We start from the raw sequence: 126,905 nt of genomic DNA on the forward strand, positions 1-126,905 counted from the left end.
GCCAGCAGCTTTTCCACGCCGGAACCTCCAGTCCAGCTGGGACCCAGCCTGTGCCTGGGGACCCTCCAGGGCATGCTGTCCCAGGTGGGATCGGCACCTCAAGAATCCACGGTGTCCCCTTAGACAACGCACAGAAGGAGGTCAGTACCCCATCGCTTCCTCTGATTGGAGACCAGAGAGTGCAGGCCATTAGCCTGAAGTCACACAGCAGATGGGGACTTTGGGCCAGACACGGCTCCCCTGCAGAGGAGGACAGGAGGACACCTGCTGTGACGGGGAAGGGAGGCATGAGGGACCGCGATGGGGACGGGGAGATGGAAAGGATGGGCTTCCCTGTCCTTAGAGGCTCCGCTCTGGAGACAGAACCCAGGCTGGATTCCAGAGGGAGCGGCCGGAGTGGGAGTTCGGAGGATGGCCAGGCAGCCTGGGGTCAGGAGGGCTTCCTGAGGAAGGGGCGAGGGAACCCAGGGCCAGTCGGCTGAAGCGGGAAGTGCCTTCTCCGGGGTGACACAACCCTCCCGAGGCCAAGGGTACGGCCAGACCCGGGCAGGAAGCCCTCAGGCCTCCAAGAGGGGCTTTCTGGGCGGAAGCGGAGGTACGTCCCTCAAGGTGGAGGACGAGGTCAGGGCTTGGCCATCAGCAGGAGGTGATTCCTCCGGCCAGTGCCTGCCCCGCCCTGCCCTGCCCTGCCCAGAAAGATGCCCTGCCGCCAGCCAGTGGGCAGCCCGGCTGTCCGATGCCCCCGGTGCTGACTCATGTCCGCCCGGCTGGCCTGGCTGCAGGGAGGGGGCGGACCCCACTCCACGCCTGACCTTATCAGGCCTTGCTTGTGTCCAGTGGCCTGGGTGTGGGCAGGGCCTGGGCACTGCCCCGCCCCCTCCCTGGTCAGGCCGGGCCGGGCAGCCTGCATGAGCTCATGGGAGCCACGGCAGGGAGGGGCAGGCAGGGCGGCGGCCCAAGAAGGGAGGAGGTCAGCAGCTTGGCCAGGGTGCCCTGTGGGGCTGCCCGTCGGCCCCCTGCCTGCTGGGGCAGGGCCGGGCAGGGCTATTTTTAGTTCTCAGATGAGGAATGGTGGGACCCGGATGTAACAGCTGCTCCGAGGAGTCCTTTCAGTACAGCAGCCTGCCCCGGGCCTGCGCGTGCACACACACAGGACACGCCCGTGCACACAGCCCTCGTGCAAATACACGAGAGCGTGCAGAGGCATGTGTCACATGGGTGTGCACAGAGACACGCCCCACATACCTGTAGACATGTGAACAGCATTCATGTGTGCACAGACTTGCACACACGCACCTCGGACAGGCCCACCCAAACACACAGAGGCCTGCACCCCAGGCCCCCCAGGTGTACACTCGGGGTGCACAGGCCGGGTGAGGACCATCCGCTCTGCAAGCACCCCAGGCCCTGGGTGCACACAGAACTGTCCGCACTGTGGACGCCGCCCCACTGGTGGCCTCTGACGATGCCAGAGGGAGCTCCAGCCCCGCGTGTAACAGGCCACGGCCACGCGTGGCAGAGCAGAGGAGGCTGGGAAGTGCACAGAGGAGGCTGGGATGGGGGCTGGGTGCTGGCTTCCTGGGGCTGCTGGTAACAAAGTGCCACAAACCATGACTTCCTGGTTCGTAGGTCAACACCCAACCACGGAGCCACGCCGGGCCGGCCGGGCCCCTCTCCGTTCTCTTATGAGGACGCTGTCATTGGATTCGGGACCCACCCAATTGCAGTGTGATCCTCACTCTAATCAATCTGCAAAAGCGTCCAATAAGGTCTCATTCTGAGGTTCTGGGTAGACCTGGATTGGGGGGGAGGGGGCGCTATTCAACCCTCCAGGGTGGGTAGGCCCAGGTGCCCTCTAACAGCGAAAGAACATTCCTGAATCGAGGCATTGCCTCTGCTATTTCATTCCAGCTTTGAGAAGGTCTAACCTCCCAGAAGACGTGATGTCACCAAAGGCCCCTCGTGCCCCGGGCCGATGTCCGGGGTTTCGGGGCCCTGGTCCCCTCGGTGACGAGGTGAAAGCGGGCAGAGTGGGCAGGGCCAGCGCTCCTCCCACACCCGCCGGGGCTGGCCCGGCCGGAAGTTGCCTGGGGTCCTGCACCTCCAGGTAGAGCCTCCCGGTCCCTGGAGATGACCCAGTGACACCAACAGCCCCGCCGCTCCCTGGGGGTGGGGAGCTGAGCGCCCTGGAGCGCGGTGGGGCAGAGGGAGCGGGGCTGGGGCCCTGCGAGGCACCGATGACCCACTCACCCAGGAGAGGCCTCCGGGGCTCTGCATTCCCGGGACCCACTTCCTTTCACGGGTGGGGAGGCCAAGGCCCAAAGAGAGGGAGGGAGCCGAAACCGGTGTGGCTCAGTGGACAGAGCGTCGGCCTGCGGACTGAAAGGTCCCAGGTTCGATTCCGGTCAAGGGCATGTACCTTGGTTGCAGGCACATCCCCAGTGGAGGTGGTGGTGGGGGGGGCGGGTACAGGAGGCAGCTGGTCGATGATTCTCTCTCATCGATGTTTCTAGCTCTCTATCCCTCTCCCTCTCTGTAAAAAATCAATAAAATATATTTTTTTAAAAAAAGAGAGAGAGAGAGAGAGAGGGAGGGACTTGGCCAAAGGCACCTCCTGCATTAGGGGCCCTTTGTCGTCTCCAATGGCTTCTCAGCAAAAGCCCTGTCCCCAGGGACCCCTCACCCCCCACCCCCACCCCCGTCCCAGCATGGCAGCCCGGTTCCCACTGGAGACCATCCTTCCCTGTTTGCCCCGGGGCTGAGACACGGTGAGGTGGATGAGGAAACGGAGGCTCGGCCCCCGTCCGTCCGGTCCAGTCACTGGTGCTGGGCTCAAGGACACGAAGCTCCCAGCATGCCCTGTGGGTTCAGACAGACCCCATGAGGCGGGAGACGGCCCCCGGTCACAGCATGAGGTGCACTCAACCGCGCCCCCGGCCTGAGGAATTAATTCATCATCGGGCTGTTTAAAGATTAACGCAGCCCGGCCGTGGGAGACAGGGTGCCCGCGATGGGGGCCCAGAGGAGGAGCTGACCCCTTCCCCGGTGACCCCTGGGCCCTGGGACCGGGGGGTGGGGGTGTAAAGGAGGCTGGCTCTCCACACCGCCCCACCCCCGTCCCTCCCTGCCTCTCCCCTCCCTGCCTCCTCTGCTCTCCGGGCGGCTGGGAGCTGGAGAGGTCAGATGGGACAAGAAAGCTCTCCGAGGACAGCGTCCCGGGCCTGGTCAGCCCTCCATCCTCAGTGTGACCTTGGGCGGGCCACTCGCCCGACTGAGCCTCAGTTTCCTCTTCTGCAAATGAGGCCCCGACAGCAGGTGGGTGGGTGAGTCTCCAAGGTGCCATGGAGGCCATGAGCCTGGAGCTTCTCAGGCGCCCCGTGTCTCCCTTCGAGAGGCCTGACACCCTGAGTCCTGGCGCTGTGTCCCTCCCCACCCTCACGGCAGAGCCTCTCCTGAAAGTCACAGTCAAGCTCAAGTTCCAGCCCAGCCCCACGGGGAGAGAAAGCAGCACTTTCCCCGGGGCCAGGGAGGGCAGGTGAGTCAATTTTCTCACCCAGGCTGATTCACACCTGTGCTGGGAGGCGCAGGGAGGAGGCAGGCAGACAGACAGACAGACAGGGACAGGTTCCTTCCCCGCACGGTGCAGTCACAGCCAAAGTCCCAGCTGGCTCATTCCAGCAGGCCACGCTGGGACTAAGGGGGTGGCCCTAGGTGAAGCCCCCAGAGGCGGTGACATGGCCCCTGAGGCTCAGAGGGGCCGGGATGCCCCTACACAGCACAGCAGAGGCCCTGCCCCCTCCCTCAGACGCCGGGGGTCAGGGAGTGAGCGCAGGTGAGTCAGAGCAGGGGAAGGCCAGTGAAGTCATCCCGCTCCCGGGTCAGCTCGGGAGTCTGGCCCCTGGACTCGCCGGCCGGGGAGTTCCCCGGAGGAGAGCCGTCTGCTCCCCTGGCCGAGCCATGGGGACCAGCCGCAGGGGCTCCCAGCCTCCCGCCCCTGCCCAGACGGCCCCTCACAGCCCCCAACAGAGAGGAGACTCCTCGGACCAGCCCTTGGCCCAGGGCCCAGAGCTATGCCCCAGTGAGAGTCTGGAAGCCTGACTGCCCTGCTGTATTCCTCGCTGGGCACCGCACCTGAGCCTTCTGAGCTTGGAGTGCGTGATCAGCAGCAAAGCGGAAAATCAGTGCTGCCCAGGCCGAGGCGCAGGACCCAGCACCCAAGGTTCAAAACTCGGCCTTTCGGGCTGCAAGGCCAGGAGCCATTCACAGCCCTGCTCTGGGCCTCGGTTTCTTACCTGCAACATGGGGACAGAAAAGCCACCCGGCCCCAAGGCGGGGTCAGAGTCCTAGGAGAAACAGACCTGGGGGTTCAGGAGGAGAAATCCTGGGGAGGGACCGCTCCGAGCTGCGGGCAGGTGGGGTGGGGAGCCCCTGGCGGAGGGGGCAGCCTATGGCCCTCCGCAGAGCTGAGGGGCATGGAGGGGCCGAGGGGCCTAAAGCCGGTGGGGGGGAGGGGGCAGGAAGGCCACACACAGGGGAGTCTAGGCAGCCGCAGCCAGAACCAGGAAGGGACAGGGGAGACATACCCTCCCGGTGCCAGGGTTCCCAAAGCTCCATTCTCCGCCCTCGTGTGTCTGCCAACCTCGGAGCCTGCGGTGAGGAGTGGCCCTAAGACACCACTGCCCTGAGCACCACTGCCCCAGCTCCACTGCCCTGAGCACCACTGCCCCAGCTCCACTGCCCCAGCACCACTGCCCCAGCTCCACTGCCCCAGCTCCACTGCCCCAGCACCACTGCCCCAGCTCCACTGCCCCAGCTCCACTGCCCCAGCACCACTGCCCCAGCTCCACTGCCCCAGCTCCACTGCCCCAGCTCCACTGCCCTGAGCACCACTGCCCCAGCTCCACTGCCCCAGCACCACTGCCCCAGCTCCACTGCCCCAGCTCCACTGTCCCAACTCCACTGATCCAGCACCACTGCCCTGAGCACCACTGCCCCGACACCACTGCCCCAGCTCCACTGCCCCAGCTCCACTGCCCCAGCTCCACTGCCCCAGCACCACTGCCCTGAGCACGACTGCCCCAGCACCACTGTCCCAGCTCCACTGCCCCAGCTCCACTGCCCTGAGCACCACTGCCCTGAGCACCACTGCCCTGAGCACCACTGCGCCAGCACCACTGCCCTGAGCACCACTGCCCTGAGCACCACTGCCGTGAGCACCACTGCCCCAGCTCCACTGCCCCATCTCCACTGCCCCAGCTCCACTGCCCCAGCTCCACTGATCCAGCTCCACTGCCCCATCTCCACTGCCCCAGCTCCACTGCCCCAGCTCCACTGATCCAGCACCGCTGCCCCGGCACCACTGCCCCGGCACCACTGCCCCAGCTCCACTGCCCCAGCTCCACTGATCCAGCACCACTGCCCTGAGCACCACTGCCCCAGCACCACTGTCCCAGCTCCACTGCCCCAGCTCCACTGCCCTGAGCACCACTGCCCTGAGCACCACTGCCCTGAGCACCACTGCGCCAGCACCACTGCCCTGAGCACCACTGCCGTGAGCACCACTGCCCCAGCTCCACTGCCCCATCTCCACTGCCCCAGCTCCACTGCCCCAGCTCCACTGATCCAGCACCGCTGCCCCGGCACCACTGCCCCGGCACCACTGCCCCAGCTCCACTGCCCCAGCTCCACTGATCCAGCACCACTGCCCTGAGCACCACTGCCCCAGCACCACTGTCCCAGCTCCACTGCCCCAGCTCCACTGCCCTGAGCACCACTGCCCTGAGCACCACTGCCCCAGCACCACTGCCCTGAGCACCACTGCCCCAGCACCACTGTCCCAGCTCCACTGCCCCAGCTCCACTGCCCTGAGCACCACTGCCCTGAGCACCACTGCCCTGAGCACCACTGCCCCAGCACCACTGCCCTGAGCACCACTGTCCCAGCTCCATTGCCCCAGCACCACTGCCCCAGCACCACTGCCCTGAGCACCACTGCCCCAGCTCCACTGCCCCAGCACCACTGCCCCAGCTCCATTGCCCCAGCACCACTGCCCTGAGCACCACTGCCCCGGCATCCACTGCCCCAGCTCCACTGCCCCAGCTCCACTGCCTGAGCACCACTGCCCCAGCACCACTGCCCCAGCTCCACTGCCTGAGCACCACTGCCCCAGCTCCACTTTCCCAGCTCCACTGCCCCAGCTCCACTGCCCCAGCTCCACTGCCTGAGCACCACTGCCCCAGCACCACTGCACGAGCTCCACTGCCCCAGCACCACTGCCCTGAGCACCACTGCCCTGAGCACCACTGCCCCAGCTCCACTTTCCCAGCACCACTGCCCCAGCACCACTGCCCTGAGCACCACTGCCCTGAGCACCACTGCCCCAGCACCACTGCCCCAGCTCCACTGCCCTGAGCACCACTGCCCCAGCTCCACTGCCCCAGCACCACTGCCCCAGCTCCACTGCCCTGAGCACCACTGCCCCAGCTCCACTGCCCCAGCTCCACTGCCCTGAGCACCACTGCCCCAGCACCACTGCCCTGAGCACCACTGCCCCAGCTCCACTGCCCCAGCTCCACTGCCCTGAGCACCACTGCCCCAGCACCACTGTCCCAGCTCCACTGCCCCAGCTCCACTGCCCTGAGCACCACTGCCCTGAGCACCACTGCCCCAGCACCACTGCCCTGAGCACCACTGCCCCAGCACCACTGTCCCAGCTCCACTGCCCTGAGCACCACTGCCCTGAGCACCACTGCCCTGAGCACCACTGCCCCAGCTCCACTGCCCCAGCTCCACTGCCCAGCACCACTGCCCTGAGCACCACTGCCCCAGCGCCACTGCCCTGAGCTCCACGCGGGGAGCGGAGGCTGTGATTAGGTGACGGGCCCTGAGTGGAGTTCCATCCTGAGGAAGGCCCTCCAGGATGCCCAGAGGCCACCGATGGGGAAACGGCCTGGAGGGAGGCAGGCACTTGCTCAAGGCCACTAGCAAGTCAGGTCACGGGAAGGCCCTAAGCCCCACCCCTCACTTTCCAGGCCCGGGGAGGGTGCTCAGGCCTGCAGGGGGTGGACTTCCGGCCCAGCAGCACCCCTTGCCGTTCCAGGCCTCAACCCCGAGTGGCCGGTGTATAGGCCAGTGAGGCAGCCCCTGCGGGGAGCGGACCACGAGGGGAGCCAGACGCTGAATTCCCAGACAGGCCGGCACATTCCTGCCGGGTGCCACCGTGCCATCCCCAACCCCACCCAGTGCCCCCACACACAGTGCCCATTGTCTGCCGCAGACAGGTGGCGCTGCCTCTGCCCCCGGCCTCCCCCACCCCGCTCCCAGGTGGGGCGCCACAAGCCGAAGCACCCGGGTCCCGGTGCCCAGCCCCGAGAGGCACCGTGGCATTTACCTTGGAACCAAGCTGGGATCAGACCGGGGAGGGGACTGGCCCCAATCACACAGGCCAAAACCCAAACCCCAGGGCCCCAGTTAGTTACTCTCCCCTAGGAACCCCTCTATCCGGTGGGCTGTGGGCACCCCAGTCCCCGCTCCCCCGGGGGGCCAGGCCTGGGCTGGGACACCCCCATTTTGCAGCCCGGGAAGCCGGCTGAGAGAGGGAGGGAGGGAGCTTGCCAAGGCCACCCAGGAGGCAGCAGATGAGATCTGGCCCACGCCCTGCACCCCGCGGGGAGCAGCCGCACGGGGCAGGCCTGTGGGCGGCAGGAGGCCGCGTCCAGGAGCCGGGCCGCGTCCAAGCCAAACCTCGGCGAGGACGTGCCCGTCCACAGAGGCAGAGGCAGCCGCCCTGTCCATGCTGGCTGGCCAAGGACGTGCCCGTCCATAGAGGCAGAGGCGGGCCACCCTGTCCACGCTGGCTGGCCGAGGACGTGCCCGTCCACAGAGGTGGGCCGCCCTGTCCACGCTGGCTCATCGAGGACGTGCCCGTCCACAGAGGCAGAGGCAGCCGCCCTGTGCACACTGGCTCATCGAGGACGTGCCCGTCCACAGAGGCGGGCCGCCCTGTCCACGCTGGCTCGCCGAGGACGTGCCCGTCCACAGAGGCGGGCCGCCCTGTCCATGCTGGCTCGGCATCCCTGCACGTGTGCGAGCCCACAGGCCGGCGGCAGGGCTGAGGCCGAGATGAGGGGAGGACTCAGGGGCAGTGGAGAGAAGGCAGACTCGCATCAAGCCCGGTCAGTGCTCTGCAGGCAGTAAAACTGAGCGCTAAATATCCACCCCTGAATACACCAACGTCCGACCTCAGCCCCTAGAATGACAGCTCTGATTGCCCCCTCCGGCTCCCGGTTCTCCTCAGCTGTCAGGGTGACCCAGTCTAGCCCGGGACGGCGTTATCAGGACATGTTCCCAGGTCCCCCCTTTGCCTGCTGTGCCTCCCGGACACCCCGAGAGAGCCTCCTTCCCCCACATCCTTCAGGCCCAACCCTCATCCTTCCACCGGCGGCCTGGTCCCTTACCTCCTGGCTCCTCCCCATCTCTGGTTCATGGCAGATTTACTTGTTTTTCTTGTCCTCCCCTGCTCCCCTGCTAGGACGAAGCTGTGTGCAAGCGGGATTTCTCTCCAGTGGATGAGGGAAGAGAAGAATCTAGACTGATGATTAGGTTCTTTGGTGGGTATTCTCAGCATACCCGCCAAAACGGCTCCCAGATCAAGACAGGGTGATTTCTGGCCCTGGAGCTCCCTGGTCCTCTCTCTGTCAGTGCTCCCCGCCCCCGCCCGGGGGACCTTCCTCCTGCTCCGCCTGCTCCTGACCCTCGCGGACGCGGAGCCACACGGTTCCCCCTTGCGTGCCCTGCCTTTTGTTCTCCGTGTGAGGTGCGTGGGGCCGTGTGACGGGGGAATTGGTAGCTTAAGCCACTGGGTGAGCACTGGTACCATTTCCTGAGCCAGGGACAGCCAGCCAGGAGAGGGTGGGGGGCCCAGAGCTCTGGTTTGGGGTGGGGGGGGGGGAGCAGGCAGCCAGGAGAGGGTGGGGGGGACCCAGAGCTCTGGTTTGGGGTGGGGGGGGGAGCAGGCAGCCAGGAGAAGGTGGGGGGACCCAGAGTTTGGTTTGGGGTGTAGGAGGGGAGTGGGCAGCCAGGAGAGGGTGGGGGACCCAGAGCTTGGTTTGGGGTGTGAAAGGGGAGCAGGCAGCTGGGAGAGGGTGGGGGGACCCAGAGCTCTGGTTTGGGGTGGGGGGGGAGCAGGCAGCCAGGAGAGGGTGTAGGGGACCCAGAGCTCTGGTTTTGGGGTGGGGGGGGAGCAGGCAGCCAGGAGAGGGTGGGGGGCCCAGAGCTTGATTTGGGGTGGGGTGTGGGAGGGGAGCGGGCAGCCGGGCACGGGACCTAGGCTGCAGATGAAAGTGGGGCCGCATAAGCTCATCGATGATGCTGGAGCCAGGAGAGTAGGCGAGAGTGAGAATTAGCGAGACTGTCAGGGAGGCATCTCTCGATGCCACGGACGCCTCTGCCAGGAGGCAATTAGAGGCCTCGGTCTGGAAGCCCAGCCCTATTCCAGCAGAGCGCCGAGGCCCGAGGGAGGAGCCTGCCCGGGGTCACACAGCGGGGAAGGCGGAGCGGGAGCCTTGCTCTGCCTCGAGAGCCCTGCCCGGCCTCTGGTGCACCACGCCGGCGTGGGGAGGCCCAACGCCCACCCTAAAAGCACCAGTCCACGGTGAGGGTCTGGCTGGCCGGGAGGTCTGGAGCAGCGGAGTCGCCCCTGCAGGCTCCCTGCGGGCCTGGCAGGGTAACCCCACCTGACGGCGCTGTCTCCCCGACGGTGACATCACTGGCTGGTCAGACGGCTGAGGGGCCGGGATGCGGGGCGGGGCCCTGGGGGGCTGGAAACATGTCCTTGGCCCCGGGGCCACCCCCCAGCGGCAGCCAAAGGCCTTGGAGGAGGACTGGCCCCAGGCACCTTGGAAGTGAGAGGAACGGCCATCAGCGTGCCCACCACCGCGTCCCAGGGCCTCCTTCCACAGAAAGGGAGACAGGCCCGGAGGTCAGTGCCCCCCCACGGTGTTAGAGCAAGTCAGGGGTGGCCCGGCCCCCACAGGTCAGTGGCTGACTGTCGAACCAGGAGGTCCCAGTTCAATTCCCGGTCAGGGCATATGATCGGGTTACAGGCTTGGTCCTCAGTGTGGGATGTGCAGGAGGCAACCGGTCCATGATCTTCTCTCATCATTGATGTTACTCTAGCTCTCTCCTTCTCCCTTCCTCTCTGAGATCAATACAAATATATTTTAAAAAGCAAAACTATTAGGGGCAAGTGCAGGGAGAAACCAGCCTTCCCGACCCCCAGCACAGTCTCTGCCCTCCCAGCTGAGGGCACCTTCCCTTACACCCTGTTGGGTTAGGTCAGTGGTCGGCAAACTCATCAGTCAACAGAGCCAAATATCAACAGTACAATGATTGAAATTTCTTTTGAGAGTCAAATTTTTTAAACTTCTTCTAACGCCACTTCTTCAAAATAGACTCGCCCAGGCCGTGGTATCTTGTGGAAGAGTCACACTCAAGGGGCCAAAGAGCCGCATGTGGCTCACGAGCTGAAGTTTGTCAACCATGGGGTTAGGATGTTAGGAGAGACAGGGGGACAGGGGTCGTGTTCAAGGGAGGCCCAGAGGCTGCCAGGCCAGGCCAGGCGGTGGCCCATGTCCGCAGGAGCTCACCCTGGTGGGAGGGGAGGGCACAGCTCAGAACGTTTCCCGCCACGGGCTCCCCCCACCACCTCATCTCTGTGCTCTGTCCCGCTGCCCAGAAAGCATGCAGCTCCGTCCTGGCTCCCGCCTCTGCGAGGCTGGGAGACGGCTCTCAGACATTATTAAATGCTCCCCGATGTTGCAGCCGGCTTTTAAACACGGTCATTATTAAAAGTTCATGCATTTAAGCTTGCACTCATCACTTCCTAATTTTTAAAAACATCTTTATTGCCCAGCCAGCACGGCTCAGTGGTTGAGCATCAACCTATGAACCAGGATCACGGTTCAGTTCCCATCAGGGCACATGCCCTGGTTGCAGGCTCCATTCCCAGCAGGAGGCAGCTGACCCGTGATTCTCATCATTGATGTTTCTCTCTCTCCCTCTCTCCCTTCCTCTCTGAAATAAAAAAAAAACATAGTAGGTGCTCAATAAACGCTTGAATCAGTGAAGGAACACATAGATTTCGAGGAACGCTAAACCTGTCCTCGCCTGCGCACACGCTGGGATTGAAAACAAGGGTTGGGGCATGTGGTCAGCACCCACCTCCCCGCTTCCTCTGCCCCCTCCCCCTGCCCCCCTCAGGTGTCCCAGCCTGCGGCTCCCTCCCACCCGCTCCCAGGCCTGACACCCAGCCCGCTCCGGCCCCTTCCCACAGCGCCTCCTTCCCGGGGCTTGTTGGGAGCAGCGGTTGGAATGTCTGGCCCCGAGTCAGGGGAGGTGCCCCGGCAGGCCGGCGGGCGGGAGGCGGCACGCACACGCCAGGGGCCGCTCCGAATTCCAGCTCCCATGGGCCTGCTGGGAGCGTGCCAAGCGGGGCCGGGGAGGGGCGGGGAGCCCCGCTCCAGCCGGGAGGGCACAGGGGGTTTGGGAAGGGCCGGGAGGGGAGGCGCAGACAGTCCGGTGGCCGCGGTCAGAGCCCAGCAGGCGGAGAGCTCACCCCTCCCAGAGCCCGGATGGGAAGACTGAGGCCCCCTGGTGTCAAACTCGGAGCGCCCGCCTCTTCCTCTGCAAAGAGCTCAGAGAACAGGGGTGTTGTGGGGCAAGAGGGGTTGGGGAGTCAGTCTGTAACCAGAAACCAAACATCCAGAGAAGGGGTGTCTGAGGGACTATTAACATGAGGCCCCTGGAAAGAGCTCTGAATTGGGGGGGGGGGGGGGGAGTGGAAGGGGGTGGGCCTTGAGATGCCCTGCCTGGGGGGGACCAGGAAAGCCCCCCTCCCTGGCTGTCCCTGGGGTCCCCACTTGCTCAATGGCGGCTGCCCCGGGCGGGCCCAGAGCTCTCGGTGCTGGTGAGCTCAGTGGGCGGCAGGAGAGGGTCCCCGGGGGAGAAGGAGGTGGCAGAGGAGCTTATGGGGGTCCTCAGCCTGGCCTGCCCCCCCCTCCCGCCCCGTCCCCTCCTGTCCCGGGGCAAGGCCAGGTGCCGTGAGCTCAGGAGTGGCCCCTGCCCAGCTGTCAGCGCCGGAGCAGCCGCCAACGCCCACACCAGCACACCTGGGCGCCATGCACCCGCCACCGTCCCCCCCAGCTCCCCCTCCGCCCCCCGAGCCTGTGGCACCGCAGCCCAAGGTGTGGCATCTGGATCCAAACCTCTGGAATCGGGGCCTTTGAAGTGGGTGCTGACACCCAGAGGATTCCAGGGCCATCACACAGTGGAACGTGCTCCGTTCCAGGCGCAGGGACGCTTAGAACCAAATCATTTCAGAAACGCAGCGGCAGCCGAGACCTGTTTGGCTCAGTGGATAGAGTATTGGTCTGCGGGCTGAGGGGTCCTGGGTTCGATTCTGGTCGGGGCATGTGCATTAGTTGCGGGCACATCCCCAGTAGAAGGTGTGCGGGAGGCGACTGGTCGATGTTTCTCTCTCATCGACATTTCTGGCTCTCTATCCCTCTCCCTTCCTCTCTGTGGAAAATCAATAAAATATATTTAAAAAAAAAAAGAAAGAAAGAAAGAAAGAAAGAAAGAAAAGAAAAGAAAAGAAAAGAAAAGAAAAGAAAAGAAAAGAAAAGAAGAAAGAAAGAAAGCGCCAAAGCCAATTTGGCTCAGTGGTAGAGCGTCGGCCTGCGGACTGAAGGGTCCCAGGTTCGATTCCGGTCAAGGGCATGTGCATTGGCTGCGGGCACATCCTGGGTAGGGGGTGTGCACGAGGCAGCTGGTCGATGTTTCTCTCTCATCGACCTTTCTGGCTCTCTATCTCTCTCCCTTCCTCTCTGTAAAATATCAATAAAATATATTAAAAAAAGAAAAGAAAGAAAGAAAAGAGCCGAGACCAGTTTGGCTCAGTGGATAGAGCGTAGGTCTGCGGACTGAAAGGTCCCGGGTTCGATTTCGGTCAAGGGCATGTACATTGGTTGCTGGCACATCCCCAGTGGGGGGTGTGCAAGAGGCAGCTGGTCGATGTTTCTCTCTCGTCGACGTTTCTAGCTCTCTATCCCTCTCTCCTCCTCTCTGTAAAAAAAATCAATAAAATATATTTAAAAAAAGAAAGAGAGAGAGAAAAGAATGCAGCAGCATCTTGCGACCAAAGATGAAAACCGCGGGAGCAGAGTCGGGGGATTCTGGGAGCGGGGCTCTCAGAGGCGGCACATTCCCAACAACCATCGGTTGTCCCAGAGGACGTGAGCCCTGCGTTCTTCCCACCACCCGGCTCTGAGGGTGGAGCAAGCCAGGCTGCGGGGGGCGGCCCCTCTGCCCTGCCTGGACCAGCAAACGTGGGAAGGGCGAGGAAGGGAGCGGGCGCTCCGGAGCAGACAGACGCGCTGAGGGCCGCTCTTCGAGGCCCTGGGCCAGGAGAGGGGGGAGAGAAGGAAAAAAGCCGCTGGTGGCACAGGTTTGGGCGGCGGGCGTGTGGTCAGAGGGGTGGCAGGGTGCCCCCCCCCCACCGGCTGCGGGAGCTTGGAATTTTCTCCTGGCAGGAAGGGCCCACCCTCCGGTGAATGGAAACTATCCTTGGCATCTGGCCCCCGAGGTGTGCGAGGTCTGAAACAATCGGCATTATTATCCTCCTGCCTCCCCCGCCCCGCCCCGCCCGTCCAGTGCGGAGGGGAAACCGAGGCAGGTGGAGGCTGCGTCTAAACCAAACACCCGAAGGTGCCCGGGCGGATTCCAGCGGTCCCCAGCCCTGACCGCGGAATGTCAGCGCTGAGTGGCAGGGGCGGGGCCTCGGGACCGGAGAGGGCAGCTGTTTGCCCAGAGTCAGCCAGCCCACGGTGGCAGTCCCTCTTTGCCTCCACTAAGGCTCACCTCCAGCCACCTCCTCCAGGAAGTCCTCAAGGATCACACTCCCCTGGACCCTGTGCCCCTGAAGACCTTACCACTCTACCAGCCAGTGTGCTCTAACTGCTCTGCCTGTCCTCTAAGTCAGTGGTCGGCAAACTCATTAGTCAACAGAGCCAAAAATTAACAGCACAACGATTGAAATTTCTTTGGAGAGCCAAATTTTTTAAACTTAAACTATATAGGTAGGTGCATTGCTATTAGCTTAATTAGGGTCCTCCGAAGCTGGCCTTTGCTAAAAACTCAAGGGGCCAAAGAGCCGCCTGTTTGCTGACCATTGCTCTAAATATTTTGAGCCAAAATATCTCATCTCCTCAGCCTGTGCTATCGTGGTGTCTCCCCATCAGCCTGGAGCCAGAAGCCCTGGATGAAGCCCCATGCCCCTGTCCAACCACCCGCCATGGATCCCAGACAAAGTCCAGCACAGCCTGGGCTCAGGTAAGGGGGCCTGTGTCTGCGCTCCAGCCTCAGCCTGGGCCTCACGGAGCTCCTTGCAGCCCCCACCGGGCCATTGCCCACCCCGGCAGCACCCCCCCTCCTCCCTCCTTCCCTGGCCAGAGCTCCCTCCTCCCTGAGCCTCTTCTGAGCCAGCTGCCTGGACCACGCTGGACCTTCCTTCAGCGGCAGGTGCCCCGAGGCCTGGCTGGCTCCCCCACAGCTGGGTCTCAGGCCAATGCCAACGTATTTAACCCACTGCCAGTCTCGGCCCTCACGGCCTTCCCTCCTCACTCCTGCTGCCCTGCAACAAGGACAGGAAATGGTTCTTGTCTGATCATCCCTGAGTTTCAGATTATGAGACGGAGGCACATTGTGGTTCAATTGCTTCCTCGAGGTCATGCACTCGGCGGCAGAGCTGGGATGGGGACCCTGGAAGTCTGGTCCCGGAGCCAGGAGGTCACACATGCAGGGATGGGGAGGACAGAAGGCCCCAGGAGCGGCCAGGAGCCGGAGGGCCATAGCTCACCGCAGGGCCCCGAGAGGCCCAGAAGCCCCGCTCCCCCAGAGCTGCACACAGACGCGGCGCGGACACACGCCCGGCCTCGGGCCGCTGCCGGAAGCTCGCCGCTGCCCCAGCCTTTTTCACTTCAGCTTTTCCCCAAAGGCTCGGAGGAAGTGGGGAGTGCTCCCGCTCTCACGCGCTGCAACCACATCCCTCCCGCCCGGTTCTCTGGAACCCGGAGGGCAGGATGGAAGGGGAGGGGGGGGGGAAGAGGCAGCAGCCACGAGGAATCAGCTCCACAGAGGGGAGCCAGGGGGCACGCCGTGAGGGAGGCAGGGTGAGCCCCGGGGGCATCCGTGCCAGGGTGCAGGGCGCAGCTGTAAGCGGGGAAGTTAGTCCTGGCCAGTGTGGCTCAGAGGATAGAGTGCCGGACTGTGGGCTGGAGGGTCCCTGGTTCGATTCTGGTCAAGGGCACATGCCTGGGTTGTGGGCTCGGTCCTCAGTTGGGGGCGGGCAGGAGGCAGCCGATCCATGAGTCTCTTTCATCACTGATGTTTCTCTCTCTCTCTCCCTCTCCCTTCTTCTCCAAAATCAATAAAAATATATATTTTTTAAGAACAAACAGAAGGGTTAGGGGAGGCCTCACAGAGAAAGTGGCATCTCTGTGAATTTCTAGAGGAGGGGCATTCCAGAAGGAGGGAGAGCTGTGCAAAGGCCCTGCGGCAGGGGCAGGGCCGTGTGAGAGGGGCGCTGAGGAGAGACAGCGTGGCCCCGGAGAGTGCGAGAGCAGGCGAGACTGGCCCGGCCCTGACTCCGGCTCTGCTCTGCCTCCAGGGCGGCTTGTTGGGGTTCAGGGAAAAGGATGGAAGCCCTTTTTATTACTGTGGTAAAATACACATAACATAAAATGTATTCCTATTTTTTTTTAAATATTTTATTGATTTTTTACAGAGAGGAAGAGAGAGGGATAAAGAGCTAGAAACATCGATGAGAGAGAATCATCGACCAGCTGCCTCCTGCACACCCCCCCTGGGGACATGCCCGCAACCAAGGTACATGCCCTTGACCGGAATCGAACCTGGGACCCTTCAGTCTGCAGGCCGATGCTCTATCCACTGAGCCAAACCGGTTTCGGCACTCCTACCTATTTTTTTTTTTAAAATGTACATCTTAGTGGTGTGAAATGCACACGTACATGTTTGTACCTCTTCTCATGGTGTAAGCCTGAAGCTCAGTATGGAGAAACGCAGGCTGACTTGGTGTTAACGGGATCGCTCCGGCTGCGGGACGGAGAGCAGACCCGAGCGTCCAGAACAGGAGCAGGGAAACCAGACGGAAGGTGGGAGGGCGGGCACAGCCCCAGAGCGGGACCCCCGGGCCCCGCCACGCCCTGCTGCCCTGGCCAGCCACGAACTTCAGAAACACCACGTCCTTCATTCTTCAGTGTGTCTGCTCATGCCTTCCGTCACCTGGTCTTTCAACAGAGAGCACTGAACACCTACTGTGTGCTCAGCGCTGCGCTGAGTGCTGAAGGCACAAAAATAGCTGGACAGATACAGCGCTGACTGGGAAGAGAGAGCCCAGAACAGCAAAAATGATCATGTAGTGACAGTCCTGCGGGCGGGAGGTGAGAAGCAGAGAGGACAGAAAGAGCAAACATCAGCCCTAGCCAGTTTGGACAGAGCGTCAGTGGGTAGAGCATCAACCTGAGGACTGATGGTCCCAGGTTCGATTCCAGTCCTGGGCATGTACCTCAGTTGCAGGCTCCTCCTCGGCCGGCCCTGGTCAGGGCACATGCAGGAAGCAACCAACTGATGTGTTTCTCTCACATCAATATTTCTCTCTGTCTTCCCCTCTCTCTTCCACTCTCTCTAAGAAAAATCAATGGAAAAATATCCTCGGGTTAAAAAAAAAAAAAAAAAAAAAAAAAACTAGCCGAAACCAGTTTGGCTCAGTGGATAAGAGCATCGGCCTGCGGACTGAAAGGTCCTGGATTCAATTCCGGTCAAGGGCATATACCTTGGTTGCGGGCACATCCCCAGTGGGAGGTGTGCAGGAGGCAGCTGATCGATGTTTCTCTCTCATCGATGTTTATCAGCCTCTCTCTTCCTCTCTGTAAAACATCAATAAAATATTTTTTTTCAAAAAAGAAATTTATTTATTTAATACCGTAAATAAGGATAAAAGCAAAGCTGCAAACTCCCAGACTCAAAGCCTCATGTAGATCCAGCCCAAACCCCGAGAGCCAGGCCGATAGCTGGCGGCTGATGGGTGCATCGGGCTCAGTGGGCTGTGGGCTGGCCAGACCAGGCAGAGCGACGGGGCGGCCGTGGGAGCCTGGGAGGCAGCCGCCCTCTCCGAGCCCTGGTGTTGCCGTCTGTGAAATGGAAAAATGAAGTGTGTGTGTCCGTGCCCAGGTGTGTTCACAGACACGGTGTGCGATGGGCCGGTGTCCCCTCCATAGAGTGGGGGGGATGAGTCCTGCCCCGGGGAAGGGGTTGCTTGCGCAGCACAAGGCACATGCCTGCCGGACGGGGTGCCCGGAGGGCGCTGGGTCTTCACACCACGATCCCTGCCTGGGTCCCTGTGTTTGGCCCAGGCTGGGCCCAGCGTGGGGCGGGGCTGCTGACCGAGCTGTGGGATGGGACGAGGTGGTGGCGGGAGGATGGGGAAGTCGGCGGCTATCTTTAGCGTCTTCTCTCACAGCACTGTCCTCCGCCCGGCGAGTGGGGCTGGGGCACGGTGGCGCCACTTCTCCCGAGTCACATGAAGCCAGTGGCCTGGAGGCCAGCTGCAGGGCCAGGGCGAGGGCCGAGGAGGGTGGGGCCGGCCGTGGCTCCGCACCCCTACCTGCCGCTGGCACCCTAAGCCCAGCATCCCCCACAGCCCATCTGTAAGCAAGTGAGCCCACGGAGCCTGTGAGGGCAAAGGGTCCCTGCCCCACCCCCACACCTCACAGGAGCCTCCAGGCCCCCGCAGCTGAGTGATAACACGGAGTCCCTGAGCCTGGGATCTGAATCCCTGCCTGGCCGCTCCTGCGAGTCTGAGCTGAGGGGCTGTTGCTCCAGGCCTGTTCCCTCTTCCTCGCTGTGAAAGCAGGAGTGGTGAAGGAGCACCCACTCAGCGCACAGCTCCCAGGGCTGTGATGACCCCTCAGTGAGGTGCAGCTCCTAAGACGCCTGGCGGGGCGTGTTCTGGCTTTGCCCCCTCAGAGGATTCTGACTCTCTGGGCCCACATTCCCCATCTGTGAAACAGAGACAGTGGCTGCAGGATTGGACAAAGCAGCTCTGAAAGAGGCTAGCAGAGGCGTGGCACACAGTAGGTGCTCAAAGACTAGCACCCCATCCTTCTCCCTTGAGCTAAACGATGCTTTGCAGACAGACCCCTAGGAGCACGGGAAGGGGCAGAGCGAAGGGGTGCTGGTCTCAAATCCCAGCCCTACCAGTTAGACATCGTGTGCCCCCGAGCAAGGGGCTCAGTCTTCCTGAGCCTCAGTTTCTTATCTGTGAAATGGGATAATAACAGACGCCGCTTCAAGGGGAAGATCAAATACACAAATACATACGCAGTACTTAGGGCAGTCCCTCTACCTGCCGGCTTGGCACTGCCCTCTGGAGGCATCCCAAGTCACACGGGCGCTGGTATTGTGGGCCAGAGACTGGGCCGTGTTATGCAGGCGGGCCCGGGGGGGGGGGGGGGGCGGGCGATGGATGTGGAGGACACAGCAGGACCCTGACATTGTAAGTTCTGATGTGTTGTGGGCCCTGAAGGTTCCTGGGTGCTGCTTCCCATACTCCCGGGCTCCTGGGTGTTCTCTCCCGCCTCCAGTGAGGCTTGGGTGAGGCCTCGCCTGTCTGCCTCCAGCCCTGCTTCTGAGCCTGCTGCTGGCAGGGCGGGGAGAGTTATTTGGGCTCCTGGGAGCAGGCCAGGGGTCTGGGCCTGGCCAGGCTGAGCAGCGACACAGCCCATGGCGGCAGGGGACCCATGGGAGATCCAGACATGTAGCTGCGTGCTGAGAGCCGACGGGAGGGTGCTAGGCACCAAGGGGTGTGGGGAGGGGGAATAGAACAGGGCCCAGCAGGCAGCCCCCACTGTCAAGGTTGTCAGCGAGGATCCAAGGGAAGGCACTTTGGGGTTTAGCCCACAAGGTGGCATCCAGCTGCCCACCCCCACCCCCCAAGGCCATCCCCAGGTGAGCTCAGCCAGTCACTGGCTGTCGTGCCTTTTAAGGCGATGGCTCCCGCCACCTCCTTGTTCCCACTTGCTCAGAAATTCCCAGGTTATTTTTTTAATTTTTTTTTTTCCAGGAGGAATGGAATGAGACTCTTTGTTCTGTCACCGCAGGATTCCAGCGAGGCCTGTCTGGGGTTCTGGTGACAGGAAGCACCTGCCAACAGGCACTCAGAGATGCACCCTCGGTGACTTGCACAGCCACAGGATGCAAGAGACGGAGGCAGCTCCCACGATGGCAGGCCCTGGTCTGGGATGCCCAGGCCCATGAACAAGCAAGGTGAGTCCGAGGTGCAGGGAATAACATTTATTGGGCACCTACTATATGCCAGGCACCTACTATATGGTGGCAAGAGGGACCCAGTGCTGCCTTCACTGAGCTTCCTCAGACCTTCCTCCAAGAGTCTTGAGGGTCTTTGCACCTGCTATTTCCACAGCTTGGGTTATTCTCCCCATTCAACCAAGATGGCAGGTCACCAACAGGTGTGACTGAGGCTTGGATCTGTGCTGGGATGTGCCCATGGTCATGCACTGGCGGGGGGCAGGCGGAAACGATGGGGATATGGGGATGGTCAGCAGCCAAGGGCTCAGCTCCCAGGTCAGGCAAGCCTGACCCTGAAAATGGCCCTATGCAGGTTCCATGTGTGGGGAGACGAGAAGGAACAGTTCTTACGTGGAGGTGTATCTGTGGTGCTGGATGCCTGTGCGTGTTCTCAGCCTGGAAGCAGACTACCCGGGAGGTGGGGGGGGGGGGCCTCTCTGGATCCTATATCCCCAAAACCATCCTACTATACACTATCTGCAACTGGACAGAACCCTGGTCAGGGGTTAAGACCTAACCAAGATGTCAGACCAGCAAAGCTCCAGGGCTGGCCTAACTGGGGAGGGAGGCTCAGCAAGATGAGCAAGTGGATTAGGTGGGATCAGCTCAGCCCCCTCCCTTAGACCTGACGGGACATAGGCCTTAGGCCTGGCTCTGCCTTGCTGGACTCGGAGTGGAGCTTCAGAGGACACACTGAGGGGAAGGAATTCTGCCCCACCCACCCCACAAATAAAAAAATAAAGGCAGGAAGGCTATCCTGCAGGGCTGGCCCAGCCAGGTGCCACCCACTCCCACCCCCTGGTGGCTCCATCCTGAAATGCAGCTCCAGCCACTCAACCCTGGATCGTGACAGAAGGGCAGGGTTATTAGGAGACGATCATCTGCATTAGCGAAGAGACCATTTAGGACTGCTCCAGTTCAGGAGGGGCTTCAAACACATGGGGGCCCCAGGCTAGACTCCTGCACACACCAAGCCTTACCCTGCCTCTGCCTGTCTTCTCTGGACTGACCTACATTTTAAGGCCTTCCTTCATGGTGGTGCCATGCTCAACCCACACCTCCCTACCTCTTTTCAGATGAAAGGCAGAGGGAACCAGAGCCCAGGTAATTGAAGTCCTGCCAGCCCCCAGAACGCTGGACAGAGCAGTCACTCCAACTGTGGCATCTGTGGGAGCAGCCTTGACATGCCAGCTGGGGTTCACCGAGGCAAAGCCCTTCCCTAGCAGTTTTGAGCTTAAAGCCAAAACTCACCAGCACTCTGGTGCCAAGCTTGGTCAACAGTAGGTGCTCAACATGGTTAACACAGCACAGGGCAGGGCAGGGCCCAAAAGGGTCCAGGGAGCCTGGACAAGGTTAAACTCCACGTGGCCTCCCTTCTGTGAGGCTGGCCAAGTGAAACCCACAGGGCAGGGCCTTCCTTGGCGTCAGCCCTGGCATTTCCTCAGCTCCAGGTGCGGGGCAGGCCTCCTGCATGACACCCCTCTCCCACCGCCAGAACTTGGCTGCAGGCCACCCACCGAAACAAGCCTGAACTGGATCCCGCTCCTGCACGGATTAGGAACTACATCGCTCATTTGTACACAACAGACTCAGTCTGCCCTGCCACGCCATGCCCATCACCTCCTTCCCATCTCCACAGCTGCCACCCAAGCTGTGCAAACATTTCTGCAGCCGAGCCCCAGCCGCCTCACCCCTAACACTGTACACACTGCTTACCCCCCCAGGCTGGCTTTGAAGTTCAGGGGCAGACCCAGACTCCAGGCACGGGGTAGGGCAAAGGAGAGCAAATGGGACCAAGAGGCCAAGGGCAGCACACCGATGGGAGCACACGGGCCACGTGGAAACAGCCAAGAACGGGAAAAGTCAAACCAAAGGCAGGATCACTGGAAAATAACTTTTATTGAGAGCCCACCAGCGGCACAATCTGCTCCTGACATTAGGCTCCTTCTTCCTTTGCGATGCGGTCTTTCTTGAGTGGTCCCTGTTGGAAAAGGAGAGGTTAGAGGTGGAGGAAGGGACCAGAGATTTCCGGGCAAGCCTCCCGGCCCCCGGTGGGCAGCGGATGGCTGCCAGGTCGGTGCTCACCATGAACGCCTTCTTCTCCTCCACGGTCTGGAAGCGGCCGTGGCCGAACTTGGAGGTGGTGTCGATAAACTTAAGGTCAATCTTCTCCAGGGCCCGCCGTTTGGTCTGCACCAACAGGGACTGTGGCCAAGAGGAGAAACGGTTAGGTCCGAAGAACAGGGCTTTCTCACCTTCTTCCTTCCCAGACCTCCCTGGAGGCGGAGGGGCGGTCTTGTCTGGCTGGTTGTATCCAAGGAGCTGGCCCAGCACATGCAAGCAGAAGCAAACAGCTGGGCCAGACTGGAATTTCCTCCGCCAGGACTTCAAAGACCATGTGGAAGGAGCAGCAAACCCCCCTTCCTTTGAACTCCCCTCCCGGATAGCTCGGCCCGTCTGTGGATTGTTCCCGTTAATAAACTCTGCTCCCTACAGGTTCCCGGTGCAGGTGCCACCCGGGCCCAAGCCTCACCTTGCGGAGGGTGAGCACTCGCTTCTTGGTTCCCACCACACAGCCTTTCAGCATGACGAAGTCATTGGTCACTTCACCGTAGTGGACAAAGCCACCCTGGGAAAAAGCGGGGCCATCAGGTCAGCACCTACCACATAGAACCCTTCAGCCTTCAGGTTCAGGGTGTCCCCAGGCCCCCCCCCCCCCCCCCAAGGGATGCTCTCAGGAGAAAGGCAACAGGAACGTCCTGCAGCCTGCCTGGGACAGTGCCAGCGCTCATTCCAGAGCCTCACCAACAGCTGGGCCGGAGCCCGTTTCTCTCCCACCCCAACCAGTGGACTGATGAGAGGCCATTTCCAGAGAACAGAGCTGGCTGCTATGCAGAGACCAGCAATTGACTGCAAACTTGGCCTCATGAGTCAGGCAGGCCCGAACAGCATCAGGGACCCAGCCCTTCTGGCTGGGCCTGGGGCAAATCCACAAAGGGGGGTGACATCTGCCAGACCCAGGGCCTCAGAGGCCAGAGAAGACAGCTGGCTCCCAGCTTGTTCCTCACCAGAGGGTTGATGCTCTTGTCAGACAGGTCGTAGTCGGTGGAGGCGTTGTTCTTGATTAGCTTGCCATCCTTGATGAGGTAGCCCTGGCCAATCTTGTAGATCTGCACAAGGGAGAGAGCGTTAAGTAAGACTTGGGAAAGAGGACACAGGCAGGATGGCCGTTAGGGACAGTAATGCCCACTGAGCGGTGGCCTAGCCTGCAAAGGACTCTGGGAAAGCAGTTCTGAACTCAGTCCTGATGGGGTGCCCCAGACTCAGAAGTTACAAGAACTGGCTGGCTCTACACTGAAGACACTGCCGTCCAACAGAGTGGACGGGGGCCTCTGCAACACTTCCTGGAAGGACAGGCTCCCTCCGGTCACACTAGGGATCAGCGGCACCAGAACCACCTCCAAGGATGGCATCACACAAGCCAACAAGGACAGCCAATTCCAAGTGACACCCAGAGGCTCCCCCACTAATGGTGGTGACAAGACAATAACTCTCCTTCCTATAATGGGGTCACCTTCCCTTCCCAGGGTCGAACCCCTGAATGACCCCCACCTAACACCTCACCTTCTTGTTGATCTCAGTGCGGTGATGGTAGCCTTTCTGCCCAGCCCGGGCCACAGAGAAGGCCACCCGGGCAGGATGCCACGCCCCGATACAGGCCACCTTCCGCAGCCCTCTGTGGGTCTTGCGTGGCAGCTTCTTGGTGTGCCAGCGGCTGGTGACCCCTGGAATGGACACAGGCTGTTACTGGGTGTCCGGCACTCTTGACATTGGCCCTTGCCTGCTGGGAAGAGCCAGTCGGCAACCACAGGGCTGTTCTCAGAAGGAAGGCAGCAAGGAATGTTTCCGCACAGTGACTCGGGCGCTGTGCCCAGCGCTCATTCCAGAGCCTCATCACTGAACAGCATCTTGGAGACCCTCCTCCAGAGTTTAAGCCCAGCAACCTGGGCCGCTGCCAAGCTCACCTTTGTAGCCTTTGCCCTTGGTCACTCCGATGACATCAATCATCTCATCCTGTCCAAACACCTGGTTCACAGGGACCTGCTGCTCCAGCCTCTCCCGGGCCCAGTCCAGCTTCTCGGCCACCGTGCCTCCGTTCACCTGGATCTCCATGAGGTGGGCCTTCTTCTGGCGCAGAGGAAGCAGGCGCATCTGGAAGGAAATGGATGCAGGTCAGCCCCCTGCGCTTCAAGCTCTTCTCCAGCAGGAAGAACATGGTGACCTGACTGCCCACTGGGCACAATTCCCCTTTCAGTTCTGAGGAGCCAAGCCGTGACACACAGGGCTCACACCAAGATATGCCCACTTGCCCAGATCCTGGCACCAACAACCCGAATGTTGCTGACCACTGACTGTCCTTTGGCCAGTGCCTTTCAGGTACTGCCCACCTACCTCGCTCTATTAGCTACCAACAATTCACCTACACTTTGGAGAGCAGGGAAACACTGCAGCCAACTGTATAAGGTGCAAGCTTAGAAAACAAATAAATGCAGGCCTAAAGCTTGTAGCCGCCCTCAGTGGACTGATGTGGTCACTAACTACACAAGGCCACTCAGCACTCAGGAGAGGGGCTTACACCAGGGAGTGGCCCAGAGCGCTGAGGAGGCACTCCCTACCCAGGCCAGGCCGCCTCCTGCCAGGTGTGCGATGCTTCACCACTGACTCTTCACTCCTTTCAGGAGTCAGGCACTGACACTTAATCATGAGTCACCACCAATTCCTTCAACCAGTTTTCATTACAACAAGCATCATTTTCCTAATAACCAAAAGGGACACAGTGCCCTCTGCTGACAAGGGACAGAAAGACCAACCGACAAGCAGAGGCACTGGATGTCTTTCTTACTCAGGCCACTGTCCAATGGGCCATGACCTGGTCCTAAGAACCAGCTGGCCCATTGCTGTGTTAATTTCAAACACCCCCCCCAGGCTGCTCACTGACTGGATCTCCTAAGTTTTGATGAACCTGAACCAGTCTAACCAGCCCCCTAAGTCCCCAAGGCTTGACACCAAATCACTTAAGAGGATGGACTCGAGGTGACTGAACCTCCCAAATAGGCAGCATCTGATAATCGAAGCCCCACGTGACCATAAGCCCCCGCCAGAAAGGGAGCTGCAGGCAGAGCTGCCTCGGGGGCACCCTGGCAAGTGCTCACCTGGGTGTGGGCGATGACGCGGATGACCTGGCAGTACTTCTTCATGCTGCTGAAGTCCTTCTCCAGCTGCTTCTTGCCATCGTCGTCTTGCCACTTCTTGGAGTACTTGGTGAAGGCCTTCTTCTTGGACTTATGCCTTCAGGAGCAGAGCAGAGTTGGGGAGGGGCCGGGTGCAGGCCTTCATCACCCTCTGAGGGGTGAGAGGAAGGCACACGGGCACCACGTGGGGATGGAGCTCATTGCCGGCTTCTAAGGAGCCTTTTCCACCGGCAAGCGGAGCCTGGATAGAGCTCATCGGGCAGAGCCGAGCGGAGCTGGGCAGAGGTCCACAGATTAATACAAGTCACCGACATCCAAGCACACGCTAATTCTTGCTCCGGTCTAGCCATTACCCAGACCACACACCCAGGCAGGACTGCTATCTCTTGATTTCTCATGGGACTCTCAATACTTCCCAGAAACCAAGAAAACACTGAAAACTGAGTCCTAAGCCAACACCCACTAAGCTGCTCCCAGCTCAGGAAACCACCAACTGCTCTAAGGGCTGCCTCCAGGAATTGTTCTGTTCCAGAGGCAACTGACCCCCCCACCACTAGCGCACCTCCCATTACACTGAGCAGCCCTGCACACGTGCACCTCCCCAGCCCTCACCTAGGACCCCTCCCTTACCAGTTCTTATAAAAGCGCCTTTTGCACTCATCGCTGATGTGCTCGGCAAAGATGGTCTTGAAGGTGCGGAGGCCCCGGGGGGTCTCCACGTAGCCCACGATGCCCACCACCACCATGGGTGGCGTCTCCACGATGGTCACGGCCTCCACAACTTCCTTCTTGTTCACCTCTGCGGAGAAAGCAGGCAGTCAGACTCCAGTGGTCTACCGAGAATGCCCAAGGGTTAGTGTTTTATACAAACTGTGAAGTGCTCATGTAGGCTGGGAGGGCAACTTGCTTATAACACAGGTTACAGAAGCAGGGCCCACGTCAGCATACACTGACCACTTTTAGCTTAAAAAGATATAGGACCTGCCCCGCCTGTGTGCTCAGGGTTGAGCATTAGCCTATGAAGCAAGAGATTCCCAGTGAAGACACATGCCCCAGTTGCAGGATCCATCTCCAGTAGGGGGCATGCAGCAGGCAGCATTAATTTTTGTATCTCTCCCTTTCCCTTCCTCTCTGGAACCAAATATATATATATGAATAACCCTAATAAGGCTATTAATATTAACAGCCTGTTTTCATTCTTTTCTGTCATAGAAAGCTCTGTAGACAACACATTTCTTACTACTTGAATAATACAAGCACTCCAAGTATAAAAGGGTGTCAAGATATCTCTACGGTCAGGTAGACATCAGCTACCATGGTTAAGTAATCAGGGCAGTGTTCCACTTGGCAAGTTTTCTACTTCAAAACTCACAACCCAGCCATAACCGGTTTGGCTCAGTGGACAGAGCATCGGCCTGCGGACTCAAGGGTGCCGGGTTCAATTCTGACCAAGGGCCATGTACCTTGGTTACAGGCACATACCCAGCAGGGAGTGTGCCTGAGGCAGATGATTGATGTTTCTCTCATCCATGTTTCTAACTCTATCCCTCTCCCTTCCTCTCTGTAAAAAAAAAAAAAAAAACCTTACAACCCAGGGCAGTCTTCATGCCTTTTAGGTCGGCATACTTCTCTACGCTGTGGCTCTTGACAAATTTAGCCACACCATGCTCCTTGATGTCAATACATCCCTCCAACCTACAAATGGTAGTGCCAGCCACCTGGGAATGTTAATCTTAAAAAACCATCAAGATCGTTTGAGATGTTCTGTTGGTTTCCGAAGTCTGCCCTCCTACAGCTGGGCCCCAACTAATCCAGTCCCCACCCTCAATCCCTAACCCCCCACCAGCTGGGAGGACCACACAGCGTGTACGTACTGGATCCTGGCCTGTCCACCTCGCGCACGATGTGGGTCATGCCGGCCTTGTAGCCCAGGAAGGCTGTGAGGTGGACTGGCTTGGAGGAGTCATCCTTGGGGAAGCTCTTCACCTTCCCGCGGTGCCGGCTGCTGCGCTTCCGAGGCAGGAAGCCCAGGGACCCATGCCTGGGAGCGGAGAACTTCCTGTGAGACTAAGGAAAAGACGGACATTTAGTACCAAAACTTGGAATTCACTTCTGGGTTCCCAGATGTCCAAATGGTCCCTTGAGGGGTCTCAGCAGTGCTGAATCCAGACCCAGCTAAATTGGGTTTGCCTTTTGTAGCATCTCAAATCCTCTTTACAATCTAGGAAAATGAACTACCCCCCTTTCCTCTAAATCAGATTAACAGGTGGCTTTATAGTCGTAAAGTTCCTGAGCACCGAGAGACTTCTGGGACACGCGGATGGGCAGCAGGTAATGGCACTAGAGGCTCCTCTGCCCGCGGTGACACACAGGCCACGAGAACGCACAGAGCCAAATCAGAACATGACATTCAGCACAGAGTCTCTGTCCGCCCGTCAGTAAGTTCATCACTTGTGGTTTCTGGGAACTCGAGGCCGAAGTTGTCCCAAGCGTCCCGGAAATTTCAGAATGTGGACTCAACACCCTCTACCGTCTCCCCTCCTGCCGACGGCTTTGGTTCCTAAACCTCCCAACTGGCAAGAATAATGTTGCCTGGCTCCCCGACCACGTCTAGGTCGGCCTGGCTGAAATGCTTACGGACTCCAATCTCGACTAGCACCAAATTGGTAAGGCCGAGACTCAGAAACAGCCCGTGGCTTGAAAATTGTCGGACCCGGGCACCCTAGCCCAGCTCAGGCCTTCTCCGCAGCCAATCAATAGACCCAAGGCCAACCACAGGCCTCGGTGTTTCCCGAAAATAGGCCTGGCTGCGGCTCCCGCTGAGCGTCCCGGGCTCTCAGAGCCGGTCCTCGGCGCTGGGGGAGCCGCGATGGCGCCGATGCTCCGCGGACTCAGCCAGGCCGCCATGGCCGGGGAGGAAGGCGCTAAGACAGTACGTACCATGCTGTCGCCAACGCTGCCGGTAGAGATCGGCCGGCGCTCGGCGTGCGATATATAAAGCCCCGTCTGGCTCCGCCTCTTCCGGCGTACGAGCGCGCACCCGCGGCGGACGTCGGGTCAGGGGGCAAGCACCGATTCCCCTTTCCACGCATGCGCATCCTCGCCCAACGTCTGTTCCCAGCGGGACGGGAGTTTGGAAGGGGGCGTTGGAGCCGCTACGGCGAGCGCCTGGGTTCAAACTTAGTGAAACGCCGCGGAAATGTGGCGGAGGGCTTCCTGCCATAAATTTACCGCGCCGGGCGGCAGCCACACTCTGACGCGCCGTTCCGCTGAAGGAAGATAGCTGGCTGCGTCGCTTCTTTTCACATTGAATGCAATCACCTCTGGGGTTGAATAACTCAGCTGTGGGCTTCTGCCCAAAACAGTTTCACGCACGGAACCCATTTCCATCCCGCTCAGTGGATCAGGTTTGTTGCCATTTTGCAGGCACGCAGTTGGAAAGCGTTGCGCTGCTCTAAGTGGGAGAGAAAAGATTGCACCGCCGGTTTTCTGACTTCCAACCGAGAGCCCCTCCCACTGCACCCACTTGCCTTCAGTATGTCCTAATGTGGGCCCTGGCCGGTTTGCCTCAGTGGATAGAACATCAGCCTGCGGACTGAAGGGTCCCTGGTTCGATTCCCGCCCGTCAAGGGCACATGCCCTTGATCCCTAGAAGGGGGACGTACAGGAGGCAGAAGATCAGTGATTCTCTGGTGTTTCAATCTCTCTCTCCCTCTCCCTTCGTCTCTGAAATAAATGAAAATATATATATTTTTTAAAAAAAGATTTAACAAACAATGCTACTGAAGATCCTGGACAAACTTGGCAGTCAAGAGAAAGGACAGCATCCATAGACCTGCACTGCAGTATAGCTCACTGGGATATTGCCTTGCATCTCAGTTTCCCACCTGCCAAAAAGAGATTTATTCATTCATTGAACAAATGTGGGGGACCCTTTCCCCGGCCCCACGTGGGAGTCCATTCTGTGGGGCTCTTTCCCTCTCCCCACGTGGGAGTCTGTACTTGTTCTTCAACAAATCTCCACCTTTGCTATAATAAAAAAATTAAAACACACACACACACACAAATGTGCCCTGAGCCTGCCCTGCCTAAGAATGACTCTAAGGCAGCGTTTTTCAACCGCTGTTCACACTAGTGTGCCGCGAGATGTTGCCTGGTGTGCCGTAGGTGCAGACAAGACAAGAATTTTATAATTTTTCACTATTTTGTTTACTTAATATTTCATAATAAAGTAATTATAAAATACTTTCTTTGTGTTTATTTGATTCCTATTCAAGAGAATTACTTTATATATAGTCAATATAGGCACAGAGTTAAATTTTTTAACATTTTCTAATGGTGGTGTGCCTCGTGATTTTTTTCATGAAACAAGTGTGCCTTTGCCCAAAAAAGGTTGAAAAACACTGCTCTAAGGAGTCAGCTGGGCGGGGGGAAGCCAGCGAGGCGGTGGGGATAGGTAGAGGGCTTTCACTCTTCCATGCCAGCCCTCAAGGCAGTGCCTGGAAAGGGCCACTGAGGGCACTGTATTGTAGAGTGCTCCTCCCTACCTAATTACCCTATCAAGGACACTTTCCTATTCTAGTAAAGGTCATAAAGGAGCAGAATCAGGAGACACTCAGGATGGATGGGATCTGGAGAGTACTTGTGTGAGTCACTGGGGCTATAGGGGTGGGAAGAGGAAGCAGGAAGGGCCCAAGTCAGGATATCCATTTTGGAATATGAGGTAGATAGTGTTATTTCTTAAAGGGCGAGATAAATTTATATGTGTGGGTTTGGATTCATTTATGGGGTTAACTGTATCCTTTCTCCTTCCAAGAACATGTCTTAGGCTATAAGAAAAAGGTGAGGAATGAAATATAGTGGCAACCATACTTTGGTAAAAACTGCTGTTTGAATTTTAACCTTGCTATCTGACTTCGACCTTCTATTACTTGCTTAAACAATAGGGTAGTTGCAGGAGATGGACTCCCACTGACTCAGTAGCTTCAGGGGTAGAAACTATAGATAACCATTAGTTATGCTTTTGTATTTTGGGCAAGGTAGGGCCACATTCCAATGTCTAGCAGGATGTGACTGGGAACCCACCCTGTGGGCTGTCCCCAGTCTTTAGAATTTAGTCTTTAGGATTTTAGAACAAAGGAAAATTCCTGTGGTTTGAATCTTTAACATGGACTGCCTACCCCTGAAACAGTGCAGTCATTTGGAGTCCACCTGCGGGTGGTGCTCTTCTGGCTGTCCTGGCCAGTCAATAAATCCTTGCCTGCTTTTTTAAATTAATTAATCAGCCTCCGGTGGTCTTGTTTTTGAACCAGGGTTCAACCCCACAACAAGGAAGTGATGAAGGGAAATAAGACGGGATCTCACCCAAACACATTGCAGAACTCTGTTTACGCCAGAGTAGCCCCCCCATTTGGCTCTGAGCCTCTGTGAGGCCAAATATAAACCATGACAATGAGGAGTTACATGCTTGACGATATCCACACGATAAAAAGAAGCCATTGCCATGTGCGGATACAGCAAGGATGCCGCAGTCTGCAAGCCAGGAAGCAGGTCCTCGCCAGAACCTGAGCATGCCCGTACCTGGTGTGAAACTTCCTGGCCTCCAAAACCCTGAAAAATCAATTTGTTGTTGTTTAAGCTGCCTCCCTCGCCCCCCAATCCCTCCACTCCCCCCACCCACCCACCCCCACTCAAAACCAGCCAACCAACTAGTGGCCAGAGTGCACTGTGCCTGAAATCTGAAATAAAACCTGAAACAAACTTCTCTGGGGAGAAGGATCTCCACAAAATACCACGGCCTGGGGGAGTCTATTTTGAAGTAGTGGCGTTAGAAAAACTTGAAGTTAAAAAATTTGGCTCTCAAAAGAAATTTCAATCATTGTGCTGTTGATATTTGGCTCTGTGGACTAAATGAGTTCGCCGACCACTGCCCTAGGCCTTTACTAGGCTGGACAAGGGGGGATGGTACGCAATATGCAAGATACACGCATACCAGGGGCTGGGCCGGGGACCTGGTCTCAGCTCAGTCACTACTCTGTGTCCTTGGGGAGGTCCCTGGTGTATTCTTCCCCTTTCTCAGCCTCAGTTTCCTTTTCTGTAAGTATAGATAATAGGACTCGAGGGAAAGAGGGTATATGAAAATGTGCCAATTGTGAATTGTAGAGTGCTCCTCCCTACCTAATTACCCTATCAAGGACACTTTTATATTCTAGTAAAGGTCATAAAAAGAAGACCTGAATAAATGGAGGGACATCATCAATTCATGGATGGACTAACCTAATGTCTTAAAAATGTCAATTGTCTCCAAATTAATATGTAAAGGATTAGGGGGGGAGGAGGGAAAGGGGGGGACTCATAGACTGATTCTAAGATTTATATGAAAAATCAAGGTCCTTACAAATGTAAGGCATTTTTTTGGGGAAAAAATATGGAGCCAAGAAGAGAACTTGCTCTACCAAATAATAAGACATATTACAAAATTGTCCCGACCTGCGGGGCAACAACGGGGGCACGCAGGAACCACCTAAGAGAATGAACAAACAAGGAACGCGAAAGAATGGGAGCAAGACAAGTTCTGATCAAGCTCCGATTTTTATTCTCTGAAATGGCTGTATTTATACAGCAGAAACAAAGCGGGGCAGGGTTGCCTATGCAGGGGGGTCTTTGGTATCTGGCAACACAGGATTGGCTAACTGCCAGGGGCGGTGTGACATTCCAAGGTGCAACATTCCAAGGCTGGGCTATCTAGGGGGGAGGATCAGGAAGGGGAAGTGGCAGGAAGATGCTAAGCAGGAAGATGCTAAGCTGCAGGTTATCTTATCTTCTGGCGAAGCCCTCAGGGCACCACATAACTTCTGCTAGAAGGAACTTAATTCTATTTCCTTAAGACTGAGTTGCTTGCCTCAACTCTGCTGGCTCCCAACACAAAATTATAGTAATAAAACCATGTAGAGGCAGAAAACCAGGCAGAAAAATGGGCTGGAATGCCGAGCGAAGACATAAGCCAGCTACAAATGGGAACTTGGTCCATGAACACGTGACATTGCAAACCAGTGGGGAGAGCACAGACAATTTAGCAGAGTTAGAGGCACTGGTTCACTAGCTGGAAAAATTAATAAATATGGATCTTGCAGTAGGTTGAATAGTGGTCCCCAAAATATATGTCTACCTAGAACCTCTGAATGTGGCCTTAAAATAATTCTGTGTCAAAGAGGCATATCTTGGGGTGACATATTCTGGTTTTCTTTGATGCTGTTTCTGCACAGGGAAATGGTGCACAGCCCGTTAGCCAGTAGGCAGCTCTGTATCCAGAAACACGAAAAGACTTTCAATAAAGACAGCAAATATGGAACAACACAAATGCTATCAACCTATTTATTTAAAGATTACACCCTGGCTAGTGTGGCTCAGTGGTTGAGCATCAATTTATGAACCAGGAGGTCACAGTTTGATTCTAGGTCAGGGCGCATGCCTGGGTTTCCAGCTCAATCCCAGTAGGGGGCATGAGCCAGAAGCCAATTCCAGCGTGTCAGCAGGGCTGAATCATCTGGAGATGGCTGAGGGCATTTCCCCACACCTAAAAGATTTGGGTAAAGGATTGCTGGCTGCCAGACACCTAAAGGCATTTCAATCTACATGTTATTGCCTCCTGCTGGCCAAACACCTGAACAGCCGTAGGCAATTCCCCAATCTGACAATGGATTCTGTATACCAAACCCTGACCTTTGTTGTATATCTACTTTGCCTTAGGACAATTTGTGTTAAAAAAAGCAAGGGATCCTGAGACAAGAGAGAACTTAGTTCCTTTAGCAAAGTCTTCTCTGGCTCCCAATAATGCCTTCCAGAAGTATGTTTCGACTCTGGACTCTTGATTAATTTACACACAGTGCTTCTCCAGGTTCCTGAACCCTTCTAGATGCTGGATTAAGACCACTGGCATTAGGCGTGAAGAGGCAGCCATGCACTGAGCCTCTAGATCACTTATAAAATCATTTGGGGCAAGCTGATTTTAAGTATTGCAAGCACAATTTTAATATGCAAGTTAAAAGTTTTAAAACCTGAAAATAAAAAGAATTTTTAAAAATATATATTTTATTGATTTTCCACAGAGAGGAAGGGAGAGGGATAGAGAGCTAGAAATATCCATCAGCTGCCTTCTGCACGCCCCCCACTGGGGATGAGCCCTCAACCAAGGTACATACCCTTGACCGGGAATCGAACCTGGGACCCTTGAGTCCGCAGGCCGACACTCTATCCACTGAGCCACACTGGTTTCAGAATAAAAAGAAATTTCTCAAGTTTTTGGTCATTTGAGAGTACTGACTTTTGGCTTTATTATCTTTATTGTAATATTTTGTATTCATTAATTTATGTTTTTATTTTTATAAAAAAAAATTTTGTTTCTAATTTTGGGTGGTTCACTCTTTGGATCTTTATCTGATTTCTTAATTTGGTTGCTTTACTCATTAATTTTCAGCCTTTTTTCTAGTGTAAGCATTTAAGATTTTAAAAATTCCTTCTGTATACTACTTTCACTGTGTCCCCTAAATTACAATTTTAAGGGTTTTTTAGTTTTAAGTATTTTCTATTTTCTTTTTTTTTAAGGTATATTTTTATTGATTTCAGAGAGGAAGGGAGAGGGAGAGATAGAAACATCATGATTAGAGAGAATCATTGATCAGCTGCCTCTTATATGTCTCATACTGGAGACCAAGCCCACAACCCGGCATGTGTCCTGACTAGAAATCAAACCAGTGACCTCCTGGTTCAGAGTCGATGTTCCACCACTGAGCTACGCCAGCCGGGTCGATCTTTCAATTCAGAGTGAGGTATATACACTCATTACATTGTAGAATAACTTAAGGTTCTGTCAATTTTAAAAATATATTTTATTGATTTTTTACAGAGAGGAAGGGAGAGAGAGCTAGAAACATCGATGAGAGAGAAACATCGATCAGCTGCCTCCTGCACACTTCCCACTGAGGACGTGCCTGCAACCAAGGCACATACCCTTGACCGGAATCAAACCTGGGACCTTTCAGTCTGCAGACCAAAGCTCTATCCACTGAGCCAAACCAGTTTCAGCTGTTAATTTTCAATGGAATATATTTTGCATCTATTTGATTTGCGATAGTGAAAATTAATAACTGCAACTAAAACTGCGGTCAGGAAGGCCTGTAGGGGGAGCTCCAGGCCCTACTGCTCATTCTCAATTACCCTAAACAGGAAGACACGTACTTGGCCTCTCCAACTGGGAGGTGCATTGCTTCCCTACCCACAGCAAGAAGGAAGGCTTTCCTCTTGGCCTGCAGTAAGCCCAGACAATAGAAAATGCCACAGAGAAAGAAAGGAAAGAAAGAAAGGACAGAAAAGGAAGGGAAGGGAAGGAAGGAAATGCCACAGCTCAGCCAATGAGAAGCTATTTCACCCTAAACTCTTTTTTTTTTAATTAATATATTTTATTGATTTTGTACAGAGAGGAAGGGAGAGAGATACAGAGTTAGAAACATCGATGAGAGAGAGTCATCGATCAGCTGCCTCTTCCACGCCCCCTACTGAGGATGTCCCTGCAACCCAGGTACATGCCCTTGACCGGAATCGAACCTGGGACCTTTCAGTCCGCAGGCCGACGCTCTATCCACTGAGCCAAACCGGTTTCGGCTCACCCTAAACTCTTACTTTCCTCCAATGAGCTTTCATTTTTCCTTTGCTAGTGACTTGCGTGCCCCACCCTGCTCTCTATTTTAAATGATTCCTCGGGGAATCGCTACTTGCTAGATGAGATCTGCCTGATTTTATGAATCATTTTATAAAGCCAATTAGATCTTCAAATTTCCTCAGCTGAGTTTTGTTCTTTAGGGAGAGAGGAAAGGAGAGAAATATTGCTCGTTGCCTCCCACCCTGACCAGGGATTGAACCCTCAGCCTGGGTATGCGCCCTGACCAGGAATCTGATCTGCAACCATTTGATTTATGGACAACATGCCAAGCAACTGAGCCACACCAGCCAGGGCGGTCCTTTTTCACTTCTGCCGGATGGTTTTTGACGGTCCTTAGTTCCTTTCTCACCCTGTTGATTGCTTCATTAGTTCTTCAGTCCGTCAAATATGCCGAAACTGGTTTGGCTCAGTAGATATAGAGTTGGCCTGTGGACTGAGGGGTCCCGGGTTCGATTCCGGTCGGGGGCATGTACCTTGGTTGTGGGCACATCCCCAGTAGGGGGTGTGCAGGTGGCAGCTGATGAGATGTTTCTAGCTCTCTATCCCTCTCCCTTCCTCTCTGTAAAAAATTAATAAAATATATTTAAAAATATATATTCCCATTTTATATCAGGATCACGACATCTGAATCCTTTGCTGGCCTGATTCTGCTACTTATTATTTCTGCTGATTTTATCTTGCTATCCTGTTTATTTGTGTGTTTTGTGATATTTTAACTTTGAGCTCTTATTTGGGGAAATTTTATCTGCTGGAATTTTCCAAGGCTTGGATTGAGAAGATTTGCATTTTCCTGGGCCCTCAGGGGGTCACCAACCCAGCACCATTTGAAGCAAAATTCTCAGTCTGGGATTCTTCAGAGTAGGCAGACAGAGTGAACTAGGGCAGGAGGGCTGGCTGGATAAGGTCAGGGTCCCCCTCTATCCTATGTGAAGCCTAAGACCTCGCAGCCTCTGCCCTCTGGCTCAGGCAGCCACGGAGAGCAAGTACCTCTGGACATCAAAGCCTCCTGTGAGGTCCAACTCAGACCGCGCGTTGGTGGCCCAGCCGCCTCCCTGGTCTCCAGTTCCACCTCACAGCTGCTACCATTTCAGGGCGGCAGGGAGCAGACACCGTGTCCAGGAAGCTCACCTCTCTGGGCTCATGCCTTGCTTCTTTTTGGGTCCTTTTGGCCATCCCTTCTTTTTTCCCTAGCATTTTAATTTTTTTGGCTATCTAGACTTTCATACTGTTGGTTCTGTTCTTTTTCTTCGTAATATTCTTTCTCTGGGGTTTCCAGAGATGCTTATTTTTTTTATACATATATATATATTTTATTGATTTTTTACAGAGAGGAAGGGAGAGAGATAGAGAGCCTTAAACGTCGATGAGAGAGAAACATCGACCAGCCGCCTCCTGCACACCCCCCACTGGGGATGTGCCCGCAACCAACATACATGCTCTTGACCGGAATCGAACCCGGGACCTTCCAGTCCGCAGACTGACACTCTACCACTGAGCCAAACTGGTTTCAGCGAGAGAGATGTTTATTTTAAAGACTAGAGGCCTGGTGCATGAAATTTGTGCACTCGGGGGTTGGGGGGTCCCCTCAGCCCAGCCTAAGCCCTCTAGCAGTCCGGGAGTCCTCAGCGGATGTCTGACTGATGGCTTAGGCCCACAGTCAGACATCCTTAGTGCTGCTGAGGAGACAGAAGAGGCTCCCACCACCGCTGCTGTGCTCGCCAGCTGTGAGCCTGACTTCTGACTGAGCGCCACTCCCCTGTGGGAGCGCACTGGCCACCAGGGGGCAACTCCTGCATTGAGCGTCTGCCCCCTGGTGGTCAGTGCATGTCATAGCAACATGTGGTTCCACCGTTCAGTCGATTTGCATATTAGCCTTTTATTATATAGCATAAAGTCTTTTTTAAAAATATTTTTATTGATTTTTTACAGAGAGGAAGGGAGATAGACAGAGAGCTAGAAACGTCAATGAGAGAGAAACATCAACCAGCTGCCTCTTGCACACCCCCTACCGGGGATGTGCCTGCAACCAATGTACATGCCCCTGACCGGAATCGAACCTGGGACCTTTCAGTTCGCAGATCGACGCTCTACCACTGAGCCAAACCGGCTTTGGCTGGGATAAAGTCTTATCTTTCGCTAACTTCATCTCATCTGCAGTGGCTTCATGGCCCGCTTGCTGTGAGTGGTGGATTTGTGCCTATGGGATTTCAATAAGGCTTTTGGAATTTGGGTTTCCAGCCTCACGTGGAGGGGCAGGGTTTTGTTTCCCCTTGTCTTTCTCTTTCTCTCTCTCTGAGCTTGCCCTGCCTGTCCAGGCTTGGCTTGTTGTTGCCTCTACCCAGGTTCGCCAGCCCACGATCCAGAAGCAGACCTCACAGTGGCGTTTTAGGGTTCCTCCTCAGACACACTGGGGACATTCGGCCTCAGGGGAGGAGCCAGCAGGAGGCTTGCTTCAGCATTCGCTGTGCGCGCAAGAGCTCTGAATCCCTGTCCTCCCTCCCTGCGCCCACCGCTTTCTCTAAGCCACAGTCCCAGGCAGGGACCCTGCCACTTTATTTTTTTGCTCCCCAGTGGCAGAGTGCCATCCTTTGTCGCTGGCTTCAGACAGGCCTGGCTCAGGTTCTGCCTCTTGTGGTGTCTACTTGGACCCACAGCCCCACGCCCTTGGCTTCAGCCCTCTCGCATTGCTCTGTGAATGGAGCAGAAGTTTCTGTTGGTCTGTGGTTATGGTTGTTATCTAGTCCCACACAACAGACACTCCATGGCTTTGTGGCTCAAAACAACCGCCGTTTTATTATGTCAAGTCGTTGCGCTTGCCGAAACCGTTTGGCTCAGTGGATAGAGCGCCGGCCTGCAGACTGAAGGGTCCCAGGTTCGGTTTCTGTCAAGGGCATGTGCCTTGGTTTCGGGCACATCCCCGGTAGAAGGTGTGCAGGAGGCAGCTGATTGATGTTTCTCTCTCATCGATGTTTCTAACTATCTCTCTCCCTTCCTCTCTGTAAAAAATCAATAAAAAAATATTAAAAAAAAAAAAAAAAAAAAAAGATGTTGCACTTCAGGTCACCAGATCCACTGGGGTCAGGGCATATACCCCGGTTTTGGGCTCAATCTCCAGTAGGGGGCGTGCAGGAGGCAGCTGATGGATGTTTCTCTCATGGATATTTCCCTCATGGATGTTTCCATCTCTCTATCCCTCTCCCTTTCTTTCTCTCTCTCTCTCTCTCAAAAAGAAAAAGAAAGAAAAGAAAAAAAAAAAGAAAAAAAGTGCCTGAGGCAAATTTTTAAATTAGTAATAGCCCAGGCAACTCATCCTCACACAGACCTAACACCTTCTATACCAAAGCGGCCTCAAGGGGGCAGCAGAGGAGCAAAGGCGCGATGGCCCTTGGCCTGGGCTGGGGATTCCAACTGGCAGGATGTGTAGGCCGCTCTGGGTTTGCAAAAGCTTGACCTACAGAGAACAGCTTGACGCCCACGTTGGCCTCGCCGCTAACGCAGAGCAGAAAGTACACGCAGATGGTAGAAGAGGAGATGTCTCCATAACCTGCGTGGTGGCTCTCAAATAGGGCTTCAGGCAGGAGCCTGGAAACCTACTCGCCTTTTATAGCTTCACGGTTTTAAGAAAAGGCCTCCATATCTTGTATCTACCTTGTTGAAAACCAACTGGGATGGGGAGGCTAATAATGTGCACTAAGCTCTTTCTTTGTATCAGGCACATTTTATGCATCCTTGTCAGTTAATTAATCCTGACAATAGTCCTCAGAGGTAGCTACTATGCTTATTTCTATTTTTTAAAAATATATATATTTTTTTATTTCAGTGAGGAGAGAGAGAACCATTGATCGGCTGCCTCCTGCACGCCCCCTCTTTGTCCATTTTTTAATTGGATTGTTTGTTTTCCTTTTGTTAAGTTTTTTTTTTTTTAATACATTTTATTGATTTTTCACAGAGAGGAAGGGAGAGAGATAGTTAGAAACGTCGATGAGAGAGAAACATTGACCAGCTGCCTCTTGCACACCCCCTACCGGGGATGTGCCCGCAACCAACGTACATGCCCTTGACCGGAATCGAACCTGGGACCTTTCAGTCCGCAGGCTGACGCTCTATTCACTGAGCCAAACTGGTTTCGGCGCTTCTTTCTTTCTTTTTTTTTTTTTTTTTTTTCCAGATGAGGAAACAGGCCCAGAGAGGAGAAACCATTTGCCAAAGGTCACACAATATTTATTGAATGAATACATGAATGACTATTAGTCACTGATGAATATCACTCACCGATTTGGCCCATCACACTTGCACACATTTTTCCCTATGTTATAATTTTAAAATTAAATATAATTTACATATAGTGAAAATTACCCTTTTTATGGACAGTTCTGCAAGTTTTGACAAACATATTTAGTCAATCATGTAATCACCATAAAGAAGAGATAAAATGGTTCTACCACCCCCCTACATTTCACACGCTCCTTAGAAGTAAATTCCACACCCTCCCCTGTCACGTCAGCCCCCTCCCAGACCCTCCCAGCCCCTGGCCTGTTTTCTCTCCCTATGCTCTTGCTTTTGCCTGAATGTCACATGAAGAGAAACATGCAATCTGCAGTCTTTTGAGTCTGGCTTCTTTTTAAAAATATATATTTTATTGATTTTTTACAGAGAGGAAGGGAGAAAGATAGAGAGCTAGAAATGTCAATGAGAGAGAAACACCAATCAGCTGCCTCCTGCACAACCCCCCACTGGGGATGTGCCTGCAACCAAGGTACATGCCTTGACCGGAATCAAACCCGGGACCCTTCAGTTCGCAAGCCGACGCTCTATCCACCGAGCCAAACCGGTTTGAGCGAGTCTAGCTTTTTTCACTGAGTATAATGCATTTGAGGTCCACCCATGTTGTATCCATCCTTCGTGGCTTATTCCTGAGTAGCATTCTACTATACTACATGGCCGTTCACAGTTTATGTATACATTTCCCAGGTGAGAGACATTGGAGTTGTTTACAGGTCTTGGCTATTAATAAAATAAAAACTGCTGTAAATATGACTGCAGGGAGTTTTGTGTAAACCTAACTTTTCATTTCTCTAAGGTGAGTACCGAGGTAAGCAATTGCAGACGCGTATGGTAAATGCACAGTTAGCTTCATAAGGAAGTGTTTTCCTCGGTGGCTGTCCCATTGTGGTATTCTCACCAGAAATGTCTGAGAGCTCTAGCTGTGCCCTGGCTGGTGTGGCTCAGTGGGTGGGAGGGTCACCCTGTGCACCAAAAGGTTTCGGGTTTGGTATCTCATTGGGGTTCATTCGGGAGGCAGACCATGGATGTTTCTCACCTCTCTCTTTCTCTCTCCCTCTCTCTCTCTCTTCCTCCCTCTCTCCCCCCCCCCCCTTTCTTCTCTCTCTAAAATCAATGAAAACTTATCTTTGGGTGAGGATTTTTTTAAATGACCTAAGACGCTCTCACGCCCGCCACACATTTCCTCCGGCGTCCTGATGTCACAGAAGGCAGGGTGTCCTGTCATCACCACGTGCAAACACCTCTGAGATACCCCTCTCCAACCTGCTCCTGAGACCCCCGGAGGCTCCCTGGCGGCACAGAGGCCCCAGGACTGCAGGCCGTGAAGGGCCACACCTGGACGGTGGCTCCTCCCCCCGCACTGCGCCCCCAGCCTGGGTTTCCCTGAGACCTAGAGCTCCAGCCTGGGCTGCTAAGGGGTGAGGACACTGGGGTCCGTTTACTGAGCACCTACTGTGTGCCACGCCCTTGACCACCGCGGGGAGCACGAAAGACCAAACCCACGGCCAGAACAAATCATTACACACGTCGTTACTGGGTTAAGGGACAGGGCAGGGCGCGGGGGTTGGGAGATGTCCATAGAGAATGCATGGCCCCCGCTCAGCCTCCTCTTCTGCGCGCTGGGCTGGGGGGGGGGGGGGGGGCGCAGACACTGGGACCCGCATGACGTCAGTGCAAAGCCAGGCGGCCGGGTCCTCCGTGGAGCGGGGCTTGGGGGCTCCGGGAGGAGACTTAGTCCTTCGCCGCTCATTCATTCGTCCCCGAAATCCTCCTGCGGCGCCTACTGTGTGCCAGGCCCCCCGGAGGAGGCCGAGCGCCGTCCCTGCCTCTCCTTACATTGGAGGTAGACAGAGCGACAGGAGACAAGCCCATACATAAGGGAGGTGGTAGGATAGCTTAACAAAAATAAAAAAATAAAATAAGGGGGGTGGTGTCAGCCAGAGCCTCAGGCTGGGGCGGGGAGTGGGGTGCAATGGGGGAGGGGACCAGGTAGACCCGCAGCCCCGCGGGGGACACATACCGCCTCTATTGCACACACACCTCCTCCCCGCCCCCCGCCCCGCAAAGAGGTCACCGCGAGCGAGCGCGCCCCCCGCAGGCCCCGCAGCAGACGGCCGCGCGGGGCGCTCGGGGCGCGCTCAGCCCGCGCACAGCGCCCCCTGGCGGAGCCGCGCGGCGGGCCGGGCTCCGGGCGGGGGCGCCGCGCAGGCGCAGGGCCGGCGGCGCGCGGAGAGGGGCGCCGCGGGTGCAGCACGATGGAAGGGGGTGCGTACGGAGCGGGCAAGGCCGGGGGCGCCTTCGACCCCCTCACCCTGGCCCGGCAGCCGCACACCATCCTGCGCGTCGTGTCCTGGGTAAGGACGGCGGGCCGGGCGGCGCGGGGGGCGGGCGGGCGGGCGGGGGCGCGGGTAACGGCGGCGGCGGGCGCGGGCGGACCCGGACCCCGGACCCCGGACCCCGGACCTGGGCAGGGCCGCGGCCCCCGGGGGAGCGGCCCTGGGGGCGCCCGGTGCCCGCCCCTCCCTCCTCCTCCTCCTGGGCCCTGGGGCGGGGGGCTCGCCGCTCGCGGGGGGCGGGGGGCTCGCCGCTCGCCGCTCGCCGTTCCGGGGCCCCCCTTTCTGGGGCGGGGGGACCCCAGTCCGTGCGCTCCGCCCCCGCCCCCGGCGCCGCCGTGACCTCCAGGCCGCGGCCCTGAGCGCGCGGCTCGGGTTGCGCGGCCGCCCGGGCGGACCGGTGGCCGCGGGGCCGGAGCCGGGTTTCAGGGGCCTTTTGGGGGGGCGGGTCAGGGCGGGGAGCCTCCCTCCGGCGGGGTGCACGCCGCGCCCGCGGCCGGTTCGGAGGGGAGAGGACGGGCCTCCATGGCGGGCCCGGAGGGTGCGGAGGAGCGATGCCTCGGGAGCCAGATGCCGGGAGCCGCCTCTCCTGCGCGGCGTGACCTTGGGCTGGAAGCCGCCCAGGAGGGAAGCCAGGGGTTACGTTCTGAGGCCGGAGGGTCCCCTCCTCCCGCGGCCTCAGTTTCCCCGTCTGGGAGGAGCCTCCTTGAGGCCTCCTTGAGCTCGGGAATCCCTGCATCACCTTCCCCCACCCCCCACCACGCACCTGGGTGCCTTGGGGTGGGGAGGCCCTGGGGAAGGGCCCCTCCCCGCAGTGAGGGCGGAAGGGCCTGTTCTGGGCCCTCAGCCTGGGGGGGGGGGTGCGGACACCCCAGGACAGAGGGCTGCGTGGGGTCCCCGTTCAGACAGAGAGGGAGGAGAGGAGGCCGGACCGGGGAGGGGTGGCAGGGCTGCGGCAGCACCCGGGGCAGGAGGGCTTGCTGAGGTCGGGGAGGGAGGCACCTGGCTGCCCAGGGCTGGCTGGCCAGTGCCCGGACGCCCTCACTAGAGGGTCTTGCTTCTACGGCCCGGGGACAGTTCCTGTGCGCCCGGACAGGAGGTCCTGGGTGGGAGGTGCTGGGCGGGGACCCCAGGGGGCTGCGCCTATAGCCAGTGAGGCCTGGGGGCTCCAGCTCCCTCCTTTCCTGGGCTCTCAGGGCCACATGGGGGTCCGGTGGAGCTACCTTTTTTTGGTCTAAAACCCATTCAAACCTCTGCGTCCCAGGAAGTTGCTCACCTTACGGGGACCCGCTCTGACAGGCCAGGGGAGCCCTGGACTGCTCCTCTCTGGCTCCCTGGTGCTGGCACGGGGCCTGGCACCCTTGGCACACCCAGGAGGGTCTGTGGCACTGAATTCATTCGCCTATGCCAGCCTCCCTCCCCAGAGACCCAGCGGGCCTTTGGCGAAGGTGGAGCTCGAGGCGTGACCTGCCGGGCCAGGTGGGCTGGCTGCCTGCCCTGCCCCCCTTGGCTGGCTCCGGGGCCCCTGGCCTGGGAGGGCACAGCCGCCGGCTCTGGGAGGGGGCTGGGCAGGCCGCCTGCTGGGGTCACTGCTGCCGGTGACGGCTTCCTTTAGCAAAGCGTGATGGAGCCTGCCGGCCCCGAGGGAAGGCGGATGACTCAGAGTCAGACACAGCCCTTGGCCCCACTGTGGGGTGAGCCAGGCACCCTCAGGCCGAGGGGTGAAAGCAGGAGCGGGGGGTGTCCTGCCTGCCGCGGGAATCAGAGAGATTTCATGGAGAAAAGGGATGCCAGTTCGGGCCTGGCGGGTGAGGAGGGTTTGCAGATGTGCACCTCGGGGTGCAGGGAAGACGGTCCCGGCAGGAGGAAGGAAAGGTAACTTTGGATGAGTCCCGCCGTGTGCAGGGGCCTGTGGCGGTGACCCAGGTTACCCAGCGGGCCCTGCGGCTGCCCGTGTCACACTGGGAGAACCTGGCCTCAGGGAAGCCAGGGGGACTGAGCATGTCGGTGGGAGATGGAGAACCGGAACCCAAATCTTCCTGCCTCCACAGCCTCCTCACCCTGATGCCTTTGAATAGAGATTCTTTTTCTTTTTTTTTCTATTATTTTAAAAATATATTTTTATCCATTTCAGAGAGGAAGGGAGAGGGAGAGAGAGCTAGAAACATCAATGATGAGAGAGAACCACGGATCGGCTGCCTCCTGTACACTCCACACAGGATGGAGTCTGGAACCCAGGCATGGGACTTGACCCGAATAGAACCGTGGCCTCCTGGTTCATAGGTGGACACTCAACCCCAACCACTGAGCCGCACCGGCCTGCCTAACTATAATTGTTCTTTCTTTCTTCTTCTTCTTCTTTTTTTTTTTTTTAATATATTTTATTGATTTTTTACAGAGAGAAAGGGAGAGAGATAGGGAGCTAGAAACGTTGATGAGAGAGAAACATCGACCAGCTGCCTCCTGCACACCCCCTACCGGGGATGTACCCGCAACCAATGTACATGCCCCTGACCGGAATCGGACCTGGGACCTTTCAGACCGCAGACCGACGCTCTACCACTGAGCCAAACCGGTTTCGGCTATAATTGTTATTTCTGGTCATAAAAGTGAAACCTGTCAGTTGTAGGAAAATATAAAAATCACTTGTGATGGTTGCACAACAGTTTAAATATACTTAATATCACCGATCTGTACACTTAACCATAGTTAAGGTGGTAAGCTTTATGTTACGTGTGTTTTATCACAATAAAGAAAAATTTGGAAAAAACGGAAATCAGGTGCCCAAGCTGGCTTGGCTCGGTGGATAGAGCATCAGCCTAAGGACTGAAGGGTCCCAGGTTCGATTCTGGCCAAGGGCACATGGCTGGTTGCAGGCTTGATCTCCAGTAGAGGGGGAGTGTAGGAGGCAGCCAATCAATGATTCTCTCTCATCATTGATGTTTCTGTCTCTCCCTCTCCCTTCTGCTCTGAAATCAATAAAATATATTTAAAAAGAAAGAAAAAAGACATGTGAAATCCCACCATTTAGGGTGGGCTGCTGTCTCCTTCCAGCCTTTTTCCTTTTTTAAATGATTTTTTGAGAGGAAGGGAGAGGGAGAGGGAGAGTGAGAGAGAAACTTCAATGTGAGAGCAAAACATCGATCACACACACACACACACACACACACACACACACCCTGTGGATCTAGCCTGCATGTGCCCTGACCTGGACTCAAACAGGAAACCTTTCAGTGTACCAGACGCCCAACCCACTGAGCCACACCGGCCAGGGCTTCTTCCAGACCTTTTCAGACAGTGGTACGCTGAGACATTTTGGTGTGTTGTGGAGCATGCCCCCCCTTCTCCTGCTCCCTGGTACACGGGGCGGGGAGCTCCATCTTCACTAACGAAGCCTGTGCCCCAGGGCAGGGGGACCAGTCCTTCCCGGTGTGCTGGCATTGGCAGTGCCAGGTGCTGGGACCCCCCAGCCTCAGGCAAACCCAGCCTGCTGGCCACTCTACCCAGGACTCCTGTGCGGCCTAGGCTCCTGTGAGCAGTGGGCGGGTCATTCTGTAATATCTGTAAGAAAATCTTCTGCCCTGACTGGTTTGGCTCAGTGGATAGAGCATCGGCCTGCAGACTGAAGGGTCCCAGGTTCGGTTCCGGCCAAGGGCATGTACCTTGGTTGTGGGCACATCCCCAGTAGGGAGTGTGCAGGAGGCAGCTGATCGATGTTTCTTTCTCATCACTGTTTCTAACTCTCCCTCTCCCTTCCTCTGTAAAAAATCAATAAAATATATATTTAAAAAGAAAACCTTTATCTGAAAGAGGACCCGGAACCATCTAAGCTTCGAGGTTTTCCAAACCTGGACCCACCCTGGAACCTGAGGCCTCTGAGCCCCCAGGCTCTGGCTGGGGCAGAAGCAGCCCCAGGACCCCCTCCCTCTTGATTGAGGCTTTCTCAGCTCCCCTCTGCCTCTGTGCTCCCCCTGCCCTCCTCCCCCACCCCCCACACACGTGTCAGGGCGATTCCATGTCGGTAAAGGTGGGGAGAGAGCTGGTGAGCCCTCCGGCAGCCCCTGCCCTGGGGAGGGGGGGTGGCGGAGTTGGGACAGTGTGTAGGGCCAGCCCAGAGCTGCTGCCTCTGAACCAGGCCGTGGGGAGATGGGGCTGTGCTGGGGGACAGGGGCCCACCCCTGTGCCTCCATCGCCCCCTCTGCCTGTAGGGGCTCCTGTTTGCTGGAGCCGAGTGGGAAACGGGGCACCAGCAGGGAACTGGCCGGTGTGACGTGAGGGACCACCTTCTGTTTAGAATTCTTAGTCTGTCTGTTGGGGGGTTCCCTTGGGGAGGAATTTTGGTGCTGGTAGATGAGAGGGCGTTTTAAGTTAATTCCCTGTCTTGGCAACATGAAGCAATAAAATGTTTGAGGCTTTGCCATTTTCGGGGCCGATCCCTACGGGCATTGGGGTTCTGTAAGTGGGCTTAGTGAGGCACAGGGTGGAGGGAACGTCTGCCCGTTCCAGGCTCGGACTGTCGGGCGCAGTTTGAAGCCGGTCCCCGGGGTCCCCATTCAGTACGCACTCCCCGGGGCTGCCCTGCCTGGGTCACCGGGGCACCAAGGGGCAGCTCATCGGGGAGACTTTACACCCTTTGTCTTCATCACCCCCCCCTTAATGATCACAGTTAACACAGAGTAAAAGCTGATCTCACTCTGCAAACGCAGCGGCTTCAAGACCAGACCCCTTGTCCCAGCTCCCGACTGGATGGCACGCCCTCGTCATCAGCCTCAGAAGGCTGTGTGGAAGGGGTCCCAGTGGGGACAGGGCCTCCTCAGAAGGCTGTGTGGAAGGGGTCCCAGTGGGGACAGGGCCTCCTCAGAAGGCTGTGTGGAAGGGGTCCCAGTGGGGACAGGGCCTCCTCAGAAGGCTGTGTGGAAGGGGTCCCAGTGGGGACAGGGCCTCCGGCCTTCATTCGTTTGTTCCACGTGTGCCAGGTCCCCGTCAGTGCCAGGCTGGTCCCACCGGAGAGGCTCTCAGCCCAGTGAGAATAGGATCGAGTGGACAGGCACAATCTCGGAGGCCTGGGGCGCTACAGGAGATCCAGTGGAGTGTAGCTACCTCTGCTGGTGGAAGCATGGAGGGCTTCCAGGGGGAGGTGGCTCCCGAGCTGATTCCGATAAAGAAGTGGGGAGGGGAGCAGAATGTGCTGGAGGTCTGAGTGGGCTCTGGAAATGATGGTGAGGTCTTGGGGGCCCCGGTATATTAGTGAGAGTGATGAGTCAAAAGGCGAGTAGGGGGAGACAGCCCAGGCAGGGCCTCGGGGGGCAGGCACACGAGCTGGACTTGACCCGAGGGCCCTGGGGAGCCATGAGGGTTTTAAGCAGAGAAGAGCTGTGTTTCGGAAGCTCCCTGTGACTGCCAGCGTGCCGCAGAGAGGGCTCTGGGCAGGTGTCTGGCAGGAAATGTGTGATCTGTCTAACCTGTCCTCTCCCCGGCACCTCCCTGTCCCTCCCTTAGAGAGCGAGTCCCTAGGGAGGTCCCACGAGCCTCTGGCGGCATCGCCGGCAGCATGGAGCCTTTCTCGCCTCTCCCCCTGCCATTGCCGAGCCCTGGCGGGTCCATCCTGCAGGCCGGTGGAGGTGGGGTCAGCGCAGGGTGGTCTCCTGGAGATGCTGGCTGATAGGATTCTGCCAGGCGTGTTGGCATTTCCTGGTCCGGGGGCAGCGCAGGAGCTCGGGGGGCCTGGGAGAGTTTGGGGGTGGCCCTGGGGTCTCTCTTCAAGAGCAGGACCCCCAGAACGGGAGCCCCTGGGAGCCTCTGTGACGTGTGACATGGGAGTGCGGCGCCTGGGTGTGGGGGCAGATAGAAGGTTTGTAGGAATAAACGTTTAAAGGGCCTGCCCGCCGAAACCAGTGTGGCTCAGTGGATAGAGCATCAGCCTGCCGACTGAGGGGTCCCAGGTTCGATTCCAGTCTAGGGCATGTACTTTGGTTTCGGGCACATCCCCAATAGGGGGTGTGCAGGAGGCAGAGAGGTGCTAGAGGCATCTCTCTCATCCGTGTTTCTAGCCCTCTATCCCTCTTGCTTCCTTTCTGTAAAAAAACAATTATATATATATATATGTGTGTGTGTGTGTGTGTATATATATATATATATATATATATATATATATATATTTAAAGTTTAAAAATAAAATAAAGGGCTGCCATACGATCCACTCCTCCTGGGCACATACCGTCCCGTCCAGTGGGCTTCCGCGGCCCCCACTTGAGGTGAAAGCTGAGGTCGGGGACGTAGCTGGAGTGGCCAGGATCGCAGCCCACCCTGACCTCAAGGACAGGGCCACAGTTTCCTGCGTCCAGGTGTCCCCGCCCGGGTCTGCTTGTGCAAAGCTGTGAGGCCGGCAGTCTGGAGAGGAAGAACAAAGGCCGGGGGGAAGGCAGAGAGGAGTTAAAGGAGGAGGAGGGGGAGGGGGGCAGATGGCAGCACTGGCGAGGGAGCCGCACTGCCTGCCCCGGAGGAGCCAGCTGTCTGTCCAGGGGAGGAGAGGCAGGGCGGGCGAGTGCTGCACCCACTCCCACCGAACTGGCCGCTGACCTGAGCGAGATGCCAGGCTCTCTGGGCCTCAGTTTCCCCGCCTGTCAGATCGGAAAGGGACGGTCTGGATGGGGCTGATGGTCCCCAACCTCTGCATGCTCAGAGAGCCCCCTTTGCTGCTGGCGGGCTGTAGGCTGGTAACTTCAGGACTGCTTGGTCTTCCAAGAAGTGACGTTAAGGACCACTCCCCCCTCGCCCCCAATGTTTTGGGGGGGCCTGGGCCCCAGGCTCATGTGCGTGAGCAGAGCAGTGTCAGTGAGGCCTGTGTTTCCAGGGGAGTCCCCCTCAGCATAGACTTTGTTCAGCTCCTCTCTGCAGGGAGGAGGGGGTGGGGAAGAGGGCTTGGGGAAGGGTCAGTCTCAGACCAGACTGCTTAGAAGGTCATTGTCCAGGAGCCCCAGCAACCCGAACTCCTCCAGGAACTCCTGGAGGACGAGGACTGGGCCTGTGTGCCCGCCCTCCGAAGGCCCCTCATGGGGAATTGCACTGTGACCTGACCTCCCGCCGGGACCTGCTTCCCCTCCTCTGCTGGGCCTGGAGGTGGGGCAGGTGCCTCTGGCCCCGGAGGCAGCTTCCCGATCTTTCCCCCCAGATTTGAGTCTCACACCAGCGCAGACCGGCCAGTCCCTCCGGTGAGCCAGCCCCGGCCACGTCTCCTCCCTGCGCGGTGCCTGCCCTGGCCCGCTCGCTCCAGTGCCGCCTCGGCCTCCTTCCTGGTCATTGCAGCACCCGAGCCATAATCCTCCTTACCTCTGGGCCTCTCACTTCCTTGGCTGCCTCCTCCCTCAGTCCTGTCCTCACCCGCCTCAGCCACTCGCCAGGTGTGCCCCGGGCCTGCCCATTCTCTCCCGTGGCTGCACACACTCAGGCGGCTGCCTCTCCCCACCCTCTGCCTTCCCAGCCCTCTCCCCTGCCTACCCTGATCCCCGCACTTACCTGATCGCCCTGCCTGATCCCCGTCAGTGGTCCTTGGGCCTGGGACCTCTGAGCCATTGACCCTCCTGCTGTGCGCGCTGCCCTCCCCCAGGTGGTCCTCCCTGTCCCTAGACTCCGCCCTCTCACCAATAACCTTCCCATCTTCCTTCCCCCTCCCTCTCCTCCACCCCGGCTTTGCCCTCCCACGCTGGCTCTCCCGTCACCGTACACGCGTGTTATTTCCGGCCCTCGCCATCCCCCGGTCTCCCCTCCGGTGTCCTCCGCTCGCACTGCCAGGCTTTCTCCCCGCTCCGGCACCGTGACCTTCACGTGCCAAGCCCCGTGGCTGCCGTCGTGGACGGATCGCTCTCCGCACCTGGCAGGCAGGGCGGGCTGTGTCCTCCCATCGGACCCGGCAGGGGCGCAGACACCTGCTCTCCCGTGTAATGTTCCCGTGCAGCGGCGCCGGTGCCCGCTCCGGGGGAGGGCGGGGCCCGCTCTGGGGGAGGGCGGGGCCCGCTCCGGGGGAGGGCGGGGCCGGTGCCCGCTCTGGGGGAGGGCGGGGCCCGCTCTGGGGGAGGGCGGGGCCGGTGCCCGCTCTGGGGGAGGGCGGGGCCCGCTCTGGGGGAGGGCGGGGCCGGTGCCCGCTCTGGGGGAGGGCGGGGCCCGCTCTGGGGGAGGGCGGGGCCGGTGCCCGCTCTGGGGGAGGGCGGTGCCCGCTCTGGGGGAGGGCGGGGCCGGTGCCCGCTCTGGGGGAGGGCGGTGCCCGCTCTGGGGGAGGGCGGGGCCGGTGCCCGCTCTGGGGGAGGGCGGGGCCGGTGCCCGCTCTGGGGGAGGGCGGTGCCCGCTCTGGGGGAGGGCGGTGCCCGCTCTGGGGGAGGGCGGTGCCCGCTCTGGGGGAGGGCGGTGCCCGCTCCGGGGGAGGGCGGTGCCCGCTCCGGGGGAGGGCGGGGCCGGTGCCCGCTCCGGGGGAGGGCGGTGCCCGCTCTGGGGGAGGGCGGTGCCCGCTCTGGGGGAGGGCGGTGCCCGCTCCGGGGGAGGGCGGTGCCCGCTCCGGGGGAGGGCGGGGCCGGTGCCCGCTCCGGGGGAGGGCGGTGCCCGCTCTGGGGGAGGGCGGTGCCCGCTCTGGGGGAGGGCGGTGCCCGCTCCGGGGGAGGGCGGGGCCCGCTCTGGGGGAGGGCGGTGCCCGCTCCGGGGGAGGGCGGTGCCCGCTCTGGGGGAGGGTGCTGCGTGCAGAGAAGCCAGGGGAAGTACGGAGGGAGCAGGCACTCGGTCAGGGATGGGCCATGATGATGATGATGATGATGATGATGTTGATGATGATGATGATGATGGTGGTGGTGGTGGTGGTGGTGGTGGTGGTGGTGGTGGTGGGGTGGAGATGAGAGGGGTGGGTCAGCGGGGGGAGGAGTTCCCGGCAGATGGAAAGGCCGGAGGCCAGGAGAGCAGGGACAGGCTGCAGGGACCGGTCTGTCAGGTCAGAGGTCAGGCACTGTCATCCCGGCCTAGGCCACGCCTGGCATCCGGAGGCCTCCACTTGGGGCGGACTGCTCCCCCTCCTCCTTCCCCCGCCGTCCCTATTCGTCTCCCCCCCATTCCCCCCATCCCTGAATGCCCAGCTCAGTGTCCCCTCCCCCTGAGCTCCTCCCCGCTCGCTGGTCCTCCCCGCCCTCCGGCTCCGCGCGGCGGCCGGAAGGACTCAGCGGAGGGCTTTCCGCCTGTGTCTTCCTTTTCTCCTAGAACTGAGGCAGGCCCTGGCCGCGTGGCTCTGGCGGGTGAGGGGCCTGTGCGCTGAAAGGTGGCCGGTCTGATTCCTGGTCCCGGCCCCGGCCCAGTTTTGGCGTCGGTCCCCAGTCAGGGTCATGCAGGGGACAATCACCAATGTTCTTCCCTCTCTCTCTTTCATCAACGTTCCTCTCTCTCTCTCTCTCTCTCTCTCTCTCTCTCTCATTAATGTTTCTCTCTTTCTAAAATCAGCAAAAACATATCTTTTTAAAAACTAGAATGCCAGGCAGGCCTGGGCCCAGTCCCTCTCTGAAGACCTGGGCTGTGGGGGAGGAGTCGGGGAGCAGTCGCAGGCATGCGGGGGCCGCGGCAGAGGCAGACCCTGTGCCAGGACGAGCAGACCCTTCTTCCCCGCCGGGACCCGCCGAGCCTCGGTTTCCCCTGTAGGCCGGGCGCACGGAGTCCTCCTGGGAAGGCTCAGCTGTGTGACCCCTGGTGACCCAGCCACGGGGGGAGGGTGCGGACGGGCGGGGGAAGGGGAGCCCTCAGGCCACCCCGGCTGAGTGCCAGCACTTTGGGGACGGGGGTGGGGGGTAGGGGGTGAGGGGGACCGCTCACCAGGCCCCTGCCCAAAGGAGCCCGTTCCCTGCCCCCACCGCTGAGAACCAGAGGGGACGGGACAGCTTGTGGGAGGATTACAGCCTAATCCCCAGCAGGTCACGTCCGAGGCTGCAGGGGGCGGTGCGGGCAGGGAGGAGAGACGGGACCCGGGCCCACCCGCCCGGCCTCGGCCCTGCTCGGCCCTCCTCGGCCCGGCCTCAACCTGCCTCGGCCTGGCCTCAGCCCTCCTCAGCCCTGCTCGGCCCTCCTCAGCCTTCCTCAGCCCTGTCTCAGCCCTCCTGGGCCCTCCTCGGCCCGGCCTCGCCCTGCGGGCTGCGGGAGGCTCTTCAGGAAGCCGAGCGGCTGCCCCGTGCCCGTCATGCGCCCTGCGTGGCTCAGCCGTCCTCCTCACATGACGCTGGGGAGGCAGGGCCCCATCTCGGGAAGGGGGGCCCTAGGCAGTGGGGGCACAGCCAGGGGTGCTGCGGAGAGAGGACTCCCCTCTCCCGGCTTCCGAGCTGCCTGTGCCTCCTCCACCCGTCAGCCTCACCCCCTGCTCCCCTCGGAGCCTCTCCTGCCCCCCGCCTGGCTCCAGGGTGAGACATACACCCAACAAGTGAACCAACAAATAGCACAATACAGAATAAAGTCACGTGAGGGCATCGTCAGTAAAATAAACGGAGAATATGGTGGATCTGGGAGTCCGGTCTGGAGGGCTTCTCGGAGGCGGTGTCGCACATGGAGGAGTTGAGAAGGGCCCAGTGGGAGCCTGCAGGGAGGTCTCCCAGGCCTGGGGCACAGCCCAGGCAAAGGTCCGGGGCGGAACGCGCTGGGGAGGCCCAGAGAGGGCGGCGGCGGGAGAGGCGTCTGAGCCCCAAGGGGGAGGGGGTTTCCCTGGGAGAGTGGGTGGTGGTGGGATGGGGAGGGGTGGTGACACCATCTGGTTCGGGTTTAGAGAGACCTGTCCAGCCGCTGTGAAGGGACAGTGCGGGGCGGGATGGACACAAACCGGGAAGCTGCTGCCATGGCCCGGGAGGAGGCGCGGGGATTGGACAGTTACTCTGGGAGGAGGGAGCGAGGGCCTGGCTGCCCTACTGGGAAGGGTTTGAGGGTGAGCCCAGTTGGGGTCTTAGCAGCGGGGTGGGGGCCAGGGGAGAGACAAGGTGAGACCACTGGCCCAAACGGGGGTCTCAGAGCTCGCCCAGGGGAGGGACTGTGCCCTCGGCCGGGAGAGGGCTGGTGAGAGCCGGGCTGGTGAGAGCCAGGCTGGTGAGCGGGAGCTTCTTGGAGGAGACAAGCGCACCTGCTGTCCCTCACCCTGTCACCCCCCACCCTACCCCACACCTTCACAGAGAGGAGCCCTCCCGGGCTAGGTAAGCGGCATTGCCACCTGGAGGTGGGCAGCCCTCAAGACTGCAGAGGGCAGAGGGGTGGCAGGTCAGCTAGCTGCTGCCTGAGGCGTGGGGCGGGGCCTCGGACATGTCCCGGGCGGGGGGGGGGGCGAGAGGGCAGGCGCCGTGTGGGGCTGCGGCCCAGGGGCTGCGGCCAGACCTCTCTCCGCAGCTGGGCTGGGGAAAGTCGCATGTGCCGGAGCCCGTTAACGCCAGGGCTCTGGGGCGTTCTGGGCGAACGGCAGTGCCTCTGCGCCTCCCCCCTCCGCGCGGGCTGGGCCCGGCTCGCCCGGGAGGGGGTGAGCCCAGTGCCGGCCGCACAGCTGCCAGCCTGTGTGCAGACAGATGTGAGTGGGTGGTGACCCTGGGCCGGACAGCAGGTGGCCTCCGGGGTCTCTTGCTGATCCTGGAGTTTGGAGTCTGGAATTCACTCCTTGAGTGGCCTGGTTCCCCTCAGGAACGGGGCTGGGGACAGGCCTGGGCAGGAGGCCGGGCCCCCAGAGTCAGGGCCTCTCTGAGCCTCAGCTTCCCTCTGGGAGTGTTTCGTGGGGGCTTTTAGGTTTCATTGTATCGTTAGAGGTTTGGGTGAGGGTTAGGTGAGAGGCTTGTGATCCATGTCCAGTGATGCCAGGCCCTTGGGGGGCTGTGTGCCGTCGCAGGGGCTCATGGGGGAGACACACGGGTAACTGAGTCTCAGCAGGAGTGTGTGCGGGTCAGGGCTGGGGAGGGTCTGGGGAGGAGGGGTGCCAGAGGTGGCAGGTGGTCACCGCCGCCCAGGGAGTTTGCAGGGAGAGAAGGAGTCACCTCTTTGGAAGCTGAAGAAGGTGGGAGGGGCATTCACTTGGGAGGGGGGAGCAGCAGTGTGGCTCCGGCCCCGGGGAGGGCTGCGGGGGGGCTGGCAGGAGAGGCCCGGAGGGGGCTGGCGGTTTTTGCTTCTGTCCGTCCCTGAATCCAACGGTCCAAGATCCTGAGATTCTGAGATTCCACAGTTTCTTCCAGTTTGTTTTTCTGAGTTGGGCACAGCTCTGCTCCAGGTGCCAGCTGGAATCCAGTTTTAAAAAGTGCCAGGATTGGATTATAGAGATGGCGGAGAACAAAGGGCCTGGCGTGGCTGGTTTACCTGGACGGGCCTTGTTCGTTTTGGTGTGTGTGTGTGTGTGTGTGTGTGAGCATTTCTCTGCAGCCAGGGAAGGTGTTCCTGTGCCTGCCAGCGACCCCCGGCCTCCCGCACCCTCCCTGCTCCCGCACTCCTGTCTGCGCCCGCAGCAGACCTGCCGGTTAGGATGCATTCCCCTCACCGCAGCCATTGCCACCCCATTCCATTCTGGTTCATTTCCGGTGCTCCCTGGCAGCTGTGTGCTCCTGGCTGGCCCTGCAGGTCTGGCCAGTCACCGGAGGCCATAGGCACCGGTGTGGATTCAGACTCGGGTTTGAGATCGGATTCCCCCTAACCAGCAGTAACAGGAGAATAAGGACGCGGCCCACGGGGGGGGGGGGGGGGGGGGGGGGGGGGGGGCTAATTAGTAGTCACTGAGTGCCCGGAGGGATCCCTCTTTGTCTTGCCTGGGCCGCCAGGGGGGAGGGATGGAAACCGAGGTGCGGGCAGCTGAGCTGAGAGTCCTGGAGGGCGTCCGGGAGGCCACAGGGGCTGGTCCGGTGCCTTTGGCAGCGTTCCTTCCCTGCCCCGAGCCTCAGTTTCTCCGCTTAGACCCAGGCCTGGTTCAGGTGCGGCTCCCGGTCCGGCCCAGCCTGCAGCCTGCAGGGACCGAATGCGCAGCCTCTGTTCTGACCGTCAGCTCCTCCCAGCCTGCTCTTCTCAGCAAGGGGCCGCGCCTCCAATCTGTCATAGCTACCGTGTGTCAGCCAGGGCCGTGGGCTCACCTGACGCCTGAGGGGGGTCCATGTTCAAGTTCACTCACATGGTGCTGGCAGGACTCACTTCTCTGTGGCTGTGGTCCCTTCTGGCTGTTGACCCTCAGTTCCTACCCAGGCAGGCCTTCCCAGGAGGCAGCTCACCCATCGGAGGGAGCAGGCAGGAGGGGCCGAGAGCCAGAGTTGGTAGCTTCCTCACAGAATGATGTCTTGTCACTTTTTCCGTGTTGTGTGGCAGGTGCCCTGGGCCCGGCCCACAGACCAGGTGTGAGTACAGGAAGGGGGTCCTGGGCCATTGAGCTGGGTGCCAGCCAGACTGCAGTGGACCCGCTGGGTGACTCACTTCTGGTGCTGCAGGCTGCCCTGGAATTGGCGGGATTGTGCCAGGGGTTATTTCTCCGTTCATCGCTCCTTGCAGGTGTCAGGGCCTGGACAGCAGGGGAGGGTGGGACCAGGGACAGACAGGTGGGGCCTGGGGCCTCTGTGGAGGGAAGGGGCGCACAGGATGGGGGTGGAGGCCGAGCAGGTTCCCTGCCCAGGAGCACAGGAGACCCCTGGCTCTGGGAGGCCAGTCCAGTCCTAGAGGAACCTCGGTGTCAGGTCCCAAGAGGCCTTCTCAGGACCTGGCTGGCCTGGGGAGGGGGTGGGTAGGGTGTTGGTGGTAGTGGCGGGGGGGGGGGGGGGCGGGGAGAGCATATCTGCAGTGAAAGGGTCCTCAGATCTGGGGTTGAGGATGGAAGCATGGACCCTGCCCTGTGCTGTGTGAGCCACGTCGGTCACGCTCCCTCTCTGGGCCTCCCTCTGAAGACAGGCAGGCTGAGAGGTGCTGGTGGGCTCTGGGCGGGGCTGGCTCTGGGCGGGGCTGCGGGGTCTCACGCCTCCCGCCCTCCCCGCCCCGCAGGTGTTCTCCATCGTGGTGTTCGGCTCCATCGTGAACGAGGGCTACCTCAACACGCCCGCGGAGGGCGAGGAGTTCTGCATCTACAACCGCAACCCCAACGCCTGCAGCTACGGCGTGACGGTGGGCGTGCTGGCCTTCGTCACCTGCCTGCTCTACCTGGCCCTGGACGCCTACTTCCCGCAGATCAGCAGCGTGAAGGACCGCAAGAAGGCCGTGCTGTCCGACATCGGCGTCTCGGGTGAGGCGGCCCCGGCCCCGTCCGCCGTCCCCACGCACACCTCCCAGGCGGGTGCGGGTGCGGGTGCGGGGACAGGCTGGGGCCCGCAGGGAAGCGTGGGGCCGGTGCTGGCCTGCAAGCCCCGTGGCCGCCGCCCTGGGGGCCCCTGAGAGCTAAACAGGGTGCTGACTGAAGGCGCTGGCGCACAGTAGGTGGCCTGGGAGGGTCAGACCCTGGAGCTGGGAGCCCAGGTGGCCTCTGCTCTTGCCCTTCAGAACCGGCCTTGGCAGAGGTACCGTGACCCCCGTCCCTCTCGTCTGGAGAGTCTGATTGGTGAGGGCTTAGCTGAGCGTCAGTAGAAGGACATCAGCCTAAGGCCATGGCCTCGGGTTTGTGGCAAGGACCTCCCTCCATTTCCGGGCCTGGGACTCAGGATGGGCCTGGCGGCAGGTCTGGGGCCCTGAGACCTGAAGGAACTAGAACAAAATTCATGGTTCTCAAACTGGGTCCCACCGAGCCTCAGGGTGCCCAGCAGTGCCTGTGGGTGGGGCGGGGCTCCAGAGGCCCTCCGCTGGGCACCCATGCTTTCTGAGCAGCTCTGGACTCTCTGGAGGGGCCTGGGCACCACAGGTCTTGTCTGTGGGGCTCCCCTGCTGAGCTCCCCAAACCTCGGCTCCCAGGGCCCCTCTGACGGACCCCCGGGGACTTTGTGAGGCTGCAAGCGCATTAGAGGGTGAGGCTCAGACCCGCTGGAGCTGAGCCACACCCTTGTCCTAGCCCCCGCCCCTTCCCCCGCCCTGACCTCTGGGGGGCTGCAGGCAGGGGTGATGGGGGTCGGGGCGCTCCTCCCGGAAGCTGCAGGCCTCGGGCGGACGGGGGCCAGTCAGGGGCAGCCGGGAAGTCTGTGCTTGGCCGAGGTAGAGAAAGGCCGGCCCGGCTGATGGATGTTCTCTCTGTCCCTCCCTCCCCGCCTCCCCTCTCTCCCGCCTCTCCCTGCCCGGCTCTCCCTGGGCCTTCGCTGGATCCTTCCCGTGACTGACCTCCCTGTGCTCGCCCCCTTCCCTGTGCTCCCCTCTCTGCCCCCCTCGGGGGTGGAGACGTGCTCTTGAACCTCCCCCTGTTCCTCGGTTCCCCATTTCCTCCCGCCTTACCCCCCTCCCCACGTGGGACCGTTCCGCCTGACCCCCCAGCCTTCTGGGCCTTCCTCTGGTTCGTGGGCTTCTGCTACCTGGCCAACCAGTGGCAGGTCTCCAAGCCCAAGGACAACCCGCTCAACGAGGGGACGGATGCAGCCCGCGCCGCCATCGCCTTCTCCTTCTTCTCCATCTTCTCGTGGGTGAGTGCCACCTGCCACCAGGCCCGGCCTGCGCTGCCCGCAAGGCAGGGACCCCATCTGCTCTGCCCTCCGCCCGGGGCTGCCCCGAAGAAGAGGCCGCTCCCATTGCCAGAGGACAGTCACGGGGGGGGGGAGGGGGGATGGCACACCCTGCGTGGTGCAGAGCGCCACCGCGGTAGCTGGGTGGGTGTCCTCTCTCCTCTGTAACAGGCGGCAGCGCTGAGGCTTCACGGCAGGGTGAGGCTCCGAGGTCTTAGGCTGGGCAGGAGCCCAGACTTGGAGGCAGGCCTCCAGTTCTCGGGGCCGCTGTCTTCCCATCCATAACATCGGGCGGTTAGACTGGGGGAAGGGTGTCCCCGCTCAGGTGCCCCCCAGCAGGCCAGGCGGCATGTCCATGCCTGACCCCTGGGCACCCTCTCCTGTTCGGAAGCAGGCAGGGCCCTACAGGGGCCCGAACTTCCGCTTTCCAGAGGAGCCAGGCTCGGAGCTCCTATGTGAGTCTGCTCTGGGCGTGTGGGCACTGTATCGCGTTAAGGAAAAAGGTCATGAGGGTCAGGGAGAGCGTGTCTCTGCACGGCCTGGCTGGACACAGCCCCATGGGCTCTGAGCCCCGTGGTCGGGAGCGCCACCAGCGAGACAGCAAGATGGCCTGGAGCCTCATTCTCTCATCCCTTCCCTCATCTCCTGCGCATGCCTGGGTCGCATCGCCCTCACCCCAAGGCCCCCTCTCCCAGGCCTTCGAGCAGCCCTAGGCCGAACCTTCTGCAGGGAGGAACCCCATGCCGCACCTCCTGGCCTGCCCTGGGCGACTTCTTTCTCTGGTGGGGGGCCCCGGGTATTCCTTTCTCGCCCTGATGCAATATTGGAAGCCAGAGTTTGCAAGGGGAGACCTGTGGTCCAGGCCCCAGCAGGCCAGCTGTGGCCGCTCCAGACCTCTGTGACCTCCAGGCCGGGAGGAAAGACCCGGTGACCCCGGGAATTCAGACAGAGAGGCCCCCTGGCCTGCAGGGAAGAGCTAGGGAGCAGCAAGCCCTGAGATGGAGGAGTGGGCGATCGGACCCTGGACTCGCAGAGGAGGGCGATGGGCACCGTGGCCGCTGAAGCCTGCGCCCTGCCGGCCTCACCCCCGCTCTCTCCTGGCAGAGCCTGAGCGCAGCCCTGGCCGTGCGGAGGTTCAAGGACCTCACCTTCCAGGAGGAGTACAACACGCTGTTCCCCAGCTCGGCACAGCCCTAGGCCTGCCCGGCGCCCGAGGCAGGGGGCCCCGTGCCCCGCCCCTGGCCGGGGTGTGGGCAGCTGCCGCCTGCACCGGCCAGGATGCCAGGGCAGCCAGGGCAGGGGGCCTGGCTCGAGAGGCCAGTCAAGACCCACCACTTCCCCGTTACCTCTTTTGTTTACTCTTCTCGTGTTCATCCATTCAGTAAACGTTTATTGAGCAGCTGCTTTGTGCCTAGTGATGAGTCAGAGGGGTCCCTGGCCCCGGGAGCCCACGTGCAGGGCAGGGGAGACCCCAAACCGCAGTCTCCCTCAGGGGACCGCCATGGGCCGTTAGAGGGTGGGCGGCGGCCCCCTGTGCCGGCTGCTGGGGTGCTGAGCCGCGGACAGTGAGAGGGCCTGAAGGCTGACCTTACAGCCCCAGTGGAGGCTGGCCGCCAAGGGAGGCCTGGCTGAGGACATCAGAGGACTCCAGTCCTGATCGGCTCTCATGTGCTGTGTGACCCTGGGCAAAGCCCTGCACCTCACCTCTCTGAGCCTCCGTCTGATTCCCTGGACTGAGGAGTGAAAATGGACCAATCTCTCAGGGACATTATGTGGAGAAACAAAGGCTGGCACAGACATGCTCAATAAATGTGGGTTCTTTTGTTCCTTCATTTGTTCCCTCATTCATTTATTCACTCAGTCATGTACTCATTCATGTATTCACTCACTCTGCCCAGGGAGGCAGGGACACTTCCACGGTCTGACTTCGGGGTGATTCTCATGTGGTGAATTCTTGTGCTGCTGGACTGCGGCCTCCGGTTCTGCACAGGTTCCCTCCGTGGGGCCCTCGGCTGCCTGGGCAGGAACCCACCTGTCCCTCCTCGCTCTGCAGAGCTGAGGAGGCGACGGAGCACAAGCAGGCCCCAGAGCAGAGCGCAGAGGGAGCCTCCTAGCACTGGGAGCATGTGAGTGCAGGCTGCTCATGGCGCAGTGAGAGGCCTACTGTGTGCCTGAGCTGGAGGAGCAGGCACGTGGACACCAGGTTTCTGGGCTCCGAGCAGAACTCGCCGCCGCCCCTCCTCACCCCAGTCAGAGGGGCCCAGGCGCTCTGTGCTCCTGCCGGGGCCCCTTGACCTGGATGGCGAGCAGGCTTGGCTCGGGGGCAGAGGAGTGCCCCGTTCGCACTAGGCGCCCGTGGTCAGAGGCCGCCCTGACAGGCTCCGCAGAGGCCGTGGCTCCAGGCCTCTGTCTCCCTGCAGGAGAGCAGCCTGGACAGGCGAGCCGGGCTCCCGGAGAGCCAGGTCTGCAGATGCTTCTCAGGGACTCATCCATCCCTTCCCCATGTGCTCCCGCCAGCTTGCCGATGACGCTACCCCAGAGGGGGCTGTCCCCCTCCCTGCTCCTCAGGCTCCTGCGTGTGAGCGGCCGGCAGCCAGGACCCCACTCCAACATAGAACATACAGGAGGCCCCTGCTTCCCTCGGCCGGCTCCTCCCGGCCTGCCTCTCCCAGGCCCCCGACCTCTGCTGTCAACAGCCACGTCCCAGGAAGGGCTGCCCCTCGGAGCTTTCTCCACTGACACAAACCGCAAGTTAAGGCCTAGTCACTGGGCTTCTGGAACTTTCTGGAATTAAACACCAAGCACCTGCATCAGACCCTTTGCATGATGGCCCCTTGGTGCTTTGTCAGGGGGCTGACCAAGAGAAGGAGGTGTGGCCTGGGAAGGCCTGTGCTCAAGTCTGTGTTCTGGCGCTAATCCTGCCTTGAGGGCTCCCTTCTCTAGGCCTCAGTCTTCCCAGCTCAGAAATGGGATGTGGGTTCTCATCACAGGCCGGTTACCTGGCTGGAGAGACTGGAGAGGTCTCAGTGTAAACCTGTAAGCTACTTCACAGTGACATGTGACTTACTCCCTAGCTCGGTGTGGTCAGTGTCATCGTCCTCAACGACAATATAGCTGCTTTTACTGAAAAATAACCCCCCACCTATGCGTGGGTGCTGGAGCCACGTTGTTCCCGCCTGAAAAAAAAGGGCCTCAGTGGTCACATACGAAGGTCGGTGAATGTGGCGTGTAGTGTCGCCCCTGGGAATCCCAGCGTACGTTAAATGGTAAGGCTCTGACAGGTCCTTGCTCCTGAAACGTACTCTGCTTAACAGTTTCCCAGACGCGTCAGACCACGTGGATTCCATTAGAATTAGGTTCAGCCGCAAATAACAGTGGTTTAAACGAAGCCCGAGTCTGGGAAGACGGTCCCAGGCTGGCGTAGTGGCGGGCTCCAGAAGTCTCCAGTGACCCAGGCCTCTCTCATCCCGACAGCGTGGCTCCTGGACCTCACGGTCCGTTTTAGCAACTAGAGCTCCAGCCATCACATCTGCATTCCAGGCATCAGGTCAGGGGGAACGGAGACCTTGGGGTGGTCTCTTGGCCAGAACTTAGCTGTTTGCTTGCATCTAGCTGCAAGAGAGCCGGACGCCTTAGGGGATGGCAGCAGTCCCCTGTCCCGCCAGGAAACTTCCTTTCCCCGGTCCGCCTAACAGCCCCGAGGACACAGTTCCAGAAGGAAGCTGTGGGCTTTTGGGCCACAGAATTTTTGGAGGCCCAGAGCGACCTCTGGGTTTGGGGGCCACGGGGTGGGTGACTTCTGAAGTTCTGGACGATGTGGTTCTGGACAGCTTCCCTTCCATCATCGGTCACCGTGGTCCGTCTTTGGTGCTTTAGGATATTTAACCCTCTGTTGCCTGTGTCTGGTGAACTAACCGCCACTAACCGCGTGCTCTTGTCTGTCTCTCCCCTAACCTCCCCCTCCCTCCTGTCTTTGTCCCCCCCGGCCCTCGTCCCCAGGCAGGCCAGGCTGTGCTGGCCTTCCAGCGGTACCAGATTGGCGCCGACTCGGCCCTCTTCTCCCAGGACTACATGGACCCCAGCCAGGACTCCAGCATGCCTTACGCCCCCTACGTGGAGCCCAGCGCCGAGCCGGATCCCACCGGCATGGGAGGCACCTACCAGCAGCAAGCCAACGCCTTCGACGCCGAGCCCCAGGGCTACCAGTCGCAGGGCTACTGAGCCGCAGTGACCGCTTCCTCCTCCTCCTCCTCCCCCTCCAGGCCCCGCCTGCCCCAGCCCCAACTGCCCCTTCCCCCTCCTCCCACGCCCCGCCCCTCCCTCCCAGGCTGCCTGCCCAGCACCTCCTCAGCCTCCCAGTCGCTCCACTGAGGCCCAGGGCGGCTTGCGGCGGGAGGTGCAGGAGGGAGTTTGCAGGGTGTGTGTCTACATGTGTGTGTCCAGCAGGAGCCTAAGGTGTTTGCATTCATCCATTGTGTCATCGAGCATCCATGGGGCACCTACTGTGTGCGGAGCCCGTGCTCGGCACGGGTGTGAGAGAAAAGGTGTCGGGAGGGGGAGGGGATGCGAGGGGGGGGCCTTTCCGTGCCAGCGGAAGGAAAGGTGAGAGACGGGTGACGCTGGGAAGGTCAGGCTGCAGGGTGACTGAAGACCCCCAAGACCCCAGGGCCACCCCCTGCTGGGTGTGACGCAGCAGCCCTGCGAGGGGCATAGGGCTGTCTGTGGTTGTGGTTGTAGAAGCTGAGGCCCAGAGAAGTCAAGGTCAGTCGTCAGGGTCACTCAGGCAGCCAGTGATGGAGCTGGGGCCGAGCCGAGGCTGCCTGATGGCCGGGCACCTGCCGTCCCCTGTCCCGGCCTTCCCCAGCCCCAGCCTGGGGCTCCAGTGCTTGGTGCCCCCATTATTCCGGGAGGCCCCTGGACCTTCGCCCTGAGACACCCCGATTCTGCTGCAGCTGGGGGCCTGTTCCGCCCTTGCTCCTCCCCAACTGGACAGCCCCGCCTCCAGGCTCCTCCCAGGCGGGCGGGGAGTCCCCTGCATACCACTGTGCTGTGTGTGCCTGCGGGGGGCTCAGCACCTTCTCCGTGGCTCCCGGAGGACTGACCACTGCCCCTGCCCCTCGGAGAGGCCAAGGCCCTGCCACGGCGGAGGGGAGCCCAGGAGGGGAGCGCCTGGCCAAGGCCACAGCGCGGGGCAGAGCTGGGCGGGTGCCTGGGTGTCCTGGCCCCAGCTGCCCAGCAGGTGGCCCATTCCCTGCCCTGTGGCCTCCCAGGAAACACCTGGTCTGGGCCATGGTCTTGCCCTCCTCTGGGGCCAGCCAGGGCCCGGGGGCTTTGTAGCCACGGGCAGGAAGGGCCCTCCCCTGGCCGTCAAGAGGCCCACGAGGGGCGCTCTCCCTGCGGGGCGCTAAGTAGAGAACAAGGACCTGGACCTGCATGGCCAGCCTAGAGCTGCCGCCGTGTGCGAGCCGCCCAGGATGACCGGTGAGAGCCGGTGCCGGGGAGGCCCGGGGGACCACAGGCCGCGGAGGAGAGCAGCAGGTGCCCCCGGTGTACGAGGAAGACGGGGGGGAGGGGGCCACCAGGTGGGCTCCTTACTGAGCCTCGAGGGACAAAGGCCTCGGACAGTGGGGAGCGGTGTGGCTGTCCTCACCACCAGCACCTGATGCCACGGGAGAGCCCTCAGGCGGTGATGGCAGCTCTGGGCACCCGCGCGGGGACAGGAGCTGACAGCCGCTCGGAGACGAGCACTAGGCCCCCACGGACCCGGGTGCCCGAGGGGCTAAGGCCCCGGGAGGGTCCTGAGGACGGAGGAGTCACACGGCGGTGAGGGAAGGAGAAGGAACTTCCTGGCCAGAGAAGTAGCATTGTCCCCACTTAACCGGAGGGGAAACTGAGGCTCGGGGAGTTAGCAGTGGAGCTTGGATTCAGACTCAGGTCTGTCCACGCCCTCCCCAGGGGCAGCACTGCAGGGAGAGGACCCCAGACCAGCCTCTGCATCTGAGGGAGGGCGTCTCCCCAGAGGTGTGGGCAGGTAAGGGGGAGGGCGGGTGGAGGTGTTTCCGGCAGAAGCTCTGAGCCCCTGCAGGAGGCGGTGAGACGTCCCTCCCGTCCCTACTCCCCACTCCCCACCGGGAGCCGCCCCTGCTGACAGGCACTGGGAGACCCCGGTGAGCCCCGCTGAGATGGTGCGGGCTGGAGGGCAGGGCACATTGCGGCTTTATCCGGCCCCTGGGTGTTCATTGCAGACTCCCTGCCGCCTGGGCTGGGAGCGTTTACAAGACCCGGCAGGAGTGGGGGTCACTGACTCCTCACGCAGCCTTCCTGACTGGCCCTGGGGTACGGCCCAGACTGCCACCATCAGGCAGGGGCCGGCCCACGGTGGAGCTGAGAAACGGGGCCAGAGGTGTCAGAGGGCAGGGCGTGAGTGCATGGCGGGGACCGCGGCTCCTGACTCCCCTCCTGGGAGCTGGGGAAGCTGTTCTATCTGTCCGCTGAGGCCCCCGGGGGCCCAGCCGGATCCCCCTTCCCTCCCTGTGCCCCTTCCTTGGAGAAATGCCCCTGACCTTGCAGAGTTTGGGTTTCCTTCTCCCATCGAGCACCAGACAGCCCGGCAGGCTGGTTCCACACGCGTTTAGAGTTGCAGGGACTCTCGAGGCCAGAGTCAGCCCGAAGGCAGTGACTTGCCAAAGTCAGGACAGCCGGCGGCTCCGGGTCCGGGTCCGGGCCGCCTGCCTGGGCGTGGCTCCCGGTCTGCTCTGGGGTGTGACATGGAGACCAATTCCCGGATACATTCCCTCCCCCTCCAGCCTTCCCCGGTGGCCCTTTATCTTCAAAGACTTTGTCAGGGTCCCAGGCCTCCCCCATGTAACCAAGAACCCCCCTTGTTACCCCCTAGGGGCCCCCAACCTTGAACCAAGACCCCAGGACTCTAGGGAGCACGAAGGGGAGCTCCCCTCTCGAGTTGGTGGGAGGAAGGGCTGGCCCGGCCGCTCCCAGCGCTGCGCCCCCACGTGACCCTCCCCGCCCCCCGGTGCCCGCCCTCCTGCAGCGTTACTGCCTGTGTATAGTATAAATATATATATTTTCTATATATAAGATGTATAATATAAGGCTCCGCAAATATCTGTGTGTGTGCGTGTGTGTGCGTGCAGTGAGTGGTGGTCCCCACCCCGGGCCCCGCTCTGGATCCCCCACCACCTGGCTAAGCCTCTCAAGAGTGAATCCCGTGGCCCCGTGGCTCCCTCCTCTGTGACCTCCGTCCATTTGTGATGAACCAAGTGAAGGTGGTGACTTCCAGTGACAGTAATAAAGTGCAGACTCAAACCCTCCGCGGACTGCAGCGTGTGGCCGTGTTCTCTGTTCCTCGCGTGCGGCTGGGAGTGCCCACCGCCATCTCCCCGGACCTGGGACATTTTGTTCACCTTTGTCTAGGAAAAAGTAAAGTCATTACAGTGGAAGTCAGTGCCCCCCATTTTGCATACGTGCACATGCTACACGCACAAACACGCATGCACATTCATTGACATGACCTGTTCTGGAACCTTCCCTGACCTCCAAACGCAACCAAGATCGGAGCTTGGCCTCATTCCTTCCAGACCATTGCTATGCTTCTGTGTTTGCATATGTTTGCAGGACACTTAAAAAATATATATATATTATTTGAAGTATTACATATGTCTCACTCATGACACTATTTTTAAAAATATATTCTTATTGATTTCAGGGAGGAAGGGAGAGGGAAATAGAAACATCAATGATGACAGAGAGTCATTGATTGGCTGTCTCCTGCCCACCTCCTGGGGATCGAGCCTGCAACCTGGGCATGTGTCCTGACCAAACCGTGACCTCCTGGTTCATAGGTTGACACTCAACCACTGAGCCACACCAGCCAGGCTGCAGGACACTTAAAAAAAAAAAAAAAAAAAAAATATATATATATATATATATATATATATATATATATATATATATATATATATATATTATTTTTTTACAGAGAGAAAGAAGGATAGAGAGAAACATCAATGAGAGAGAAACATCGATCAGCCACCTCCTTCACATTCCCTACTGGGAATGTGCCCGCAACCAAGGTACACTCAACCACTTTTTAAAAAATATATATTTTATTGATTTTTTTACAGAGAGGAAGGGAGAGGGAGAGAGTTAGAAACATCCATCAGCTGCCTCCTGACCACGGTTAGGACACTTTATAAAGTACAGGGCCCAACACCGCGCTGGTCCTCCGAGTTCCGCATCGGACAAGGAGCCTTGCCGTCTCAGGGAGATGACGGTGAGCCCACACGCAAGCAAACGTGAGCTGTGCGAAGTGCTGAGGACGTGGGCAGAGCTGTGGAAGCCTGGCGCGGGCCAGCTCCAGGCGGTGACCCCGAGCCCGGGCTCCCCCCGGAGGAGAGGGCTCCCCCAGGAGGAAGGGGCGGGGAGGGCACCGGAGACACCACGTCCGGCCCGGGAGAGCTCGGCGGGAGGGGACGAGGGAGAGGCAGGCCGGAGGGTGCCCGGGCCCCACGCTCAGCGCCTCGAGGCCTCCGAGCAGGTCTGGTTCATACTGAGTATGGGGGAACCCACAGAAGGGTGGGTGACCATCTGGGTGGGAGCTTTCATTTTTTTATTTTTATTTTTAAATATATTTTATTGATTTTTTTTACAGAGAGGAAGGGAGAGGGATAGAGAGCTAGAAACATCGATGAGAAACATCGATCAGCTGCCTCCTGCACACCCCCCACCGGAGATATGCCCGCAACCAATGTACATACCCTTGACCGGAATCGAACCTGGGACCCTTGAGTCCGCAGGCCGATGCTCTATCCTCTGAGCCAAACCGGTTTCGGCTGGGTGGGAGCCTTTAAAAGGCCACTCCAGTGGTCAGATGGTGGTCAAGAGGTTGCTGCCCCTCCTTCAGACAGGAAGATCGCCATGGCGTTGGGAAGAGGAGAAGTCGAGATATATTTGAGGAAGTGGCTGATCAGTACGTGATGGACTGAGCAAAGGCGGGTGAGGTAGGTGTGCGAACTCCCAGGGTGGGGGTGGTGGGGAGGAGCAGGTGAGCTCTGGCCTCTGTGTGGCCTGTCAGTCATGGTGCTGTGGTGCCCAGGTCCCTGTTCCTCTGCAAGTCCCACCTTCAACCCTGCGTGGGAAATGCCACCAGGCCTCTGATTGGACAGAGGTGAACACGTGATCCATGGGCTGCCCCTTCATAGGCTGACAGGTCCTCATGTTTTGGTGCCAAGAGGGCCCATGGTTAAGCCAATCAGATTGCTTCCCTCCATGACGGGGCAGAGGGATTGGGCAATGGGGGAGGAGGGAGGAAACTCCAGGAGAGGCAAGGGTTCAGAGAGGAAGGAGTGAGTGGCAGGTTCCAGCCTACCCGGTTCCACTCCCTTTGCTGCAAGGCTTACTAATCAGAGTCCTACCAGCCTTGCGAGGCCCACGCCGAGGCTGCTGCCCACCTGAGGAGCAAACCCCCGGGACATGGTGGGACCCAACGGACCCAACACGGGTCAGGCCTGCCCCCTGCTCCACCTGGGCCTCACCTGAGCAGCCCTTCCCCCAGTCTTCAAGAAGATCAATGGAATGGACATCACTTAACGGTCATGTGGCCCTCCCTCCATTGCACCTTCTGTCTTCATCATATCCTCTGTCTTCACAGCTACCAAAGCACTTGTCACATATGTTATCTCCAAAAAGAACTTCAAAATTTGACATCAGCCCTAGTCAGTTTGGCTCAGCGGATAGAGTGTGGCCTGCAGATCAAAGGGTCCCCGGTTTGATTCTGGTCAAGGGCACCTGGGTAGCAGGCTCCTCCCCACCTGGGCCGGTCTGAGTGCTTGCAGGAGGCTATCAATTGATGTGTTTCTCTCACATCAATGTTTCTGTCTGTCTTTCCCTCTCTCTTCCACCCTCTCTAAAAAAAAATCAATGGAGAGTCTGGGCCTTTGGAGGCGTGTGGGGTAGGGGGGTGGGGGGTGGGGGAATCAATGGAAAATTATCCTCGGGCGAGGACTTAAAAAAACCCCACAAGCCGAAACCGGTTTGGCTCAGTGGATAGAGCATCGGTCTGAGGACTCAAGGGTCCCAGGTTCGATTCCGGTCAAGGGCATGTACCTGGTTGCGGGCATATCTCCAGTGGGGGGTGTGCAGGAGGCAGCTGATCAATGTTTCTCTCTCATTGATGTTTCTAACTCTCTATCCCTGTCTCTCTTCCTCTCTGAAAAAACTCAATAGAATATATTTAAAAATAAAAATTAAAAAAATTATAAACCTCACAAAATTTGACATCAACATCTGAAGGACTAGGCTCTGCCGCCAGTTGGGGTGGGAGTGGGGGCAGTTCAGAAGAATGCGTCTCAGAAAGGGATGCAGAGGACATCACAGTGGAGCGTCAGCCTCCAACGGGCCCAGCCACCCCCACGGCCATCACTTCAGAACTTAGAACATGATTGTCGGTCCCTGGGCTGGAGGGAAGTCACTAACAGCTGAAGAGGGTTTTAACAGAGTCAGGGAATTTGGGGAAATATGAAAACGCTTTCGAAGAAATACTAGCTTTCAGTATCAGGGGCCCTACATGATCTGCAGGGCCTGGTTCAAAAGGAAATGCAGGGTCTCTTATTCAAAAGCGGTAAAAAGAAAACAGTGCAGCCGAAACCGGTTTGGCTCAGCGGTAGAGCGTCGGTCTGCGGACTGAGGGGTCCCGGGTTCGATTCCAGTCAGGAGCATGTACATTGGTTGTGGGCACATCCCCGGTGGGGGGTGTGCAGGAGGCAGCTGGTCGATGTTTCTCTCTCATGGACGTTTCTAGCTCTCTAGGTCTCTCCCCTTCCTGTCTGTAAAATATCAATAAGATATATTTTTAAAATAATATATATATTTTATTGATTTTGTACAGATAGGAAGGGAGAGAGATAGAGAGTTAGAAACATCGATGTGAGAGAGTCATCGATCAGCTGCCTCTTGCACACCCCCTACTGGGGACATGCCCGCAACCAAGGCACATGCCCTTGACCGGAATCGAACCCAGTACCCTCCAGTCCCCAAGCCGACGCCCTATCCACTGAGCCAAACTGGTTTCGGCAAGATATATTTTAAAAAAGAAAAGAAAAAAGAAAACAGTGCCATTAAAGGCACTAAAGTAGAATGCTTTTTCCTTTCAAAATATTTTATTACTTATACAATGTCATGGGGCAATAGTGACATGAGTAATATAGTAAACTTAAAATGGCAACAAAATAATATTTTGTCCTAATCTATATTGATAAAAGGGTAATAAGCTAATTAGACTGGACGTCTTCCGGACGACCTGCCGGACGTCCTTCCTGACAAAGCTCGGCCCAGGCGAAGCAGCCCAGGGTCCCAGGCGCCTGTGGCCAGCCCAAGTGAAGCTGGCCTGGGTCCCAAGTGCCTGTGGCTGGCCAGAGGGAGGGAAGCCTGGGTCCCGGGTGCGGGGGCTGAGGCAGAGGCGGTTAGGGGCGATCAGGACAGCAGGGGAGCAGTTCGGGGCAATCAGGCAGGCAGGTGAGTGGTTAGGAGCCAGTGGTCCCAAATTATGAGAGGGTGCAGGATGGGCTGAGGGACACCCCCTCCATGCATGAATTTCATGCACCAGACCTCTAGTAAAATAAGTAATTTACCAATATAGCTGATTGAACATTAGATTCTTCTGCAAATTCACTTATTAGGTCATCAAAATGTGTACTTTTGCCAAGGTCATTTCAGCTGACACACGGGCCTACCTCGTTTCATCGCGCTTTGCTTTACTGAGCTTCGCAGATGTGTGTTTTGCAAACTGAAGGCGAGACCCTCCCCCAGTTAAGGGATTGTGACTCACTTTATTGCAATAGTCACTTCACTGCGGTGGCCTGGAGCTGAGCCCACTCTGCAGTATGCCCAGAATTGAACGCCACAATGGGCCAATGCAAGATCGCAATTTTTTGTAATTTTTAATTTGGAGAAGAATCTTTTTTTTTCTTTTTTTAAAAAATATTTTATGGATATTTTACAGAGAGGAAGAGAGAGGGATAGAGAGCTAGAAACATCAATGAGAGAGAAACATCGACCAGCTGCCTCCTGCACACCCCCCATCGGAGATGTGCCTGCAACCAAGGTACATGCCCTTGACCGGAATCGAACCTGGGACCATTCAGTCCGCAGGCCGATGCTCTATCCACTGAGCCAAACCGGTTTTGGCTGGAGAAGAATTTTTTTGCAGATGCAACTTCCTGGAGTTGTTAAGAATATTTCACAGGCTGCCACATTAGGAGAAATGTCTGATAAATTATTTCAAAATATAAAGTTAGCTGATGATTCTTGTGGAACAGTTTTCGTAAAAAGATTTAACCCTCTCCCTGCACGCAGGAGGGTCGCAAGTTTGATTCCCGTCAAGGGCACATACTGGGTCTCAGGTCCCATCCCCGCCCTCAGTCGGGATGCATGTGGGAGACAACCCATTGATGTGTCTCCTTCACTTCGATATTCCTCACTCTTTCTTTCCCTCTCTCCCCTCCCTTTCATTCTCTCTAAAAACCAATGGGAAAATATCCTACTCTTTGGGTGAGAATTTAAAAATAAATAAATGAATGAATAAATATCAATTTCATATAAATCTGAATTTAATTTTATATGTAAATGTGTATGGTGACACTGTAACGTTTTCTCTAACATTTTCTGTGACTTGTGGAGGTGGCACAAGAAACAGAGTGACTTCATGGCCAGCCGGTATGGCTTAGCTGGTGCCATCCATACACCAAAAGGTGGAGGGTCTGATTCCCAACCAGGGCACATAGCCAAGTTATGGGTTCATCCCCAATTGGGGCAGGTGAAGGAGGCAGCCGACCGATGTTTCTCTCTCTCTCTCTCTCTCTCTCTCTCTCTCTCTCTCTCTCTCTTCCTCTCCCTCTCTCTCTAAAAATCAATTTAAGCCAGGACCGGTTTGGCTCAATGGATAGAGCGTCAACTTGGGGACTGAAGGGTCCCGGGTTCGATTCCGGTCAAGGGCATGTACCTTGGTTGCGGGCATATCCCCAGTAGGGGTTGTGCAAGAGGCAGCTGATCAATGACTCTCTCTCATCAATGTTTCTAACTCTCTATCTCTCTCCGTTCCTCTCTGTATAAAAATCAATAAAATATATTTTTTTAAAAATCAATTTAAAAATTGTTAAAAAGAAAGTGACTTCATGAGTTGTATATATTTTAAATAACCTCTTTAACATTTGATTGCTGTATCTTTCGTAACAAGGAAAACTTAGATTTAACATTGTCTTCCTCAACAATAATGAAACTTCACATAAAAATAGAATTATTTTCTGTAGAATGTGATCTTTAAATTTAATTTTTATTTCAAAGCCTGTGACTTTTTTCTTTCTTTCTTTGCAATGTTGCAGCAGTTTTCAAGATCAGAGATGCTAAGCAATGAAGAATTCTAACTCTCTGACAGGCTTTATTGCAACATCCACGTGCACGCTCTGGTTTTGTAATACTTTGCTGGGCTTTCCCCCCGAGTGTGCTGGCTTTGGCTGCAGGGCGTGTGTGTGTGTGTATGTGTGTGTATGTGTGTGTGTGTGTGTATGTGTATGAATGTGCTCCAGGACAGACTTCCATGTGGGGTCCCTTCTCTCATCACAGCCCTGGTGGACTGCAGCCATCTGCTGCGACTGCCAGTCTGGGCACAGATCCTGGCCTGGCTGCCCCCCTGGCAGCCCCACGGAGTCCCAGACTGCCCAGCCATGTGGGCGCACGCCGGGTGGCCAGGCCAACTGCTCAGCACCCATGCTGCCTGCTGCCCCGCCACTCCTGCTGGCTGGAGCCTGCTTGCTGCCACCTGGTGTATCTTCTCTGCTCACACACACACTTTAGTGCTGAATCGGGCTTCTCTTACGAAACATAGCTCAAAGGCAAAGTATTAAGTATTTCAAGACGGGAAGGCAGAGCATGAAACCCAGGGCCAAGTCCATTCCGAGAGCGGCGTGCTGTGTGGCTGCACGTCACATGCCCATGAGCTCAGACTTGCTGAAATGCTGACTCCAGCCCCCTTCCCATTTCCCCTTTATCCTATTGTGTGCCTTTTCCCTCTGCTTTGGTCTCCCAGTCAATCAGACAGCTGCACTTGTGGGCCTATAATATCTACACCAATTAAAGGGTAATATGCTAATTAGACTGGGCACCTTCAGGACATCTTCCAGAAGTCCTTCTGGACAAACCCATGGTGGCAGGGGCTGGGGCAGAGGTGGTTAAGGGCAATCAGGCCAGCATGGGTGCGTGGGGGGAGCAGTTAGGCGGCGACAGGCCAGCAGGGGAACAGTTAAGGGGCAATCAGGCCAGCAGGCAGAGGCTTTTAGGGGTGATCAGGTCAGCAGGCAGGGGTGGTTAGGGGTGATCAGGCAGGCTGGCAGGCAAGCAGCTAGCTAGGAGCCAGCGGTCCGGATTGCCAGAGGGATGTCTGACTGCCGGTTTAGTCAGGCCTAAACCAGCAGTCAGACATCCCCCAAGGGGTCCTGAATTGGAGAGAGTGCAGTTTGGCTGAGGGGACCCCCCCCCCCTGCACGAATTTCATGCACCAGGCCTCTAGTCCTGTATAATAAAAGCCTAATGTGCCAACTGTCCGATTGTCTGGTCGGTTGATTGTTCAACCAATCAAAGTGTAATATGGTAATAATATGCTCATACTGTTCAATTGCTTGCAATGATGTGCACTGACCACCAGGGAGCAGACGCTCTGCCCGGTAGATTAGCTTGCTGCTGAGGTCTGGCCAATAGGGACTGAGATGGGCTGGACACGCCCTGGAGACTTCCTGCGGTCCCTCCCAGCCCCGATTGTGCACCGGTGAGGTCCCTCAGCCTGGCCTGCACCCTCTCACGATCCAAGACCCCTTGGGGGATGTCAGGGAGCTGGTTGAATCCCAATCCTGCAGGCCACTCCCCTCGGGAGGGCGCTAGATACTGGGTTCATGGCTGGCCTGCACTGCTGCGGAGGCTCTAGTCTCTCCCAATCGGGACTGATTAGGCACCAGCCTGTGGCAGGCACAGTGGGGCCGGGATGAGCAGGAGCTGCAGGGAGGAGCTGCAGGCAGCACTGGACTGCGGGTTTTGTCCCAATCCCACAGGCCACCCCGAGGGACCCCGCGTGTGCATGAATTCATGCAGCGGGCCTCCGTTTGTGCTGTGATAAGAAACATATATTTGGTCTTCATCTGGTCCCCGCTCCTGGCACAGAGCTCCTACTGGGTTTGGAATCTCAGTGACTGGGTTAAGAGGAGCCTATTTGTTATTTATCACAAAGCCCTTAAACAACAGCTGAGTGTATTTTAATGAGGTGACTCTTGTTGTTTTGTGTGTGTGTGTGTGATTTTTCCATTGATTTTTAGAGAAGGAGGAACAGATGGGGAGAGACAGAGAGAGAACCATTGATATGCAAGACAAACTGATTTGTTGCCTCCTGCACACACCCAGACCCAGGCTGGGGATGGAGCCTGCAACTGAGGGATAAGCCCTTAACCAGAATTGAACCCTCAAGCCCTAGACAGTTTGGCTCAGTGGATAGAGCATCAGTATGAGAACTGAAGGGTCTTTGGTCCGGTTCCAGTCAAGGGCACATCCTTGACTGGATGTGCGGGGCTCCATCCCCAGCAGGGGGCGTGCAGGAGACAGCCGATCAATGATTCTCATCATTGATGTTTTTATCTCTTTCTCTCTCTCCCTTCCTCTCTAAAATCAATAAAAATTAAAAAAAAAAAAAAAAAAAGAATTGGACCCTCAACCCTTCCGTCCCAGGACCGATGCTCCATCCACTGAGCCCAGCCAACCAGGGCAAGGAGATGACTTTGGAAAGCCCCTGAGGATGGAGGCTGGTTGCCAGGGGAACCAACCAACCCTATGACTCCATAGCAATCCTGGCCGAAGCGGCTCACAGAGCAGCTAAGCTGGTGAGCACATCGGGGCGATGGGAGGGTGGTGCGCCAGCGAGCACAGGGAGGCTGTGTCCCCTCTGCGTTCCTCGCCCCGTGCATTTCTCCCCTGGCTGTTCCTGACTCAGACCCTTTAAAGATAAGCAGTGGCCCTCGCCGGGTTGGCTCAGTGGATGACCGAAAAGCCCAAACACCGAAAGGTCCTGGGATCAATTCAGGTCAAGGGCACGTACCTCGGTTGCAGGCTCCTCCCCGGCCTGGGATCTGGTCAGGGCAAGTGCAGGAGGCAACCAATCAATGTGTTTCTCTCACGTCGATATTTTTCTCTGTCTTTCTCTTTCTTCCACTCTCCCTAAAAAATCAATGGGAAAATATCCTCAGTTAAGAATTAGAAAAATAAATAAAATAAACAGGTAATAATAAATAAAGCATTTTCCTAGGTGCTGTGACCCATTCTAGCGAATCATTGAGCCTGGGGAGGGGGATTGGGAACCCTTGATTGACAGTTGGTAGATCAATAAGGACTCAGGACAAGCATCAGAAGTGAAGGCATCTATTGGGACTGAGCCCTAAACCTGTGGAACCCGACACCAACTCCAAGTACAGTCAGAACAGAACTGAACTGTAGGACACTCAGCCTGTATCTGAGAACCGGTTGGTGGGGGGAAACATCACACGTTTGGTGTCAGAAGTGTTGGTGAAAATAATATCAAGACAACAGGGCCAGATATGCTAAGCACTTGTCAGCATCATCTAGTTCCCTTCTTTTAATGCCTGTTGCAGAGGCACTAAGCTGACCCTATGAAGCTAGGCCCGAGAGGCGTGAGTGATACAGCGAGGGTCACACCGGGGCATCCACCTTTCAAACGCATGCTTTTAGCCGCTGCACCGCCTTTTGTTAAAGTATCTTCATACTGTTTCGGTAACTCATATCCTCAAAGCCTGATTTATGCAAAAATCCCCTGGTTCTGCACGTCTGTGGGTCAGCAGAGACCCTGGCTGTGGCTACCACCCACCCTCCCGGGCGCTTACCCGTCTCCTGTCTTCCGAAGCCGGTCAGAAGGGACATCAGTTGGGTGGTGGCACTGGGCGAGCCCTCGCTGTCCACATGGCAGACTCCCAGGCCCATCCTTGGTGACGCCATCTGGTCTGGTTTCAAATACTCACTGTGTACTGGCCATTTCCAACCTTGCATCCCCAGCGTGGGCCACTGGTATATCCCACTGCCGTCCCACTGAGCCATCGGGCTGACCTCAAAGCTGAACGCCACCCGTATCTCCCCCAAACCTGCTCCACCCAGCCTCCCAGTCTCAGCAGATGGCAACTTTGTCTTCCAAGTACTCCCGGCAAAATCCTTGGAGCCAGCGCTAGCCAGTTTGGCTCAGTGGATAGAGCGTCCGCCTGTGGAATGAAGGGCCCCAGATTTGATTCTGGCCAAGGGCACAGGCCCAGGTTGCGGGCTCGATCCCCTGTGTGGGGCGTGCAGGAAGCAGCCGATCAGTGATTCTCTCTCGTCATTGGTGTTTCTATCTCTCTCTCCCTCTTTTTTCCTCTTTGAAATCAGTGTGTGTGTGTGTGTGTGTGTGTGTGTGTGTGTGTATGTATGTATATATATATATATATATATATATATATATATATAGAGAGAGAGAGAGAGAGAGAGAGAGAGAGAGAGAGAGAGCGCGAGCGCTTGAGTGAGCCTTGGACTAGATTGGCCACAGTGGAGGTAGAGAGAAATGCTTAGAATTAGGAAGAGCTGACAGGATTTGCTAATGGATCAGGTGTGAAATATGAGAGAAAGAGGAGCCGGGATGGCTCCAAGGATTTATATATATATTTATATACAGACAACTTATGGGGGGATGAAGTTCAATTTTCCTAGTAATCACAGAAATACAAATTAAATCAAACCGAGGAACCATATATATAAATCCTTGGAGCCATCCCAGCTCCTCTCTCTCATATTTCACAGCTGATCCATTGGCAAACCCTGTCAGCTCTTCCTAATTCTGAGCCATTCTCTCTACCTCCACGGTGGCCAATCTAGCCCTAGCCTCTCTCATCGTTCTCCCGGACTTCCCGAATGTCCTTCTCCTGGACTTCCCAAATGACATCCTGCTTCCACCTTGGCCGGTCCAGCGTGTCCTCGACACCAGCAGCCACGGTAATAGCGATCACCATGGCAACTGCTCCCACTATCGAGTGCGTAGGATGTGCCAGATACTCCTCTTTACACTCACCGTGCAAAGGGAGGACTATTTTTTTTCAAAGGGAGGACTATTATTGTCCCCATTATGTAGCTAATGAAACTGAGGCACAAAGACATTAAATATCCAAGGTCCTACAGCTAGAAAGTGGTGACACTGGCATCTAAAGACCAAGGACTTCTAAAATACAAGTCAGCTCAGGGTCCTCCTCTGCTCCAGGCTACTCAGAAAGCTCCTGTCTCTCTCGGCATAAAATCCGGAGTCTTTGCAATGGCCTTCATGGCTGCCGCGGGACCTGTCTCTCCTCCCTCCCCACACCACCACGCTCTGATCGCGCTCTTCCCTTGGCCTGGAAAGCCCTCTCTCCCTTTTCTGCTGCCCAGCTCCTCTCCCCTCTTAGGCCCAGCTCCAAGGTCACCTCCCCTGTGAAGTCTTCCTTGACTGCCAACACTGAGTAATTACCATCTTAGGGTAAGCGGGGGTGTGTGTGTGTGTGTGTGTGTGTGCTGCTCACCCAGCAAGGTCACCTTGGCTGAGGCAATAACTGGCCAAAAAGCAGTTCGGGAGCCCAACGGCGAGGCCTCAGTAAGCACCTTCTGTGGATCTGGATCTGTTCCCAGAACCCCAAGGTCAAGTGGAATGGCAGAGCATATGGCAGAGGAGTGGGACATGGGTCTGGAGATGAGAAGGAGAAGGAGAGAGGACCAGCCTGTCTGGAGCAGACGCCATGTTCCCGGGTCAGAGGCTTTGGAAATACCACTTGGTTTAATCCTCAGAACGTGCCTGGGAGGTAGGGATTTCAAAAACAAAGGAACTGGCGTGTCAGACTTACAAAACGAATAAAGGCAGCATTTCAAAGCAGCGGAGGAGAGGAGAGATTAGTCAAGAAAAGACTTTAATACGAAATTGGCCGTGTACATGGAAACAGCCGAGCTGGACCCCTTACAGAGCATTTGAACTCCAAATGGAGTAAATACAGTCACTTAGATGAATATTTGTATGAATCTGGGATCAGGAAGGCTTGTCTCTGGGTAACACAGAGCACAGAGACTATCGAGGAAACACTGAGAGACCTGTCTACGTACAAACGTAAGTGTTTAGCATAACCAAAAACAAATGAATAAAGTGAAATGAAAATGGAAAACCAGGGAAACAATGTCCTGTGTGTTAGCAGAGAGAAGTACAGCTTCTTGATCTAAACAGACAACTCTCGGGATGAAGTTCAATTTCCCTAGTAATCCTGGAAATGCAAATTAAATCAAATTGAGGTACCATTTTAAAATATATGTTTTATTGATTTTTTTACAGAGAGGAAGAGAGAGGGATAGAGAGTTAGAAACATTATGAGAGAGAAACATCTATCAGCTGCCTCCTGCACACACAACCCCTATCGGGGATGTGCCTGCAACCAAGGTACATGCCCTTGACCAAAATTGAACCTGGGACCCTTGAGTCTATCCACTGAGCCAAACCAGCTAGGGTGAGATACCATTTTTAATTTGCTAAATCATCAGACATTCGTTTGGGGGGAAAAATGCTGATGTCATGGGATGCTATCTTAAAACTGCTGATGCTAGACACTGCCATTTTTAACGGTTAGACACAGCATTTGCATTCTAGGGCAGAAGAGGGAATCTGTTGGCAAAGAAGACCCTCCCCTCGTTCTGGATTATTCTGGAAAGACCAGCTTGGGGGCCCTCTTGGTCAGGCAGCGGTGAAGTGAGAGCCTCCTGCTGCTCTTGGGGACGCCCAAAGCCAGCTGCTGCAGACTAAGATGCTACCATTCCAATCAGGTATATAAACTGGGTCTGCTGATTAAAGAACTTTAAAAAAAAAAAAAAAAAAACTGATTTGAGAGCCAAAACCGGTTTGGCTCAGTGGATAGAGCAGGTGTCGGCAACCTACGGCTCCAGAGCCGCATGCGGCTCTTTTGAAGCTTTACCGTGGCTCCAACAACTTGCAAACCTGTGTGAAAATGAAGGTAACGTCTTACAGCCCTGATGTGCTGACACTGTGCACTGAGGTTCAGGAGCAAAAATCCCATTAACCAGGTAAATTAAATATTTTAATTAGCTATTAATTTGCAAAAATATATTTTACATTGTTAAGTGAAAAAGTCTTTTCTTCAGATTGACAGCTAACTGCACGATCCGGTATATAGCATTAAGGTAAGAAACAATATATGCAGTGTTATATTTGTTTTAAATGTCGCAATGATTTTGCGGCTCCTAGGTTTTTTTTTCCTTCGGAAAGGGGTCCAAGTGGCTCTTTATGTCTTAAAGGTTGCAGACCCCTGGGATAGAGCATTGGCCTGCGGACTGAAGAGTCCCAGGTTCGATTCCGGTCAAGGGCATGTGCCTTGGTTGCGGGCACGTCCCTAGTGGGGGGTGTGCAGGAGGCAGCTGATCGATGTTTCTCTCTCATCGATATTTCTAACTCTCAATCCCTTTCCCTTCCTCTCTATAAAAAATCAATTTTATATATATATATATATATATATATATATATATATATATATATATATATATTTAAAATTGAATTGAGAGACAGGAACATCGGTTTGCTGCTCCGCTTCTATATGTATTCATTGCTTTATTCCCGTCCGTATCCTGACTGGCAGTCAAACCCACAACCTTGACATATTGGAATGACACTCTAACCAACTAACTATTGGCCAAGGAAGAACTTTTTTTTCTAGTCTGGATTTTGGACCGCTGTATGCAGGAAGTGTGTGTGTGTGTGTGTGTGTGTGTGTGTGTCCATCTGCGAACGGGATGGCCGAGGGAGGCAGGCCACTTGAAGGGACCTGCCCAGGTTTGACAAGGAGCCATGCCCTGGGCTGTCAGGCTGTAGGCGGGGGAGCCAGCCTGACCTTGGAATGTGCAGCCATGTGCTGTGATCCGCTGGCTCTACAGGCCCCATGGCAAAGGTGGGGGTTCCCTCAAGACTGTGGTCGGCAAACAAGCCACATGCGGCTCTTTGACCCCATTGAGTGTGGCTCTTCCACAAAATTCTACGGCCTGGGCGAGTCTATTTTGAAGAAATGGCATTAGAAGAAGTTTAAGTTTAAACAATGTGGCTCTCCAAAGAAATGTCAATGGTTGTCCTGTTGATGTTTGGCTCTGTGGACTCATGAGTTTGCCGAGCACTGCCCCCGGAGAAGGAACATCCCCACAGCCAGTGTGGCAGGCCCGGGAGCTGAAGCAGGCTTTGGACAGGAGGCCCAGACTGCTGCTGCCTGCGGTGGGCGCCGTGGGGTCTGCGACAGGGACCCAGGCAGGGCATTCGCCCCGGAAGCTCAGCCGGTCTGCGCGGAGGCTGATGGGGGCTGGGAAGCAGGCAGCCCGCCCGGCCGGATGGAGGGTCTCAGGCTGCGGGCTCTGGTAGCGGAGCCCTCCCGTTTACTGGTAACTCTGCCTTCAGTTCTCCCCAGACCCGCCTGCCGGTTAGTGAGGCTGGTGGCAGTCATGCTTCGGGGAACTCAGGGAGGGCGCCGAGCCCAGAGAACCAGCCTGGGAGCTGAAGCCTGGAGGGGTCACAGATGGCAGGGGGTGACTCATTTCTGGGGAGCAGGGCGGTTGTCCAGAGGAAGCGAGGTGGCTAGAGTGACGGGCAGGCCGGTCAGAACAAGGACCAGGCAGCATGGCTTGGAAGCGAACCTGCCAAGGCTTTGGTCTCATGGGCTGACACAGGCTGTTTGCATGTCAGCAGAAAAGAAAGAGCAGAGCCCTAGCTGGTTTGGCTCAGTGGATACTCAGGAGCACAACTGCTGTAAGATTCTGTTTAGCTCCTTAAGAAACTAGCAACAGTCTTCCAAACTGGCTGTGCCATTTGGAATTCCCACCAGCAATGGATATAACTACTGCTGCTCCACATCCTCACCAGCTCTTGGTGGTGTCGGTGCTTGGGATTTTAGCCATCCCAATAGGTCAATAGGTCTGTGGTGGTGTCTCATTTTTGCTATTTTGTTTTAATATATTGTTTTATTGATTTCAGCGAGGAAGAGGGAGGTAGAGAGAAATGGAAACATTAACAATGAAAGGGAATCATTGACTGGCTGCCTCCCACACGCCCCCAACTGGGGATTGAGTCCACAGCCTGGGCCTGTGCCCTCAACCGGAATCGAACCTGGGACCCTTCGGTCAGCAGGCTGACACTCTATCCACTGAGCCAAACCAGCCAGGGCATCTGCTCCAGGTTTAAGTGTAAGCTTCTGTTGGCAGACCTCCTCCCTCATTGAATCAGACAGCCTCTGGGTGTAACATCCTATTCCAAAACTCAGCAGCTTAAAACAATGGTCATGCACCTGTGGGCAGAGTGGGGTTCAGCTAAGTGCAGCTGGGTTCTCCAGGCCACGGGCCTGCTCTGCTCTATGTATCTCACACCTTCTTAGGCCCAATTTAAATATATAAATGTGTTTCAATATAATTGGTTTCCTTTGTAATCTTATGGATATTATTTTATGCATTTAATCCCATCCCAGCACCTGTCACACTGCTCTGCGTCCCCACTGAATGGACTGTGAGCTCCCCGAGGGCAGAGACTGTGTTCACATTTCTATTTTAATTTTTTATTATGAAAAACTTCAAACATATACATAGAGAGAAGGGCACCATGTAACCCCATACACCCACCACCTTCCTCCCCAGCCCCCCATTACAGATTTTGTCTCATTGGTTCCATCTCTCCCCTTTTTAGTTCTTTCTTTGCTAAAGCATTGGAAAGGAAGTCATTTCCCCCTATGTATTTCATCGTGTTTCTCTAAGAAATTCAGTAAGTTTTTTTGTTTTGTTTTGAATATATACTTTATTTATTTTTTACAGAGAGGAAGAGGGATAGAGAGTTAGAAACATCAATGAGAGAGAAACATGGATCAGCTGCCTCCTGCACACCCCCTACTGGGGATGTGCCCGCAACCAAGGTACATGCCCTTGACTGGAATTGAACCTGGGACCCTTGAGTCCTACAGGCCGACGCTCAATCCACTGAGCCAAACCGGTCAGGGCAGTAAGCAGTTTTTAAAGCATGAATCACTGTGTGTTCAGAGCTATTTATAATAGCCCCAACTGGAAACAAGCTTGTTAGCTAACATGTGAGAATGAGGATGTACCCGGTCAAAGGACAATGCCACACCCATTAGAGAATCAACGTGAACACCACACAGCCACGTGGCCAAATGCTTGTGGCCAAGAAACACACAGAAAGGCAAAGAGCCGGCCCACGGTGTTCTCTGCGCCCTCACTGGTTGCCACAGCCCTGCCTGGCTTTCTGGCCAGAGAGGAGGAAGGCGAGGGTTAGGATAGTGGGTGACGGGCGAATGCGTTATTCTCCCTTCAGAGTATTCTTCCCTTATCTCTCGAAGCTGTTGGTAGCTACCCAGAGTTGCCGCAGCGGCTGTGAGGCCGAACAAAGGCCTGAAGGAATGTGCTGGCTCGGTGGGGGCGCTGGCGGGAGGCACCGGGAGCCTGGCTGCAGCTCCCAGAGGTGGCTGACGCAGCCTGGCTCTACAGGGGCCTGCGGTTGGGAAAGGCGCGGTACAGTGGCAGGCCGTTATCTGATGCTCCCGGCCTGGGTGCGCCTCACACATGTGGGCGCCTGTGATAGGGCCCGGAGCTCCCTCAGGCTCCACACAGTGACCTTTTCAAGGTCAATGGTTGTGGTGTCTTCATCCCCCTGCAGGAGCTGGTCTTGGATTGATTACAAACCCGTGTGACCCATGGGCTAATCCTGGGAAAGCAGGACCCACTTCCCAGCTTGTTTCCCAGGCGCCTATTCCCCGAGGAGGAGGGGGCCTGTCCACAGCAGTTCCTCGTATGCACCCCCATCTCCTGGGAGCTCAGTGCCCTGCAAACAGGAGGCGCCAACTCAGTGCTTGTTCTCCCGAGTGCCAGACTGAGCCCAGTGTCTTCTTACTACCTTGAAAATGAGACCTGAGTCCTAGCTAGTTTGGCTCAGTGGATAGAGTGTTGGCCTGCAGACTGAGGGTCCCGGGTTCAATTCCAGTCAAGGGCACATACCTCGGTGGCAGGCTCCATCCCTGGCCCTGGTTGGGGTGTGGGGAAAACAACCCATCGATGTGTCTCGCTCACATTGGTATTTGTCTCTGTCCCTCCCTGCCCCCTTCCTCTCTCTAAAAACCAATGGAAAATATCCTCAGATGAGGATTAACAACAAACAAACAAAAAGAAGAAGGAAATGAAAATGAGACCTGAGAAATTTTGGAAGGAGGACCAGCCTTAGTGCACTGTTTAGGGGATCAGGTATGGGAAGGGGGTGTGTGTGTCTTGAAGCCCCGAGTTGAAGTCCCAGCTCCCCTCTCAAGTCACTTGGGGACCTTGCAACTGACCTCATCTACCAACATGTCCATTCACCAGCTCCGCCTGACTCTCAACCCGACGCCACACACGTTCGCTGAGCAGCTTCGCTGGACTGTGAGGACCAGAGCTGAAAGCCACAGTCCCTGCCCTCGGGGAGGGCACCGCTCATAACGATAGCGTACCAGGGGCCCGGTGTGTGAACATTCGTGCAAGAGTAGGCCTTCCTCCCCGGCTGCCGCAGCGGCTTCCTTCTGGCACCTGGGACCCAGGCTTCCCTCCTCCGCTGCCCGCAGGGAGGAATTCCTGGGAACCAAGAGGAATTTCTGGGAAGGTGTTCATTGGCTAAGAGCCTTGGAGATGGAGTAGAAATTCACCAGGCAGTCAAGTGCGGGAAGAACAGGAACAAAGACAGAGGCGGGAACTGGCTGTTTGGGAAACCTAGGGCTGAGGGTGAAGCGGCTGGAGGGGCGGCTTTCCTTCAGGGCTGCCAGGAGGGGCCTGGGAGTGTCAGCTCAGGGGCTGTTACCTACGAGACAGAAAACCCTCTGACACCACGTGTGTGGTTCCTACAGCAGGCAGCCCTCCAGGTCTCTGCAGACACCTACCTACATCCTTTTAACACCATCTCCCAAGCGTTAGTCCAGACCCCACCGGTGAAGGGCGGATGCCCCTCTCTGCAGACACCAGTCACAGGTCGTGGATCCCCAGGTTACCCACCCTCTGTTCAATTTGGCTACAAATCAGGGGCTCCCACGACCCCCTCCTCGGATCCTATAATCTATAATAATAAAAAGGTAACATGCTAATTAGACAGGACATCTTCCAGATGTCATTCCTGACGGAGCCGGGGCCGGAGGGAAGCCAGCCCGGATCCCGGATGCCTGTGGGAGGCCCAAGGGAAGCAGCCCAGGCTGCGGGTGCCTGGGGGCACAGCAGGAGGGAAGCCTGGGACCCGGTGGCGGAGGGAAGCTGGTGGCCGCAGCAGGGGGGAGGAAGGCCCACTCTTGCACGACTTTTCGTGCATCGGGCCTCTAGGACGCTATAATAGGGAAACACGTTACTCAGGATTGCCTGTTCATTATAAAGGACACACATGAGCAGTGAGATGAAGAGGTCATAGGGTACAAAGCTTCTGTCCCCGAAGAGTGTGGGGTGTGCCAGCCCCCAGGCATGTGGATGCCTTCAAAGCCCCTTCCTTGGGTTTCCTCAGAGGTTCCATTACGTAGGAAGGACTGATTAACCCACTGGCCACCAGTGATTAACTCCAGTCCCAGCTCCTCTCTTCTCCCCACAAGTGGGAGGTGGGGGCTTGAAAGTTCCAACCCTCTAATCACAGGGTTGGCTCCTCGGACAAGCAGCCCCTCCCCCCACCCTGAAGTCATCCGGGGGCTTTCAACCACCAGCCATCTCATTACCATGAAGCGCGGGATGGTGGGAGATGCTTCTAGAATGTGCACGTCCCACACGCTGTCCCTTCCATGAGCCTGTCCTGTCCTCACCTGTCACACCGCACTCCCATGCCACGTCTTCTCTTCCTAACCTTTAGCACCACTTGGAAGACTTATGTGTGCAAGTACTGTCCTCCCCAGTTAAAATGTTAGTTATTTGAGCTGAAACCGGTTTGGCTCAGTAGATAGAGCGTTGGCCTGTGGACTGAAGGGTCCCGGGTTCCATTCCGGTCAAGGGCGTGTACCTTGGTTGCAGGCACATCCCCAGTAGGGGGTGTGCAAGAGGCAGCTGATTGATGTTTCTCTTTCATCGATGTTTCTAACTCTCTGTCCTCTCTTCCTCTGTAAAAAATCAATAAAATATATATTTTTTAAAATGTTAGTTATTTGAGGCCCTGTCTTGCTTGCTGCTTCACCCCTAACGGGCCAGGCATGGTCACCCAATGACTTCTTACTGAGTGAATGAAGAGTTCACCCTCTGCCACCCCCATCGCGTTCCTAAAGAACCTGAATCGGGCGCTTTGGGGCCCCACCTGGAAAACATACCGGGGCCCCAGGAGAAAGTCTTTATCCTCCAGGTGGAAGAGCGCGCCTGCGCACACGCTCCGCCACGGCCTGCCCCGCTTCGGCCAGCGGGTGGCGCTGTGCGCACGCTCCCGGCAGCGCGGTCCTCCGGGCCGCTCTAGCCGCCCTTCTCGCCTGCTCTGGCGGGCGGCGGGCGCGCCCGCGGGGTCCCTCCAAGATGGCGGCGCAGAGGAGGAGCCTGTTGCAGAGTGTGAGGAACCGGCCCGCGCTCCGGGCCGGGGGCTGGGGGTCGGGGGGAGGCTGCGGGGGCGCTGTCTGGTGCAGGCGCGGCTCTGTCCTCGCTCCGGGCCGCCTACCTCTCCCCGGCGGAGGGCGACCGCCGCCTTCCCGGTCCCCGGCCGGCCCGCCCCGTTGACCCGGGCGGGGGCGCGTGCGCACTGCGGGCGGCCGCCCGGGGCTCGGACTCCCGGGCTCGGACTGTCCGAGCGCGGAGGGCACGTGGACGGGGGCAGCTCCGGAGCAGGAAGGGGCCGTGGCGCCCGGCGGCGGGGAGGGCAGGGGTGCCCAGCCTGGCACTGGGCTGCCGTGGGAGGAGGATGACCGTGGCAGCCACTTTGCACCACGGACTGCATCCCAGGCGCGCTGCCAGTGCTTCACGTTTGTAAGTTTAGTTGTCATGACAGCCCCGCGAAATGGGTACTGGGATGGTTCCTGTTGTGCAGAGAGGCATCCTCGGCTCACGGCCACACAGCTGGTGAGCGGCAGAGTTAAAATCAGGCAGCCGTTCCTCTCAACTTCTCTCCTGTGCTAATGGGCAGCCTGGTTTCTGGTCCTGGTTGTAACTCTCTGTGCCTCCATCGGCCTCGGTTTCCTTATCTGCACCGTGAGGGCAGGCAGGGGGAAGGTTTTCTTTCTTTTTTTAAAGTATATTTTATTGATATTTTACAGAGAGGAAGGGAGAGGGATAGAGAGCTAGAAACGTTGATGAGAGAGAAACATCGACCAGCTGCCTTCTGCACATCCCCTACCTGGGATGTGCCTGCAACCAAGGTACATGCCCCTGACCGGAATCGAACCCGGGACCTTCCAGTCCGCAACGCTCTATCCACGGAGCCAAACCGGTTTCGGCAGGGGGAAGGTTTTCTTGAGACTCATCTCTGCCTGCAGTCTGGACCCTCCTGGGTTTGTCGCTGGTGTCTTCCAGCCCCTGCATCCCCCTGACACATGTGCATACAGGTGCACACACGTGTTGGCACCTTGGGCTTATTCTTAACCTGCGAGCAGGTTGCCTTTCCCGTGGGTCCTCCCCAGGCAGAGCAGCCGGTTGTAATTGCCTGCGGGCTTGTCTGCCTCCCGAGTGGGAAAGTGAACTCATGGAAGACGGACCTGTGCTCTGCAAGGAACAGTGTCACTAGTGCCCACCACCACTAGGTGCCAGGCATTCCGTAAATGTTTGTAAGATAACGAGTGGAGTGTGTGTAGCCAGATCCAGTGCTCACCAGTGGCCCTCCTACCCTTGAGGGTCTTGAAGCATCAGAATTGGGGAGAGTGTGTGTGTGAGTGTGTGTCTGTGTGTGTGTGTCTGTGTGTATGTGTGTGAGAGAGAGAGAGAGAGAGAGCGCGAGCTTTACTGCTGCATATTAATGACAGGCTTTGTGTAGACTCTGAAATTCCTCTCCCAGGACAGCAACTCCACACCTTTGGCTGCCCCCCCCCCCCCTACTATTACTTGGCAGGTCAGCCTTGTCGTTGAGCTGGGTAGACCTGGCCCTCTGCTGTGTAAGCTCCAGAGGGTGGTGTAAATGTCCCCGGTGTAGTAAACATTTCAGAAACACGGGGTGGAGAGGGGCAGAGGCTGGAAGTGGCCATCGCTGTGGGCTGACTGGCTTGCAGAGGAGACTGGCCGCCAGCTCCCTTCCCTCTGGCTGTGCTGGAGCCCATGGGACGGACTCGGGTTAGAGGGAAGGTGAGCTTTCCTAGCTCCAGAATGTTCCTGGGTGGTGGCAGGATCTTTGAAAGATAGGCGAGTTAGCTTTAAGCACATCGCATCTTAAAGGGACGCCTGATATGTTTGCACAAGTCCCCTCCCTCCCTAACAACGATCAAGACTTTTCTGCTCGCAAGGTGCCTGCGTGTGTGGGTGGTGTGCGGGGCGTGCTGTCCTGCCCTCCGCTGTCCTAAGTCTGGTGAGAGGCGCTCAGACGCCATCATCCGGCTGATGGCTGTGAGTCTGCCAGGCTGGGCCTGGGGTTACAGAGATAACAAAGACATCTGCGCGCCCTCACTGCGTTTGCAGATCGGTTTGAGGAGGAGCCATAGGCCACTAAACAGTGCGCAGGCTGCTCCCGTGTCCGTGTGTTAGAGGCTGTGGATGCCTGTCTGGCCGGGCCGGCGGGGGCCTGCGGGAGGGCGGGAACCGCGCACAGGGAGGGTGTGCTGGGCCAGGTGGAGAGTGCTCGGAGAAATGGCATCCCAAGGAGTCTCCCTTCCTTCCCCAGGCAGTGTGGTGCCTCCACAGGCCTTTGGAAGAAGAGAAGAGCTTTGGAAGATAGCTCGATGTGTTCAAAAGAACTAGCTGCCTGATAGGACAGAGTCTGAGTCTGTATGGCCTTGGGCAAGTGATCTCACATGCCTGATCCTTGGTTTCCCCGACCGAAGAGGACTTCCTTCTAGAAGTTCCGTTGGTAGTGAAGGGATTGCCGTGGTCACACTCCTAGCCCTGCGTGGTCGCTGCAGCGGGAGGTTCCACCTTCAGTTTTGCCGCGAGGGAGTGCCCGCGGCTCATTCCCTCAGTGTCGCCGTGTGGCAGGCACCGGGGAGGGGCAGGGGCACTGCCTTCATGAAACTCACCTTCTCTTCCAGAAGGGAGACGTTAAACAGCGGACAAATACAGGTTACACATGATACAGTGATGTCTGTAACGGACACCGGGTGGTGCTGTGAGGATTCACACACACAACGGTGGAGGGGAGGACCTCAGTGTTTGATGAGCTGAAGTGGGGACACGGGAAGGAGTGTTCCTGCCCGAGGGAGCAGAGATGCCCCCCGGGGGGGCAGCAAGGAGGCCGGTGTGGCTGGAGAGGAGCATGCTGGGGGAGGGAGTAGCAACGGTCCCGGGAGCCTGGTGGGTCCTCAGGTGGACTGTGGACTCTCTTCTAAGTGGGATGTGAAACTCTCGTGTGGTCTCAGGGCAGGATGTGACCTGGTTTGTGATTTGAGTAGCCCTTGAGTAGAAGCCTAGGACCTGCTAAGTGGTTTTCAGTTGTCCAGATGTGAGGTGACAGAGGCTGGGCCAGAGCCATGGCAGAGGAGTGGTGCGAAGAATTGGGTTCTGGCTGTATTTTGGAGGAAGGGCTGACATCATTTGCTGGCAGATTGGGTGTGGGGTGCATGGCAGAGGAAGATGAGTTAAGAAGGGCTACGAGGTTTCAGTTGGAACAGCAGTGGTGCCCTTGCCTGAGGTGGGGCATGCAGGAGTGCATTGGGGTCAGGGAGAAGCAGGTGTGTGATTTTGCCTATACTATTAGGTATTTATTACTTTAAAAAATCAACTTGAAATCAACTTTTTAAAAAACTTAGATATGTCTTGAGCTATCTATACAATCACAGGGGCCAGCTATCTATTTTTCTAAAGTCCATGAAAATATATTGATATATCCATTAAAATAAAAACACCTGTTAGGCCGTCACCTACAGCCATCTCCTATGCCAGCCAGCTGCTCTAGCACAGTGAGTGCTCCACCGCTGTTAGTGGCCCCTTTAAGAGTGTGTTAGGACTGTATTTGTGATGAAAACATAGAGGACCTTTGATGAAAACCCTGGTGAGAGAGGTGGAGGCGCTAGAATGGAGTTGGTCCCAGAGGATCGGGAGGGAAAAGGGGGTCATTCAGAACGATGGAGCTTTCGGGACAGAAAGCACCGCCGCCCCCGCCCCGAGCCATCTTCCCGGGGGCATTAGTCTCCCTCTCTGAGCTTCCTCCTCGCCTCTAAGGAATTCGGGTGCTTTCACCACAAAAACACTCGGCCTTTTCATACTATAATTTGATATTCAAGCTGTGGCCTGAACTCGGAGCTGTGCTTTATCCACGAATGCTGCCTAGGAGTTGGAGATGTCTCTGTGAGGATTGAAGTGGATTTTTTAAATTTATTTTTTTATCGGTTAATTTGAGAGCGAGAGAAAATTTGATTTGTTGTTCCACCAATTTTTGCATCCATTGGTTGGTTGATTATTGCATGTGCCCTGACCAGGGATCGAACCCACAACCTTGGCATATCAGGATGACACTAGCCAACTGAGCCACCTGGCCAGGGCTGTAATGGACTATTTTTATGTCTATTACGTTTGACATGAGGAACTAATTTGTACATCTATTTATACAGGGCATTTATAATGCCCTTAATAGGTTATCTACAATTGGATCACTGTAGAATCTTTTCATACCAAAATATGGATGTTGGAAACTCCTGTTTATACAATCAAGTTAGAATTAGGATAAAAAAACATATATATATATATATTTTTTTTTTTTTTAATTGATTTTTTACAGAGAGGAAGAGAGAGGGATAGAGAGCTAGAAACATAGATGAGAGAGAATCATCGACCAGCTGCCTCCTACACACTCCCTACTGGGGATGTGCCCACAACCAAGGTACATGCCCTTGACCGGAATTGAACCCGGGACCCTTCAGTCTGCAGGCCGACGCTCTATCCACTGAGCCAAACCGGTTTCGGCAGAATTAGGATTTTCGAGACAACATTCTTTCTTACCACACTTCCTGTTACATCTCTTGTGGGAAATTAATTTGTTAACCATCCAAGAGTTAACGTGGTCCGCGCTTGTTGTTGCATTTACTTGGCACCGTGACGAGGCTGTGTGAGCGTGAGATGCCCCTTCTCAGCTTCCCAGTGACTCACGGCTCCCTCGCCAGGTGCAGAAGCGCCACTTGCTGTCGGTGCTGGCAGGCCTGGCATTTGGGGCGTGGGAGAAAGTATGCATCCGAGTGTGTTGGGGTGGAGGGTGGGTGGTTTGTGTGAACAGAAAATCATGACCTTTCCGAAAATTGTTCAGAAATGCGGAGAAGGGAAGCAGGGACATGGGAGCGTGGTGTGCCGTGGCAGAGTCAGCCCTGGCTGCGTGGTGTGAAAAAGCCGTGGAGGCGGACAGAGGTGGGAGGACATGACCACAGCCCCTCGGCCACAGCGGGGGTGTCCGGGCCGCCGAGCTCAGGGAGGACACGTGCTCTCCCACCCCTCTGTGGGCAGAACCTGTCGTTCTCCGGCCAGTGGTCACGGAACATTTGGGGCGCTGGGGAGACTGCATTCTATGGAAGGAGTGCTCATACGTGTCTGAGAAGGTGACCATATATCATTGGATCTAAGATGTCATTAATTGTGAGGACACGTCATTGTTTTACATACCACCTAGAAAGAAAACACACTGCTAAATAACTAACACCAACTTCAGCGTTCAATACTAAATGTTAAAAATATATGTATTTGACCCAGCCAGTGTGGCTCAGTGGTTGAGCATCCATCTATGAACCACCAGGACACAGTTCGATTCCCAGTCAGAGCACATGCCTGGGTTGCGGGCTCAATCCCCAGTGTGGGGCATGCGGGAGGAAGCCAACCAATGATTCTCTCTTATCATTGATGTTTCTATCTCTCCCCCTCTCCCTTTCTCTCTGAAATCAATAAAAAATTATTTTTTAAAAACACTATATATTAAAAAAAAAAAAGAAAGAAAGAAAGAAAACATACGTATTTGCATCAGTGAAATAAGGTAGCTAATCAGCAGTACCAGGCTAGCGCGTGAGAGTTGCTACAAAGCCCAGTGGTGACGTGAGGTGCCCGAAATGCACGATGAGGCCACAGGGACGGATTCCTCAGGAAAGGGGGGGCCCCCCGTGGCCCTGGTCAGCATTTTCCCAGAGTCCGGGACACATCCATTGAGGTGGGTTGGTGTAAAACTCATCGTTGCCTATTGAGGAGGCATTTGCTTGTCAGTTCTCTTTAAACTCTGAACATACCAAGAGAAAGACTTGATTTGCTCTTAGCATGTCCTTACACCTTTCTGGTTCTTGGTCATCTCTCTTCTCTGTTAACAGGGAGAACAGGGGTCAGGTAACCGGCAATAGGTTCAGCTAGCGTTTAACAGCCTTGTTTTGTTTTCATTTTTTTTTATTATTTTCAAGATATGGCAAGTAACACTGGTTTTCCACTTAAAATCCTAAAAAAATTTACATTCTAAATGAAGTCATTAGAGTAAGAGAAAATGGCAGTTTAAAGAAAAAATAGGAAGAGGGTAATTTCTTGAAGATGTTGAAGTTTGGGAAACACGGGCCTCTGGGTTCGAGCAGGGCCTTTGCAGGTGGATAGGGCCTGGAAGACAGAAGAGAGGAGGGCGGCCTTGCCTCACCATGGATACTTCTTAACATGCTCTTTGGGTAATTTTTATTTTATTTTTTTAATATGTTTTTTATTGACTTTAGAGAGGAAAGGAGAGGGATAGCACGATAGAAACATCAGTTGGCCGCCTTCTGCATGCCTCCGCACCGGGGATCAGGCCTGCCCCCAGGCAGGTGCCCTGACCCAGGTCAGTGGGTGCTAGAGGTCTGGGGAGGGCACGGCAGGCTGCCAAGGGGCAAGACCAGGGAGTGTTTGGGATCATGGGGCTGTTCTGTGTCTCCCTGTGGTGGCGGTCACAGAAATCTCCGCGCATGTTAAATTCACAGACCTGTGCATCCAAAGCAGTCCATCTTACCGTATGTCAGTTTAAAAATAAAAGCCAACTCCCACACTCCATAGAAGCAGCTCCAGCGGGCAAGGCACAGAATTGAAGCGCCAGAATAAATGCAGCGTTAAAGCAATTAAAATGGAATGAAAGCGTGAAAGCCATAAAGTCACTTCCTGTCAATATGTAAATACACAGAAGATGAAACTTGCCACAAAAGCTAACCACAGGCTTTTTATACGTTTGATTGCCAAAGCCTGTTGAAGTAGCTTTCACATCCTTTTTTGAAGATTTACTGTTCACTTGTAAGAAGTTGTGCACAGTGCTTGTGCTTGTTTAAAATTCAGTAAAGCCTCGATCCCACTTTAAAATATATATATATATATATTTCTTACTGATTTCAGAGAGGAAGGGAGAGAGAACCAGAAACATCAGTGATGAGAGAGAATCATTGATTGGCTGGCTCCTGCACGCAACCCAATGACCTCCAGGTTCTTAGGGCAATGTCAACCACTGAGCCACACTGGCCGGGCTCAGTCCCAGTTTTGTTTTCCTTGCAATTGAGCTTGGATTCTCTCACTTGTTTTTGTTAGCTCCGGGTCAGCACAGCGGTCCCGGCAATGCTCTTGGGAAGCAGGCACAGTTCTTAGTGGGGGTCGAGTGGGGGCCCATGCTGGGGCCTTGCATGATCTACTGCCTCAGTGAAAGCCTCCCGACCTGGGAGTCATTTCTGGGGCTTAAAAAAAATGTAGGTGCTCAGAGTGCCCCCTAAGGAGATTTAGGAAATTCAAAATCTGTGTTTGGGCTGGGGCTTGGGTGTGTGTATGGGGGGGTGGGGGGACTCGCGTGTGCACGTGCGCGTACACATGCATGTGAAGCACTGAGATCAGTGGGCTAGAGTGTGTGTGTGTGTGTGTGTGTGTGTGTGTGTGTACACGTGCATGTGAAGCACTGAGCAGCCTGGTTTGAGATCAGCGGGCTAGAATGTGTGTGTGTGTGTGTGTGTGTGTGTGTGTGTGTACACGTGTATGTGAAGCACTGAGCAGCCAGGTTTTGAGATCAATGGGCTAGAATGTGTGTGTGTGTGTGTATACACCTGCATGTGAAGCATTGAGCAGCCTGGTTTGAGATCAGCAGCCTAATTGGGAGTCAGACACAGGCAGGCAGGAGCGAGGGAGTCGGGTGGAAGGAATACAGAAGAAGGCTGTCAGTCAAGTGTGGGAGAGTCTTTCTGAAGGAAGACTTCCTGGAGGTGGTGACTCCTGTGTCAGAGCCCCAAAGGATGCGGAGAGCTGCTCGACAAGGACAAGGGGGGTGTTCACGTGGAGGGAAAGAGTGGGGATGCATGGACATTTGGCACAGGCGGAGAAGGCTGGCAGGGGGCAAATGGGGGAGGAGGGGACCAGGGAGTGGGGGCCCCGATGCCAGGGAGAGGGGCTGTGCTGAGGCTCGCTGGTAAGTCAGTTTCGCAGTGGCCTGGGAGGAGCTGCCTGTGTGCGGGTGCTCTGGGCCCACCGGGAGCAGACCTTCTGGGTCTGAGGGCGGGTCTGCATTTCACCCAGTGCCCAGGGCATTGGAGTCAGAGCCGCCGAAGTATCTTCTATCATCCGTGCTTCGTCACATAGCTCACACCTGCAGCCCACTGCTGAGCCTCGCATCGGAGCGCTGTGCTTTTTCAGGGAATGGTGTGTGGGCCAGCCATGAAAATGCCAGCCCTCCGCAGGTGTCTGTTCCCCCCGAGGTCGTTATTTTCCAGAAGGAAGTAGAGGCCTCTGGGCGGGGTTCGGGCCTGCGGGGCTTTCGTTGGGAAAGAAAAAGGTGAGGTGGGGTCCGCCCTGGAGAAGGTAACACTTCACAACTTCCTGGTGTCCCTCCCAGGAGCAGCAGCCAAGCTGGACAGACGACCTGCCGCTCTGCCACCTCTCCGGGGTGGGCTCGGCCTCCAACCGAAGCTACTCGGCTGATGGCAAGGGCACCGAGAGCCACCCACCGGAGGACAACTGGCTCAAGTTCAGGTGAGTGCGGTGCTCTTCTGGGCACGGCAGACCCTCTGCAGGCGTCTGCTTGGCGACTGTCTTGCATGGGGCTTGCCAGTGAGATGGGCCCATGGAGGTGGCGTGTGCCACTGTCCCTGCCACCTCTGACCTTAGACCGGCCTCGGCTTGCGACAGGGGGGTGGGGAGCATCCCTGAAGGTCATGGCCTGAGTAAAATGATGGTCAAGCCGAAACCGTTTTGGCTCAGTGGATAGAGCGTCGGCCTGCGGGCTGGAAGGTCCCAGGTTCGATTCCCGTCAAGGGCATATACTGTGGTTGCGGGCACGTCCCCGGTGGGGGGTGTGCAGGAGGCAGCTGTTTCTCTCTCATCAACGTTTCTAGCTCTCTAGCTCTCTCACTTCCTCTCTGTAAAAAAATCAATAAAATATATTTTTAAAAAAATGAAGGTCAAAGTGGGGGACCTACGTGGGCACCTGGAGCCACAGCTGCTGTCTCTCTGGTCTCGCCCAGTGTTTGCCCCCCCCCCCCCCCCCCCACGCTGGAACTGGCGCTCCTCTGCGAGCCCCGTTTCCCCCGCCTCTTGCCTCTCTGTCCCAGGAGTGAGAACAACTGCTTCCTGTACGGGGTCTTCAACGGCTACGACGGCAACCGGGTGACCAGCTTCGTGGCCCAGCGCCTGTCCGCCGAGCTCCTGCTGGGCCAGCTCAACGCCGAGCACACGGAGGCCGACGTGCGCCGTGTGCTGCTGCAGGTGCGAGCCCGGCCCGGCCGCCGGTCACGCGTGTCTGTGTGTGTGTGTGTCTGTGTGTGTGTCTGTGTGTGTGTGTCCCCGGCGCGGGGCCCTGCGCGGTGAGGGTAGGTCCTCCTGCCGCCCCTCCTGCAGGGGCCGCTCCGGAGCCTCTCCCGGCGGCGGCAGGGGCTCCCTGTTTCGGGGAGTCCGGGAGCAGGCAGCCATCTCGGTCCTCGCCCACAGCTGCAGGGTTGGCTCCGGAATAGATCGTCTTGGGGAACGGGAAGTAGGGGTGGGACTCTGGGCGAAGGGGTGCAGTGGGGGGGCGTGATTTAGGGTAAGGTGGAAGCAGGACGGTTCTGATTTCTAATGATTTGTCCCGCATCCCGCGGCGTTTTAAAAAAGTCCCGATTTTTTTCGAAAAAAATCGGGACTTTTTTAAAACGTCTCGGGACTCGGGACAAATCGTTAGAAATCGGGACGTCTGGTCACCTTATTTAGGGAGGTTCCTTGCCTTCAGGAGTGGCTCAGGTGCTCAGCCTCCAGTCACTGCCAGCCGCCTGGGCCTCGCCCCCTCCCTTCTGGCTGCTTGGGGATCCCTCCAGCTCTGCAGTGCTTCCGGCTGCTGCTTGGGAGATTGCTTCCGGGCACCTCCTTCTGGAAGCACATCTGGAGGCAGTTAGTGTGGACGCGGAGGATGGCTTCCTGTTCCTCGAAAACAGCGTTCTCAGCCCTTTCCCTGGCTCAGCACCTGAGGCCCAGAGCGCCCTCCAGCCTCGGGGCCTGTGCCGGTGGCTCTGGCTGCCCCAGGAGGGGCAGCAGTATGCCGGCGTTCGGGGCCAGCAGGGTGCGGTCATGACACCGGTTGCCATTGATCTGGACGTGCTCTGAGCCAGGTCCGAGGGCTCAGTCACTCAGAACAACTCTTACCTCTGTCGAGGTGAGGAGACCAAGGAGTCCACTCCCAGGTGGCCTGACGCCAGCCACGCCCGTGCCCTTGACCTCCGTCTTCAGCCTCAGCCTCTGTCGCTCTGCAGTGCACGTGCAGCCCCGACCATGGCGGCCTGCACTCTGTACAGTTTGTCACTCTAGTCCGGGGCGTGGCAGCATCAGCTGGCGGTGCTGTTTGGAACCGGCCGTTGCCCTGACACCTGTCCCTGTCCTCTCTGTGCCTCTAGGCCTTCGACGTGGTGGAGAGGAGCTTCCTGGAGTCCATCGACGATGCTCTGGCCGAGAAGGCGAGCCTGCAGTCCCAGCTGCCAGAGGTACTGCCCTCGCCGCCCCCGAGAAAGGCCCGCCAGGCTGGCTCTGCCAGGAGCACCGATGCACCTGCCACATCACTGGGCCAGAGCAGCACGAGTTAGGGGACAGTTCCTGCGGGGGCATGGGGGCCAGTGGGTGGACCCTCCCAGGGCCTCCTGGGTTGCTGTGGGCAGCTTTCCTCAAGCTGGGCATGGGGCGGGCAGTGAGGGTCAGTCCTGGACTGGAGTCTGCCCATAACCTACCATGCGTATCAGCCACAGCACTCAGCCGGCAGGATGGTGAGGTGGCCTCCGGCTTTCCTAGAGAAGCCCGCCTGGAAGTGCAGCTTCTGTCCCGGCCGGGCCTCCAGCCCCCGCTCTTTAGCGGGGAGGGGAGACGGGCTCTGAGGACCCGGCCTGCTCTGACCCCTCATGGTGGCTTGCAGGGGGTCCCCCAGCACCAGCTGCCGCCTCAGTATCAGAAGATCCTCGAAAGACTCAAGGTGCTGGAGAGGGAGATTTCCGGAGGAGCCATGGCGGTCGTGGCTGTCCTTCTCAACAACAAGCTCTACGTCGCCAACGTCGGTGAGCCGAGCCGCCTGCTGTCCCTGGGGAGGGGGAGGAGGCCAGCGTGGGGGGGTGCGGTCTTCGGGCAGCTGCTTTCCAGACACGTGGGGTCTCCAGCCCGTCTGTCGAGGCCATTGGGTGGGTTTCCCTGTTACTCTGAGTGTTTCTTCTTGCCCGGCCAGTATGGCTCAATGGTTGAGTGTCAGCCCATGAACCAAGAGGTCACTGGTTCGATTCCCAGTCACATGCCCGGGTTGTGGATTTGATCTGCAGTAGGGGTGTGCAGGAGGCAACGGATCGGTGTTTCTCTCTCATTGATGTTTCTCGCTCATCAATGTTTCTAACTCTCTCTCCCTCTCCCTTCCTCTTTCTAAAGTCAATAAAAACATTTTAAAAAATTGATTTGGGTTATCTTCCAAAAAAGAAGAGAGTCTCAGTCCCAGTGAATGGTGTTGGAAGGAGCAGCTGGAAGCGGGCGGCCCAGCTTTCGTCGCCATGTTGTCCCTAACGTGTGGCCTTGGGGAGTCAAGTCCCTGTCTGGGCACCTCAGTGGCTTCCTCTTCTGGAGGGTAGCGAGGAGGGCTGGGGTGGGCTGGAGAGTGCGGTGTCTCAGGGATGTTGTGTAGGATTTGTGGGCAAAGAAGAGGCCATCTGGGACCCTGAGAAGGCCATACCCCAGGGTGCCGATTACTGTGGGGACGCTAGGAGACCCCACTGACAATGTCCCTCTTCTCTTCCTCGTTTCCTTAAGATTTCATTACCTTAGAAATGTTAAAAAACAGAGTGGCTAGCACTTAATGAGCCCCTACGCCTGTCCCCAGCCCGGAGTCCCCTCCTCACGGCCAGTCTCATTCCTCTGCAGCCCTCGGTCCTTGCGTGTTTGTGAAGCAGACACCAGACATCGTGGCCTGGTATCTGTAAATATGTCAGTGTATCTCCCTAGAGTAAAGCTCCTTTATTATAATCATAATCATAGTCATGCTAGGATGGAAAAGTTTAACCTAATTCCTTCATATTGCCAGCTCTTATGACTGCTGGCTCACCCAGGGGTCTGAGCCCATTTTCTTTGCTTGTTTCAAGGATTTCCATTCTCTCTCTCTCTCTCTCTCTCTCCTCTTTTTTTCTCTCTCTCTCTAACGTGGCCCTTTCCTCCCTGTGCTCGTCTGTTCAGCTGCTCACATTCTGCTGCAGGTACGAACCGCGCACTGCTGTGCAAGTCCACGGTGGACGGGCTGCAGGTGACACAGCTGAACGTGGACCACACCACGGAGAACGAGGACGAGCTCTTCCGCCTCTCCCAGCTGGGTGCGTGGGGATGGGCCCCGGCCAGCGCTGGGAGGGCAGCCCGCGGCTCACCCTGGCCCTCTGCGGTGGTCCTGTGGCGAGTACACGGGCTGTGACCAGCCTGCCCGGGGTTGAAGCCCAGCTCTGTTGCTAACTAGTTGGTGATGGTTGGAACTTACTCATTTTCCGGCCCTCAGTTTCCCCATCTGTGTAATGAGATGATAGGCACGCCTGCCTCGGGGTGTGGTGGGATTAAGAGTAACGCATGTAAAATGCTTCCCAGCGCACCTGGCATACGTCTCTGTTATTGGTGGAGACCGAGGCTACAGCAGTCCTGAGGTGCAGCCACTGCCGCAGCCTCCCTCTCCCAGGCGGCTGTGCTGGGCGGTGCTGGATGTGCTGGGCTGTGGAGGAAGCGTCCCAGTGAGGGGTGTTCTGATGGAGATGGGGACTGAGGACACGGGGGCTACTGGATTAGCCGCTCTCCAGGGCTCCTGGTGTGACTCTTTCCTGCTCCCCGGGTGTGTCTGTCCCCTTTCTGTTCCTCGTTATGAACAGTCTGGCTTGTGGTGTTCTCCCCCTGGTAGGTTTGGACGCAGGAAAGATCAAGCAAGTGGGGATCATCTGTGGGCAGGAGAGCACCAGGCGCATTGGAGATTACAAGGTCAAATATGGCTACACTGACATCGACCTGCTCAGGTAGGTGGCCGGCCGCTGTGCTCCCACCCCAGAGGCTCCGGGAACAGAGCCCAAGGACACTCTTCCTCCCAGAGGCTGGTGTGAGGTCAGGGGTCAAAGACCCATCATCAGGAGCAAGAGTTCGAACTCCCTCCTCCCACAGGATTTGGGCCGTTGAGTCTGGAACCTTTTGTCTCTAATTGGTAGGGTTCTGCTGTTTTGTTGAAAAGTACAGATGTGGTTTCAGACAGTTCAAACAGTCCTAAGACACACTGTGCAGAGTGCGTTCTTCTCCTTCTCCCCGGAAGCTGCTGTTTCCTGTGTGCCCTGCCCAGAGTGTGTGTGTGTGTGGGGGGGGGGGGGGTGGGTGGGCGCGGGCATCCTTTTCAAAACATGCACTAAGTGCTGGCGCACCCTTTCCAGCATTCTGCACACTTAGCATTGAGGCTGTGTGTTCCTGGTAATAGCTGCTGGAACTCGGTGCTGCTGTGTCAGCGCTCGCTGCTGGCCCCCATGGAAGGACCCGCGGGGTGTTTCCAGACTCCGCTCTTCCAGATCCTGTTGCCAGAACACCACCTAGTTGCTTGTGTGCAAGCACTCTCGGGCCCTGCTGGTCCATAGTGCGTCAGAGGTGACTCTGTGCGTAGAGTGTTGGTGAGGTCTGAGTCGCCTGACACTTGCTTTGGGGGAGCCCAGGAGGAGTGGGCTTTCAAAAGAGAACCCCACCCTCCCACTGTCCACCCTGCCCCCGGCACTGCCCTGCTCTGTGGGCGGGGGCTGCAGAGTGGGGCTGGGACTGGGCGCCCCGAGCCCAGCCGCCTGCAGCTTTCTGGCCCTCAGAACTTGGTTTTAATAGCTGCGCTCAGAGACAGGTCTGTTTTTCTGGTTTTCCTTTTTTCTCTTCTTGCCAGATGTGTGTTTTATTTTACATTCTGGGGTAGATTCTTCCCCTTAGCAAAATAAATGCCCCGAGGGGGCCATTCCGAGTACAGCTGCCCCTCTGCTCTCTCCCCCAGCACTGCCAAGTCCAAGCCCATCATCGCGGAGCCCGAAATCCACGGCGCGCAGCCCCTGGACGGGGTGACGGGCTTCCTGGTGCTGATGTCCGAGGGGCTGTACAAGGCCCTGGAGGCGGCCCACGGGCCTGGGCAGGCCAACCAGGTGAGCTGGGCCTCCGCAGAGCATGGCTGGCCAGCCTGCAGGTGGCACGCTCCCCTGGGGACCTGGCCAGCCCTCCTGCTCTGATTCTCAAGTGCCATTGCCGGTGTCTTCGCTGGGCTCGGACCTGGGGAAGCAAAAGCCCAGAGCTCCAAGGACACCCATCCCTCCCAAATCCTTCCTCAGCCCTGAGCAAAGCCTGAAGGGAAGTGGGCGAGATGGACGTGAATCTCTTTGGAGAATGTCCGGGAAAGGGCCTGGGCCGAGGAGGAGCGCGAAGTGCGGCCTTGCGCACAGAGCCATGGCCACGTCCGCGCCCCCTCCCCGTCCTCTCCGAGCTGCGGGTGATTCACAGTTCGTTCTCATGTCTGAGACGGGAGGACAGCGCCAGCTTTGTGGGGCTGTGGTAAAGCAGTCGCTTCAGGGATGATTTTGAAGGGAAGCTGCCTCTACCTGACCTTGGATGGCGGGGTTGGTCAGATAAGTTCAGGTCGTGTTTCTCCTTCCATCTGTGAGTCTCGTAGGAAGGTAACTTCTCTGCTTTTTTCCTTTTCTTTATTATTATTATTTTTAGAAAAGCAAGAATTTATTGAGTGCAGTAAAAATATATATTGTACTTAGGCGGGACTGCTTTGGTTCACGGGGAGGTCAGCGAAAAGGGGGCGGTGGAGACAGGTTCAGGGGGTCGGCCCGGGATGAGCTGCCGCTGCTCCCCTTTGCCAATCTCCGGGGCCCCTTAGAGGTTAGGGGATATGTGCCTGTGGGGGCGGGGCGAGGTTAGGGGATATGTGCCTGTGGGGGCGGGGCGAGGTTAGGGGATACGGGCCTGTGGGGGGGCAGGAGCAGGAAGGGAAGGGCATGGGGGTCCCTGGAGGGAGACTGCCTGCCTTGTCCTTTCTAATTAAAAATATGAGGGCAGACGAAACCGGTTTGTCTCAATGGATAGAGGGTCGGCTTGGGGACTGAAGGGTCCCAGGTTCGATTCCGGTCAAGGGCATGTACCTTGGTTTCAGGCATATCCCCAGTAGGGGGTGTGCAAGAGGCAGCTGATCGATGACTCTCTCTCATCGATGTTTCTAACTCTGTATCTCTCTCCCTTCCTCTCTGTACAAAATCAATAAAATATATTAAAAAAAAAAAAAAATGAGGGCAAGTCTTGCATGCCGCTCTCTCCTGGTGCCCGTGTTCAAGGTTTCTCATCTTTCATCTTGTTCCTCTAGCACAGGGGTCCTCAAACTTTTTAAAGTGGGGGCCAGATCACGGTCCCTCAGAGAGCTGGAGGGCCGGACTATATGAACTACTAATCCCTACTCTAACACCTCGGCTGCGCTCACTGCCCAAAAAACCTGGCGGGCCGGATCAGACTCCCCTGGGGGCTGCATGTGGCCCGCGGACCGTAGTTTGAAGACCCCTGCTCTAGCAGCCCTGTACCGGGCAGCAGCTCCCATCACCTCCCTCAGGGAGCTGGGCTGCGGACTCAGGGTCTCGCCTGAGGTGACCTAGGAGGTCAGCGAGGGAGCTGAGCCCAGCCGACTGGCCCAGGTCATTTCCTATTGCCTGCCTCTGCCCCCTACCTCCAGGAGACGGGCCAGCCAGCATGGAGAGGATTTTGTGGTTTTGATCTTACCATCAATGTGATTTTTTTTTCCTTTTCTTTGGTCTTCAAGATAGGAATTGTCCAGTGGCCCCTTACTGGGTTCTAGGATACACTGGTCAGTAGACTTCCCTGCCTTCATTCTGCATCCCCATTTTCTGACAAAATTGGCATAGCATAGCCTAAAATGAGTTTGTTCCAGGAAGAAAAAAAAAGCTTAATAATCACAATTGCTCCTTTGGTTGCAAGTCTCCTGGGTCCCTTAGGGGATACGTGCCTGGTGTGCTGGGCACGCATTTATGCAGGGCTTTCTAGCAATCCCCACACTGCCCTCTCCTCCATTATGTTACTTCCTCCTCGTAGTAACCCAGTGAGGTGGACATTCTCCCTGAGAGAGCACAAGGCCACACCTGTTCTCATGAGAAAGTCCCCGAAGGATTATCCTGAATCCCTTGAAAAGCTCAGATTGCAGGTGTGGCTGGCGGGGACTTCCTTCACCTGCTTAACCAGTGGCCCCTGAGTGTCCTGGTGAGGCCCTGGAGTCACGGCCGCAGTCCCCGGGCCCTGTCCCTCACCCGGCCTGCGCCCTCCTTCCCAGGAAATCGCCGCTATGATCGACACCGAGTTCGCCAAGCAGACCTCCCTGGACGCGGTGGCCCAGGCCGTGGTGGACCGGGTGAAGCGGATCCACGGCGACACCTTCGCCAGCGGCGGCGAGCGTGCCAAGTTCTGCCCGAGGCACGAGGACATGACCCTGCTGGTGAGGAACTTCGGCTACCCGCTGGGCGAGATGAGCCAGCCCGCAGCATCCCCGGCTCCAGGTGAGGGCGGTGCGGGCAGGGAGCCACCTCCGAGGCCCTGGGCGGGGTGGGCTGCAGAGAGGCTGAGGGGCAGGCCTTGCTCCAGGAGCACAGCAGGCAGAGGGGAGGCCTGGCTGTGAGCAGCTTTCACCCGGGCCTCTGAGCTGCCTTTCATTGGTTTCCTTTTCGCCTGTGACCTCCTAGTGACCCGAGAGCAGAGCGCTTCAGACACCAGGCCCGCGACAGGGACGATGGCTCCCCAGCTGAAGGCCTGCTCTGCGCCCGGCACTTGACCCCAATGTTTCCTGTAGTCCTCATTGTCAGCCCTCAAGGAGATAGCACCCCCTTTACAGAAAGGGAGACTGGGGCTCTGGGAGGAAGAGACTTAGGGGAGGCGAGGCTGTGGACAGAGGTCCCGAAGCCTGGCTCCGTTCCTGGGCCGTGTTTGGGGTGAGAGTAACCCACTTTCTACTCTTCGTGTCTTGGAGTCGGATTGCTCAGGAGGCCAGGCACTCGTTCTTTCTGCACCTCCTCCCGCGCTGCTCAGGGTGCAGACTGACGGCTCCTTCTTTTTTCAAACAAGCTTAGCGCTCAGGCATGCGCAGATGGGTTTGCTCTCCAGAGGACCAAGGTTACTGGAGTTTCTCTAGCTTGCTGTTATTGCAACCATATTTTTGTTGGGCCAGCCTCAACTAGGAGCACGCTTATCCCCTCGGATTAGAGCATCGTTGCGGGAGGCCAGGCAGTAACCCTTTCATCAAGCAGCTCCGCACTTGATCCTCCTCTGCTTTGAGCGCAGGAGCTGCTGAGCGCCAGCCCCCGCCTGGCCGGCAGGCTTTGCCCCAGACTCCCCTTCTCTGTCCCGAGGGGCAGAGGGCCAAGCTGCAGCTCAGGGAGCCGGGCCGGGTCGCCACCTTCTCCTCTCAGCCCTCAGACAGCATTCCCGTCAGGTCCTGGGGTGGCCTGTGCCCCCCTCCCGGCGCTCCCTGAGGCCCACCCCTCTCTCCCTTCCACAGCCGCAGGAGGACGTGTGTACCCCGTGTCCGTGCCTTACTCCAGCGCCCAGAGCACCAGCAAGACCAGCGTGACCCTCTCCCTCGTCATGCCCTCGCAGGGCCAGCTGGTGAATGGGGCCCACAGCGCTTCCACCCTGGACGAAGCCACTCCCACCCTCACCAAGTAAGCCTCACCCTCTGCTCTCAGGCCTGCCTCCTGGGTCAGCCCTGGGCTCTGACAGGAATGCAGGGGCCAGGTCCTAGCTAAGTGTTCCTGGGTGCGGTGCCCCCCCGTCTTGCACTTCTCACAGGCCCGCCTCCCTTCCTGGGAGTTGTTTTTAGGCGCTGAGGTCGGAAGAGGCAGAGCTGCAGGTTCCAGCCGCTCACTGAAGGGGGACCTGGGAGGGGGCCGGTGCCCTGGGCGGAGTGGCCGAAGGGACAGGGAACTGAAGTTGACAGCCAGCTGCTCACGTTTCCTGTGGGTCCGAGTTTTCATTGAACGGGAAGGTCCTCTTGGCCTCTTCTCGGCCCTGAAGGGTGGGAGGTAGGGTGGCATCGCGCTTGGGCCCCTGCGTGGCCGGCACTGGCTTGTCAGAGCCTCGCTCTGAAATGTCTGCGCAGCTTTGAAGGGAGTTCTCTAGTCTGCGGGGGGAGGGGCAGAGGCCGCAGGAGGTCTGGAGCCTGAGGCGGGTGGGCAGGCCACCTCCTTACTGCGGACCTGCCATAGGTCTGGTGTCCACCCACCCCCTCACTTCTGAGGAATGCTGGCCCCCTCCCCTCCCGCCCACCAGGCGGCGGCTCTGGTTTCCACATTCCGCTGGCTCCGAATAATGGAGCGGCCACACCCAGCTCAGAGGAAGTGGCCAATGGGAAGGGCCGTCAGGAAGGGAGTGGCGCTGCTTCCCTCTGCCTAGAGGGGGCTTCCCCTCCCCCTGCCCCCATGCCGCTGCCACCGCCCACAGAGGCTGGGGGGGCCTGGCCAGCAGCCAGTGATGGGCATCCTGAGTGCAGATGGGGAGAGGAAGCCACTAGCTGTGCCCACCAAGGCAGATCGTGGCAGCAGAGGTCCCAGGTCAGGCAGGAGAACCAGCTGTCCTGCACCCTAACTCCCTGCGGGCTCCTAAACAGCCCCTTCCCTCCCTTTTGCATCTGAGCATTAGGTGGGCCCCACCCTGGGCCGGCCTGGTGCTGGGTGCTGGGCAGAGCTAAGGATTTGCAGAACGGTGGTGGGCCAGCAGGTGACTTCCAGCGGTTACGTGCTCTGTGACAGAGGGTGGGTGCCCGGGAGCTCTGAGGACATGGGGTCCCGTCTCCCCGCTGGTGAAGGGGAAGACAGGGAGGGAGGGAGGGGGCTTTCTGGGAGAAAAGTCCTTGCTGGCCTTTGGGTTTTGGGGTTTGCGTCAGGGTGGATCCGGAGCGAGTGGAGTGCATGACCTCCAGCTCATTGCTGTGTGCAGTGGTCACTGAGCACTGGAACGGGGCGACCCGTTTAGTTCGAGTCCATTTAAAAAGCCACTTGTAGTCAGAGCTTGAAAAGCCCATTTGACTTTCCATCTCCCAGAGACCACGTGGTCGGGCTGGCTCTTGGGTCGCCGTTGTTAGAGGCCTGTGGCCTGAGGCAGGGCCTCGCTGTCCCGGCCTGGGAGCCAAGGCCGCTGACTGACTCCGTTGTCCCTGCAGCCAGAGCCCGACCCTGACCCTGCAGTCCACCAACACGCACACCCAGAGCAGCAGCTCCAGCTCGGACGGGGGCCTCTTCCGCTCGCGGCCCGCCCACTCGCTCCCGCCCGGCGAGGACGGCCGCGTGGAGCCCTACGTGGACTTCGCCGAGTTCTACCGCCTCTGGAGCGTGGACCACGGCGAGCAGAGCGTGATGACGGCGCCGTAGCCTCGGCGCGGAGGGCAGTCTGAGCAGGACCTCCGTGAGGCCCGGGGCCGCCGCTGGCAGGAGGGGCCTTGCCCGCCGCTGCCTGTGCCGCGGGGGCCAGCGGGGCCAGTCCCCAGCCTGACGGTCCTCTGCCCCGGTGGACAGAGGCCCTCAGCGGCCAGTGCCGACGGACCCCTCGGTGTGCCGCGGCACTGCACGGGGCCGGAGGCCACGCCCCAGGCAGCCTCCGCCAGGACCGTGGCATTGCTCAGAACAAGAGGTGCTGGTGCGGGAGCCGGGCTGGCTGGGAGCCCCCGCGGGGCAGGACGTGCCGAGGTTCTCCTGGGGCCCCAGCAGCCACTTTCTCAGGCCACGCCTCCCGCCGCCGCCTCCCGGGAGAGCCGTGGCGGGGACAGTGTCCCCCCCCCAGCGGCGGGTGGTTCGCCCGTTCTTCTCCGGCTCCACAGAAGCCCGTGGACGCCTGCGTCCTTGGAGCCAGCCCCGTCCCTGCCCCTCCCCGGCCCAGCCCGGCCGTGCTCCGTGTGAACGTTCCGGGAGACCAGGAGGCGCTGGGGCCTGGGGGGGCTGCAGCGGGCAGGTCAGCGGGACAGAAACCGGAGGTAACTGGCCCTGGAGTCCTCCAAAGGGCTGGCGTGCTGGCGGGCATCCCCAGAGACGGGCGCGGGCCCAGCGAGGACTGCGGCCTCTCTCAGGCCCTCCCGGAGGGGAGGCCAAACCGGGGCCAGGACTCCACTTCGCTCTTCCCCTCCCGGAGCTGGGAGGCCGGTGAGGAGCCATGAGGACCAGCGGTCGCCACCACCGACCACGTCCCTGTGCTCCGCAGCGATGGACAGACGCATGGAGAGGAGCGTGGGAAGTGGTTCTGAAAGGGAAGTGGGGAGGGCCCAGTGGGCACGCTTTACAGGGCGGGCAGGCGGGCCCAGGCCCTCAGGCCCGAGATGGACCCCTCGGTGCTCGCTGCCCTCGGGGAGGGGACTGCACTCCTGTGTCCACGGAGAAGCAAGCCCAGGGACCCACAGCGTGCCTGTCACGTGTCTGCGGTGGAGCAGAAGTCACCTGCCAGTCCCCGGGCCCGTGGATCCCGCCCCAGCCCCGCAGCGCCTGGCACCGTGTGTGGCCTCCATGCACTTGGACTCAGAAAGGTCGAAGGCCGACAACTCGGCCCTGCTGGGTCTGTGGTCCCGGACTGTGGGTCCGAGGGAAGCAGAGGGGGTGCCTCTGGGCGGAGTGCCCACCCCACCACGAAGCCGCCTCTCCTCAGGCGGACGGACGGTGTAACGTCAGTCACAGGCCGGGCGCAGAGGGACTTCTCTTCCAGAACATCTCGGCAATGCTGCTTGGTCTCTAGAAATAGAATCCCTTTGCCGCAGCGAGGAAGAATAAATGGTCGTGGTGGGCATGTGCTGTCGCTCCTGTCTCCTGAATTCAGGTGGCCAGGTGGGCGGGTGCCTCCGTCCTCCAGCTCCCAGGCTGAGTGGCAGAGCTGGACCGTGAGCCTGGCCTCTGCCTGGCCCAGGGCTGCCGCCCGCGTGGCCGGGAGAGGGTGGCGGCTCTCCCTGCGGCTGTGGCTACTGTGGGCGCCCTTCCTGTGGTGGGGGTGGGGGGGCTGGTTCTTCCTGCGGTGGGGGTGGGGGGGCTGGTTCTTCCTGCGGTGGGGGTGGGGGGACTGGTTCTTCCTGTGGTGGGGGAAGCAGGGGGCTGGTGGTGTGGCCGCCGGAGCGTCAGGCACCAGGACAGGCGTGCTGGTGGCTGCTCAGGAGTTCTTTGCTTTATTTTGGTTTTGTTTGGGTGGAGGATATTCTATAAATACCAGTCCATAAAGTGCCTCTTCCTGTTTTGGGAGACTTAAGAACTCAGCTCCGCACAACAGCGTCTGCAGCTAACACTGAAACACTGCGCGGCTGGGGGACAAAGCCAAGCTCGGCGTTTGGGTGACGGGCGCCCAGACTCTTCCTGCCCTCCTCCCTCTGCGGGGAAGCAGTTCTGGGGGGGAGGGGCTGCTGGCAGCCTTGGCCTCAGCCGTCCCCAGCGGGTCCTGACCACCTGAGTCTCCGCCTGGCACCCTGAGCGGGAGGCGGTGGGCGGGCCATGTCCCGGGTGAGTGGCGGATTAGTGGCGGGGGCGCAGACATGGGCAGTCCCAGCTCAGAGGCCCTGTCTGGTCCAGTGGGCCGAAGGACCGCTCCCACCTGCTTTGCCCCGGCCGAGCGGGGGTGGAGCACTGCCCTGTCTGTGTCCTGTCCCCCAAGCCTGCCTCCTGAGTGAGGGCCCGAGGGGCGCTGCGTCGGCCTCTGGGTCCCCTTTGGTGGGGTAAGGGGGAGCTTAGTCTGCTCTGAGATTTAAGAAGTGGCAAGGGTCAGGACAAAAACCAAGGCGGCCAGGCGAAGCGGCCCTCGCGTGGGCTAGTCCGGCCCCCCTGACGCTGACACCGAGCCAGGAGCCAGCGGGGCCTCTGCAGCCGTGACCCCCCCCACGGCCAGGTCAGGGACCAGGGAGCGCCCCGCCCACCGCTGTCTGTGCCCACTTGTCCCTGAGGACATCTGGCTCCTCCCGGACAGGGCTCCGTCTCAGGCCTGATTGAGGCCTCGGCCTGGATCCGGCCAGGGGGCCAGGCCTTTGTCCGGGACCCCTTGCCCTACCAGGAGCTCCGTGGATGATGGGGGCCGTCCTCACCAGGGTTTGTGCTGGTGTCTCGGTCCTTGTCTGGGCCTCTGATTCTCACAACCTGGTCCCTACCGCTGGTGCCGTGGCCGCGAAACCCGCCAGGAGCCACTTGGCCGCTGTGACACTGAGCTCCAGGGAAAGGCGACCGATGTGCCCTTTCTGCGGCTGGTTCCTTCCTGTCACTCAGGCCTCCTCAGAGAGGCCGCCCTGTCCCCCCAGCCTCACCGGCCCATCTCTGTTTAATCTGTCTCACAGAAACTCCTCATTTTTCTGTTTGTCTCTTAACTCTAAAATGTTCGCCCGCTCATGAGGGGGGTCTTTGTCTACTTAATCCTTGGGTCCTGGCTCCAAGGCCCATGTGGTGGTGAATGAATGAATGAATGAATGAGTGGATAGCTGTGTGAGCTGCTTGAGCATGCTGAGTCTAGGTTTCCTCGTCTATAAAATGGGGATCGGAATAAGAAGGCCTGGCATGTCTGAGCCTAGAGGTAAGAATGGCCCTGACCCGCGGATGTGCAAGAGGAGGACTGGGACTTCTCAGGAGCTGAGATTTCCGCCTCCGCCACCGCCACCCCGGAGCGCACTGTCAGGTCCCTGTGGTGAAGGCTTCCCTGGGCCCTGAGAGAAGCAGGTGCCTTGAGCTCCCCGTGGAGCCAGGCGCTGAGAGTGGTCGTGGCTCCTGCCTCTGCCTGGAAGCCCAGAGGGAGCTCTCCGATGGCCCAACCATGTTTCCAACAAGGACATCTTTCATGCGTCTCCGTGCCAGGGCCCTGCTCTGAAACCAAACAAGGACACGCCGCTGCCATTCCAGGGCTCAGCCTGAGCCTGCGCTTTGTTCCCACGCAGAGCAGAGGCGCTGTCCGCCCAGAGCAGAGCCAGGCACTTGACCTTTCCGAGCCTGGGCGGCCTCCTCCGGGGCAGACGGTCTGGCCCTGGCCTTGGGGAGACTGGCACCAGGTCACAAACTCCATTCCTGCCTGAGACCCCGGAGGGGGCCGAGGGCCGAGGGCCGGGTGGACCAGTTGTTCTCCCAGGTTACAGGGAGTGGGTGGGGTAGGGGGCAGGGTGGGTTTCAGAGCCCCCCCATTGCCTCGAGGCCAGAGCCCCTTGGCTGTCTCCACGTCCTCCACAACCAAGCTCCCACACCGGTCACTTCAGCAAAGCCGTCTGGGGTCCTGGCAGTGCTGAGCTAGGCGACCTGCCTAGAGCCAGCTCCTGCCTCCCGGAGTCATCGGTGCCCACTGCTCTCCCCCAGCCCTGAGAACGCCCGCCACGGGTGGGAACTTGCAACGCATTAAACTCCTCAGGGAGGTCTCCGGGGGCCCCCAGGCAGGGACTTTGAGGGCCCACTGGCCCCCACTTGAGAGAGGAGGCAGTAAAGCACAGAGGGGCACAGGAGTTTAGGGAGCGTGATCAGGAGACATTTCTGCTCAGAATCAGCCAGAGCTTCCCCGTGGCACCGAGTTGAGTGTTGCAGGGGCTGCCCTTGGAGGTGGGAGTCCTGGTCATCAGGGCGTGTGAGCAGAGGCTGGTGCCGGCCTGGCACTTGATGGGGTGGGCGAGGATTGAGCTGCGGCCCCAGCCTGGCTCCCACGGCCCCTCACACTGCTGGGACGGGCTCAGCTTGTGCTTCTGTGTCTGCTGATGCTCTCCCTGCTGCCCGGAGGCCTTTTTCACAGCCGAGAACTATCCATCCTCAGGACCCAGCTAGCAGCCCCTGCAGGAACCCCTGCCCTGCTCAGCCCTCTCCCGGGCTCCTTGGCTGCTGTGGGCTCGGGGCAGGGCTGCCATGAACCCGGGGCTCCTGGCGAGGACCCCCAGTGCCCAGCACACAGCCCGGCTGTGGCCGTGAACTGAGCTGGACCCAGGTGTCTGAGGGAAGGAATCGGACCCCACTCAGACCCGGGGAGGGGCAAGGACACACAGTGACTTTCCTGGTCTCTTCTTCCGCAAAAACGTATTAAAAATGATGTTTTAGCCCTGGCTGGTTTGGCTCAGTGGATAGCCCGAGGACTGAAAGGTCCCAAGTTCGATTCCGGTCAAGGGCATATGCCTGGGTTGTGGGGCTTGTGCAGGAGGCAGCTGGCCCAGACCCATGATTCTCTCTCGTCATTGATGCTTCTGTTAGGTCGAGGCCGCAGGGGGAAAGTCCAGAGCGAAGTCCAGAGCTGATGCAAGGCAGATGGTGACAGATAACTGGCGCCTTCCTAGACCCCTGGAATCCCACCCCTCTCATGCCCTCCCCCTCCCCCGTAAACAGCTGTATAAAAGAGGTACCTGTGCTGCCTTTTGGCGGGAACTTCCCTGGCCCACCCCGACCAGCGAGCTCCGCCCGGAGCGCAGATTAAAACCTCCCCCTTTCAATCGCCCGGACTCCGTGTCTCGTCTCCTGTGTCGCAAACCTCTGTTTCTATCTCTCCCTTCCTCTGAAATCAATTTAAAACACACACACACACACACACATCTCTACATCAGTTTAAGAAAATGATATTTCACCACTGCATTGGTATAAAGACAAATATATTTATCATGAAAACATTTTGAACTGGAAGTTAAATTTTTTGTTTTTATTGAAGAGAAAGTGAACCGTTTCCGTGGGCCCATAAATACGGTGAGCCCGAGGCTCCGTGCCTGCTGTGCTGCCGCTTGGGGACCGGCAGGGCCTCCGTCCATTTCCTTAGTGAGGTCCCAGCCCCAGCTTTCCTGCACCGAAGGCCCCAGGGTCCCAGACGCAGGACTGAGGTCCGAGAAGGGTCCGAGAGCAGGTGAAGAACACCGGAGAGGAGGCCCCTCGCCCAGGCTGTATCTCCTTCCCGCCACCCTCTCTCCCTCCTCTTCCAGCAACAAAGCAGGCTGAGCCGGGCTGTGGCTGGGAGGACAAAGAGGCGGGAGCCATCCGTGAGTCATTAGCATCCTGCCCCGGAGCGGCTCTGTCTCCTGGGAGATACACCTGCACCTGGAACTGCAGACAGAACGGCCCTGAGACGCAGGCCGAGTGTGGCCCTCTCCCTGCCGGTTCCGGGAAGCCTCCCGGAGTGGGGGGCTTGGCTCGGGGTCCTGGAATATTTCTGGGGGGTAGAGGCACCCCGAGACTGCCAGGCCGGTCTTCCCCTGGAAGCTTTGCCAGCGATGCAGATGCACCTGCACCAATGTCTCCCCCTCGAAGCCCGGCGCAGACACAGAGGGGCTTCTTCCTTTGGTTCTCTCCCAGGTAGAAGCCCGCAAGGACGGGCAAGCAGGACAGGAGAGCAAACCTGCACCGTTTCTTTTTCTCCCTTTATTTTTCTCGGGGGGGGGGGGGGGAATGGGGTGCAGATCGGCATCGTGTTTGAAGCGGGAAAGTAGATGGAGGATGGCAACTGACTTAGGGATTCAGAAAAGCCCCCTCCGATGCCCAGCGCGGCTCACCCCACAGAATTGCCAAGGGTTCAGCCCCAGCCGGACCCAAGGTGGGGTAGTGGGTGGAGGCAAAGTAACGATCAGTCAGACCCTCAGATCACTCCCGGAACTGCCAGGCAGTCACCCCGGACCCATCAGAGGACTGGTGGTTCTCTGGTGATGGGGAGCCGGGGGTCCCTGGCCTAGGGAGAGGGCAGGCACCCCAAAAACAGCCCAGAACCTGGGGGCAGTGAGGCCCACCCCCCCACCCCACCCTGGCAGGACACTGAAGCATCTTCCCTGGAGAACTGGGTCCTCCAGAACAAATTCCTAAAAACACTGACTTGTGCCGAAACCGGTTTGGCTCAGTGGATAGAGCGTCGGCCTGCGGCCTGAAAGGTCCCAGGTTCGATTCCGGTCAAGGGCATGTACCTTGGTTGTGGGCACATCCCCAGTAGGGGGTGTACAGGAGGCAGCTGATGGATGATTCTCTGTCACTGATGTTTCTAGCTCTCATTCCCTCTTCCTCTCTGTAAAAAAAATCAATAAAATATATTAAAAACAAACAAACAAAAAACAACAACACTGACTTGGGGGGTGGGGGCGGCAAACCAGCACCCCCAGATCTCCCTTCAGTGCAGTACAAAGGTCTATCCCAACGCGCCCCGAGGGACAAGGCGACTCTGAAGGTGTGTGTCTTGAACTTGGATAAGTAAGTAAGGTGAAAGTTAAAGAAGACAAAGAGCACCAGCCATTACCTTATGAAAAGATACGTCCCACTCCCAGGAAATGAAAAGAGACGTCCACACCAATGTTTACGGCAGCATTGCTCTTCACGGCTAAGAGACAGACCATCCGAACGTCCAGCTTCGGGTACATGGATGAGCTGTGTAGCCACGCAATGGAATATGACTCGGCCATGAAAAGGGATGGAGTGCTGACACTGCTACAAGGAGGGTGACCCTCGAGGACATTCTTCTCAGTGAAAGAAGCCAGAGCCCAAAAGTCACATACTGTTTTACTCCTTTTTTTTTCTTCTTTTTTTATTTTTTTTATTTTTATTTTTTTTTTCTTTTTTTTTTCTTTTTTTATTTTTTTTTTCATCAGATTTTATTTTATTTTTTTTTAATTTTATTTTTTTTAAATCAATCTTTATTGTTCATATTATTACAAAGGTTCCTCATTTCTTCCCCCCTCCACCAGGTTCCCACCCCACCCTCTGCCCCCTCCCCATCCCCCATTGTCCTCATCCATAGGTGCACAGTTTATGTTCAGTCTCTTCCTCCCTCCCTTTCCCCGATAGTAAATCCCTTTTCAGATAGTAAATCTGTTACTTAGCATTTTCTCATATCAATAATACCTCCACATGCCCAATGATACACTTCACACAAAAGACATTTTCAAATAGGTCAACCAGCCTCATCCAGGCCCCACCCAAGGCACTCACAGATCAACACCCCACGCTATACTAACTCAACACATCCAGATCTAAGCCTTCATCACTTGATTCAGCAGACCCTCAAGTTCCCGCAAAAGTTTCCAGCCATGTCTGAGAGGCAGCCGTGGGCAGGTACAGGCGAGGAGCGAGCTGTTTCGGGCCTGGCTGCTCCGGGCCTGGCCTCTGTTGCTCTGGTTCGTTCCAAAACCAGCTGCTCCGGGTCTGGTCACTGCCGCTCCCGACCTAGTTGCTCTGGACTTGGCTGTTGCTGCTACAGGCCTGGCCGCACCCGACCCGGCTGCTCTGGGACCGGTTGCTCCGGTCCCGGCCGCTCCGGGCCTGGCCGCTCCCAGCCTGTCAGCCGCTGCTCCGGGCCTGGCTGCTCCCAGCCTGGCAGCCGCTGCTCCGGGCCTGGCCGCACCAGACCCGGCTGCTCCGGGCCTGGCCGCTCCCAGCCTGGCAGCCGCTGCTCCGGGCCTGGCCGCACCAGACCCGGCTGCTCCGGGCCTGGCCGCTCCCAGCCTGGCAGCCGCTTCTCCAGGCCTGGCCACTCCCAGCCTGGCAGCCACTGCTCCGGGCCTGGCCGCACCAGACCCGGCTGCTCCAGGCCTGGCCGCTCCCAGCCTGGCAGCCGCTGCTCCGGGCTTGGCCGCTCCCAGCCTGGCAGCCACTGCTCCTGGCCTGGCCGCACCAGACCCGGCTGCTCCGGGCCTGGCCGCTCCCAGCCTGGCAGCCGCTGCTCCTGGCCTGGCCGCACCAGACCCGGCTGCTCCGGGCCTGGCCACTCCCAGCCTGGCAGTCGCTGCTCCGGGCCTGGCCGCACCAGACCCGGCTGCTCCGGGCCTGGCCGCTCCCAGCCTGGCAGCCGCTGCTCTGGGCCTGGCCGCTCCCAGCCTGGCAGCTGCTGCTCCGGGCCTGGCCACACCAGACCCGGCTGCTCCGGGCCTGGCCGCTCCCAGCCTGGCAGCCGCTGCTCTGGGCCTAGCCGCTCCCAGCCTGGCAGCCGCTGCTCCGGGCCTGGCCACACCAGACCCGGCTGCTCTGGACCTGGCCGCTCCCAGCCTGGCCGCCGCTGCTTGGGCCTGGCCGCACCCGACCCGGCTGCTCCGAGCCTGGCCGCTCCCAGCCTGGATGCTCCGTGCTTGGCTACTGCTGTTCTGGGCCTGGCTGCTCCCAACCAGGCTGCTCTGGGCCGGGCTTCTCCGGGCCCAGCCACTCCGTGTCTGGGTGTTCCTGGACTGGCCACCCTGGGCTTGGCCGCCTCTGCCTCAGGCCTGGCTGCCACTGCCCCAGGTCTGGCTGCTCCAGTGCTGGCCGTTGATGCTCTTGTTCTGGCTGCTGCTGCTCTGGGGCCTGGCCACTGCTGCTCCGGGCCCAGTTGCCACTGCCTTGTGCCTGGCCACTCAAGGCCTGGTCGCCGCTGTTCCAACATTCTGTCCCTTTTTTCTCTTTTTTTTTTTTCTTTTTTAAAAAACAAAAACAAAACGCATTTATGTTGCAATGTTGGCTGGTGCGTTGAGTTCTGACTTAGTCTTTGATTTTTCAAGATCTTCTTTGTATTCTTTCTTAAGTAATTTTACTATCATTTGCTCTCACTTGATTTCTTCACAATGAGCACTTCTTTGGTTTCTTCCTCCTTGTCCTGGGAGCTCAGCAGGTTGGCCTGTGGCACCCCTTTGTTCTCCGCGGGCTCCCGTGCTGCTCCAGCCTGTTGCCGGGGTCGGCGCCGCCCAGGAAGCAGCCCCCGTCCTTGGCTCCATTGCCAGCGCTCAGCAGTCGAAGGCTCAGGGGCACCCCCCCCACTGGGGGCCCCATCGCCCGGCTCCTTGCTGGCGCCCGGCTGGCCGGTGTCCGGCAGGGGCTCCTGCTCCTCGTGGCGTTCCTCCAGTCTGGAGCTTTCTTTCTCCCTCCCACTAGGGGAGTCCAGGATCAGAGTCAACAGACTGTCCTCTGCGCACAGTGTGCGCGACTCCGGGGGCTCAGCCTTTCGCCCTGCTCCCAGGACTCCACCTCACAGCTCCGTCTCCCCCTGCCCGAGCCTGGGTCCCCAGGGACTGGCCCAGACCTGGAGTTCGGGGCGGTCTGGACTGAGGCTCAGAGCTGCCGCCGGAGGCTTTGTTTCTTCCGGCTAGGGTAATCCAGCATCAGAGTCAACATTCAGTCCTCTGCGCGCCATGTGCGCGCGACTCCGGGGGCCCCGCATTTCGCCGTCCCCCGGGATTGTCTCCCCCTGCCAGAGCCTGGGTCCCCAGGGTCTGGCACATAACTTGGGGCTCAGCGCTGCCGGTTCGGGGGTTCAGCCCAGGCTGGGGGTTCTATTTCCTTCCTGCTAGGGAACGCCAGGCAGCACCCAGCCCTCTCCTCCTCTCCGGCTGCGACGTCTCCGCGCGCGCGTGCGTGCGAGCGCGCAGCATGTCTCCGTACCTTAGGCTTTTTTTCAGCTCCTCTGATTTTCCTTCTGGTTTTCTCCCTCCTTCCTATTGTAGAGTTTTCAGTCAGTCGACTACCTGTAGCTCTGGGCAATGTCCACTCTACATTTTAGTTGTATTCCCTTGAAATTGTTGTGAGCTGCTGCGGCTAGGTGTATACCCGAGCAGCCATCTTGGATCCTCTTTTTCTTCTTTTTTTAAAAAAAAATATATTTTATTAGTTTTTTACAGAGAGGAAGGGAGAGAGACAGAGAGCTAGAAACGTCGATGAGAGAGTAACATCGACCAGCTGCCTCCTGCACCCCCCCTCCCCCCCCCACAGGGGATGTGCCCGCAACCAAGGTACATGCCCCCGACTGGAATCAAACCCGGGACCTTTCAGTCCGCAGACCGACGCTCTACCATTGAGCCAAACCGGCTTCGGCTGTTTTAAGCAGAATGCCAGGAATAGGCAAATCCACCGAGACAAACAGCAGGTGAGTGGCTGTCGGGGCCAGAGGAAGGGAGGACGGGCGTGTCTGAGGGACCAGGTGTCTCTCTGGGGCGATGCGGAGGGTGAAACAGGAGAGGAGTGGGGGTTCCACAACATTGTGCTGTCCTAAACGCCCCCAGGATGGCGCACTTCAGAATGGTTAATTGTATGTTACACGAACTTCAGCTCCCATCAGAAGTGCACAGAAGACCAGGCACAGAGCCCAGGTTTCAGGTGACGCCTTAGCTGTAGAGAGAGAACACCTGGGTTAACACGAGGCTCAGCTCCCCGCAGACAGGTGAGGCGGGCCACAGACTCCATGTGACTGACTCTCTCTCCAGTGCTCACGTGGCATCTTACGATTTATTTATCATTACTTCAATCCTTACTGGAGGACATGCTCACTGATTTTTTAGGGGGGAGGGAGGAGGGAGTGGGGGGAGAAACATCAATGTGAAGGAAAAACATCCATCGATTGCCTCCTGAGCAGGGATCGAACCCACAGTTTCCGGGTGTGCCCTCACCGGGAATCGAACCCACAATCTTTCAATGCACGGGGTGACCCTCCAGCCAGAGCTCCAGTGGTTACTTTTTAAAAAGGAAAAAGAAACAAGTGCCATTAATTTTGATGCGATAGTTTCTTCTCAATATAGCCAAAATGTTGCCATTTCAACATTGCAACATTGTTAATTACTAATCAATATATAAAAATTACCAATGAGATCTCTCCTTCATTCAAGTCTTTGAAATAAGGGTGAGCATCTCCAGGTGGGCTGGCCGGTTCCAGGCTTCAGAGCCTCCCCCCGCCCCCAACCCCCCCCCAGTACGGCTCTACGAGCCCGCAAACTGGAGCCTCAGGACCTCACCTGAGTGGATGAGGGGTTAACCTTCAGTGGGTTTTGAGTCCATGAATTAAAACAAATTGGCTGTAATTGTGTTTAGGATTATCGAACCATCGCTTTAACAATAAGTCCTACTGCTGGTGGCCAGAGGGAAGGTGGGTTGAGGAACTGGGTGAAAAAACACACAAGGGGAGCCAAAACCGGTTTGGCTCAGTGGATAGAGGGTCGGCCTACGGACTGAAAGGTCCCAGGTTCGACTCTGGTCAGGGGCATGTACCTTGGTTGTGGGCACATCCCCAGTAGGGAGTGTGCAAGAAGCAGCTGATCAATGATTCTCTCTCATCAATGTTTCTAATTCTATCCCTCTCTCTTCCTCTCTGTAAAAAATCAATAAAATATATATTTTTTTAAATGAGGGGATTAAGACGTACAAACTGGTGGTTACAAAACACTCACGGGATTAGTCAATAATGGGGTGCTGATGGGTACTGGGAATATCGGGGAGCACTTTGCGAAGTGTCTGATTATCTGACCACTGTGCCATACACCTAATACAAAACAGTATGGAATATAAACTGTGATAAAATAAATAAAGATAGAAAATAAGTCCTAACTTAAATGTAGAATCGTCACAGGACCCACATCGAAGCGTATACCCCAAAACACTGAGACCAGGGGCTCGGGCAGACATTTACACACCGTGTCATAGCAGCCTTACAGCAGCGGGAAGGCGAAAACCACCCGCCGGTGGAGGATGAATGGATAAACAAAATGTGGCCCGTCCGTACAAAGGGATGTTGTTCATGAAAAGAAAGGGAATTTGGTCACGGCTGCAGCAGGTGAACCGGAGGAGGTGGCGCTGAGTGCCATAGGCCAGCCACAAAGGACAAACTCTCGTGACCCACTCGTGTGCCGGCCCGGAGGCGTCCGAGCAGACAGAGCGGAGCGGCGGCTGCTGGGCTGCGGGAGGGGCGTGGCTGATGGATGGGGACAGCTTCGATGTGGGGAGATGGAAGGTTCTGGAGACGGACGGTGGTGATGCCACACACAGTGCACGTGTCCTCAATGCCACTGAGCTGCCCTGTGGGGCCCCCTTTCACGTCCCGCGTGGTTCAGGGTCCCGGTTCAGGGTTCGGGTTCTGGAGAAGGGCCGCACACAAATGAAGCGAGACTAGAAGAAGTTTAATTTGGCGATACAGGGGGCCAGGCGGTAGTCCAACTCTAGTGGGAGAACTACCCAGGGCTCTGGCCCTGCTGGCCCTTTTATCGAGGCTGGGGGGGAAACAGCCATAGTGCTTAGGCAGGAAATAACAGAAATGTACATGGGACACACAGAGGTGGAGGCTGCTTCGGCTAACAATGGGCTAACAATGTCTCAACTAAAGGGTGAGTGGTTAGAATGTTGTTGACCAGCCTTCCTGGCTTCCTGTCCACATCTCTCTGTTAGTGAAACAGTAACTGGTTTCTGGCACTGATGGTAAATAAAATGTTACATGTGCGGAATTGACAGGACTACTCCAACCATGAAGACAGAAGAGAAGCAGTCCAGAGATGGAAGATGGTGATGAAGCCTTGCCATACCAGCTGACAGCAGCTGTGTGTCACTGCAGGTTGCCCAGGACCAAACCAGAGAGGATCGGACCTGCATCACCACCATTTGCCCACCATCCAGAACTGAAATATCATGGCTGACACGTACACATAAGGAACTGCTTGACGTTGAAATTGGGACTCGAAAGAACTGTTGGCCCAGAAAGGAACTCACCACAGACTGATTCATATGCCTTTCAGCATAACCATGATGGCTTGTCTCGCTTTCGGTTCTTATACATATATTTCCAGTAGGACATGATCTCACTCATCTGGGGAAAATGAACAACATAGACGGATAAACAAGAATAGACCCAGAGATAAGGAGCCATGGGTCAGACTGTTGGACCTCAAAGGGAGGGTGGGGATAAAAGGCAGAGATCAACCAAAGGACTTGTGTGCACACATATGAGTCTAACCAGTGGTTGAGGACAATAGGGGGGTGGGGGCATGAGTGGGGCGGGTGGAGGATTGGAATGGGGGGTTGAGGGGAGGTCAGTGGCTTTGTGATACCTTAATCAATGAAGAAATTAAAAAAAAAGAAAAGGTTACGTGTGTTTTACCGAAATCAGATAACGAAGTCCTGCTGCCAGCATGGGCTGGGGCTGCTGAGACTTAGTCACCGGTGGCTGATGAGAGCCGAAGGGGAGACGCACGTCCGCCCAGGTTCCCACCCGGCCAGGGCCTCGCAGGTGAACGGAGAAGGAAGGAGGAAGGCCCTCGCACTGCAGCCAAGGCGACCCGGCCCTAGAGAGCCAGCCCCTTGGAGCAAATCTTTTTTTTTTTTTTTTTTTTTTTTTTTTAGTATTAACCATTCATTTACTTTTTTTTTTTTTAAAAGGAGCTCACTTTATTTTTTTTTTTTAAATATATTTTATTGATTTTTTACAGAGAGGAAGGGAGAGAGATAGAGAGCTAGAAACGTCAATGAGAGAGAAACATCGACCAGCTGCCTCCCGCACACCCCCCACTGGAGATGTGCCCGCAACCAAGGTACATGCCCTTGACTGGAATCGAACCCGGGACCTTTCAGTCTGCAGACCGATGCTCTACCACTGAGCCAAACTGGTTTTGGCTACTTTTTTTTTTTTTTTTTTTTTTTTTTTTAATTTTGTTGATTATGGTATCACATAATTGTCCTCATCCCACCATTCCCATCCCAAACCCCTCCCTACATATACCCCCACCCCCCTGTTGTCCATGGCTACCAGCTAGGCCCATATGCATGCACACAAGTCCTTTGGTTGATCTCTCCCTCTTACCCCCACCCTACCCTATTTTCCCTCTGAGGTTTGAGAGTCTGACCGCTGCTTCTCTTTCTCTGGGTCTGTTTTTGTTCATCAGTTTATGTTGTTCATTATTTCCTCTAGATATGTGAGATCGTACCCTTGTAAGAACTGAAACTGAGACAAGCCATCATGGTTACGCTGAGAGGCAAATGAATCAGTCTGTAGTGAGTTCCTTTCTGGGCCAACAGTTCTTTCGAGTCCCAATTTCAATGTCAAACAGATCCTTATGTGTACATGTCAGCCATGGTATTTCAGATCTGGTTGGTAGACAAATGGTGGTGATGCAGGTCCGACCGTCTCTGTTTTGGTCCTGGGCATCCTTCAGCAACGCACAGCTGCTGTCTGCCGGTATAGCGAGGCGTCGTCAGCATCTTCCATCTCTGAACGGTTTCTCTTCTGTCTTCTTGGCTGGAGCACTTCTGTCTATTCCTCTCTGTTACAGAAATGCAGATGGTTTCAGAGTTGTTTTCTTACTTTCGGGGACTTCTGCCCTTCCTGGGTGCAAACTACCTCACCAGCTGCGTCTCCTCACTAAATTCGGGCTGAATTCCACTCGTTCCAGCTGCTCCCTCCACCCGCTCTGGGACAAGGCTCAGGACACGTCTGTCTATCCCGCCGCCATCTTCCCGTCTCCTGGAGCAAATCTTACTGGTTCTGCTCATCTTTCTGACCCTGGTTCTGTCGTTCGCTCTGCTTTGGATGCTGGAGGCGTGCACAGGAGGGTTACAGCGGCTCCGCGCAGTTAGGACACACAGCAATAAAAACCACTGCAGACAACGCCAGGGGCCATGGGAAAACGCTCTCAGAGAGCCTGCACGCGTGGCTGGTTTTGACTAAGGCTGCGGTCTGGCTTCTGGGTCTGTCTGCCTTGAGGCAGGGTCATCTCTGTGTCCCCACGGGCTTGGCGCGAGGGCCAGTCTCAGGATGGTTTCCTGAGTGTGTGAGTGAGAACATGAATGCGAGCGGAGAGTGTTAACGTAAAAAAAAACCCCACACCGAAACCTGTAAAGAATTGTTGTGAATTTATTTGAGCCAAACTGTTCACATAAGCCAGGAAGCAGAACCTCAACGAATTGAGATAACGCTCCGGAAAATGGCGTGTTACATCTGTATTTATACATCGCAATCAAAGGAGGAACATAGATGGGTTATATGAAATTCATTGGTAATGGAGTAAGGAAGTGGGATAAAGCACAGCGGGGGTGGAGGGGGGGTGCCCTGGGATTGGATAAAAAGTGAAATGATGGACACATACTCAGGTGGGTGCAGGAACAATGAACATGACAATGAAGGAATTTGTGTTATCTGTCCTGGCGCCCAGGCACACACTAGGTTGCACAAAAGGGAAGTTACAAGTGACCCAGACATTTCAAGGGTATGTTATCACAGATGCAAAAAGACAGATAGGCTCAGCTAAGGTAAAGGTTGACCTTGTCAGTGAAGATACCGGCCTGGGACGTGACTACCCACCATCACCGCGTTTAAAGTTGAATCTCAGGCCCTCCTTGTGGTGACTGTAGGTCTCTGAGCCTGCAGGACCGCCATGCAGGCCTCCCTGAGCTGTCAGGTCAGCATGTGGCCCCTTCCGTGCACAAGAGGAGGGGGAGTGCATTGTGAGGGAACAGGGGAGGCTTGGCGGGTAGGGGGGGGGGGTGCATCCTGGCCTGCAAGAGGAAGTCTGAGGAGATTGGGTGTCAGCTTTTTAGGGCGAGGCGTACCAAGCTCGACTCTGCCCTGTGATGGCACACCCGGTCCCAGCCTGAGCCCAGCTGTTAGGGGGGTGGCCACAGGGCCTGACTTTCCCCAGAGAGACCCCACTGGGGAGTGAGCCCCACACTCCCTCTTCCTCCCCCACACCTCAGGGCGGGAGCCTCAGGGTGCTGCCTGCGCTGGGGACCCCACATGGCCATCACATGACACGGCATGGCTGTGTGACCGTGGGCTGGTCACCGCCCAGGTCCCAGCTTCAGCTTCTGTCCCCGAGGACGGGCTCAGGGCTGGGGCAGGAACACAGCGGGGCCCTGACTCTCCCGCGGAGCTCCGGGGGGCAGCTCCGGGCCGCGGAGTGACCGTTGTCCGGCCCCTCTCCGGGCTCCAGGGCTGGAGACAGCAGAGCTCAGTGCTGTCTGCAAACACAAATGCAGAGGCCTGGCCGGTGGCAGACGCCCCTCCTGCAGCCCAGGGTCTACCATGTGATCAGTGCCGCTTCCTGCCCTCAGGGCCTGGGTGCCAGCCGCCCCAGGACCCTGGCGAAGGGGGCAGGCGGGGCAGACGCCCTGGCGCTGGAGGACCGGCGTCCATCGGCAAGCAGGAGCTCTGAAGCTCCCGCCGGGCCCAGGTTCAGGCTGGCGCCACCCTTGCCGGCCCTGGGACGTCCGAGCCTCCCCCGGCCTCAGTTTCCACGTCTGCAGAGCGGTGATGGCCCCTCCCGCGTGGACAAGGCCCCTCCTGCCCTGGGGCAGCCGGCGGAGGTAAGGCAGCCGGGCCTCCGCTAGCAGGAGGGGCTTTAAGTGGGCGATCGTCCTGGGGGTCCCTGGAACGGGTGGGCGGGCTGGGGCCGCCTTCCTTCCGAACCAGGGAAGCTGCTTCCTGTGAGCCGCTGAGACGCATCAGGAAGCTGAGAAAAGGGGTGTCAGTTTCAGGCTCAGCTCAGCAGCCCGCTGTGTGGTAGGGGCAGGTCACACCCCGTCTCGAGGCCTCTGCTTCCTCTTTTGGGGTGTGGTCTTGAAAACAGTTCAGGAACGGGCTCCCCAGGAACCAGCTGCTCTGAGCCACCCCTCCCTGGGGCCAGCGTGTGGGGACAGGGCTTTTGGGGGGCGGTATGTCGGGGCCACAGGACAGGGGTGAAGGGCGGGGAGGGCAGGCTGGGCACATGGGTCCGTGTGGACAGACACCTGTGGGCAGCACTCGTGGCAGCAGCGGGGTGGTCTTCGGGGGGTCTTGGTAACCCCCAAGCTTCCCAGCCCCGAGAAGGTGCACATTTAGGTTTGAAAAGGGGCACGCTTGCCCAAACCGGTTTGGCTCAGTGGACAGAGCATCAGCCTGCGGACTGAAAGGTCCCAGGTTCAATTCCGGTCAAGGGCATGTACTTTGGTTGCGGACACATCCCCAGTGGGGGGTGTGCAGTGAAATATGGTAGCAATCATACTTGGGTAAAAACTGCTGTTTGAATTTTAACCTTGCTATCTGACTTCGACCTTCGATTACTTGCTTAAACAATAGGGTAGTTACAGGAGATTGACTCCCACTGACTCAGTATCTTCAGGGGTAGAAACTATAGATAACCTTTAGTTCTGCTTTTGTATTATGGGCAAGATAAGGCCACATTCCAATGTTCAGCAGGGTGTGACTGGGAACCAACCCTGCTGGCTGTCCCCAGTCTTTAGAATTTAGTCTTTAGGATTTAGGAACAGATATGGATGGCCAGTTCTTTGTCCTGAGGGGCCAATCAGGGTTAGCTGAGGCAGTGACATCACCACCGACCTGAGCAAAACCCCTGGACTGGGCGAAATTCTCTCTCTTCCGCCATGCTGCCGGCATGAGTGGGACAGCCCATGCTAGCATGGAAAAGGCTCTTTTGTTTATTGCATCGGACTCGGCTCCCTGGTGGTCCTTGGGGATCATGAATTCGTCTGGGATCCCCAGCCAGGACCATGAGGGACCCCGATCCGAAGAGCCTGACTGGCCACGGTAGGTGTGTGTTTGTCTGTGTTTTTGTGTGAGCGCTCTGGAGGGACTGCCCCTCCATTGGGGCTCTCACCTGGGTGTTTGCCGGCTGCTGCGTCAGCCACAGTTTGAGCCCGGATTCAAATCTGTAATAAATTCTTGCTGGCTTAATCAAATTGGCTTCGGAGGTCCATCTTTTGGGGACTCTCTCCGTAACATGCAGGAGGCAGCTGATTGATGTTTCTCTCTCATCGATGTTTCTGGCTTTCTATCCCTCTCCCTTCCTCTCTGTAAAAAAAAAAATCAATACAATATATTAAAAAAAAGAAAAAAGGGGGGCATGCTTGCTGTCAAGAGCAGCTCCCGACACCTCTCTTACTTAAGACCTCTTCTTGCACAAGCCCCTGTGCCCCCCCACAGAGAAACGTGGCCCCCCAGGTCCTCTGTGGGGGGTGACTCCCCTGTTTCTGGGGGTTCTCCGACAGGGGACGGTAATGAGCTGGGGGGAGGGGCAGGAATGTGACGGAGGGACCCCGCGTGGGCGGCTGGCCTCCTGCCGAGTGGCCTGGGAGTGGCCTGGGCCACTGCTCCTCTGGTCCTGGGACGCAGGGCCTCTCAGCCGAGCCCACCTCCCGCCTCAGGGTGCAGAGTGGCGGGTGCTGCCCCTCCAGTTGGCTGGTGGCCACGGACTCCTACCCATCTTTCTCAGAACAAGCAAGGACCAGCTGGGTGAAGGGCAGGTGAGAAGCCACCGGTCTGGGTTGAGTCACGAGTACCGTGACCCTGAGGAAGCCACTGTCTGGCACACTGCAGACCACAACGGGGGGGCTCAGATGTCATCGCTGTGCAGGCGGGACGCCCGGGGGGTCCCCGGACGGGAACCTGGTGCCACCCAAGGATCCAGCTGGGGCGTCCACCTGACTCAGTCCTGGAGGACTTTTTAACTCAAAAGACCCCAACCCCAGGAGCCTGATGACTCCCGAGTGGACTCGGAGAATGGCCCTCCCTGCCCCCCACCTCACCCCCCTCAGCAGGTGGGTGGAAGCAGCAGTGCCAGCCGGGTACTGTCTCTGTCTGTCAGGAAGAGAGAAGCCCTCGTCCGGTGGGGCAGGGCTGTGGCTCAGGGAGCCGGAGCAGCTGGGCCTCCACGCCTTGTTCCCATTTCTCAAGTGCGACGTCTGGGCCAGCCGGGGCTCCGCTCCCACCCGCACTCACTGGGCCTCCCTCACCCCAGGCCACGTCCTGCTGTTGTCATCCCTGTTTGGGAGAAACCAAGTCCCAGAGGGTGTGTGTGTGTGTGTGTGTGTGTGTGTGTGTGTGTGTGTGTATGACTTGCCCAGGCCACCAGAGGAAGTGCTGACTGTCATGTGCTGTGAGCTTGAGGTTTCAGGGCCTTAAGATGCCAGGACTCGAAGTGTATTGGTTACCTATTGCTGAGTAACAAGCATCCCCCAGTGTGGCTCTGCTCACAGAGCTGGTCAGAGCTGGTCTCTGCTGTGGGCTGTGTAGGCCGGGGCGGACGACTGGCCTCCCACAGTCTGGGTCACTCGCAGGGGTGGTTTGACAGCAAGAGGCTGTCTTCTCCCTTCAGGATCTCTCAGCTTCTTCCCTCTGTGGCCTCTCTCCAGCAGGCTAATCTGTGGCCTTTCTCTAGCAGGCTAATCTGATTTCCTCGTGTGGCCTCTGGCTTCCAAGCTGGAGATGAGGGATGCTGCAGGCCTGGATTCTCTCGGTCACTTCCACCTCACCCTCCTGTCACAGCACCTCTCACAGCGGCCACCCAGGCTCCTGGGGAGGGGAGACAGTGGGCCGTGGGGCTGGGGACCCGTGGCGAGGAATTGTTCGCCGTCTCGGCAGGCATTCTTCCACCCAAGGATCCCGCCTTAGCGCAGACCGCGCCCCGTGTGTCGGGGTGGAGAGTGCATGGTGACCCAGACTCCGGAGGAGGGAGGCAGGACGCCGGGGCCAGTGCAGTGGGGCCCGGATAGGCTGGCCCTGGCCAGGCCCAGGGACCAGAGGCCTCGGAGCCGCTCTCCCCAGGCCCGGCCTTACCCCTCAGCCTGTGCCTCTGAGGGCGAGGCGGCCGAGCCCAGTGGGGAATGAGGCCGGGCCTGCCGCTCCTGCTGGGACAGCATTCTGTGGCCTGGCCTCGGCTTGGCCGGGTGCTGCTGGTGGGGAGCAGGCTGTGGCCAGACCTTGTCCTCCACCTGCCCTGCCCTGCCCTGCCCTGCCCTGCCACTCCCTGAACTGAGGGACTTCCTCCCAATAGCTCCTCCCACCCTACCCAGCCTCTCAGGTTCGGAAATGGTGTCCCCAGATAACGATGTTCATGGGTGTGTGTGCGCGGGGGTGTGTGTGTGCAAATCCTTCCCCCACCTCTACCCGCCCCCCAAGACCCGGGACTGCACAGTGCCCCCCAGTACAGGCCCGGGGGGTGCAGGCCCCCTGCCTCTCGTCAGGTCCGCAGAGCCAGGGCCTAAGCTGCTGCCGATGGACAGGCTGTGAGTTGGCATCACTGGGCTGTGCCCCCACCTCCGTGGGTGGCACCTTTGCCAAAGCAGGTGCTGGCTGTGGGATGGGAGCCAGGGCAGGAGTCGGGAGAGGGGTCTCTGGGTGGCCGGGCCCAGCCCTGCCCTCCCTGTGGTGACCTCTGGAAGGTGGCCGTGTGAGCTCGTGGGGAGTGCCCAGCCGGGTGCTGTGGGAGCGGGGAGGTGTGCCCTATGTGTGTGCACATGGGTGTGCCTGTGCGTCAGTGTGTACAAGGCTTGGTGTGCATGTGTGAGAGTGTGTGCGAGTGTGTGTGCGTGACACTAGGGTGTGTGTCTCCCAGTGGGTGCCCCTGCCGGCAGGCAGGGGGCCCGCTCCACTGGTGCTCCAGGCAGGCGCACACAGGTCTGGGTGTGTGTTCTCCTCCGCGGGCTTGGCTCCTGGTCCTCTAGGCCAGTGGCTGGCAAACTCACTAGCCCACAGAGCCAAATATCAACAGGACAACGATTGAAATCTCTTTTGAGAGTCAAATTTTTTAAACTTAAACTTCTTCTTTTTTTTTTGTTTTTTTTTTTTTGTTTTGTTTTTTTATAAATATTTTATTGATTTTGTACAGAGAGGAAGAGAGAGAGATAGAGAGCTAGAAACATCGATGAGAGAGAGTCATCGATCAGCTGCCTCTTGCACACCCCCCACTGGGGATGTGCCCGCAACCAAGGTACATGCCCTTGACCGGAATCGAACCCGGGTCCCTTCAGTCCCCAAGCCGACGCTCTATCCATTGAGCCAAACCGGTCTCAGCTTAAACTTAAACTTCTTCTAACGCCACTTCTTCAAAATAGAATGGCCCAGGCTGTGGTATTTTGTGGAAGAGCCACACTCAAGGGGCCAAAGAGCCACATGTAGCCCGCAAAACCACAGTCCCAGGGGATCCAGCCCCCAAGCCTCGCTCGCTCCTGCCGGCCAGGGTGCTGTGCTGGCCGGGGCCGGGGCCGAGGCTGGTGGCGCTGCTTAGCCTCCACCTGGCCACTCAGGCTCGCGCCCAGCATCTGTGGCACCCTTGGTCCTCGGGATGAATGAGTCCCGCTGTGCCGGCCAGTCTCTCCGCGCTGTGCCTCAGTTTCCTCGCCTGGGGGTGGGGTGCGTGAGGCTGTGGGGGCTGCCTGGGGAAGGCAGAGGGTGGAGACAGCAGTTTGGGGGCGGTTGCCAGGGCCCAGCTCCCGGTGCAAAAGGCCGCTGGTGTCCGGCCCACATCCGCCTGCAGCCACAGCGCCGGGCCGATGGGAGGGCTTTCCCCGGGCGGCGGTCTTCCCGCCGGGAAGGCTGGTGCTTTCCCGCCGGCTCCTGCCAGCCCCCGTGAGAGCTTACAGACAGGGTGTCCCCCACACACTCAGAGGCCAGCACGGGGTCTCCAGGCCCCTTCCTGGGGAACAGCGTTCACAGCGCGGCTCTGTGCCAGGCTGCGAGGGGCTGGGGGCCCTCAGCCAAGTCAGGCAGAGACCCTGCCCTGCGGCGGCTTCGCTCGGCAGGGGAGACAGGCAAAGGACCCGCAGCAGGGACATCACCTGGAACTAGATGGAGAGACGCTGGGAAGGAAGGAGGAGACGCCGAGGGGTCAGGCCGGGGGCAGAGGGGGTGTGGGTGAGGCATTTGTGCTAAGACGGGTGGGGGTGGGGGTGGGGTGTGTGTGTGTGTGTGTGTGTGGGGAGCGGTCCAGACCGGGAACAGCCATCCAGACAGGGAAGAGCCACCCACACAGGGAACAGCCAGTGGAAGGAGGTGGCTGAGCAGGGAGTGTGGAGGGAGGGCCAGGCTGGGAGGCCCGGTGGGTGGCCCCGGAAGGACCTGGTGTTACTGTGGGTGAGAACGGGGCCACCGCAGGGTCTGAGCAGAGGAGGGAGGCGACCCGCATTCCGGGACATCCGGGCTGCTCTGTGGGGCAGGAACTCAGGGGAGGTAGAGCCATAGAGGGAACAGAAGTCAGAGCAGCCTCCAAGGGGAGGGATCACGTGGACTGGGTCTTGAAGGATGAGTAGGAGTTTTCCCAGAAAGGCTCTCTGAACAGAAGGACTCATACCTGCCGGGGGTGGGGGAGGGGGGAGAGAAAGAAAAGTTGATGAAATTGCAAGCATTTCAGAGGGCTGCATGCTGTGTGCTTTAGGAAGGGGGTCGGCAATGAATGAATGAGTGAGTGACTGACTGAATGAGTGAGTGAGTGAGTGAGTGAGTGAATGAGGGAGAGGGTAAGAGAGGATGCCAAGTCCAGTGACTTCACCCAGGTGATGAGGAAGGAAGGAAGGAAGGAAGGAAGGAAGGAAGGAAGGAAGGAAGGAAGGGGACCGGCATTAATTGAATACCACGATGCCAGCTACCAGGCCCGTTCTGCAGGCAGGAGCCAAAGCCCGGGCCAGCTCACTGCCCTGCCCGCAGCACAGGCTGGGAGACTTCTCACCTGGAGAGCGTGGCCTGCGGCTGCGATGACAATGACGCAGGGAGCGTGGAATGTGGATGTATTCCCTGCGGGCCGCAGTTCCTGAAAGCGATAACAGGCCTCGCAATTGTTCCCGGAGCCTGCTGGGTCCAGGTGAAAGGGGACGGCGGGGCTGTAAGGTGACACCACCCGGGCGGCTAATCTTGTATCTGCTCTCAGCTCCCGGCTCCAGCAGCCTCCCTGCCAGGCAGCCTGGCCCCAGCGGAGGGCTGGGAGGGAGGACCACCTACGGAGCCCAGGCCTCCCCCACAGCCCCTGGAAGGGCCTGGGATAGGATGGGGAGGGAGGGAGAGGATAGCGAGGTCCCATTCCACTGAGTGCCCTGTCGGGTCCGAGCAGTGGTGATCCCATTTCCAGATGAAAAAACGGAAGCTTAGGGCCCAGAAATGACTGGAACATGCAGTGGAGCTGAATTCGAACCTAGGTCTTTTAAAAAAATTATTATTGATTTAGAGAGAGAGAGAGAGAGAGAGAGAGAGAGAGACAGAGAGAGAGAGACAGACATTGTATTGATGTACTCATTGGTTGTTTCTTGTATGTGCCCTGACCAGAGATGGAACGTGCAACTTGGATATATCAGGACGATGCTCCAACTGAGCTGCCCGGCCAGGGCCTCGAACCCAGGTCTTAATCACAATAATTTTAGCGTCTCCACCTGTCAATGCCTCTGTGTGCCTGACCTGTAGAAATGCTGGGCAGGTGTGTGTGTGTGTGTGTGTGTGTGTGTGAGAGAGAGAGAGAGAGAGAGAGAGAAAGAGAGAGAGAGAGAGAGAGAGAGAGAGAGAGAGAGGCTGATAGGGGAGCAGGCCCCACTGCCTCCGGCTCTTTCCGAGGTGGGTGCTGGCCTGCAGGCCTGGGCGGGAGAGGGGAAGGTGGCCGGTGCCGGGATCCGCCGGGGGCAGCTTGTGTGTGACTGAGCACTTGTCATCTCTGTCGGGCTGGGAGGGCAAGCATCATCACTCACAGCTCCCTGGACACTGCGAGAGCGGCCTGGCAGGCAGAGGCTGGCCGGGATGTGGCCCCCACCACGGCGGACTCTCCTGAGGCCTCCCAAGAAGCTTGGGAATCTGCAAAGGTCAGAACAAAGGCCAGGGGAGGGGGAGGACGGAGCCCCAGAGCGGGAGCGGGCCCACAGGAACTTCCTGGCCCGGCAGCACAGCGCTGGGCAGGCAGGGCCCGCCACTCCTGCTCCTCCACCCACCGCCCTGGGGTGGGGGAGGGAGGCTGCCTTTGGGGGCTCCCTGCATGGGCCTAATTCCACCCACGTGTGTGTGTGTGTGTGTGTGTGTGTGTGTGAGGGGGGCCTGGTGAGGGCTTGGGGCTTTGGGGCCACAGCTTTCCCAAAGTGGCCGTTTTTAGACAGGAAGTAGGCATGTGGCTGGCATTAATTTACTCACTTAAAATATATATATATATATTTTTATTGATTTTTTAGAGAGAGAGGAAGGAAGAGGGAGAGGTAGAAACACCAACGATGAG

At 57.6% G+C, this 126,905-nt stretch overlaps 3 protein-coding genes across 8 annotated transcripts; 2 read left to right on the forward strand and 1 right to left on the reverse strand.

Moving 5' to 3' along the window:
* Positions 1 to 21,323: 21,323 nt before the first annotated feature.
* Positions 21,324 to 120,313, reverse strand: RPL3 (ribosomal protein L3; the record flags this gene model as incomplete). 3 transcript variants are annotated; one of them, XM_084880028.1, is made up of 10 exons in its annotated part: positions 21,324 to 21,424; positions 21,529 to 21,648; positions 21,977 to 22,072; positions 22,512 to 22,613; positions 23,068 to 23,228; positions 23,469 to 23,655; positions 24,657 to 24,792; positions 25,326 to 25,494; positions 26,570 to 26,762; positions 120,309 to 120,313. In XM_084880028.1, the coding sequence occupies 10 exons, from the start codon at positions 120,309 to 120,311 to the stop codon at positions 21,380 to 21,382; spliced, it is 1,212 nt and encodes a 403-aa protein (XP_084736154.1). In that variant the 3' UTR covers positions 21,324 to 21,379. The 3 variants fall into 3 exon arrangements, with proteins under 3 accessions (XP_084736154.1, XP_084736155.1, XP_084736153.1); XM_084880029.1 differs by lacking the exon at positions 120,309 to 120,313 and adding an exon at positions 27,632 to 27,787; XM_084880027.1 differs by lacking the exon at positions 120,309 to 120,313 and adding an exon at positions 27,636 to 27,713.
* SYNGR1 (synaptogyrin 1) lies at positions 40,883 to 63,931 on the forward strand. Of its 4 annotated transcripts, none has more exons than XM_084876958.1 (4): positions 40,883 to 41,051; positions 55,014 to 55,251; positions 56,421 to 56,566; positions 60,609 to 63,931. In XM_084876958.1, the coding sequence occupies exons 1-4, from the start codon at positions 40,953 to 40,955 to the stop codon at positions 60,834 to 60,836; spliced, it is 711 nt and encodes a 236-aa protein (XP_084733084.1). In that variant the 5' UTR covers positions 40,883 to 40,952; the 3' UTR covers positions 60,837 to 63,931. The 4 variants fall into 4 exon arrangements, with proteins under 4 accessions (XP_084733084.1, XP_084733086.1, XP_084733085.1 ...); XM_084876960.1 differs by having other exon boundaries at positions 60,671 to 63,931; XM_084876959.1 differs by having other exon boundaries at positions 40,884 to 41,051; positions 60,605 to 63,931.
* Positions 83,147 to 104,080, forward strand: TAB1 (TGF-beta activated kinase 1 (MAP3K7) binding protein 1). The gene is made up of 11 exons (XM_084880017.1): positions 83,147 to 83,266; positions 91,629 to 91,765; positions 92,344 to 92,497; positions 93,655 to 93,741; positions 94,164 to 94,302; positions 95,476 to 95,589; positions 96,156 to 96,267; positions 97,263 to 97,407; positions 99,597 to 99,819; positions 100,815 to 100,977; positions 102,474 to 104,080. Exons 1-11 carry the CDS (start codon positions 83,234 to 83,236, stop codon positions 102,679 to 102,681), a joined length of 1,515 nt encoding a protein of 504 aa, XP_084736143.1. The 5' UTR covers positions 83,147 to 83,233; the 3' UTR covers positions 102,682 to 104,080.
* Positions 120,314 to 126,905: the final 6,592 nt, after the last annotated feature.

This window comes from Pipistrellus hanaki (assembly GCF_964339955.1).
Source record: "Pipistrellus hanaki genome assembly, chromosome: 3".
NCBI lineage: Eukaryota > Metazoa > Chordata > Mammalia > Chiroptera > Vespertilionidae > Pipistrellus > Pipistrellus hanaki.

Coding starts and splice junctions, on each gene's coding strand:
- TAB1 (XM_084880017.1), top strand. CDS start 83,234: ATGGCGGCGCAGAGGAGGAGCCTGTTGCAGAGT. Junction 91,766..92,343: donor GACAACTGGCTCAAGTTCAG/GTGAGTGCGGTG, acceptor TCTCTGTCCCAG/GAGTGAGAACAACTGCTTCC. Junction 92,498..93,654: donor TGCGCCGTGTGCTGCTGCAG/GTGCGAGCCCGG, acceptor CTGTGCCTCTAG/GCCTTCGACGTGGTGGAGAG.
- SYNGR1 (XM_084876958.1), top strand. CDS start 40,953: ATGGAAGGGGGTGCGTACGGAGCGGGCAAGGCCGGGGGCGCCTTCGAC. Junction 41,052..55,013: donor TCCTGCGCGTCGTGTCCTGG/GTAAGGACGGCG, acceptor CCCGCCCCGCAG/GTGTTCTCCATCGTGGTGTT. Junction 55,252..56,420: donor GTCCGACATCGGCGTCTCGG/GTGAGGCGGCCC, acceptor CTGACCCCCCAG/CCTTCTGGGCCTTCCTCTGG.